Below are 144,179 nucleotides of genomic sequence, written 5' to 3'. Positions count from 1 at the left end.
GTGCTGACTCCATGAATCATGACTATCAAAATGAGGTGCATCAAACACCTTGCATAAGCTAGTGGAAGATTTAGTACTTCCAAATGGTCGGAGAGACCTGACATTTCATATTATACCGCAGATAAGACTATATATGTTACCCCTAGTTACAGACCGGAAGTATCTACAAGCAAACATGCCCACCCATCAGAGAATCGATCATACGGATTCATAAATTGGCCGTGAATACTCAAACAACACTACAAACAGCCTGCTACCCTTTGTATCCAATTCTATAAAATTAAAACCACGTTAACAAAATGAAATTTACCACAAACTTGGCAATCGAATCACGGACTCAAAATGAAATTGACCACTTACTTGGACGGAAGAGAAGCTTCAGGAGAGCTTAAACCATCTAAGGGTTCTTTATAAGCACTATCAGCCTCCATGTCCCCTAAGGCCACCTGGCTCACTTCCCCGGACGGGTAAGGATCCCCCGGTGTATCGCTTAAAGAACAGGATGACGACGTGGTATCTGCGTCCAAGGTATCCTCCATTACCGGGCAGTTCTCCCATGGTCTGTCCTCCGAGACGACATCTAGAGTAGAGATATAATAAGAATTCCCAAACCTCTCGGGCAAGCCATAGAAGCGACCGAGTCTATGAGTATCATCAGAAGAACTCAAATTCGCACTTGATGCTGTGCAACTCGTTACATTGGTGGAATGAGATAATGGGCAGACATCGTGTTCTTGTTTCTGTAAACCTCTTTCAGTGAACGTCTTGGTGGTTGTCTGGGGGGGCGCAAGGACCAAAGATGAGCTCTCTTTTTTTCTAGGCGCAGGTTCGAAATGACACTTGCTTTCTTCACGGGAGCCATCTGCCTCAGAATGCGACTGCATGTATAGAGAGAGAGCAGATAAGCCTCGAATGACAGTGTCCTGTTGAGGGTGTATCCTGTAATTAGACCCGTCGGCACCACGATGGTTCCCCTGGGGTCCGACTTTGTATCCAACCGTCGGCCCGGAGGACACTTCCCAGCTTTGATAGGCGACGGACATTTTGGTGGGCGAGAGACTGACCAAGCAAGGAAAGCGGAAGGAAAAGTCTCAAAGCCGGTGAATTTTCGCAGAGGGGAGATTCGGAAAGAGAGGAAGGAGGGGGAGGAGGAGGGTCGGAAAGGAGGCGGAGTTCGGGTTGCTGGTAGCGTTCAAGCTGCAAGCGACGCCAAATGACGAGCCGTGTCATGCAGCTACAAGGGGAGAAAGAGAGGGAGGAGGGGGGAGAGGCATGGAGGGAGGAAAAAAGGGGGAGATTCTGAGTCGAAAGCTTGGGCAGATCGATTGAAGAGAGCAAGAACAGAAACAGAACAACGAAAAGAAGATGAAACTGAGCTTAAAAAAGAAGCCGAAGAAGATGAAGAAGATGATGATGACGTGTACAATCCCCTTTCAGATAAGAACGCACCTTCCCCCCAATTTCTGTTAGATATTAACCAATTTCTTTTTTTCAAGAAAATTACACTTCCTCCCTTTTTTCCTTTTTCTCTCTTTTTAATTTACCGGCTCCTCCCGGTCTCCCCCTCCCCCCCTTTTCGTTCGCGCCCGCCGGTAACCGGTTCCCGGTCACTTCTGCCACGTCCTCCCTTATCCACCCTGTCCCCCCTATCCTTAGCCACTTCTTTTGACTCCCCGTCCGCCACGTCATCCCCTTCAGATAACCTTTCTTTTTACTGCGGGCCGCCCTCTTCACACCATGCCCTTAAGGACTTTAGCTTTTAAGTATTTCGACAAATTTTAAAATAAAATAGCCGCTTTTTCCTCCTGGCCGCCCTCTTCACACCGGTCCTTCTTGGAGTTCTTTTAGTTTCTCGGAAAACTTTTTAATTAAAAAACCAAGAAACTTTTATTTGACAAACTTGAAAAACTTAAAATCTACTCTTTTTAAAGTTTTTCTACCTTTACTCCCACATTTCATCATTCCCATGTCATTAGAATATTTCTCTCCATTCTGTGTTTCATCATGTGTTCCCTCTTTTCCCCATCACCCTTCATTCCTTCTTATCCTGTGCCTCGTCCTTCCATCCTTTTTTTAATCCTTCCCCCTCCTTCCTTCTTATCCAGTTCCCCCCCCCCCTTATCGCTTATCCTCTCCCCTTCAGTTCCTCTCATCTAGGGCACTCAACCTCTCCACTTAAAACCTTCTAGATCAGTACCGACCATTCCCTAAACTGTGTGCTTGAATCACAGCTTGATTTTCAACAACTGGCAACACGCTATTCAAACAGTTGCCATCTTGATCTGTCACCCCATGAGGCCTATGATGTCACAAACAAGGACCTACGTCCTCCTACCTTGAAGTAATTGGCTCCCCAATTAGCTCCCAACACAAAAGTCATGCCCCATTCCACACTACTTTCACTTTCTTGACGCATTCCATTCAATGTGACAAGATACGAGTTACACGCATTCACTTTACCATGTTCACACAATTTGCTCCACACTTTTCACTATGTTCACACAACCCCACACTTTTCAGTCATTGTATGTGAACTAGTTCAACACATAACTCAACATCTCTATCCACCAGCTATACTTTCTATCATGCCAAATAGGTAGCCATACATGGACATTTTTTTTGGGCCATTTAAGTAACAAGATTAGATGATAATGAAGAAGCAGACTAACTATGAAAATGGAACAATGCAAACATTAAAAAATTCCAAAGTCCCATTTAAAGGTTTGGTTTTGAGATACACAAGGCAACACTTTAAAACGGTGGACACCTTGGAGGCACGCTTTAATTGGAGAATGTAACATATATAATTTATCGACACCGTTAAGGAACCCTCTATGATTGTTTGGCATTATGTCGAGGTTGAGTAGCTCTTTGAATGCAAAGTTTCCATTCCATGGAATTGATGATACATAGATTAAATTTTTGTAAAATGCAATCTAATTTAATAGGGTGCCCTTGGGAATTCTAACATTCGCTCTTTTTGCTTCAAATTCCCCATGGAATTTGATGATACCAGATTAATTTTTTGTAAAATGCAATCTAATTTAATAGGGTGCCCTTGGGAATTCAATTAACATTCGCTCTTTTTTCTTCATAGTGCTTGAATCAAGTATCAAATGCTAAGAAGGCATAAAAAGATTGACATCTTTTTGTTAAAAAGTTATCTTCTAAGTTCGTTTTCACTTTAAGCATACCATCCCTAATGGTGCACCTCTTGTATCCTAAGACATTCGTTTTCCTATCCAAAGATATATCTTGAGCTCAAAGTTTGGCCTTTCTTATTGATGTTCTTTCAAGCTGCTTTCAAGCAAACTTTTGTTTCTTTTTTTTTCCTTTCACTCAAGGCTTGCCACTCATAGCCTTCCCTATTTTGAGTAGGGCATGGAGGCATCATAGCACTATTAGAAAGGCCCTTCTCTATTTGTGCATCTATCTCTAGCTCCACCTTCACCTCCACTAGTTCAAATATATGTGCTTCACATACATGTTGAGATAAATAAGGTCAATGCCCCACATGTTAGCCTCCAAATGAGTGTAATTGGGATTCATACCTATAGCAATCTGGATGAACATGGTGCGTATGTTCATATGTAAGCTGACGGGGAGAGACTACCACATGGGCAGTGCAGCAGGTAGGCTGCCATGTATGTAGCAACAATAGACCATCCTTCTTGGTTTAGTTTTGGGGCATCCAATCAATGAGGCCAATCTGGATACCAAATATGGCTAACATTGTGCCCATCATATGAGCAAAACATGGGGATGTACATAGCCCATTCAAATGCTCGCGGATGGCACTATTGCCTTGTGCCAGGGTAGAATAGAAAGCCCTTTGGCTAGGGCTATCATAATTCCGGTATTAGTCAACAAAGCCTTGAGTAGACTATAAGTTAGTAGTGCAAGTCAATTGGAAACAAGGTTTGTATCATAGTACAGAGTCTAGGGCAGTAGCCCTGCAACAACATCAGGCCACATGGCATACATAGCCAATAACAAGTTGCAGCATAGAATTAGGTACAATAGTAATTGATCCATGGGTGCATAGGACAACAAGTGGGCACAGACCTGGGCTAGCCCAATCTATGGATAGGTCAGCTAGAGCTATTATAATAGGGTAACTTATAGCAATTTGTGGGATGTAGGTCATCTAGATCAGACGGTCTACTACCCCATATAATGATTCTTATGGGGGGCAGTCCAAGCAGGCATTCTATAGGGAGCATTGTACTCTGTAGGAGCATTGTAGAAGAATCAGATTGTGGTGCATAGGAGGATGCACAAGAGACTCTATCTAGAGTAGCTATGAAAGTCTATTAGGAGCACATGGTGATCTAGGAGAAGTCTACAATAGGATATTAGCAAGCGTATCAGTTTGGTGCCCTACCTCAGCAGATGTTTGCTAAGGGTGTTTGTATGGATTTGGCATGAATTTGTATTTGGATTTAATATGTAAATAATAGATTGTTTGCCTATACAACTATGTGTACATTGTTTTTCTCTAGCTAACTATTTCTCTCTCTATACATACATGCACATGTAATGAGTTGGCATTTGAAGTTACATGGTGAGATTCAAAGAGTTATCTATCCCATTGCATAGGAATTGGATGTAGCCAATGACTCCACTTTTCTAACAGGGTATCAGAACCAATCTATTAACAACATGTGGTGTCTTGGAGATTAATAATAGAATGCATTGCTCCCAACAAAAGGGTGGTGACCTTGCCAAGGAGAAATGAGACCTCACATTCAGTGAGTGCAAAATAGAGTTAAAGACTTCAGGATACTTACAACCTGCCATGGGATCTAGCTCACTCATTCCAAAGTTTGGTGAGGCTAGGAAGTTGAACCAAACCAACTCTCCAATTCGAAGAGTGAAGATTAGGAGTCCTATAGTGGCCAGGAGATTTGGCAGGTGATAGAAGGCACGGAGCTGAAATATGTTGGATCTAGTATAATAGTGTTGAAGTGAACACATAGCTAGCATACTCAACACACATAGTGATGAGGATGGGAGAAGACACAAACTAATAGGCTATACAAAATGTACACTATTCGCATACCAAAATGATGAGCGTGATACAATGTATATTGAACCTGGATGTGGGTTACTGTAAGTTGATAAAGACTATAGAGTGGATCCCTTATAGAGTTTCCTATACTCCTATCCACCCATGTATACAACATATGAACATGTGTCCCACCATATGTACATGGATGATGACCAACCCAACAACCCATACTTTAATGCTCCCCCTCATTGGAAGGTTTCTATATCACAAAGAGATAGAAATGATTTGAACTTTCATGTATTGGTGCTTAGGTATTTCGAAGACTCTGGGGTATTTTTGACTTGGACCAGTACCTGTACCAACATTATTAGACTAAATTTGGCTGTCTATCTATACTAGAACAATACCAAGACATTTTAGAGGTGTAGGTTAGTGAACTAGAAGATGAAAACATCCCTTACTTGTTCTTAAAATATTCTGCAAGGCAACTGATGGAGCAATTCTTGACTCAGTGGGTATCAGATAATTGTGTGTCATTGAGAGATCGTGTTGTTAACCCTCCAATGAGGAGTGCAATGGAGCTTGTTACCTATAGTAATACGGATGAGCATGCTGTCATATGGGCATGTCTAAACCAAGGAAGATGGTATGTTATTGCAATAACAGACCATACTCCTTGGTTTAGTTGTGAGGTGGCTAATCAGGCCCTTCTAGTTAGTAGAGATGGGTGATAGAGAGCCCATAGTCAAGACAAAACTATTACTAACTAGAGCTAGAAATGCAAGTGAATCCAACTCTAGTTAGAAACCCTTGCAACTTATATGAAATATCATGAATATATGGAAATTTATTGATTCATAATCCCATTGCTTAACTAAGCATTCATAGTCATAGTCCCACGTACTTTCTTAGTGATATGCATGGATAATGGTTCATGATGCTCATATGCATATGGCAATTCTCTCATGTAGTAGTAATTGAAAAGTTATAAGAGCAAAGCCACCTTAAGGTAGCAATTTAACACATGGCATACCATGTTCATAAGGAAAATACTTCATAATTAGAATTGAATTGCAACATAGGAGGAAACTCATGAAATATATGCAACAAAATAAATATTCATGCCACACAATATGGGGCCACCATGCCTCAAGGGGGCCTTTATTCACTTGCCAAGGATACATCCACTTAGAGGCCTTGATCAACCATCAAGACACCCTTGATCCTTTCATTGTTAGCAACAGACCCATGAATCCTTCATGATCTTTCATGAAGAGGTGTATATGTGGCACCAGAAAGATTTGTGAAAAAAGGATCCAAGCACTTAGTGTGCAAGTTAAAGAATGCACTTTACGGTCTCAAGGAAGACCCATGGGCTTGGGATAGCAAGATTGACACTTATTTCAAATAACAAGGGTGTATGAGCATAGATGTTTTTCATGTTCGTGGTGAAACTTTTTTTAAAGTATAGTGAGTTTGTGATGATTTAAGACTTTTATGCTAAAAACTTTAAAATTTTACCAATTACAAGTTTTCTTTTAATATTTGGAAGAAAATATATAGAATCAGATTATGTTTTGTGAATATTAAGAAACTTAAAAAACTAGGTTGATAAAATTTCACTAGTGTTTTAGATCAATGTATAAGGACTCCTTCTATAAAAACATAATGCTCATGAGACTTTATTATGGAGTGGAGGTGAAGAGGAATGCAGATTCTCTTATAATCCTTAGACTATATAAAGATGACCTCCTTAGGGAAGGTAGTAACAACAAGCTAATCAAGAAGTTCAAGGTCAATCTTCACAGACATGCATGATTTGGGATTCTTGCATTCTATTTGGGTGTTAAGATAAAACAAACACAGGAAGGCATATTTATGAGCCAAACAATGTATATCAAGTCCATCTTAGAGTAGTTTGGAATGTTGGATGCAATACTTATAAGTACACCTATTGAGACTCAGCACAACATGCAAAAGTTGGAAAGTGCATCATTTTTAAAGCCTACAGTATACCGACAAGCGCATGGTAAGTTCATCTACTTGTTGACACAAACTAATATTCCCTATGCGGTAGTGCTTTTGAGCCTGGAAAATCCATGTGTCCTACCACTAGATTGGTTTGCATTAGACTTTTAGATACCTTAGTAGGGCAACCAATCATAGGCTAGCATATCTCAAGGAGAGCCCACATGCAAAACTGCAAGTTGAGTGGTTGTGTGATGCCTCAAATGCAGGTCTATTTCAGGATACACCTTCATGCTATATTATCATTGTGTGTCTTAGTCTAGTAAGAAGCAAGCAACCATGGCATTGTCTCTAACAGAGGCTAAGTATGTATCTACATGGATGGTGTGCATGTGAGGCAATATGGCTTTAGAGGCTCTTGGAGAATCTTGGTGCAATCCAACTTCCAAGATGGTGCTAACATGATTCTTTGTGATAACTAGAGTGCCATTACCTTGGCAAAGAATCCAAAAAATCATGAGATGTCAAAGCACATCGACATCCACTACCATTCCATATGACTTTAAGTGGAGGAAAAATTTGTTCAGGTAGTTCATTGTTTCTCCAAGTACCAAGTACCAAGCACCAAATTTGTTCACAAAAGCCTTGCCTCAGAATACGTTAGGTCTATTTGGATACCTAGTTTCCTGGTCCTAGCATCATGCTAGATTCACTTTAGGTTCCAAGTTCCAAGGTTCTAGCATTTACTATGGGTCCTAGATTGTAGATTCACAAATTCTAAGTTCACCATGTTTGGGTAGTTTGCTAAGTAGATTCAATAACTTTGGTTCTTTGGCTACCTATTTCACTTTCCCTAGTTATTGTACCCATCCTAAACATGCACACAGGATAGACGTACTCCGATGCATGTTTTTCGACTCACATGCATCTTAAAGTGGAAAAGGTTAAGGCTCATGTAGAGTATTGTACCCATCAAAGAAATGCACATAGGATAAATGCACTCCATGTTTTTTGACACACATGCATGATTTGCTGTGAAAAAGCCAAACCATGCAAATGCTATATGATGGGTATGATACTTTGCAAAGGATTTAAAATGGGTAATACTAAGGCTTTTGTGCAAAGCTCGTGCAAAGTATCCTACCCATCAAAGACACGCACATACTATAGACACACCACCACGATGCATGTTTTTTGACACACGTGCATCACGGATGGTGAGAAACAAAGAAAAATGTGTGCCCAACCATGATCCAATGGGTATTACACTTTGAACAAGACTTAATGAAAAATGATTAAATCAAATTGAAGAAACTCATTAATTAAACGAAATGATGCTCAACTCTAACTTTATTCCAAATCAAGGACTTGCCACATCCAGCACAAATAACAGTGAGTTAGGTTGAAGTCAGTAGGTGTCATGGGTCCTAGCTACTTGTTGTTGATGTCCAAAGTAAACAAAAGTTAAAAGAGCAACACGATTTTCCAAAAATTGAGAGAATTACATGAAGGATACAATAATACCACCAGTATTGAGATCTACAAGAAAACTTTATGGGCTAGAGATTTCAATTGGACATGCTACATATAAAAGAATTGTTAGAAAGAGCACATGATACTTCCTGTGATGAGATCTATAAAGTCCACATTTTTATTATAAAATAATTGTGTCAAAGTTTGAAATGTCTATTGGACATTCCAAAAAATGTGAAATTTTTTACAGATATGGGTATCTCTTAGAAAGTTTTGCATCATTGATAGCGTTTCTCTAAAAGTCACAGTATTAAAGCATATTAGTAAGCAAGAATGTAAGACATAATAATTGAACACATGCATTTTCTCCCAAATTATAAAGTGATAAAATGGTATGGTGTCTATATTTTCTCAAGAAATGAAATTTGGACACAAATTTATAAGCTTTTTCATATGAATGAAAGATAAACTTAGGGAAACTATAAGATATTTTACATATGATACAAAAATATATGGAAAATAATAAATCATAAAGGATATTAAACAAAAACACTACCATTTTTGTACTACAAACTCATAGTCATATGTCATTTGTTATAGAGTGCAAAATACAAAGAGAAGAGACGGGAAGTGTGTAGGGTTTCCACAATCATTCAATAGAAGCCCATCAACGTGACCTTAGAGGTGTTGAAATATTTTCCAAAGGCTTGTACGCCAGTGACACTATCACTATCCTAGGACTATAAGCATCCACAAACTCAAATCTTCTTAAGCTACACAAGTTGCTTAACTACTAACATCTCTCAATGCAAGCAAATTTGGTCAAAGTAAGGGATTTGAATTGCCGATGACAGAGACACGGCAGTCAAAAGTCCAATAGCAAGAACAATGCAAATCCATTACTAGTATATCCATTGCTATTGCATTGATGTAGATTATCACTTGGTATTGCAACTACAATGAAAGGCAAGCATTTATATTGACAACCTAGCATCTATACAATAGATGGAAGACATAAATGGTGTAGAGATGAAGACTATTTGATGTTCCTAGAATGGATATCTCTAAAGGTGTAGCCAAGGACCAACCAAAGCACTTGATAATACTTCCAAAGAAACTAGTGGCATAGGTGCCTCACTAAAAATAGGCAAGCCATCTCTTATTTTTTGCGATGAGAATCATCAAAGCAGCGTAAGAGAGGCCATCACCTATACCACTGTGACTGACTCAAGACCAACGTGGATATTGCTTAGAGGTGTTTTCCAATGGCACTAGAGTGAGAGCTTCCAAATTGATCATGTTTGCCATAATATGCAATAAGCGTTCAAAGCCTACATGAAATAGTTACTAGATGCTATAATTAGGATAAGAATATTGAAGGATAGAGATGTATATCGTCAATCGATTCACCTTATCCTATTTGAGAAAATAAATGTCTATTGACCTTCTAATTTATATGGTGGTTAGCATGTAATATAGCTCGGTGTTATTCTCATCTTTGCTGCAGAGGGATGCAATGTGAGACTATGCACTTTCAAATAAGACTCCCTTATGTTGGGTTTTTCCATTGTATTTAGTATAGTCCAATAATATGATAATTCATATGAAAGTTGATTAATTAAATGGTTTGATTGGGAGCATTATGATATATAGCAAAAGTCCAAAAGGATTTTTGGAGAGTACATGAATCTCTCTCTCTCTCTCTCTCTCTCTATCTATATATATATATATCTTTAGATATAGATAGACAAATAGATAGATAGATAGATAGATGGACAAACAGACAGATAGACATATAATAGATATAAGATATAGATACAAATACAGATACAGATACAAATACAAATGCAAATACAGATCTAGATGTAGATGTAGATATAGATATAGATGTAGATAGATGGATGGATAGATAGATAGTGTATATATTTATTTATTTTTTTATTTTTATATCTATATCTATATTTTTAGATATAGAGATAGATAGATAGATAGATAGATAGACAGATAGGCAAACAGACATATATAGATACAGATACAGATATAGATATAGATACAGATACAGACGTAGATACAGATCTAGATGTAGATATAGATATAGATGTAGATAGATAGATAGATAGATGAATGGATGGATGGATGGATAGATACATACATACATGCATGCATGCAACACACACACACACACATATATATATACATCTATATCTATATTTGTATCTGTATCTCTATCTCTATCTCTATCTCTATCTATATGTGTGTGTGTATCTGTATCTATATCTATAGATAGATAGATAGAGAAAGAGACAGAGACAGAGACAGAGACAAAGACAGACAAAGAGACAGAGAGACAGAGAGACAGAGAGAAGAAATAGATTATATGCTTACTATAGTGTTTAAAGCTATTTTTTATGTGATAAAGCTTAAAGGGCCTTTTTGAGACAAAAAGTTGAGCCTTTTAAAGGTTGTACCTTACTCTTGTATTCATAAACCTTAAGTTGACTGTGAAAATATATAAATGCCTGGATAAGGGGGGGGCCCCGTCTTGGCCCCTCAATCATATTGCAATTCCTTTGGATGGTGTAATTTGGATGGGAATGATATAGGTATATAAAGATTTGACACTCAATTGAGGTGTGAAAAGGTTTTATAATGATGGGACATAATGACCGTGTTGTCTATACTTGATTTGCACTACGCAGACATGGATATTGGCATACTTGAATGTACTATAGAGCTTTACGGATTTTGCAATGATTTGTATCATATCTTTGGACTAGATTTTGTAAATTGGATTTGACAAGAAGCCTCGAGATCATTGCTAAGGCCTATAACTCTCCACTACCTTAGTACCCCCATACTCTAGTAGAAGGGGTAATGTATATCCTTGGATTAGGGGGTATATATAGGAGAATGTACTTATGAGGATTATATAAAGCTTTGGATATCCAGTAGCCACATGGATTGGGTTGGTAGAAGGATATTGTACAACCATTGTCTCCACTATTAAATATTGTAGAGAGTTTATGGAGAGCATGGAGTCATAAAGACTAGAGATAGTACTGGGATAGTAATTACAATTAAGGGAAAAAAGATGGATCTTAGACCATTGGAAAGCATGTTGGAGATGAAAATCAAAATAATACATGAGTAATATTAGAGACATTGGGAGAGACATTGATTATTAGATTCCAACAAGCCATGTACTTAGGCTGATGTGTGGTCCAACACAGTGACTCTTGTGTCATGGGGATCTTGTAGGAATGCCAATGGAGTACTCCTCCAAGCTACTCTGGGTTGAGAGCAATGCATGCAAATGCCATCCACTAGTGTCACTCTAGCAACTCCTGGCTTGTTGTTGTGATCATGAATCCATAAGGGAAGAAGAAGGAGGGGAGAGGAGGGTGGAGAAGGGAGAGGGGGAGAAGAAGAGAACATGGCGCCATATTCACAAAAGGCACTATGAGGGAACAAGAGAAAACTCCAAAGAGGAGGAGGAGAGATTGTATTCCAATGTGTGCAACCAACAAATGAAGACTAAAGTCAACAATTTGGCCTTTTATACATGCCACTTTTTGAAGGGAGGGCCAACTCTATTCCCTTTATACCACTCTCTTTCCTCATTCTTTACAATCATCTTGGACCCATTTGGCTCCATGGACTTGCCACGATCCAACAAATGACATTTACAACTAATGTAGTTAATATGCCCCCCTTCCTGTTCTTGATCCAGTCCCCTAGATCTTGCAAAGGTCATGGTAGTTAGAGATGAAGATCATTCATTGTGTGTGCTTGTGTGAAATTTTCTTGTTGGTAGTGCTTCATAGGTTTTCACTGGATCCTTTGTTGTGGAATTGTTGCTGGAAGGATGGATTTTTCATCTGGTAACACCAAATTCCACAGTAATTGGCATGGCAAGCTTGAGTGATTGCAATGGCTAGATGTTGGGTGGATGGATTGGAGCTGAGTACTTGTGGCCGCTCTAAGAAAGAGAAAGGAAAAGAAAATCTAAGATTAAATTAGTAGGAAGAAGTTAGTAGTAGGTGTTGATGTAAGATCCTAGTGGTGTTAGTGTTAATGGAGTAAGTACTAGTGTATTATCATGCTCCTCCGAAGTCCCATATTTGCTTTGAGTGGGACTTTTATTGGACTCTCTTTAGACTATGTCTGTGACATGCCATGTTTGAATGTCCTGAGTTGTGTATGACATCTTGTCTTGCTCCTCTACATAGGAGTTCTTTCAAAATCCATTTTATGGATTATATTTCATTGAGGGATTTGCTTGGAAATATTTGAGCACAATAAGGTTGTGGCACCATCTGGAGCATTATTTTGTCTGAGTCATCAAATCCAGAGGAGTCTGATAATACACCATACACACTCCTAAAATGAGGACTATGGCTAAAGAGGGTTAGAGCATATGAGGTTCCAGGGAATTTCCTCAAATTAAAACTAATATTACATTGGGAGGCTCAAATGGTTAATTGGGTACTAGTGTCAAATATAAAAAAGAAGAAGAGTAAGAAGAAATACAAAAGAGGAGGGACAGTAAGAGTTAGCTAATGAAGGGTGGAATTAGTAAATGAAAGTCAAAAAAAATATTTGAGGATCACAAGAAACTCATCCAGTCTCATTTCATTATCATGAGATTCACCCTGCAATCAAACTCATCCCTTGGAGCCTATTGGTTATGAACCACTTGTTGTTCCATATGTGGAGGAGTGCCTTGGGATACTAGGGTTTGATGTGTCTTTGACTGGCCCCATACCTTTCTTGGTGAGGAGCTTTTTTCCATGGTAGCAACGTGTTGTGTCACTAAGGAAGGTTCTTGTGTAGCTTCCAAATGAGATTCCATTCTTTCCATGGTAGGTTCTAATTGCCATTTTCCTTAAAGATGAGGCAATGAATTCAAAGGCATTTTGGTAGAGGTTCTTGTGTTACTATCTCTCTTTTTGAGATCGTGTAACTACTGGATAGGAGGTAGAGGATGATCTTTTTTGAGATGGGTTCTCGTGTAACTACCCGATAGGAGGTAGAGGATGATCTTTGTGTGTGATCCTCTTTTATTGGTGCTTTTCCCTTGTCCTTGTGACCAAGTTCTTGTGGTTCTACCTTTTACAAGGTAGGTTCTTGCGGTTCTGATTTCTAATCTTTGCCTTGATTTTTCATGATACATAGGGTGAATTTGATGGTTTCCTCTCATTTGTTGATGATGATGATTTTAGAGGCTTGGGACTCCATTCTTTCTTCTCCTCTTTATTGAGCACATTGTTGTTGCTGCTTGAAGATGATGGAGGTGGTCTTGTTAAAGTAACTTGGGTACTTGTTGCACTAAGTACCTTGGGTACCCAAATATAAGTGTTTCCAAGGTAATATCCATGGACCTCTAGTAGTCTTGTGGGAACCCAACGGTATTGTACCTTCCTTGTTGGATGGCATCATTTTGTTCTTCAATGTCGAGGTTTGTTGTTTACATGATAGGGTGGCTTTGGATGTCTAGGTCTTGTCGAAACCCAAATGTATGATTCAAGTTCAAAGTTCCCTTGGACCTCTCAAAGATACTTTCAGACCCATACTTGCTTGGTTGCTCTTCTTCTTTGTCATCTTTGGTAGTGAGTCTCTTGTAGAGGTTGAGAGGTGGAAGTCAATGTTGAGGCCGATGCTTGAATGTTGGGCTAGTTGGTAGTGATTGATACATCTTGATGGGTTGATTCATCACCAAACAACCCTTTATGAGTGTCTAGGATCTAGCTTTTACCAAGAAGCATAGCTTTCGTAAGGCACCTGCAGAAGTTACAAAAAACTTGCAAGGCACAATCTGATTGTCCACATTAAGGAACCAACCACCTAAATTGAGGTACCACCTATGGATTAAATTTTAGAATCACAGGTTTGAAGGAGTGCTTGACCACGATGTTTCAATGTTCCACAGGAGATGAGGTTGTTGCTTCCTTGAGCATCTACCATGGCTTGTATTTAGCATGTTACACCTGCTGATTTCAGCTCTATCCAAAGCTGAGATGAAGTAATGTCTATCTCCTTAGTATCAATGGCATTATTAATTGCCGATTCACTTTGATTAGGTAGTACCACTCTTATGGTGTAAAAAGGCGTACTGGTGGCAGTAGGTATATCATCATCAAGGTGCATAAATTGAGTTCCTTTAGTACTTGGCATATCTATTATGGCTGGTGTATGCATCCAATTTAGTGAGTCTTCTAGCTCATATAAAAGAGCACACCAAGAGTCTTCAAGACTCTTTTTGTTGTCCTCTTCCTTATAAGTATTGAATATATTTACCAATGTCAACCTATTGGTGGTGTTAGATTCAGCTATGAATAGATTCTCTGACATAGGGTGATCCTTCTAAGTTTGGATATCCACCCTTAGGACTTGCTCATCCTTACATAAATATATTCTATTTGAGCTCCAATCATGGACAATCCTATAGTTTGCATGAAAGGTCTACCCAATATGATGTCTTAGCCATCCGGTTGGTTGGGGAAGTCCCCTAATCATCCTCTCACTATATGAGCATATCCTTGTGGATGGTTACAGAAGCAAAGGCAATGAGGGACTCCTCTCCAAATTTCATACTATAGTGAGTATCAAATCCCTGATATACATAAAGGTGATGGAGGTTTTGCCAAAGACCCATCATATCGGGGGTCTTCATAAAAAGGAGAAAAGAGTTTTAAATGTTGCTTTCAAAGGTCTCCCTGGGAAAAAGGTGGTCAGACTATTGGCAATGAGCCATATAGCATGGTCTAAGCAAAGTGGTTGTGCTTTGTAGTCAATTCTTTCTTCATTGCATTTGTGCTAAACAAAAGGCCTCCCGACATTGAAAACATCATTGACATACTTGGGGGTTCTTTTTTCTAATTCTGCAAATTTTGCTCTTACATCTCTCAAATACCCCAACAAGAGAGGGGCATCTGCCTAAAGCAAGTAGAGCCATGGGGAGGAAGCTAGCTAAAGCATGGCTGTACATAATGGGGATGTCAAAGTTTTGGGTTGCCTGTTTTGCTTCCAATTTCATAGCTTTTGAAGATTATACCAAATCTGTTAAGAACAACCATGTGTTAACATGAAATGGTGCCATAAGGCTCATCTCGTGCAAGTCATGGGCTATCAAGGCCATGCATACACATATAAACACCTCTATATTTACTTATATTTTTTAATTAGGGAAGAGTTGCCACGTGGAACCAAAGGGCAAGGTAGGGGGAGATGGGTCATGTTAGTCCATGCCAAGTATGTGTGCATGTGTGCGTTTGCAGATGTATATGAAAAAGGGAAAGGGGGGAGGGGGAGGTGGGGGGGAGGATCATGTGTGCATCCATGTGAGGAAGACACTAAAGGGAAAGAGAGCACACACGGGTGTCTAATGGACAGAGAGATATTATATGTGCACTAAGAGAGAGAGAGTGTGTGATATAGAGAGAGAGACAGAGATAGAGACAGAGAGAGAGAGAGAGCATGTGTGTCTTTGGGGGGGAGAAGAGAGGGTTGTTTTTGGGAATGCTTTACACCATCATATGGCTCCTCATGTAGCTAAATCATAGAGTAAACTGAGCATAGAGCTAAGCCCATGGTGTGTAGTGGGCTTGAACCATGAAATTATATTTCTTAAAATTACTAACATTTTAAGATCTCACCTTGAGACCTAACGGAGCGGGTCTTGGAGCGGGTCTTTAACCTGTTGGATGTTACTGGTAATAAGAAATAAAGTAAGAAGAAACACCTTGTGTGGGTCTTACTTTAGAATTTGTGCATTTGAAGGACAAAAATCCTCGCTTAGAAAGAAGGGTATTTGATCCGAAAGGCTATATGACTCTTTATAAGTGCCGATCACGCACCTCGAGAAGCAAGTAGATCCATGAAGACTTATGGATAATGCCCAAGTCTATTTCTCTCGTCATACCTTGCATTTCCCTCAGTTTGTGAGCCTGCCAAGCTTTACAAATCCCTTTATCTTCACCCCAAATAGAACGTTTGGTATGAGTTCTCATAGAAACACAGGGACAATATGGCCTACGGCCTTCCAAGCAAGAATTGGGGTAATGCAAAGGAGAAGGCGGCATAGATTTTTGAGAGCAAGAAAGCGCAAAGAAAGGTGGAGAAAAGAAGACAAGCTAGATGCAACTGAATGTGGAGGGCAAAGCCGATGTGGACTCATTGTAAGTAATGAAATGTTGATACATTCTTCATTGCATCAACATGCAAGTGTAGGCACTATATACGTACAAAGAGTCATCCTATAGAGTCAAAGCAAACTCAGTGCTAGAGGGTTGAGAGGTCTGACTACTACGACGTGATCATGGGAGGAAAATAGTACATTTCGCATACGAGTGGGAGCGAGGTTGAACCAAATAGTGAGTAGAACCAAAAATACGCTAAAACACGAGCTCCGATTAGGGGCCCCAAAATTGAATTTGGGGCACTATTAATTAATTAGTTAGCATGCAGGGGGGGCAGTATGCACGATTAACCTAAGCCAAGGGAGGGAAATAAGAAGGGTGTTGATTAAGGTAGCGTGATTAATCAAAACATCGATTAGAACCAATCATTCATGAAAATTCTCGTGGTTTTAGGCTCCCTCTGGAATCTTCAACAGTCACCGCTCTCTATCTATACATATGCAAGGCTTAGAGTGCCCTCTACATTGCAAGTGCAGTGTTGCAGGCTGGTAAATGGTGGTGAACCTTCTGTTCCAGAACATTCCAAGGTGCATCGAGAGCCTATATAGAGAGGGGGAGGGGATAAGCGTGAGCAGTGGAGAGGGGGGAAGAGTGGGAGAGGGGAGCAGGAGGGAGAGTCAAGGAGAGGATGGGAGAGGGGGGGGCGAGCTAAGGGAGGGAGAGTCAGTGAGAGCCGAGGGGGAGGAGGGTGGAGAGTGATATGTGTGAGTTGTGGAGAGGGAAAGAGAGAGTGGAGGGAGAGAGAGCGGTGGAAAGGGAGGAAGAGTAGGAGAGAGAGGAGGGCTGGGAGAAGGTGAGGTGAGGGGGGCTGCGTGGGAGCGCAGGTGAGGGGGAGGAAGCAAATGGAGGGGGAGGGAGAGGCTGGAGTGAGGCGAGGGAGGGAAAAGCACGAGGGAGGGTGGTGAGGCTCAGGAGGCTAGAGTGAGATGAGGGAGGGAGAGGCGCAGGAGGGTGGAGTGAGGTGAGGGAAAGACGGAGAGGCTAGAGTGAGGCGAGGGAGGGGCGAGGGAAGAAGAGGATAGGATGAGAGGTGCAGGAGGGTGGCACAGACGTAGATAGGGAGAGACGTAGATTTAATATTTTGAAGATTGAAGGGGCTTGTAAGATTAGGTTAATGCACTTAATTAAAGGAGGAGGCGAATGAGAGTAATTAATAGATTTAGAGCGTAGGAGCAAGTGCCCTAGCACCACGATGTTTTTGGCCTGCCCTGGGGGGGTAGCCTAAGCAATGGTGCATTTTTTGCAAAGCCAAAATTTTGATTTTGGCATTTGTTTTGTGTTCAATATGCCATTAGTCCACGTGTGATCAGTGAACTAGACCATAAATTGCTTTTGCATGCTGCATGCAATCAGTTTACGTCTCCATGGCATTGTTGAAGGTGGGACCTGCTCTGCATCTACCTCCTCCCATCTGCTCCAAGGTGATTTAGTAAATTTTATGATAATCTTCTTGGAAAATGTTGAATTATGTTTGACAACTCATATACATGGGAGAAAACTTGAGGTATTATACAAAATGTGAGATACTCTTTATTGCAAAAATACAGCATGATGCAATATTTACTGAATGGTACAAGGGTTTCTTTAAGTCCATGATGAAGGGTAACAGATATGAATTGGGTGAAGTTCCTTAATAAAATTTTATTGTAGCTATAGTTTTACACAAAGCTCTTTACAAGAGTTGCTTGAAATCTAGGCTCGCTTGAATGCAGTCACTCAATCTTTTGACTTCCTCACTTGTGTGGACAACTCCTCATATCAGCGTTACAAAAAAATTGGACTCAAAAAGGGGCCCTTTAGAGAATTATTAAAATATTAGAGGCCTAGATAAGGGAATATGGAATCCATCAAGGAGATTATGCCATGTGGATTTCTCTGTAACAAAGGCTCCCCAATTCTAGGGGAAATTCCTTTTTTTTCCCAAAACACCCCAAAAAACGTAATTGGTCCTTCGTAATAAAATATTGCCCATGGTAGGTATGACCTGCCATGTCAAGCCTCCTTGTTTTCCTCCCATCCAAACTAGCCCCCAACTAAAACTATGCCCACGTTTTCTTTCTAGTTCAACCAAATGTTGACTTTCAAATAAACTCTCTCATTTTTCTCTCTCTTCCAAAACGTTTCACCTCCTCCATACACTCTGAAAATGCATTCCCGCCATATTCTAGCACCTTATTTCAAACTATCTCTATTCTACTCTTGATTAGTCATTTTCCATCCTCTTTGATCACGTTTTTCTTACACCTGTAAAAATCTCTCAGAGAAAACTTTCATCCAAGCTCTATTCGCCCCTCTTCTCTCCCATTTCATTATCACTTCCATTCATTCATACATTGTTGTTCTCTTCTTAGAAACCAAAGGTGCGATCTCATTCTTCTTGAAAGGAGTCCGAAAAAAGGGTGCTCTATCATTTTCGCCTCTTTCTCTACCTTAGTGGAGTGTAGAGAATAAACTTCAAAAAAACGAACAAATAGTTTGAGAATAGTTTCAAGGTAATGAAGTGATTTTGCTTTGACAGTTGCCTCTTTATTACATTTTTGTCTCACAGTTTGTCTATATGTTTGTTGCAGAAGGTATAGAGGAGGAGGAGATAGAGGTGGATGATATTAGAGCCATAAGATTATTTTGACATTTATTTCTTATCTGGTATAGGAGGGGGAGAGAGAGAGAGAGAGAGAGAGAGAGAGGGGGGGGGGGGCTAGGGGGGGAGAGAGATTATATTTTGAATTGCTATTTCTTTTTGTTTGAAGGGAATAGAAGGAGAAGAGGCAGAGAGAGAGAGAGACAGAGACAGAGAGAGAGAGAGAGAGGGAGAGAGAGAGAGAGAGATTATAATTTTGAGCTGCTATGTTTTTGAATTATTTGAGGTAGGCAACAAAGAGAGAGAGAGAGAGAGAGAGAGGGGGGGGGAATAGGAGGGGAAGAGAGAGAGAGAGAATATTTTGAATTGCTATTTCTTTTTGTTTGAGGGGGATGGGAGGGGAAGAGAGAGAGAGAGAGAGATTATTTTTTGAATTGATATTTCTTTTGTTTGAGGGGATAGGAGGGGGGGAGAGAGAGAGAGGGGGGGGGGGGATAGGAGTAAAAGAGAGAGAGGGGGGGGGATAGAAGGGGGGGAGAGAGAGAGAGAGAGAGAGAGAGAGAGAGAATATTTTGAATTGCTATTTCTTTTTGTTTGAGGGGGATGGGAGGGGAAGAGAGAGAGAGAGAGAGAGAGAATTGTGAGGAATGATTACTATGTTTGTTTATGGGTGAAATGAGAGAGGAAGAGAGCTATTGTTAGTCATATGAAATAGACAGGGACTATGGAGATGGAAAATGATAGATATCAAGGTAAGTTACAATCTGTTATATTTAAGAACATCAAGGATGAGCATGGGGAATGGATTCCTCAGCTCTACAGAAAATATTCATGGATAACAATGCAACCCTCTAATCGTGGGTGCTATAAAGTGGCTCGGAAGGATGCAATGGACATATCCAAACATTGGAAGGGGACAATGATGGATTTTGAGATGTCTCCTAGTAGCAAAATAGTATGATGGACAATGAGAATATGTCATAGTGAAGACTTTATACAATGACGACTAAACACTTGAGATGTGACATTTCGGTAAGCATGTCTCATCATTCTTGTTTGTATAAAAAATGATAATGTTACAGGATAGTATGCATTGACAGATTCCAATTTGTGCTGGTATTTCATTGGAAGGCAAAATCTTTGCATGTCTTTCACATATAAAAGGTTTAGATGGAAAAATCTGCAATGGGAAGTGATGGATGATGATTTGCATGATGGGACTCACAGTCCCATTGTTGAAGTACTTATTTCTTGGCAAGGACAGACTGATGTAATGTTGGAATTGGAAGAGGAGTGGACCGTGCGGTTCATCAGAGAAGGAATGTAGATGGCAACAGTAATATTTTAGACTTGACAATTGCAAAGTTAGATATAGGGAAGAGACAAAAATCCTTTATAAGACTTGTTGGCCCCCACATACTCTCGAAATTATAGAGACATGATGGTGCTAGAAGTTCATATTTTTTGTCTCAGAGATTTGAGATCGTGTTTGGATCCTCATGCTTCAACAATGCACTTGGCCATGAGGCATTGTTGGATGTACAATTGGAACAAATAATACAAGGAATGTTTCTTTCATTGTGTTAAATCATTTAAACCTTTGAATTGATGGCTCTCTATGGTGTATGAAGACAAATTTATAAATATTTGTAATTTTAAATATGTGTAGATGTTTATGTGTATTATGTGTATAGAGAGGAAGGGGTTCATAAACACAAGGATAGGAAGAGAGGAAGAGAGACATAAAGAGAGGGAGAGGGAGATAGGGAGATAGAAAGAGAGGGAGAGGAGAGGGAGAGATGGAGATGGAGATAGACCAAGAGGAAGAGGGGGAGAGGGAGAGGGAGTTAGAAAGAGAGAGAGAGGGGGGAGGAGAGGGAGAGGGAGAGAGAGAGAGAGAGAGAGAGAGAGGGGGGGGGGGGGCGGGGGGGAGGAAGGGGTTCATAAAGACAAGGAGAGAAAGGGAGGGAGAGAGACAGAAAGAGAGGGAGAGGGAGAAAGGGAGAGGGAGAGGGAGAGGGAGAGATGGAGACAGACAGGGAGGGAGAGGGGACTAGGGAGAGAGAAAGAGAGGGAGAGAGAGAGAGAGAGGGAGAGAGGGCGCAAAAGGTGTTCATAAAGATAGGGAGAGAGACAGAAAGAGAGGGAGAGGGAGAGGGAGAGATGGAGACAGCAGACAGAGAGGGAGAGGGGGCGAGGGACATGGAGACATAAAGAGAGGGACAGAGAGAGAGAGGGACAGAAAGAGAGGGAGAGGGAGAGAGTGAGAAGAAGAGGGAGAGACGGAGATGGAAGAGGTGGGCGGGGGGGCGGGGGGGATATTTTTTATTGTTTTTACTTTTAGGTCAATGGTCCCTTCCCCTACCCCCCAATTTTTTTTAAAAAGGGTTATATTATATTATCAGAAAGGTTATATACAACTGTGCATTATCAATAAAAAAGCTTTATGTGATAGGCAACAACCATACTATCAAAGCAAAGAGACGTGAGTACAGACAAGTAGTCCTCAGGGATATAACAGAACATGATCTAGCCCAATAAGATGGATTCCTCATAAGATACACATCTATTCCAATTCTTCTTTGAGTTAAGCAAGAATTGACAGAGAGGCGTTAGGAGCTGTAAGAGCGGCCATAGGAGTTGGTGGAGGGACAACAGGATTGCACATTCTTTCCCTGAATTCTTCAGTAACGAGTGCTTCTTGACGAACCTTGTATGAAACGCTGGAAGGATATGTGCGCGAGGTTGGTCTCTTGAAGGGATGCACAAAAGGAGACATGATCCGATCCACTGGCGTAGCAACGACATTTGGTCCAGCAGTAGAAGGAAGTGGTGACACAGGAGGAACTGAGGAGGGGGGGAGGAGTCGGCACGACAGAGGAGGTTGGGGCTGGGGCACCACTGTTCTACAGGAACTCTTCTTTTTCGGCTTCCACCAATTCAGCCAGTGCCTTGGCTTGGTCCAATAGTGTGAATTCTTCATTTGCAAGTTTGTCTTCAACCTTGAAGCAGTCTTGGGCTTGAGTGTGCAAAAGGTCGAGTTTCTTGACATTAGCCCTTTGTTCCTGTGGTCATGCATAATGATTCAAAAACACTTTTAGTATCCATTAGAACATTATTACATAGTTTATTGCATCTCTGAAGCCAAATTGACCAAAGTGTTGAGGCTTTGATGACGTTCCAATTTTGTGGAGCCCTATTAGGAGAGTTTCCGAGCAGAATGACCGAGTAGCTAAAAGGGAAGGGAGCAATGCGTCAGTGTATCAAATCCCATAGTTTCTTGGAATAGGAACAATTGAGGAGCAACTGTGGGATATCCTCTCTCGCTCTGTTGCATCATTTACACCAACCATTCCCATGACCGATCTTTTGGGCTCGAACTGCTATCTAGATACCTCGGTGTAGGATGAGCCAAAGAAGGCACAATTGCTTTTCAGAGATCTCCTAGTCCCAGACTTTAGAGAATCTAAGAGACCATATGTTATTGTCGTCTCTCCATTACCATGTTTTGTTAAGTCTGTCTATCATCTCCTCATGTCCATCATTGGCAATCGGGACCAGAAAAAGGTTCTGTTGGCCTGCCCATCTAAATTCTCTCGTCGCGGAAGGTAGTCGACCACCTAGCCAGGGGAGGTTTTCTCTGTCCCAAAGAGCCTGCCATTCCTTTATTAGGGGAAGGTAAAATCTGGTTAGTCTGTGTGATACCAGTAGGAAATTATCGTTGTGCCACTTACCTTGAGCATGGTCCCATAGATCCCCCCAGACTTTGACCCCTCTCTTGCTTAGTCTGAGAGCTGCTTTAAGTTGGTCCTCTCGTGCAGGACGCCAAACAAGATCGAGAACCAAATTGAATCTTGGCTGTAGAATGTGCCTGATTTCCTTGTAAAACCCTTCCATTTTAGAAAAGGTCGCATACTTTCCTAGGCTCTCCACATCCCTTTCCAAAGCTCTGACCCTTTCGTGAAACGTCTTTCTTGCCCAAAAAGGAGGGATCCTAAGTATGCAAAAAAGCCGACACTCAATGACATATACTATTGGCAACTCATCGGATCTCTTATATATTCTGATTCCTCATCAAAGATTACATCTCTAGAGATAATGACCTTTCGGTTGATGGGATCATACAACTTGTATGCTTTGCTGTCTTCACTGTAGCCAACCATGATGCATTTGCGTGACTTCGCATCCAATTTCCTGCAATGGTCATCAAGTATGTGGGCATATGCTATGCAACCAAATATGCGGAGATGCCCAATGCGTGGCTTGTGTCCAGTGGATGCTTCATAAGGTGTCATACCTTGTATCAGTTCAGTCGGAAGTCGATTAAGCAAGTAGTTTGCAGTGGCTATTGCTTCTGCCCAATACTGATTCAAATGATGCTTCTCACTGAGCATTGCACTGTTTGCTAAAGTACCATTCTTCATTTCAGCTCTTGCATTCTGCCAAGGAGTATCTGCATAAGTGAATTATCTTCGAATGTTGTGACTTTTGCAAAAGTTCATGAATGTTGAAGACATGTATTCACCTCCTTTGTCTGATCTCATGACTTTGATCTTTCTACTTGTCTGGTTTTCTACCATGACTTTGAATTCTTGAAATCTGGAAAAGACCTCAGATTTCTCTTTCAGAAAGTAGACCGAACAATATCTGTTGTAGTTGTCGATGAAAGTCAGATAGTAAAGTGATCCATTGATGGTGCGGGTCTAGGCATACCCCATACATCTATATGAATCAAATCAAGAACACCTCGTGCTCGAGAGGTGCTTCTGCCAAAGTTGGTTCGCTTTTGTTTGCCGAAGCAGCACGCTTTGCAAACTTTTCCAAGAAACTGTAGCTAAGGAATCCCAATTGCCATGTTTTGATTCTTAAGCTCTGTCAAGGTTTTGAAATTGACATGTCCATATCTCTTGTGCCATTTTGCGGATAGTTGCATCCATTGCGGTTGAGCTGACATGGCATGCAAATCTGGTATTGTAGCTAGCATTCTGAACAAGCATCCTTCCTTGACTCCTTTTCCTACTAGTAGTAGCTGAAATTATTTGGATTTGTCTCTAATAGTGCACTCATCTCCGTCGAAGATGACTCGATAGTTGTGTTCCGTCGTTTGAACTACTGACGAGAGGTTCTTGCTAAGCTTCAAAACATAGAGTACATCTTTCATCAATCCTTTCATACCAATGAAATTGTTCATAGGGATAATACATGTCCCTTGAACTGGATTTGGTGTATTATCTACCGTGTAGATGCATTCTTTTGACCTTCTAATGGTTTCATCTCTGTGAACCATTCCTGATGCTTTGTCATATGAGATGATGAACCGTTGTCGATATACCAAGGATCTTGATTAGCTTGGTTGACTTGATAGAGCTGAATTCCTCTTTTGAATTGCAATCAGTGTCTAGATACACTGTATCAGTTGTCTGCATTTCCTCATCTGCAAGAAACATATTCCCATGTTCATTTGCATAATGAGTGTGACTAGAATGTCCACCACGATGATTTCCTCTTCTATGAAAATTCCCTCGATTGCTGCTGGATTGATCGCCTTGGTCATACTGCTTCTTGCGGCAATCTCTTTCATAGTGTCTAAACTTATGACAGTAGTTGCACTGAATGTTTGACATGTTGGTGGATGCATTCCCTCGTCCTTAGAATCTTCTTTGATTGGAATGATTTCCTCTTTACTGATGCTGATGTTTCTGATGCTTATTCCCTCTTTTGATGTTGATTATGTTGCTAATGACCACTTCGCTAGAATGATCTACCTCTGCCTTTGCCTCTGCTTCTATCTGAAGCAGTGAATGCTTGATCATTGGAATGACCTTTGCATGTGTGAATGGCTTGTGTCTTGAGTTCTTCACCAAGTAACACCGATTGAAGTTCTTCTAGTGTTGGAATTTGCCGTTGGATGGCAATACTCTGGACTAGATTCTCATATCCAAAATAGCCTGATTAAAGGCTTTACAATGGTGGCAATGTGAAGTGCAAATGTGCAATAGTCTGCAATTTGCCCACTAATACAATGTGCCAATACCACTGAAGACTGCTCATCACTGATCCAAAGATGGTAGGGTTTCAGAAAATGTAATGAGTGTGAAACTGCATGTGAGTGTAGGGACTGAATCCGAGTAGGAACTAGTTAGGAATTTTGGGCATGGCTTATATTGACAACTTGGAGAAATTCAAATCGTTTCCACTATGGCAGTCTAGTCTACTCTGATCTAGATTTAGACCAATCATCGATCGAAGAAAAGAACAGCAAATAATTTATATTTCTTTGGTTCCTTTTATGTGTTGGGTCGGATGTGTCGATGTAGATGCTAATGTGCGCAAAGGAAGTGGATTTGTCATGGCGAGGCTCAAAAGTGAGTGATATTTGCACCAAAATGTGTGCGTGATGTGATGAGCACGCAGAGCACAAAAAATCGAGCAATTTTCCTTTTTGGAGCACCCTCAATTTCTTCCTAGATCAAGAGATATGGCTTGTTGATCTAGGTGGAGGGGCAAAAAAGGGTGCAAAGCGCTTAGTGATGATGTGGCACTCAGGGGATCACATGCATAAACAATGCCTGTGGAGGAGTGTGCCTCTGGGGCACTATGTGATGAGGTGGCATAAGGATTCACATGCAAGGGGTAACTGTGACTGCCAAGGGACTGCCATGTGGCAGTGCTGATGTGGCAATGAGAATAAGGGTGCCACGTGTCATAATTTTGACCACACTTCACTGAGGTTAGCCTGACCCTAGGTTATGTACCCAACCCAATCCCTTGGTTGACCCTAGTCAAATACACCTAACCATGGTGAGCTGAACCTGAGTTAGGTTGAGTCCTATCTGTCACGTGTCAACACGGTGACCAACCCTGTTGGTGATAAGGTTAGCGCCACGTGTCAAAGAAATGGCTGCCGAAATATTTTTGATGCTAACAGAATCTTTGGAGATTTTGTCTGTCGTTGGAGCTTTGGAGCACTGACTGCTATGAGTTGCGGACGTTGCTGCTTGCTATGAGGTTGCAGTAGAGGGTTGAGTTGGTGTCGTTATGGCAAAATATGGGTATAGATACATCCTTCCAAATCTTTTCTTGCTTGGTTGAGCCCGAATCAACTTTTTTTTGCTTCCCATTCAATTGTCGATCTGATAACTTTGTGGTTCAAAAGGCATTCCTCGCAGAGCCTCTCTTTCATAGTGACCTCATCATATGCAACTTAAGAAAAGCAATTAAGTAAAAAGAAAGAAGAAGTATAAAATATGTATTTAGAGATGCCGTGGTCATCTCGTCACAATGCCTGCATGCTTGATTGTGTTTACTAAGTTGACAAGAGAAATTGCCGATTGCTGTCGAAGTAATAACATGCGTATAATGCATCTATTTGTCCTTATTTCAGCTGCAGCTCTCGATTCTTGATTTAGTCCTATTGCTTTCTTCCAAATTAAATAGCCATGGTCTTTCGCTTAAGAGGGTGACATCTGTGTTGTGATTTTCAAACGACTTTCATTCTAGAAATCACATGATGCTACTATTACGTCAAATATCATTCATTCTATAAGAATATGAATCTTTACTACCTCATGCCCTAAGATTAAGGCATCTCTGGTCATGGTTGTTCATCTTCCTATCTAAAGACTGCTTCTACCAATTCGTTGACAGTAGGCAATGAAAAGAAACAACCACAAATTTCTTACATTAGGTCGGAATATAGTGATCCAATCCCTTGTCCACAATTAGAAATATAGCTCCACAAGCTCAAAATATCACAAGGCTTAATGTGCCCTCATCCACAATTAATAAAATAAATTAGCCCATGGCTTAATATTCATTACTTTACAATATGGCCCATGGCCTTTGGCAACCATTCGACACTTTGATCAATCCAAATCACCTTCATCATCTCCATTCCTCGTTATCCAACTCATCATCTGTTCTCAAGCCGCCAATTGTGTTAGTTGTTACAATTAATTGATGAATCATCACACCAACTAATCCCAACACAATTGTACGCTTGATATATAGACATCAAAATACACACCTTGCGACCAATTGCAATAACATCAGTAACACTAGCGACATTAGTATTAACATGGAATGACCCACAATACTAATCATCTACCATGGCAAAACATAGGTAGTTAGGTATCCCCAACTAAACCCCACAAAGCATCCACTAGGACCCCTACTGAGTCCGATGCGCTCCTATGGAATACTTTGCCATAGTGACACTTGACTAAAATAAAATAATTTCCAGAGCAAGAAATATCAGAAATACAATTCCATAACATCATTAGTTAAACATGTGTCCCACCTTGTAACTTTTCAATCGTAGGTGAGGTCGCTCATACAATAGCACAGCAACGCATGGAGCAGGTGCTAATCTTATTATGTTCTGGCTTCAACCCTCTCATTCACATAATAGCTCAAGGAGGAAACCCACTTTTATGATTTAAAATTAGGATTTAATATCCTCCGTGACTCCTCGGGCCACACATGACTTCTAATTTAAAAAACTCCTGTTGTGTGCTCTCTACACTAGATGCTTACCTATAGGTCCAACTCTCACAACATTTGTAGTCTATCCTTAATGTATTAGAGGGCTTCCCTACATGCTTACTATTGCTGGAAGGCTAGTAGGTGGGCTACTGAAGTTAGTAGCGCTAGCCTAGTATCAAACATGACACCTTGTGAGGTTGTTAGCACCAGTGCATTGTAGAAGTAAATGATTTGTCTTAGCTTGACTGAGAGTTTTGAAGACTTGGAAGCTCTCCTTTGGTGACTTTCTTAGATCTATTAGCTCATCTCCCTCAACAACCCAAGGTTGAGTCAGAACGGCTTCTTTTCCCAACGCTGGTCTGGAGTTGCAATGCCCCAATAGTTTTTACAGAGCGATGCTCATGGCTACCGCAAGGATGGTCATTCGCATTGTTAGTAGTGTGCTACTAGCTACCACTAATAGTTTTTACAGAGCGATGCTCATGGCTACCGCAAGGATGGTCATTCGCATTGTTAGTAGTGTGCTACTAGCTACCACCTCTAATTCTATTCTATTAATTAGTCTACCACCTCCCCCTCATACTCAATTAACATATGCTAAGACTACATCAATTAATCCAGAGGCTTCCATGCACCACCTTGCCTCCCTGCACGTCTTCTCAGCCCCTTCCTTGCCTTGCCTCCCTTCGTCTTCTTCCTGCCTTGCCTACCTTTTCCCTCTCGAGCCCTCACCCTCCCTCCTGTCTCCCTACCCTCTTGCCTCTCTCCATTATGCCTATTGCTTCAATCTGTGCCTCACCCTCGACTCCCTGACTCGCTCACCTCCCCTCCTCTCCCTTCCTTATATACACTCCCCATGAAGCTTCTAGGTTGTAGCACGTCACGCGCAACTTCTTAAACCTCCTCCTCGAAATTGACGCCTCTAGAACTTTCCACTAATAATTCTTGTTATGCTTAGGTTAATCGCTATCATGGGCATGCACGCTCTCCTCTATTTAATTGAATTTATTTTTTCAATGTTGTGGGTGCCTATTAGCTGATACGAGGAGGTGCACTTAGAACCCCATGTTTGTTATGGTGGGTTCCCATTTGCAATGTGTTTTGCCATAGACTAGTAGAGGACCTGCACGTTGCCATGGCACAACATGATTGTACCTAAGAAGCAACCGGCCTGGAAGTAGCAAAAAACCCGTGTGCATTACACGCTCTTGTGTCATCACTGCATCTTCCCTAGAGTTTCTCCAAAATTCAAAAATGGATGGGAGTGGGGGGCGTGGGGTAGGAGAGGCTAGAATGACAAGCCATTTGTTTCTTTGTTTTTTTAAACCTCATGATGCCACATGTAGAGAGAGAATGTTGAGTTTTAGGCCACCAGATGGCTATCCTCCAAAAATGTGAGTGAAGGGCTGCCGTCCTAGTTGGCCCAATGGAACCATACACTGACACACAAAAACGATGTTTGGCACGTAGAGGCTGCCGATCTCCATGGCAAGCTAATAAAATTTTGCGCTGCACTGATTGGGTTTCAAACGCACGCCACTTCATTCGAGAGTTCTGCCTAACCAAGAATTAATAAAGACGGCGGGTGTTGTGAACCACAGCCATCTCAGAGCTCCATTTGAGAGCTTCATTTTTCTCTCCGGTCTGAATCCGCCCTTAGAGAGAGAACAAGGGCAAGTATATAGTTGCCAAGATTTCCCTCCAAAGTGAAAACCAACAGCCTCCCCTGTCACTTTAGGGGTTTTAGATCTTCTTCACTACATTCTCTCCCGCCATGACTTTCCATCTCCAGCCCCATGGCGTCCAGGCCATGCTCAAGGATGGCCACAAGCTTCTCTCTGGCCTCGATGAAGCCGTTCTCAAGAACATCAGTGCTTGCAAAGAGCTTTCGCAGATCGCTCGTACCTCCCTCGGTCCCAACGGTAAGCCTTCTTCCTTCACCTCCAGCGAAAGGACGACATGATCATGACCCTCTAGCACGATCACTCTGTTTCCAACCTGGTCTCATGTAATTTCACTTTCTTGGCATCCTTACAGAGTCGTCATATTTTGCTTATTTGAATTCTTGTCGGTTCGTGACGAAAATTCAGTGTGTCTGCTTACGTGAGCCGTTGTTCCAGCTCAGAATATTCCCTCTTCCTTTGCATTTGTAGCTGTGCGAAACAATAAGTCTAGATTCTTAGAACAACTTAAATGTAATCTTTCGTTCTTTGGCGGGGAACATCATTCAATCTCCCCTAAGGGCCATAATCATGGGATGATAGGATCTTTAGGAGCCTTGAGCAGGTAATATCACGTTCATCATTGCCTTTCTAGGATGCATTTGACAGGCGTCCTCTTGTACTTCCTTGGTACCGAAAGTTCTCGTGTACTTCCTTGGTACCGAAAGGGCAGTGCAATTCTGGCTATTTTTGTGAGCTGCATTTCAAACTCAACATGCAATTCTGTGCTGTAGGACACACCACCTAGGTTGATATAGCACTCCAATCCAAGCTCCAACCTGTTGTGATCCTCCTCTTTGCAGTTTTTGAAAGACTTCGCCTGTTTTGTTTTCGTCTCTCGTGTCTCTCTTGCCTTGCGTGCAAGAATTCTGTTTGCTGTATCAAGTATGTAACCTAACTTGTTTTCTTTTCATATGCGATATTGTATCATCCCTAATCCTGCCAGCCCTTTCAACAGGATTATGGCTTTGCCACAATGCTAAGAGGCGGAGGTACAAAGCACATGAAGGAAGACCTCTCTGGATATGGGACGATGAAATTGTAGTCTGAGAAGTGGAATGCTGAAGTTATAGTTAAGATCTTGTAGACTATGATGATTCTCATGTGATTGCTCTAATGATCCTCCAGCCCTTTCACAGAAGAGCTGCTACTCCTGCTGGAAGAGATTTAGAATGAACGAATCTAAGACCTTTTCCATGGTCAGAAGGGCTGAAAACTGTGATTGACTGATCAATGTAAACTACGCTGCCAATTTTGTTGCCTCCATCTAGACTGACATGCTTGACCTAATCACCATGAAAATCCACTATTAACCGAATTTGGTGTATGACTCCCAAGTCTCGATATATCTTGAAAGTGTCATGAAGATCCATCTTTTACAATTGACAACTACGCACAAGAATCACTTACAAAAGGCCTAGATCTGAGATTGAGGACAGCAGTAGAACAGCCAAAATAGCTTGAAATTTATTGCTTAAAATATACGTCAAACCGACACTACCAAACACATGCAGCCAACTGCTGCCAAGGATTCTTAGTGGAGAGCTCAAATCTGCTCTGATATCTGCCTCACAATCCTGCTCTCCTGTGTGCTCCAGTGCCAGTGGCTTCACAGTTCCATGGCAAGGTCCCATATTTGTAGAACAAGAGGGCAGTCTGTCCCAAATTCTGGGGGACCGATGAGCCTTAATCAGGCTGACCTGCAGCAGACTTCTGGTGACCTGCCATGGCAGGCCAATTGCTTACAATTCCTTACAGATCCCTCTGACCTACTGCATATAGTCCCATTATTTTGTTCTTGGCTGGGCTCACATCTGCCCCAGCCTTGGCCACTATTCCGCCACCTGTTTTCGGCCTTTGTCCAGAGCCTGTAGGGGCTGATCGTCCTGTGCATCACACCCTTTGTCTGCAGATCTGCGAGTTTCTCCACATGAGCTTGCTGCCTCTGTTGCAGCCAATCTCCACCTCCTCCTCTCTTCTGTGTAGCCTTCTCTACTCATATGACAGCCTACATGCTGCCCACGTTGCCTATCTTGGTGCCTCTGTTGCAGCCAATCATTACCTCCTCTCTTCTTGTGCAGCCATCACTGCTCACGTGGCAGCCTACATGGTGCTCACTTTGCAACTCTTCTTGCTGCTACAGATTGGTGTCATCCTACATGCTATCACATGGCGGCCTTTATGATAACAACCCCCTCGCTGCATCCCCCCCCCCCCCCCCCAAAAAAAATAAAAATAAAAATGAAAAAGTAATATCATGTCTCAATGTTCTTCTTATTTGGGGGCTTATAGGCTGGAAAATGACCTCCAACACCCCCTGACACGATCCCAGCACTCCTGAGACCTCTGATTTGCAAGCAAACACAAGAACATACCAACGTGAGGAAACTGAGCAGGCTGCTCACTACCCAACCATGACATCTACGAGATGTGATCCCGAATCAGGAGATGTCCCCTCCGAGCCACGAGTTGAGCTACTGGCATGAACTCCCAACTAGACCCTAACCAGCCTGGTGTCCCATACCACCAGGTGGTGTTGTGAAGCTCGGGATCTGCTGTTGGGCCTTGGGCTACGCTATGATGCAGGCGCACGTCCGCGACTCAATCCAGGATCAGACCTAGCATTTGGGAACGAAACTTGCTCCCATCGGCTCCCTGAGAATTGAACCTTTGGGCCCCTTATATAGACTTGGGTTCCAAGCGCCAAAAATAGCGAAGATCTCTAACTGGTTCGTACCCTTGCCACTCAATCGAGAATCAAGCCTGCCTAGCTCTAAGCCTCCCCAGGCTACCTGAGCTAGTCTTGTGTACCCAGTACACGTCGGATACCAATCCGTGCACATGACATACTTTCCCTCCTTTAAGAACTCACTCTTGAGTTCGCTAAAAAACCCGGAAATGTCCTCTGGAGGTTTTGTAATGTCTCCCATGTTGCATCCTCCTCAACACGATCCTTCCACTTGATCTTGTATTCCATTATAGTTCTGTAACTTCTATTATTTCTTGAGGAGAAACAAGTTGATCATCCGTACCCAATACTTCTTCCAGTCTACCGACATGAAATAGTGGATGTACTTTAACATCAGGAGGCAATTCTAGTCTATATGTAACTGGTTCAATTCTTTTAATAACCTTGAACGGACCACGGTATCTGGGGGATAACTTCGGAACCAAACCAGTACTTAGGCTCTTGGATTCCTTGGGAATTCGCAAATATACCATCGTTCCTTTAGAGAACTCTCTAGGTGAACGATGTCTATTAGCATAAAATCTGTCCCGATCTTGGGCACTTCTAATAGACTCCTTGGCAAACTGCAACATTTCTTGCATGTCTAGCAAGAAGGTCTTTACAGCATCATTTTGGATTCCCTTTAACCCAACCATAACTGGTGACTTAGGTTGAAACCCGTACATAAGCATAAAAGGATTGTAACCAGTACTCGAATGCTTTGCACTGTTATAAGCAAATTCTATCATAGGTAGATAATCTTCTCATGAAGACTGTCTCTTAGAAACATATGCCCGAAGCATATCTTCAACCAATTGGTTGACCTTCTCTGTACTGCCATCGGATTGTGCATGATCTGAGGAACTCATACTTAGAGTAGTTTTTAACTTCTCAAAAACAAGTGTCCAAAAGTTACTTGTAAACCTCGAGTCCCTGCCAGTGACTATGTCAGAGGGCAAACTATACAGCTTAAACAAGTGGTCCGCAAACTCGTGAGCGAGCTGAACAGCTGAAATAGTTGTTATAGTAGGTAAGAATCGAGCTATTTTTGTCAGACGGTCGACTATGACCCAAATGGAGTCATGACCCTTGCACGTTCGAGGCAAACCAGTAATAAAATCCATGGAAATACTTTCCCATTTATTACCTGGAATTTGCAATGGCTGTAATAAACCCCCGCTTCTAAGGTGTTCTGTTAACTTCAAGGTTTCAAAAGCCTTGTTCAATGCATCATTCCAAGAGATCGGTTGGGTAGACCTATGTCCACGGCCTTTCAATATGTTTGTCAGGGGTGTCGTGATGTGTGAATAATCATGCACAGACTTTCGTAGAAATACCGTAAATCCTAGGAAAGAACGAAGTTGTTTCACAGTGTGAGGGATAGGCCATTCTAAAATCTTCTGGATACGATCCAGATCAATGCTAATACCTTCAGAAGAAATCTTGTGTCCTAAGTAAATGATCTCCTTCATAAAGAAGTCACATTTACTCATCTTGGCATAGAGCTTATGCTGTCTTAGAATAACTAAGACAATCCGGAGGTGTCCTATGTGATCTTCTAGCGTTCAGCTATATACCAAGATGTCATCTAAGAACACTACAACGAATTTGCCCAAAAAATCTCGGAATAAATCGTTCATTATTTGCTAGAAGGTGGCAGGAGCATTGGTCAAACCAAAAGGTAATACAAGAAACTCGTAGTGGCCATACCTAGTGCGGAATGCGGTTCTATCTATGTGTTTAGCATAGATACGGATTTGGTGATAACCCGTATGCAAATCAATCTTAGTGAAATACTTCGCTTTGGCCAAACGGTCTATTAGATCATCAGAACGAGATAGAGGGTATCGATTCTTAATTGTCACTTTATTCAATCGTTTATAATCTATACACATTTTCCATGAAGTATCTTTCTTCTTTCTTAAGAGCACAGGTGCTCCCCAAGGTGATTTACCTGGGCGAATATAGCCCATATTCAAATAATCCTGTAGCTGTGAAGCTAACTCATCCTCCTCAAGCTGGCTCATTCTATAAGGTGGAACACTAATAGGTTGAGCCCCAGGTACTAAATCTATGCGATGGTCTACTGCCCGTTCTGAAGGTCAACCTTTTGGCAGTTGAGCAGGGAATATATCCATGAAATCATCTAACAACGTTCTGAATTCACGGTGTTCAAACACACTTAAATCATTCTTGTTATTAACAGAGACAACAAATGAAGAAAGCGGAACAAATGAAGAAAGCGGAATCAAAACACATTGATAGACATCGTAATGAGAAGTGCTTAATATATTCCGAAGCTGCATCGCAGATACAATAGGTTCCTGAGAAGAGGGAATATTATCACACTGAATACAAAATTGGGTGTCCTTATCCCAAAAAGAAAGAGTGTGCTCCCTCCATCCAATCCGAATATCGTGCGTTTTAAACCACTCTATTCCGATTAACAAGTCCACATGCTCAAAGTGCATGACATAGCACGTAAGAGCCGTTGTGTATTCTTGAATCCGGATAGAAAGTGCTTCAATCTTGCGATCCCAAAACTGCTTTCCAGCTGGAAGCTGCACCTCATAGGTATGATCGCTAGGTATCGTGGACTGCCCCATCTTTTGCACAAGTTTGTAATTAACAAAGTTGTGAGAGCTGCTTGGGTCAAAGAGAATGTGAACTCTTTGGTCCCTAACTTCTCCATAAACTCGGAAAAGATCATGGGAACCAAATAACGAAGTATTAAAAGTGCAATTACAAGAAAGTGGGCAGGTAATGACATTTATAGAAATACATGTCATTGAAACTTGATTAGCTCCCTTAGCTTTGGTACTTGGACCTGCTTGGAGCTTCGGTCCCGGCGCTTGCTTCTGGTTCTTGCGCTTAGGACAATCATTCCTAGTGTGGCCCCGCTCCTCGCAGATGAAGCAACGTCCCTCTTTCTTTAGCTTCAAGGTACGAAGGAAAGGGGCACGGCCATTCTTCGCCTGAGTCAAATGTTTCTTGGAGGCGTTGTCTATAGACTTCGACTCCCTAGTACCAGTGGTAGACTGGAAGAACTTCCTCTTGTTCTTCCCACCCGTGTCGGCAACTGTGGTTCCCTTTGCACTGGCCATGGTATCATCATAAATGCGCGCGTAATTCATGGCCTCTTGCAACGTGGTACACTTGTTGTTCTTGATTTGTAACTTGTAGGAGTCATGCAAACCATCCACAAAGAAACCTATCAAGGTCACTGGATCCATCTTTGTAGCTATGGTCTGCAAATCCCAAAACCTTTGAAGATAAACCTCGAAAGTCAAATTCAGCTTGGACATATTGAGGGCTTTGAGCTTGCCTACGATATCGTAATCTTCCTCCTTCTTCAGAAACTCTTTCATGAAGACCTTTTCGAATTCTATCCATGTTGCAGGCTTGGGTAGGAGTTCCTTCCACCACAATAAAGCCTTTCTTGACATAATCCCGGCTGCAAGTTGTATTTTCTTGTCATCTGAGTAAGGGTGAAACTGGAAGTGTACTTGCCACTTGTGCAACCAAGTGTCAACAACCTCCTTGGTACGAGACTTCTGATCTTCGGGAAAAGGATCTGGATTCTGGAGTGATGTTCGGACCTAACACTGAAGCCATGGCATCCACATGCGTGAGCGCGTGAACAGTGCTAGTCAAAAGTATGATTGTAGTTTGAATCCCTTGGAGTTGCTGTGTCAACCCCGTTTGATTCGTGTTAACTTGCTCAAACTTTCCATCAAGAGCAGTGGTGAATTCTGTTGGAATATGGAAGCAAGAACTAGAAACTAGAAATGAAATGACAAGATTGAAAGACAAGAAATACCTTGAGAAGAGTGTAGGCAAGACACAAGCTAGACTTATTGATTGCAATGATGTGACCCATGAATATATGGGCCAAAGTACAAGACATAAAGCAAGAGTGCTTATGGGATAATTGTAGAGGTGCCACATGGCACACACTCAAGACACAAAGACTAGACTAGACTTAAACAAATGTAGACTAGGAAATAGTACACTTAGTGTGCACTTATCTCCAACAAATTCTTTGAAGGCTTTTTTCGTAATCAGATCATCGTAGAGACCCTGGTCATCCTCCGCATGGTAGTTCATATCTTGGTCTCCCATCGCAAGCTCAGGGTCTACAGAGTCAGCCATGACTGAAATCTGATGTGAAAAGAAGATAGGCTAGAGAAGAGAAACAAGCAGGTGGCCTTGGAGCTAGGAGGTAGAAACGAAGTGAAAGTTGGCCAAGAAGGAGGCGATGGAAGAAGGGAAAGCTGGCCGATGAAGAAGGTAAGCTGGCTGAGCTGAGCTGACGATTCAGCTCAGATTCTTGAACCTGGGACTCCGCTCCTGGCTGTCCGTATGAAGTGCTGTAGCAGGCCGTACAAGTGTTCTGGCTCCCGGGCGTGAAGGTGTAGAGGGGCTGGAATTCTGCGCAATCTACAGGCTATGGGAGAAGGCAATTTGGCCGAACTAACAGCGGGAGAGCAGGCTTTTAGTAAAGTCCTACTTTTCCAAAAGCTCACCCTCCAAAAACGGAGGGGTAGCGCTTTTTTAAGCCTCCAGGCCCCCCCGAAAAGCAACTAGCCTAGATTGCGATCTAGCCCTATCCTGTTGCGCTCCTTCCTACGCTCCCCTTCTACTTGCCATCACAACCTTTGAGCAGCCAGCTGACATGCGGGAGCCCCTTTGGTTCGCCCCAACTCAACGCTCTCTCTTGACTCCCTTCTGACGCTGCTGCCCGGACCTCACTACTTCCTCCTAACTACATCTCTCTCCCTCTCTCTCAAACTGTCACTTCTTGCAACGAAATCACCCTGCACTCTCTCTCTCTCTCCTTCCTTCTATCCCAATCTAATACCACTTCCCTTAATCGATGAACCAGCAGACACTTGCAGGGTTTGAGCACGAATTTTAAAATTAGGGCATACGTGGAGAAAAAATCGTCCAAAATTCTTGCAACAGAAGTTCCTACCTCAGGAGTTGGCTTTGATACCAACTGACACGACCCCAGCACTCCTGAGACCTCTGATCTACAAGCAAACACATGAACACACCAATGTGAGGAAACTGAGCAGGCTGCTCACCACCCAACCATGACATCTACGAGATGTGATCCCGAATCAGGAGATGTCCCCTCCGAGCCACGTAAGCTATTGGCACGAACTCCCAACCAGATCCTAACCAGCGTGGTGTCCCATACCACCAGGTGGCGTTGTGAAGCTCGGGATCTGCAGTTGGGCCTTGGGCTACGCTATGATGCAGGCGCGCGTTCGCGACTCAATCCAAGATCAGACCTAGTACTTGGAAACGAAACTTGCTCCCATCGGCTCCCTGAGAACTGAACCTCTAGGCCCCTTATATAGACTCGGGCCCCAAGCGCCAAAAATAGCGAAGATCTCTAAGTGGTTCGTACCCTTGCCACTCAACCCGAGAATCAAGCCTGCCTAGCTCTAAGCCTCCCCAGGCTACTTGAGCTAGTCTTGTGTACCTAGTACACGTCGGATACCAATCCGTGCACATGACACCCCCTCTCCCTCTCATCGTCACATTACCTGCATTGACCCAAAAATGAATCCACCCATTTTCTTCCTTTGAGAAGCTCTTATTCACAGAATGAGAAAGATGTTGAAATCCAGTTTATATAAATTGCACCTCCATGTGCAACTCTACTTCATCCTCATATTGCAAGAAACAAGCAAGTACGTAGATACAACCATCATATTACTCTTCAATGGCACCGCTAATATCCGTCACGAATTTGCTCCTACATCAAGTCACCCAAGGTACAATCAATAGGTTCACCCAACTATCCCCATATGAAGTTGGGACCATACTAGACCTTGCAAAGTATCAAGTATCATGGGTTTGTTTCAAATGTTTACGATCCACAACTCATGAACATCAAGAAACCCTAGGATGGCTGCCAGTTGTCTTCAAAAACAAGCTATGAATGAGCTCCACTCAAGCTTGAATCACCTACAAGTTACCAAATAACGACTCCCAATCACATGGCTCCTTGGTTGTCGACACAAAGTCTTCAACCAGTCCACCGATCCTATTCAACATCTGGCCGCTGGTCCTCCTTGATAAATCTTTAGTGTCAATGTCAGCTATCATTATAGAGTTTTCCACACTAAACAAGGTCCACCAATCTATAGAAGGCTCCAATGTAGTTGCCAAGAAAGCTCCTCTTGTGTCTACTTGGAGGGTTTTCATTCTCCATTCTAAGAAATATCGAGTTTCAAGCATGTTGCTGTACTTAACATATAAACATAGAGAGATTAAGTAGCCTTGGTTTTGACTTTATTACTGCGTGCTTCCTCCTAGATGTATTTCCATAAGCATCTCTATAAGTTTCAGAGCTAATGGAACTGCTCTACTTGTTGCTTCTACTAGCTCCCCCCCGCCTCCCCCCCCGACCTCACTTGTTAGCTTGTCAGCCCCCTCCTCATCTGCTTCTTTGCCTCCCACCTTTTTTGTTGCACGCCACTCTCCGCCTTCTCCTCCACCTTCCGCTTTGTTGCCTCTCCCCTTCTTCACGCTTGATGTCTCCCTTGTATCTTCCACTTCCCCTTGGGTCTGATTCGAACCAGTTTCTTGCGACATCTTCTAGGGATTATAATCCTAGTAGTGACCCTTGATCTGGCAAGAGTGACTCTCATGGCGTCTCCCACATCCGTTCAAATTTGTTCGTCCACAAAGGACAAGCAAGAGATGTGGATTGCAATTCAGTCTTTGCAAGACAATGCATTGGTGGACCAAGGAGCTAGGTTTGACATTGGATCGAGGCGAGCTTAGCACTAGAGAGTGACCATATCTAGGTGGTTACAGTGTACAGGGAGGTGTCTTTGTTCTCTAGCTAAGCTCTCCTGATATCACCTAGGCCCTAGCGGAGTTGATTTTCCTTGGCCCTTATCCCGTGTTCTATATCCCTCGGTACCATGGCTTCGCGGTGGAGACATGGATTCGACGCACCATGTTCTTGTTAGAGTTAGCATCTCCTGTATCATAGAGTGAGGGCCATTTTTGTGGGTGTGCCTGCCCATGTGAGGTAGGAGGGGATGGATTCAGGGCCTCTTACAAGCTACCATGGAGGCACGGTGGATGCGGGACTGTTTCTACCCAACCCTCAAGCTCTTTTTGGTGCGAAGGGGGAGGGTGTAGGGCTGTTTTTGCTTGCCCCCAGGCTCTTGTTGGTGCCGACCACATAGGTGCCACCTAAGCGCCTTGGTTGGGGGGTCAACCATGCCCCCAACCAGGTCGGCCACTCGACCAGCATGTTGGGTTTCACTTGACCTTGGGCCGGCCTTTAGTCGGCCAGTTTGGCTAGTGAGGGGAGCCCTATAAATAGGGCTCCTCCCCTCTTGTTTTACCAACCCTTGTACAAGGTTTGGGCCTAGCAGTTAAGCCATTTTTCGGATCTCTTGTGAATACTTTCTCTCTCTCTTTCTTGCATTTAAGTGCTTTTCTTAGATGAGCATATAAAGGAGGGAAATTATTCTTTATTTTAATTCTTTAGATACAATTGTTTATACGTTGTTTGGCTAGGGGTTCTATCTAATGTTATCCTTTGTCCTCGTGGAGTGGACTATTTAATTAAGGATAAATTCAAAAATCTCGATATGTTGCTTTTGTGTTGTAATGAAGGAGAAAAGAGAACGCTGTAGCTGCTTTTCATTCGTCGATGGGATCGGATCTTTTTTGTTGTTACTTGAACTAAGGAGCTGATAGACTTGGCACACAGAACTATGCTTGCTCCTTGAACATTTGCAGTGGCACTTGTGTTGCTTAGTTGGCGTCTACCATTAGCCTGATCAAGGCAAAAAGGGACAGAAGGGGAAGCAATGGTGCCAGGGTTGGATGAAACCAAAAAGTAATTATCTTTAACACAAAATTACCACTTAATCAATTGGAGAAGAAGAGCACAATCACACTACGAAAACGACAACAGACTGGGTACAATCTCCCCTCCCTAGATGAGTGGCTCACGCTTCCTCATCTAGAGTATTTATGATATTTCATAAAAGCACCAAGGAGCCAAAATTATCCCTCTCTTCCAAAATGAGGGATTTGCTTTACATAGCCATCTTAGGGCCCAAAAATGAATTATGTGCATTACAAAATATATTGCTCAAACTTGCGATAGTTTTTTTGAGTTTCTGCAAAACTGTAATAGCAGATCCCGCGCCCCCTCTCAATTTTGGTCCATGGCCATTTAAAATGCGTTGTGCGACACCTTGATCGGTACCCTGACACTAACTCCAATCCTCGCTATGAGTTCCATCACTTGTACTCAAGCCGCCAATTACATTAGTTATTAACAATCGATTGAACGAATCACCGAATCAATCGATCCCAACATAACCGCGCTCAAAGCACAATAATCAAGCACAACCCAATAACACTAGCAACATCAGTATTAACATGGAGTCACCCACAATACCGACCATCTAGCATGGTAAAACACAAGCTAGTCAGGTGTCTCCAACTAATCACACAAAGTATCCACTAGGACCCCTGCCGCATCCGGTGTGCTTCTATGGAGTACTTTGCCATAGTCACACTTGACTGAAATAATAAAGTTTTAAAGCAAGATATACCAGAAATATAATTTTCGTAACATCCCTCTTGCTTGGATTGCAACTGACCTCAGTTGCGTGTTTGATTATAGGAACTAATGAGGTCTGGAAAAGTTCGAAAGAACCGCTCAGGCATCCACTGAGCATCATCTCTCGGATGATTTTTAAATTTGAGCAAATATTTAGTATAGACATTTCCTTTTCGGGTCGAGGTCTGTTGATGACCAATAATGCATTCAGGTTTTAGAATTTCTTCTTCATGAATAATCAATGGAGCCTCTTCATAGACAGGATGAATAGGTAAAGGTTATTTGAAGGGCTTTAAGAGGCTGATATGAAAAGCATTATGTATTTTTCAATTATCAGGTAATTTAAGCCTATAAGCTAGATCATTGATTTTCTGAATCACCTTGAATGGTCCATAAAAACGAGGGGACATCTTGATCACTGGCCATTATCTCAACACTCTTCAATCTTCTTTTCTCAATCTGAAGAAGTACATAATCACCTTCTTTAAAAAGCATGTGTTTCCGTTTCTTATTAGCTTGTTTTGTGTACTTCTCTTGAGCTATTGCAATGGCTTCTCGAACCTCTTTGAGAATATTTTGATAGTCATAGGTAAATGCATTTGCTGCCTCCACTCTATGGGTCAATCGTGTGATAGGAATAGGTAAAACCTTTCCATAGATAATCTCAAAGGGTGCTCTTCCAGTTGCAGAATGAGGAGTATTATTATATGCAAACTGTAAGAGGTGAAGATATATGTTCCAAGTCCTCGGTTGACTTTCCGCATAAGCTCTTATCATATCCAGAATAGTACTATTTGTAACTTCAGTTTGTTCATTCGATTCTGGATGAAAAGCTGATGAGAAATCTAACTTAGTGCCTAGATTATGAAATAATGTAGTCCAAAAATTACTGCAAAACTTCAAATCTCGATCAAACTCTATAATCTTTGGCAAGTCATGATGAACAAAGATATGCTTGATGAATAAATGTGCAGCTTGCTGAGCTGTTAAAGTCTTCTTGCATGGGATGAAATAAGCTTGCTCACTAAAGCAATCTACTATTGTCCAGATCATATCATTTTGATTCGCTGTAGTAGGAAAACCTGTTATGAAATCAATTGATATTTGTTCCCAAGGTTGCGTAGGAATAGGCAAAGGCATTAGTAATCCTGGGGTCTTTTCTTTGTAACTCTTGATCTTTTGGCAAGTGATGCATTCGGCTACAAACTTAGCCACATCTTTTCTTATAGTAGGCCAATGAAATTCCCTCGCTATCACTTGTAAAGTGGCAGTCACTCCCCTATGTCCCATATATGGTGGTTGGTGCATTTCCTTCATTACAATTTGTCTAAAGGGTCGAGTGATGCATAATTTCTTTTGATAAAAAAGGTATCCATCATTGCATGAATAGTCCAACATAGGATTTCAATTATTATTCTCTAATTTGTTCCATATATCAGAAAAGTCTAGATCCCCTTGATAAGAATTCTTCATACCTTCGAAAGGCTGGGTCTTTATAGCAGTGATGTGATTAATACTTGGCTTTCTGCTAAGAGCATCAGCAACGACATTTTCTTTTTCAGGTTGATACTGAATGCCCACTTGATGTGTCTATCGGATATTAGTGGCTCAGTCAACAAATGCTTGATACCTTGCTGATCGGTTTTGATAAGAAACTCAGCTCCATCAAATAATGTTTCCACATTCGTAAGGCATGCACAACAGTGGTTAATTCTTAATCATATGTACTATAATTGCATTCCGTTGGTTTAATTTTCGGCTCTCATATGCTATTGGATGACCATCTTGTTAAGCCAGGTAATCTCCAAACGTAGAAGCCAGGGCCAAACAAGTGGCCAGAAAGGCCAGGGCCAAACAAGTGGCCAGAAAGGCCAAAAATGGCCGACCATTACTGGCCGACCAGAACTGACCGACCAGGAATTGGCCGACCAGCTGGCCGACCTCATGGGTCAGGCCTATAAAAGGCAGTAGCCCCCTGGCTACCACATCACTTTTGGAACAGGCTGCTGCACACCTGCGCTCCAGCATCTCTGCCTCCTCTGCCTCCGCTCCTGCATCCTCTCCAGCATCTCTGCCTCCTTTGCCTCCGCTTCAGCATCTCCTCTGCCTCTGCTCCAGCAACTTCTCTGCCTCCTCTGCTTCCGCTCCATCATCCTCTCCTGCAGCTGCTCCAAATCAGCATCGACTTACTCCTCTATTGTTGCTGCCCTTCTTTGCAGATCTGCAGCAAACCTTTGCTCTTCTGGCAATAGGTTGCTGACCCAGATCTGGTTCAGTTGCAGCTTGTGGAGCTAGTGCAGAGCCCACTTCAGTTGACTGCTCTGGAGGACTGCTGTTCGCTCCCTCCACAGTTTCTTTCGCAGATATCTCTTCTCTTGTATTGAGTTCCTTTTGGTGATATATATTTCTTCTTCAGCTATCTTTCGTCTTCAGTGTTGTCTTATTTATCTCCAAGAACTTTCTTTATATGGTATCAGAGCAAGGTGTGCTTGCCGACACCTGAGCCTTGACGTGGAAAGCTTGGAAGACAGATCATCAACTGAAGATGTCTTCTCCTTCTTCCCCGAAGCGATCTCAGCCCGAATCGACCTCTATTCAACCACCACCCTCGTCATATGTTGAGAGAGAGTCTGCAAGGATCGAAGGTGATGAATACCTCTCCAAACTCTTTAAAGAATTTGCTGAATTTCAGAAATGGAAGGAACTTGAAGCAGGTACCTGCACACCCCGAGCTTCTTTTTCTCCACGGCTTTCTCCGATATGTCAACAAGGACCTCTATTCAACTCGGAAGAAGCGGAGCAACATTTCAAGTTCGGTGCCACGAAAGAACAAGTATATCTTGACGAAAGAGGACAGGCCGGCATGAGGACAATGGGTTGTTCGACAATGCCTATCCCACAAGAATCAGTGCAAGGTATGTTGCCCTATGCCCTTGGTGCAAATCCATCTATTATGCAAGGCATAGGAACGAGTAATCACGAGGACACAGATCCATACATGCATGTGAACACTCGTAGACGAGAAAGGAGAAATTCGTCAGGCAATGAGTTTGCTTTCGGTTCTCATTCTTCCTTCCCTCCCATCCCTCTCATATCTTTTGCTGCCATCTTCCCTCCAGTGGCTTCTCATCCTCCATCTTCTCCCATGCCACTGGGCTCCTATAGCCTTTTTTCCTCTATCTCTCCCGCTGTCCCTTTTTCCCCTCTCATGTCGTATCCCGCCTCCCATGTTTATCCCTCCCCCTCAGGGCCTTCTTCGAATCCTTTTGTTCCTCCGGTGGTGCCGCCTCTCCCACCTTCTCACTCCGCTCCTGTCTTGAGTTCTCTCATGCATCCACCGGTTGCTTCTCCCTATCATTCCCTTTCTTCCTCTCACCCGGTCTCTGCAACAGCCAAACATGCTTTTACTGATATGACTCGTTTTAACGGTTCTAATTATACCACTTGGTCAAATCTCATGCGCCATGTGCTTGATTCTCAAGACTTATGGGAACTCGTTCAAGGTACTTAACCGCAACCTGATCCTCATGTTTATCCTTATCAGGTAGTTCGCTCGTGGCGGCATCGTAATGCCACTGCCATTGTCGAAATCATGCAAGGGCTTTTGCTTGAATTTCACTCTCAATTGCAGCATTTTGACCTTGCCTCTGAGCGATGGGCACATCTCATTGACCGCTATGCGGCTCGAGATCGTACTCGTCGCAACAATCTTGACCACGATCTCCAACAATTCCAGATCACTGCTGATGTTGGGGTAAAGGCACTATGGCCACCCAAGTATAGTTAGTACACTTAAGTACAGTTAGTACTTTTATTGTTAAGTACACTAAGTACTGTGTACTTAGTGTTGTAACCTTATCCATTAATATAAAAGGTGTCTGTGTGCTAGGGGAGGTACACACATACTTCTTATCCCCACAATCTTGTGTCCATGGTGTGTGTGTCGGTGTGCTCTCTCCTTCTCTCTCACCTCACAAGTGGTATCAGAGCCTAAGCCTGCCAATCTCCCTCCCATTCGTCCAGCAACAGCTCCTTCAAGCTATCAGCAGCCTAAGCTGCTGCATCTTCGTCACTAGCAGCATCGATCTGGTGCTCCAGCAGAGCCGACGCAATCCAGCGCTGCCAGTTCCACCACTAGCGACGCCAGTAGCAGCGCCACCAGCGACGCCACCACTAGCGACGCCAGCAGCAGCGCCACCAGCGACGCCACCACTAGTGACGCCAGCAGTAGCGCCACCAGCGACGCCACCACCGGCGACGCCAGCAGCAACACCACCAGCGACGCCACCACCGGCGACGCCAGCAGCAGCGCCACCAGCGACGCCACCAGCAGCGGCGCCAGCTTCAACGGACAGCGTCGCCCATACAGGCGACGCCTCCAGCGGGCCGCCAAGTCGCCATATAGGCGACGCCTCCAGTGCGCAGCCAAGATAGTCCGCCATCAGCTCGCCGCGCAGGCGAGCAACCCGCATCAGCCCGCTAGTCCTACGAGCTCCAGCCAGGAGTTCTCCAACTGCTCCAGCAGTGTTACAGGTACAGGTGCATCCTTCGAGCTCATTGTGAGCATTACTGGTATTGGGGGAGGCAGATAACAGTCTATGCCTACTGTGTGAGGAAATCCTCAACATTGAATTGCAGAATCAAGGGGCTTTTGTAGCCAGTGCCAAGTATTATCTTGTATACGCACGCATTGCGTTTATCCTCCTATTTGGAGTTGATTCTTGCAGGATTCGTATGCATTTGTTGACCTACGGGACAGTGGAAGATGCATTGAGTACTACATTGTAGACTTGAGCACTGAATGTGCCAGTCAAATTGGGGGTTTTGCAATTGGTTGCATATCAGTGCTGGGGGATGCAATTAAATGCCTTACAGTGGTCAGTGAAGCGGTAAATGCACTAAAATTCTAAGAATTTTTTCTTCCAGTCAAGGGGCTTTTGCCTAAATCCCACTCTAAACTGTGTTATACAGTTTTAGTGGTATCTTGAAGCCTGAAGTTGACAGGTTTGAACAGTCAAACAGTCATTTACTGATTCTGTACTTTCTGGTACAGTCAGGTACTGTTCTGTGTCAACTGTGGGGCTGATTACAGTCATTGTACAGAAGTACAGAGTGCAAAATACACTGCTTTCTTTCACTGTAATTGCAGGGCAGATGCTGCTTTAATATCAGAGTATTGCTGATTGTACAACAGTGCATTTAATGATGCAAACACAGTTGCTGTTCGGATACTGCAGCAAGCAGTAAACAGTTATAATTCTCTGTTTAATTGGGAGAAATATTTGCAGGTGCAGTTCCTGTTGTTCCGCTGCAGGAATTAAATTTTTTGAGCACAGTTCAAGTGCCTGTGTGCACTTGGTTTGCAGGGAGTCAGGCACCCAAGTGTGGGTTATATCTCTTGCTGATTGTAATGGCTTCATCCTCGGAGTCCTCTCTTCTTAATATTAAAAAGTTGCAGGGTGCTGCTAACTACCCGATGTGAAAAAAGATGGTCCTTAATGTGCTAATCCTTAGGCAGTTTCATGCTCCTATTATACACAAAGGTGTGAAGCCCACTGGCACATCTGATGATGCTTGGGCACTAGCTGATCTGTCAGCAAAGTCCATAATTGAATTGTCACTCCATGAGAGTGTTGTTTGGAATGTGGATGGTGAAACAACAGCCTGGGGTGTGTGGAAAAAGCTACAGGACACATATGAGCAGCAAAGTGTAGCCACAAAGATATATTGGTTGCGCAAGTTCTTCAATCTGAAGATGAAGGAAGGGACCTCCATGGATGCGCATCTCAATGAGTTCAACTCAATTGTTACTCAACTTGCGAATCAGAAGTATGTGGTGGATGAGGAAACCAAGGGTATGGCACTCTTGATCTCTCTTCCTGAAAGTTGGGATACATTCACCATAGCTGTAACAAATGCAAACACTTTCATAAGTTTTTCAGATATCACAGGGCTGATTTTGCAAGAAGAGCAGAAGCTGAAAGCTCAAGATGCAGCAAAGCCTAACAATGCCTTGAATGCAAGAGGGAGAAGTCAGCAAAGAGGCAAATCCCAAGAAAGGGGAAAAGGCAGGAGCAAGTCCCGCTCCAACAAAGATGTTGAGTGCTACTACTGTGGCAAAAAGGGACATACCAAAAAGCAGTGCTTTAAACTGAAAAATGATAAGAGAGACAAAGCCAAAAACACTGATACGTCAGATGCAAAGGCAATTGTACCAGTAAGCAATGGCAAGAGCAGTGTGAAGATTGAAGAGCTTCATTCTACACACGGTTATGACAGTGAGGGAGAGGTTCTATTTCTCTCTACTTTGGATGCTCATTCTCTCCATGCAGGAGATTTTGCAGACATGCACTCTTGGATCATTGACTCAGGTGCTTCATTCCATGTTACACCTTACAGAGAATTGTTTGTCAGGTATGCAGCAGGTAGTAATGGAGTCGTGTTTCTAGGGGATAATCATGCATGCAGTATTGTCGGTGTTGGAGATGTCAGGCTTGTATTTGCTGATGGTACTCAGCTTATGCTTCACAATGTCAGGCATGTACCCGAAGTCAAGAAAAATTTGATTTCTACAGGCATGTTGGATGACGAAGGTTTTGTGACCAGCTTTGGTCATGGTTTCTGGAAGGTCACCAAAGGTGATCTGGTTGTTGCCAGAGGTTCTAAGATTGACACCATGTATACTCTTCATGCTAAAGTATGTAATCATGCTGATATTCATGCCACCGAGCTGCCGAATATTTCTATGTGGCATAGCCGGATGGGACATATGAGCATAAGTGGAATGGAGCAATTGGCTCGCCTTGGCTACTTACCGTCTCTGAAATTTTTTGATTTAAAGTTTTGTGAGCACTGCATATATGGTAGACAGTTACAGTGTCCTCATAAGAGGAGATTAGGACATAAAGATGCTCAACTTGAGCTTGTGCATACAGATGTGTGTGAGATGCCTAGTCCTTCACTTGGAGGTGCATGGTACTTTGTCACATTTATAGATGATTCCACAAGGAAGGTGTGGGTATATCCCCTTCGATTGAAGAGTGATGTCTTCCCAGTGTTCCAGAAATGGCTTGCTATGGTTGAGAACCAAACATGCAGAACACTGAGGGCTTTGCGGTCAGATAACGGTGGGGAGTATATGTCTAATGCATTCAATGCATTTTGTGATGCTAGAGGTATTAAAAGAGAACTCCCTGCTCCTTACAGTCCAGCGCAGAATGGCACTGCAGAGCGTATGAATAGAACCATACAGGAAAAGTCCCGCTCTATGATGTCACATGCTGCTTTACCTCATGGATTTTGGGCTGAGGCTGTAAAAACAGCAGTACACCTCATCAATAGGTCACCAAATAAAAGATTGGATGGCAGAGTGCGAGAGGAGCTTTGGACAGGAAAACCTCCTTCCTATAAGCACTTGAGGGTCTTTGGCTGCACTGCGTATGTGCATATACGCAGAGAAGATCGCAGCAAGCTTGATCCTAAGTCTCTTAAATGCATTTTTCTTGGATATGGTGACAGTGGTGAGATGGGTTACCGCCTATGGGATCCTGTAAATAAGAAGCTAATACGCAGCAATGATGTCTTATTTGATGAGTCATGTATGTTTAAGGCAGTAGATAAGCCTTCTGATGCTTCAGAGGTTGACATTGATGACTCGGGACATCCTGTACAATTCAGGCAGACTGCAAATCAGCCACAACAGCAGCGTAATCAGCCAATGCATGATGCTGCAGCAGGTCCAAATGGACAGCCCGCAGTGGCGGAAGATGTACTACAGGACATGCCACCTTTGGAAGACCTCCCAGGCATAATTCTGCAGCCTGATCTACTTGAAGAGCCACCTGTTTTAGGTGAGCAGCAAGTTGGACAGCAAGACCAATGGGTCCGAAGGTCCACTCGACAAATGAAACAGCCAGACAGATTTGTTCCAGGAGCAGATTTTATTATGCTTACAGACTGTGGAGAACCTTCCTGTTACAAGGAAGCCGTGCAAATGCATGATAAAAGGCTATGGGAACTAGCCATGAAGTCTGAAATAGAAAAATGGTACTTGGGAATTGGTGCAGTTGCCTAAGGGCATGAAAGTACTGCCATGCAAGTGGGTGTATAGATTGAAAGTCACACTTGGAGCTAAGCCAAGGTGTAAAGCCAGGTTGGTTGCCAAGGGCTTTAAGCAGGAGTATGGTGTCGATTTTGATGAGATCTTTTCTCCAGTGGTTAAGATGACCACACTCAGGATTGTACTTGCTTTGGTTGCATGTCAGAATTTGGAATTATGCCAAATGGATGTGAAGACAGCCTTTCTTCACGGTGATCTTCATGAGGAGATCTACATGCAGCAGCCAGAAGGATTTGCAGTCAAGGGCAAGGAGTCACTTGTATGCAAGCTTAAGAAGAGCCTTTATGGGCTGAAACAGGCACCAAGGGAATGGTATAAGAAATTTGATACCTTCATGAAGTCCCAAGGTTTCAGGAGAAGTGATGACGATCACTGCTTATATACCAACAAAGCTGCAAATGACAGCTTAATCATTCTCATTTTATATGTGGATGACATGCTTATTGCTGGTAAAGCCCGTAAGGAGCTTGATGACCTTAAGAAAAGATTGCATGAGGCCTTTGATATGAAGGACCTTGGTGATGCAAATCACATACTGGGAAAGCGGATACGGAGAGACAGGGGACAGCATTTTTTGTATTTGTCTCAGACCGAATATATTGGCAAAGTATTGCACAGGTTTCATATGGAAGGGGGGAAGACCCTTAGTTCTCCATTGCCTCCATATGTAAAACTCAGTGCAATGGATAGCCCACACTCAGATGCTGATAGGGCTGAAATGGCCAAGATTCTGTATGCTTCAGCTTGTGGCAGTCTCATGTATGCCATGGTTGCTACCAGACCTGATATTGCGTTTGCAGTGGGAGTGGTTAGCAGATATATGGCAAATCCAGGCAAGAAACATTGGAATGCAGTGAAAGGTATCATGAGATACCTGAAGGGCACACAGGAGTTGTGCATATGCTTTGGCAAGCAGGATGCAAAGGTGCATGGTTATGTGGATTCAGATTTTGCTGGTCATCCAGATAACCGGAAGTCTACTACCGGTTATGTTTATACATTCACTGGAGGTGCAGTGTCATGGATGTCAAGGATGCAGCAGTGCATAGCCTTGTCTACCACGGAAGCTGAATATATTGCAGCCACAGAGGCATGCAAGGAGGCCTTATGGCTATCTCGGCTAGTGGGAGATTTGGGCATTACAGGTGATATTCCATTGTTGCATTGTGACAGTCAGAGTGCTATTCAGTTGGCACACAATCCTGTCTTTCATGCAAAGACAAAGCACATTGATGTGAAGTATCACTTCATCAGGGAGGTAATAGATGATAAGCTGATTCAGCTTGTCAAGATTCACACGGATGACAATCCAGCAGATTTGTTGACAAAAGGCTTGCCTGCAGAGCGGTTTGCACATTGTCGACAGTTGATGGGTATAGGTTGAGCCTCATTTTGGCCTTGTACTCCATTGTGTATATGCTGTATTTCTCTCATTTATTTTTACTTGAGGGCATATTGCCTTTAAGTGGGAGGTTGTTGGGGTAAAGGCACTATGGCCACCCAAGTACAGTTAGTACACTTAAGTACAGTTAGTACTTTTATTGTTAAGTACACTAAGTACTGTGTACTTAGTGTTGTAACCTTATCCATTAATATAAAAGGTGTCTGTGTGCTAGGGGAGGTACACACATACTTCTTATCCCCACAATCTTGTGTCCATGGTGTGTGTGTCGGTGTGCTCTCTCCTTCTCTCTCACCTCACACATCTCACTGACCGCTATGCGGCTCGAGATCGTACTCGTCGCAACAATCTTGACCACGATCTCCAACAATTCCAGATCACTGCTGATGATGATCTCAAGGTCAAGCTGGTAGACTACCGGCGGTTAATTGCTGAATTTGCCACAACTGGTTCTCCCAAATCCGAGCAGACGGAACCCTGGACAAGTACAAAGCTCGCTTAGTAGTGCAAGGATTTCGCCAAAACATGGTATCGATTATGAGGAGACCTTTGCACCTACTGCTCGGTTATCCTTTCGCCTCCTCCTCGCTCTAGCCGCTCATCACAGCTGGTCTATCTATCAGATGGATGTCAAGAGTGCCTTTCTCAATGGCTACCTTGATGAGGAAGTCTATGTGGCTCCCCCATCAGGTTTTTCTCCTCCTGGCCATGAAAATAAGATATTCCGTCTCCGCAAAGCTCTTTATGGGCTTAAACAAGCACCTCGGTCTTGGTTCCACCGAATAGACACCTTCCTCAAAACTAATGGGTTTCATTCCACTCCTTTTGATCCGAATTTATATATACATCAATCTTCAGAGGGGGTCTGCTTTATCTTACTTTACGTAGATGATCTTTTGCTTTTGGGCTCTACCACCACCACACTTCAATTCATTAAAACACAACTCAGCACCACATTCGAGATGACCGATCTCGGTCTTCTCTCCTATTTCTTGGGCATGGAAGTTGTTCAGCATTCTGGTGGTATCTTTGTTTCTCAACAGAAATATGCTCTTCAACTCCTTGATCAGATCATCCCCCACGAGCCTAAGCCAGCTGCGACTCCCTTGGATCCCATAGTTCAGCTCTGAAAGGACTTGGAGTCTCCTCCCTTTGATGAACATCTCTATCGTCAGGTTGTTGGCAAGCTACTCTGGCTCATTCACACTCGTCCGGATCTTTCTTACTCAGTTTCTATTCTCAGTCAGTACTTTAATGAACCCAAGCACACTCATTGGCATGCATGTATTCGTATCTTACGGTTCATACGTGGTACTTACTCTTATGGTTTACATTTCAGACTAGGACTAACATGAGAGGAGGAAGAGGTGTGGAAGGGAGAGAGAGTAAGAGAGTGACACTCTAGTGCGGGTGTGAAGTGATAGTGAGCCACACCACAAACTCACTTATGTTTTATTAGGATTAGGTTTACCCTATGACTGTCTTAAGACAGTCATAGGTGTCCTATCTTTAATTCTTTAATCAAGGGTTGGCAATGTGCCTTTACCCCCAACAACCTCCCACCTAAAGGCCAATGTGCCTAAAGGGGAGAAAAGAATAAAAATTACAGCAATATACAGTTACTGTATACAAGACCATAAAGTAAGAGTGGTCTCATCCTAATCCCATGATGTGGCGGCAATGTGCAAACCGCTCTGTAGGCAAGCTCTTAGTGAGCAAATCTGCAGGATTATCATCAGTATGTACTTTCACAAGCTCAAGTCGCTTGTCTTCCAGTACCTCCCTGATGAAATGATATTTCACTTCTATGTGCTTGGTCTTCTGATGAAAGACCGGATTCTTTGCCAACATGATAGCACTCTGACTATCACAATGCAAAACTGGCATATCTCCTGTAATGCCCAAATCTCCCACCAGCCGAGTAAGCCATATTGCTTCCTTGCAAGCCTCAGTGGCTGCAACATATTCAGCTTCTGTGGTTGACAGTGCAACGCATTTCTGCAACCGAGACACCCATGATATAGCACCTCCTGCGAATGTGAAAATATAACCGGTAGTAGACTTCCGGTTATCTGCATTCCCTGCATAGTCTGAATCTGTAAAACCATGCACCAATGCGTCCTGCCTACCATAGCATATGCACAAGTCTTTGGTACCTTTGAGATACCTCAAGACACCTTTCACTGCTTCCCAATGCCGCTTGCCTGGATTTGCCATATACCTGCTGATGACTCCCACCGCAAAAGCAATATCCGGACGAGTGGCAACCATGGCATACATCAAAGATCCAACTGCAGATGCATACGGAACCTTGGCCATTTCAGCCTTATCATCATCTGATCTGGGGCTGTCCTTACTGCTGAGTTTTAAATGTGGAGGCAACGGGGTACTAATAGACTTCCCCCCCTCCATTTTAAACCTTTGCAGTACTTTGTCAATATACTCTTTCTGTGACAGAAACAAAAGTCCCTTGGACCTGTCACGAGTAATACGCATGCCAAGAATATGATTTGCATCACCCAAGTCTTTCATGTCAAAAGACTTATGCAGTTGTTTCTTCAAAGCACTAATCTCATGCTGAGATTTACTGGCAATAAGCATGTCATCCACATATAGAATGAGTAGCATCAAACTGCCATCCTTTGCCCGTTTGGTGTACAAGCAATGATCGGTCTCACACCGATGATACCCTTGGGACTGCATGAAGGCATCAAACTTCTTGTACCATTCTCTTGGCGCCTGCTTGAGTCCATACAAGCTCCTCTTGAGCTTACACACAAGCTGATCTTTCCCTTTAACAGCATATCCCTCTGGCTGACTCATATAGATCTCATCATGGAGATCTCCGTGAAGAAAAGCTGTCTTCACATCCATCTGACATAAATCCATGTCGTCATGAGCAACAAGAGCTAACACTGCTCTCAAAGTAGTCATCTTGACTACAGGTGAAAAGATCTCATCAAAGTCAATGCCCTTCTCCTGCTTAAATCCCTTGGCAACCAATCTGGCCTTATACCGAGGTAAAGCATTTGAATCCACTTTGACTTTGTAAACCCACTTGCATGGCAAAACCTTTCTGCCTGCAGGTAACTGCACCAAGTCCCATGTATCATTCTGAAGTAGGGAGTCCATTTCTGACTGCATGGCTTTCTCCCACTTCTTTTTCTCTGTTCTTCCCATAGCTTCCTTGAAGCTGGAAGGCTCACCACAATCTGTCAGCATGATAAAATCAGCCACATTATTGGCTCCTGGAACAACTCGGCAGGAGGCCGTTGTGCACGGGTGCTCCTTCTCACAAAATGTTCCGGATTAGGCTGCTGTCCAGCCAGTTCTTCATGCATGACGGGTGGCTGTACCACCATATCTGGCTGTTCTACAGCCCCATCTGTTGGCACATCCAGTGGTGCATTATTGGCAAAATTATTTGGCTGATTTTCAGCCTGTATATCCTCTTGAACAGGGTGATCTGCAGCAGCCTGCTGCTGCATATAAATGGGCATTCTTTGCTGTCCAACATCATCATAAATAACCCTCCTGTATTCCACAGGTTGCACGGGTTCCTTGTGTACACTATCTTCTTTAAAGATGACATCATTGCTGCGTATAATCTTCCGTTTAACGGGATCCCATAACCTGTACCCCATTTCACCTTCGTCACCATAACCCATAAAGATGCATCTGATAGACTTTGGATCCAGTTTGGTGCGTAGATTTTTGCGTACATGAGCAAAGCACTCGCAGCCAAATACACGTAAGTGCTTATATGAGGGTGGCTTGCCAGACCACACCTCCTCTGGCACTTTCAACTCCAAAGCCTTATTTGGTGACCTGTTAATAATGTGAACTGCTGTTTGCACGGCTTCTGCCCAAAAGCCATGGGGTAATGCAGCATAAGACAACATACATCGAACCTTCTCCTGAATAGTTCGATTCATACGCTCACTTGCACCATTTTGAGATGCATTATGAGGGGCTGTGAGTTCCTGTTTGATGCCCTTAGCTTGGCAAAACTGCACAAAAGCATGTGACACATACTCACCCCCATTATCGGATCTGAGGCATTTCAGCCTGCGACCTGTCCGATTCTCAACCTGAGCGACAAACTTCTTGAAAGCATCTAAGGCATCTCCCTTATGCTTCAAGAAATAGACCCACACCTTACGTGTGGCATCATCAATGAAAGTAATAAAATATTTTGCACCCCCTAGTGATAACTGTGGCATCTCACACAAATCAGTGTGCACTAGATCAAGTGGTGCTCTATTCTGGGGAGTCCTCCTCTTATGAGGAGTCACAGAATGCTTGCCAAATATACAATGATCACAAGTAGGCAAATCTGAAAAAGAAAGAGACGGCAGATAACCCAAACGTGACAGTTCTTGCATTCCTTTAACAGACATGTGTCCCAACCGGCTATGCCACAATGAAACCTTTGGCAGCTCGGTTATGGCAACAACATGATTACCCACACTGGAAACATAAAGAGGATACAAGGTATCACTCTTAAAACCCTCAGCCACTACAGTATGGCCATCAGTAATCACCCATTTGGAATCCCCAAATGTGGTGTGGTAACCACTGTCATCCAATAAGCCAGTGCTAATCAGATTTTTCTTGATTTGCGGCACATGGCGGACACCATCAAGCATGAATGTGCGTCCATCAGGAAATACTATCTGTATACTGCCAATCCCTGCAATCTGACATGCATAGTTGTTCCCAAGATGAACAACTCCATGAGTACCTGTGTAGGAAGTAAACCACTCCCTATGAGGAGTAACATGAAAAGAGGCACCTGAATCCAAGAGCCAGGTGTGCATGTCATGGCCATCAATAACCAAAGCATGTGCTATTACAGCAGAAGAGCATAAAACATCATGTATGTCACTGTCACTGTCCTCTGCTGCAACATTCACTGCATCCAAGTCATCTGCCTTGGCCTTGCCTTTGCCTTTGCTTGTATTTCCTGCATCCTTTGTTTCAGCCTTCTTGGCTTTCTGATCCCGTATGAACTTGAAGCACTTAGACTTCACATGTCCCTTCTTGCCACAATAAAAGCATTCAATGTCCTTTTTGCCACGGGACTGACTGCGGGATTTGGACTTACTAGCAGATCTCCCCTTCTGCTGAGTCCTGCCTCTATCCTGTACTTGCAAAGCATTTGAAGACTTGCTGCCCGCATTATTCTTCCTGCTCATCTCCTCCATAAGGAGAGAGCTCTCTACATCAGCATACATAAGAATAACATTTGAATTTGACAGGGTGGTCTTGAAAGTGTCCCAACTCTCAGGGAGGGTACACAACAAGAAAGTAGCCTTGAACTCCTCATCAAGGTTCAACCCCTGTGCAATCAGCTGTGTAAAGATAGAATTGAACTCACTCAAATGTGAGGTCATAGCTGTACCTTCCTTCATGCGAAGATCAACCAGCTTCTTCAACCAATAAACCTTACTGGCTGAACTCTTTTGGGCATACAATTCTTCTAGTCTGTGCCATAGACCATAAGAGGTCTTTTCAGTCTGTACATTGAACACAAGAGTGTCTGAAATAGTGAGCATGATAGCTGCCCTCGCGGACAAATCAAGCTCTTCCCAGTCATCTGCTGACATGTCAGATGGCTTGACACCCTTCACCCTTATGGGCTTAGCAATCTTCTTTAACAGAAGTACATTCAAGCACTGTTCTGCCCATAATGCATAGTTGTGTGCTCCTTCCAGTTTCTTTATGTTCAGAATTGAAGAATCACTTCCCCCTGATGCCATATCAGATGGGGAAAGTACCTGACACCCTGGAAGTAAAAAGACTGAATAAAAATTCTGATTTCTCAGAAAAACCTGCTCTATTTAAGAGCCAGAAGCACTCTCAATGGTGCTGTTTTTACTGTCAGTAAAATCTGCAGCAAAACAGTAAATGACCCTGCAAAAACTGTACCTTCTGACACACTGTTCTGAGCTCAAGGAGGCATAAAAGAACAGTAATTTCAGACTGCTGCTGCTGCGCAACAAGTGCTTAACAGTGCATAATCATCTGACAAAACCACCAACACTGCTGTAGACACTGCTGTACTGACTGTACTGATCACTTCTCCCACCTCAGATGAGGTATTGCACTGAGTAAAATTGCATAAACCACTTGGCAAACACCCAAAAAACAGTAAATGATGCTTCAGCCTGTCACAAAACCTGCAACAGTAAATGGGATAAATCCCAAGCAATCACCCTTATGCCAAGGGGAGAAAATGCATCTGAAGATCTCTGTCGGTAACCCAAGTGCTATCAAACAAGGTCTGGGCAAAAGCCCTTAGATCTGAAACCTGAATCAAGTGGAGAACACCTCAACACTGAGGTAGCATGCAATATGATAAATCTCTCTGACACTTGTACCTGACAATGTGCAAAGCAAAGACTGCCCCTGTGTACTCAGTAACAACACAAATCACAAAGTACAAACACCAAGAAGAAAATCTTTTGAGCACTGTCAACGATGGGCAGTTAGGGACCGAGTAAACTCGATGCGCCCTGACCAAGCGTGGCTCAACTGAGATTTTCAAAGTGCGTACAACGAATGTGACCTGCAACAAATGTCACCAAATGCACTGCGGAAATAAAGCAAATGTGTGCTCCCTGGCTACACACTGCCTCAAGGCATATACTGCAAACACATCCAGGCAAAAGCCCTCTGAAATGGTTACCCAAAACTGAGAATTGCACTCAGTAAATGCATAGAAGCTTCTGCAAAACAAGCATCTGACCTTCCTGAAAGGCAAGTAACTGCGCAAACACCACCACTGTGGCACAAGTCACCTCAAGCGTGAGTGACACGAGAGTACCTGCTGTACCTCAACAAATGCACAGTATACAGCTGAAATGCTTCAGGAAAGCAACAGGAATGCTTCATGTACTGCGTGTACATGCACAAAGCAGAGTGCTTCAGCACTATTTCTCTTCCAAAAAAAAATGTCTGCTGTACTTTCCAGTACCTGCAAACAACCTGCTGTACTTCTGTCCCTGTAGCAGGTACACTTCCCCCAAAAAAAAATCGTGTTTTTGCAGCAAAAGAACAAACAGATCCTGATGTACTGTTCTGTACCTGCAGGTGAGGCGTCTGTACAGTTGTACGGAATTCCGTACGACTGTACGGACAGTCTGTACGGCTCGAAGCAGCTGCGCCGCTGCTCAGCGCTGCCTTTGGTGTAGTGCGATGCCTGAACAGGCCAGCTGCTGTACAGCTATAGCAGCTGTTGTGCAGCTGCCAGATGCAGCTCCACCCTGAAGCTGTGAACTGCGCCGCCCTAAAGTTGCTTTGCAGCCTGCGCCTTCACCCTGCCCTGATCTGCTGCCCTGCGCCCTCACAATGCCTCGAGAGGCTTAGCAGCTAGTAGCAGTTGCTATGCAGCAGCTGGCTGCTATGCTAGATGCGGCGCCTCGAGCTGCAGCTAGCAGCTCCTGTGCAAGGAGACCCGCGACCAGTGACCACCACCGTGACCACGCCCGTGACCTCGATCTGGCCCGCGCCCGCGCTGTCGCCCTGTTTTCGCCGCCTGCGCACTGTTCGTCGCCGCCTGTGCTGTCACAGTCCGTCCGTACGGTTGTACGGACGACGTACGGCCGTACGGATCTGTCCGTACGTCCGTACGGAAAGGGGTAGGCAAGGAAGGCTAGGGCGAGGAGGCTTGATAGGCAAGGGTGGCTCTGATACCAGTTGAGAGGAGGAAGAGGTGTGGAAGGGAGAGAGAGTAAGAGAGTGACACTCTAGTGCGGGTGTGAAGTGATAGTGAGCCACACCACAAACTCACTTATGTTTTATTAGGATTAGGTTTACCCTATGACTGTCTTAAGACAGTCATAGGTGTCCTATCTTTAATTCTTTAATTAAGGGTTGGCAATGTGCCTTTACCCCCAACATAACACTATAGGGATACATTGATTTCGACTGGGCTGGCGACTCGGACAATCGCCATTCTCATGGCGGCTACATTTTCTCGTTCGGCTCGGCAGCTGTTTCTTGGTCCAGCCGTAAACAAGAAACTGTTGCTGGATCTTCTACTGAGGCTGAATACGAGGCCTTGTATGATTGTACCACAGAGGCCATATATCTCCGGCAGTTTCTGGCAGAGCTACACTTTCCTTGCACTGAACCAACGGTCCTCTACGTTGACAACAAAAGTGGCATCGCTCTCGCCGGCAATCCCATTCTCTCCAACCGCACCAAACATGTTGGCGTACACTTTCATTTTACTCGCGAGCAAGTGGAACTGGGTACTATTCGATTGATATATGTTCCAGCTGCCGATAATCATGCTGACATTCTTACCAAGCCGGTTAACCGACCTATTCTTGAGCATCTTAGCCCACGGCTTGGGATTGGTGTACCGCCTCCTTCTCCTTAGCAGTATTTTTTTTTGGTATACTAGTACTTAAAGGAAGTGAACAAATCCCCTTCGAGGGCACTCCTTAAGCACCTCTCTTTCTGTACTCTATGATTGTACCATCACTACTGGGCATTTAGCGAAGATGAAAACCTACTTTGTAGGCATCTCCATCTAAATGAAAACCCTCTTACAAAAAAAAAAAAAAAAAGGGGCTGATGAAGAAGATAGATCACCCCTGGAACCATTTTTTGATTACCCTTGGAACCATTCTACCTTGGACATTGAGAGGGGGTGCTTGGTTGCTTCGTCGTCGATCATGTGCACTTTCGTCGTCGAGGTCTTCTTTCTTTCGGGACACTCAATGCCTATGTGTCCCACCTTGTTGCACTTGAAACACCTTATTTCTTTCTTTGGAAAATTTCCACCGTTCAGCTTTCAAGAAGAATCTGTCTTCTGTGGTACAAAGCCATTTTTAGATTTAAAGAAGGGCTTTTTATCAAATCTCTTTTTCTTATGGAAGGGTACATGCCGTTCCAAATCTTTTCCTTCTTTTGGGATCGAATTCTTCCTCTCATAATTAATTGCAAGAGCAATTGCAGAGTTCAGTGAACGAGGATGAAACATGTTAATCTCGGCTTTCAACTTAGATTTTAGAGTTGCCACATACTTTCTGCGTTGATCTCGCTCATTAACTTTCTCTAAGGACTGTAACTAGATCAACGTCTGCCAAAACCTATCCGTGTATGTGGAGGTCGTTTCCTCGTCGAACTGCCTGAAAGTATCCCACTGTTGTCTGGCTTTTGCTTTGAAATGTGAGGGAAGAAAATCTCTCTTGATGAGGTTTTGAAAAGCCTTCCAAGATTTTGGTCGCCTTTTACTGTGCTTAGTGATGTTCCACCAAAGTGCAGCACTCTCCACTAAATGATTTGCAGCACATTTAATCTTATCTTTTTCAGAAAATTTCTCCCTTGAAAAATAATCATCTAGCTGACTGATCTAAGACAAGACAGTGCGTGCTTCTTTCTTTCCATCAAAATTTTGAAATGAGAAAGCTTTTCTACTTATCTTACTCTCCTTTCTTGAATTATGTGCTCTCAGTGTAGCTTTGACTGTCCTGATAATAGGATCATCGTCGGATGACTCATCGTCAGATGAATGTCTCTTCCTTTTCTTACCATTGATTTTCTTTTCCAATCTCTCCCTATGCTCATGCTCATCGACCAACTGTGCCTGAAGTACGCAACTGCTCTTGGAGCGTGGGTGGTTGTGGCTGATGCGCCATGATAATGCGATAAATACAAATAAAGCGAAACAGAGGGAAATAAGGATAATAAGTGTATGAGAATTAAACGGATGAAATAAGAATGTGATTCAAGTGTATGGTAAGACAACGGATGGAAAATAGAGAGAAATAAGGACAATTAAACGGATGAAATAAGAATGTGATTCAAATAAAGCGAAACAGAGGGAAATAAGCATAATAAGTGTATGAGAATTAAACGGATGAAATAAGAATGTGATTCAAGTGTATGGTAAGAAAACGGATGGTGGAAGATACTAAGGGTATGAAATATAAAGCAAAGAAATTACTTATCTCACTCTTTGATTGGAGGTAGAAAGGACTAGAGTGGGAGATATGTGACCGATGATGTCGCTCGTAGTCGTCTTTGCGCTCGACCGATCTCCAATTAATTGCATGGTGATTTCGTGGTTCCAATCGCCTTCTTGATTCGAGCTTCTTCAGATTTTGCCTTGCTCTCTTTTCTTTTCTTTTTTAATATGCCTTTGCTGGTCGGTGGAGTGGCCTCTCACTTTTGTGTTGCAGATCGTCAAAAGAAAGACTTCTTTTTGAGAACTTTAGAGTGCTCTCTCTTCTTCTTGAAAAAAAATAAAAATTAATGGAAAGAAAATATGGACCTTGGGTTCTTTTACCCTTGCTTTGTATTTAGTCAAGGGAACCATTCACTTAGTAACCGGTTCAAACGAATTGCTTCATGGTCTCGATTCTCGCATGTCACTGCTGAATCCTGGATCCTGGTCAGTAGTTGCTATCTTCGATGGCAGAGTTCTTTGTAAGTTTGTGATTCGAAGATGCGTGAGCAGGAGCTGCAGGACTATAGAGATAATGGCGGCGGCGGATTATCTACCCAGACCTTTGCAGAGGCCTCTTTTCCAAGGGCGGCGCTATGGAGTTTGCGGAACTAGTGCGGGTTGTTGTCCGCGATGACAGAGGGCTTGCTGCAGAGTTCGGAGTACAAGGAAAACACGCGGGCCGAAATACTGCAGGCGGCAGAGTAATAATAGAGGCGGCTGGTCTTCAATGCAAGGGCAAGTTAGACACGTGGATTTCGGAAGGGCAAAATCTGCAGGTGGGCGCACAGAGGTGTAGTTGGGTGCGTGGGCGTCGGGCTACTCACTGCAGTGCTAAGTAAGACCAGAGACGTAGACTGTAGAGGGTTCTAGGCTCCTCTAACCTCTCCTTAGTTATTGCAGACTACGACGACTGTCACGAGCGTGCGGAGTTCAAGAAACAAGGCACACAAATCGGCGTCCGGTGACGTGGCACGTGGGTAGAGAATAGAAGCCTTAAGAAGAGCTTAAGACTTGAGGTCCACAGTCAAGGGTGCATTATTTCTCCATGATCCTTCTCTTTGCAAGGTGTCTTTTTCTTCTTAAAACCCACACAAAGGCGCTTCACTTTTTCTTTTGTTTTCTTCCTTCATAAGAGCGTCACCAAAGCTTTGATACCACTGAAACCAAAAAGTAATTATCTTCAACACAAATTCACCACTTAATCAATTGGAGAAGAAGAGCACAATCACACCACGAAAGCGACAACAGACTGGGTACAATCTCCCTCCCCTAGATGAGTGGCTCACGCTTCCTCATCTAGAGTATTTATGATATTTCATAAAAGCGCCAAGGAGCCAAAATTATCCCTCTCTTTCAAAATGAGGGATTTGCTTTACATAGCCATCTTAGTGTCCAAAAATGAATGATGCCCATTACAAAATATATTGCTCAAACTTGCAATAATAAAGCAAATACAAAATTGGCCCATGGCCATATAAAATGCGCTGTGCGACACCTCGATCGGTACCCTCGCACTAACTCCAATCCTTGCTATGAGTTCTATCACGTGTACTCAAGCCGCCAATTACATTAGTTATTAACAATTGATTGACCGAATCACCGAATCAACCGATCCCAACATAACCGTACTCAAAGCACAATAATCAAGCATAACACCAATAACACTAGTGACCTCAGTATTAACCACAATACCGACCATCTAGCATGGCAAAACACAAGCTAGTCAGGCGTCCCCAACTAACCACACAAAGTATCCACTAGGACTCCCGCCGCGTCCGGTGCGCTGCTATGGAGTACTTTGCCATAGTCACACTTGACTAAAATAATAAAGTCCAAAGCAAGATATACCAGAAATATAATTTTCGTAACATTGGAGCTTTGATACCAATGCAATGAAGGAGGCAGGGGCAGATGGGAGGAAGGGGGATAGGATTTGCAGAAGGGAGAGGAAAGAAGAGGGAGAAGGAGTGAGAAGTAAAGAAAGGGGTAGAGGTAGGGGAAGAGAGAGATAGAGAGGGGTTGGGAGAGAGAGTAAGCAGCACGTAGGAGGAAGGAGGAGGGAGGAGATAAGATAAGATGCCACATAAAAAAGTGTACAATGAGTGGTGGATGGGGATTTATAGTCCCTCCAGTTTTCTCACTAACTCTAGCTAAAGGGCTACCAAAATACACCTTTCCCCCTTCACTACATGTGTAATTGTTGAGGTACAAATTGGGCATATCTCTATTCATCTGTTTTTGTTGTTTGGTTGAGATTTCAAAGCTTGGTGAGCACTGGGTTTACCCAAGAGATTCTGGGATCTTTCGAAACCTAGATGGCAGCTTATGCTTGGGTATTGATGAGAACATAAGTGTATGCTTACTAAGTTCTTTATTTTTCTCATTATACAATTTTAAAACTCTCTTTTGTTCTTTTGCTTGTTCTATAAAAATGTTTTTAATTTCTAAGATAGGAAATATTCTAGTCTTATGAAGGTATATATACATATCTCTATTCATGCTTGTTTCCATTACCACACTTGCATTCATAGTATTGGTCTTTTCATGTGTTCATTGGTCTCTCTTACTTAAGGATAATGGTTGCACCTAACGGTTAGCCTAGGGTGCTAGCTTGGCCTCGTTATTACTTTCAGTCTCTTTTTGTGCTTTTTGATTGGTTAATTTTGGTCGCTTTGATTCATGTGTCTTACTTACGGTGGCAGGGATGAACAAGATGGTGATCAATCATCTGGACAAACTTTTTGTAACAAATGATGCTGCCACTATCGTGAATGAGCTAGAGGTTCAACATCCTGCAGCAAAGCTTTTGGTACTTGCAAGTAAAGCACAGCAAGAAGAAATTGGAGATGGTGCAAATCTTGTCATCTCACTCTCTGGAGAGCTTTTGCAAGGGGCAGAAGAACTTATAAGATTAGGCTTGCATCCAAGTGAAATTATTGGGGGCTACACAAAAGCAGCTTGCAAGGTTGGGTTCTACTTCAAGGAAGGTGTTACAGGGACGATATCTAGTTTTTACTTCTATAATGGCTGGGTGTATTGTTTTTTTTGGACAGGTCATAGAGGTGCTAGGAGAATTGGTTGAGCCAGGATCTGAAAAAATGGATGTCAGGAATAAGGAACAAGTAATTCAGAGGATGATATCATCGGTTGGTAGCAAGCAGTGGGGCCAAGAGGGTACTCTTTGTCCTCTTATCGCAGACGTAAGGGAAATTTCAGCTCAGGTTGTCAGGAACCATATTAGCATGCTTAATGCACCATTTTGGTTGCATAATTTACAAACTCTTTGGATGGATTGAGGTATCCTTGTGTATATCTGTGGGTGTTGCACATTTGCCTGCATACTGGATTTGGGATGATCACATATTTCTACCATGGGTTTTATATTTTGCATTTTCTTTGAAAGATTCAGGTATGCTTTGTGTGGATGTTGCATGTGTACAGACGTTTAGGGATGCATTTAAATGTAGTTATGAAAATTGAGAATTGGCTTTGCCAGAGGTGCGTGGTGCTTTAATTGTACCTATAATCCAAGATGGTTTTGACTGTTTTGAGTACGAAGCAGAGGGGGACCTAGAGGTGCAAGAGTTGTGGGAGTATTGGAGTACATTTTGACAATTTTGAATGTTTGAAAGATCTTCTTCATGGGACCAAATAGAGAACATGTTTGACCCTCAGTGTGGGTCCACCATTTAAAATCCTAGACACCAACATCATGTTGTTTTTTGACACCCTCTCTGTCCCAACTAAGGGAATAGTGCCAAGCGTTGGTAGCAAAACCCGGCCGAGTGTCTTTGTGAATCTTGGCCTATCATCCATGGTCCTTAAAAGAGATAGCATCAGCATTGTTAGATAGCAGGATGATGCAAATGGGAAAGTAGCGCTTGTGTTTTGTTCTTATGTGATTGTCCTGCCATGCTTAATGTCCTTGATGCTCCATGGTGTATGCATTTGCTTAATTGAAACCATAGTTACCAGCCGAAACGGAAACGGAAGAAACGAAAGAAACGGAGTTTCCGGGCCCCGCCGAAACGGAAACGAAAGAAACGGCAATATGATACAATTTATGTATAAAATTTTATTTTTTATACATAATATAATTATCAATAGAGTGCAATTTGCAAATCATACATAATACAATTATCTATACTTGAAGCTTCAGCCTTCAAGCATCAATGCATCATTCATACTTCTTGGAGCCACTGCCTCCTTTATAACTATCTAGGAGGGAGACATGGACCCAATAAGCATCTCTCGGCATTGAGGAGGATGGAGAGGTGAGAAGGAGAATGGAGAGGTCACAAGTGAGAAAGTATGGAGAGGTAGAAGGAGGATGGAGAGCTCAGAGGTAAAAGAGGATGGAGAGGTGGAAGGAGCCTGGAGGATCAGAGGTAGAAGTGAAGGAGGATGGAGAGGTTACAGGTAAGATTAAAGAGAGGATGGAGAGAAGAAGGATGGAGGGATGGAGAGCAGGCTGCCAAGCTGCAGCTTTTGCAGGATGGAGAAGATGGAGCAAAGGATGAAGAGGATGGAGAGAGAAGGATGGAGGTCCGAGGAAAACAGGATGGAGAGTCCAAGAGCAAAGGCTGGAGGGATGGAGAGAGCTTAGAGAAGGTGGAGAGAGCAGCAAGGATGCACAGGAGGAGTGCAATCGGCAGGAGGCGGCAAAAAATGGAGCCAGGCGGCAAAATCACGACTTTTGGGATTTAGGGCAAAAACAGGTTTTACGAAACGGCGTTTCTTGAAGAAACGCCGTTTCCGTTTCGCCGTTTCCGTTTCCAGCCACGAAACGGCCGTTTCGTGCAACTATGATTGAAACACAATTTGCCATGTTGGCATGGTTACCCATGTTGAAGATGCCTTGTGGTTCGAAGTGTTGTAAAAAATGTTGTCATGTGTGTTGTCGTGTTAAACACATGCTTAATGATATTGTTTCATCCTAGGTGCTAACTGGGTCTGTACGCTTCCGTTGATCACAGCTAGGCTTAGAGGTATGGGAACATAGTATAGGCATCTTGACATTTATGGAGGGGCAGCCCACCTAGAGGAGCGTTGCAAGAGATTGTTGGAAGGGGCTAGCTAGTTATATATTGTATGAACACTTTTTCATAATTCATGGATATACACACCCAATTTTGGGCGTGAGAGCATCTCGTTTTCTGTTTCTCTCCCTAGAGTTGTCTCGCGGTGTTTGTATTTTTTCCATCTTTCCTTGTTGAGGCAGTCTTGCCGCAACTCTTTGGTGACCCACAATGATCAAGGATACCAATCTTTGCTTACCCATCTTCAAGCTTTGTTGGGAGCAAAGGCATTCTTGCTCTTTGTATCTTCATGTTTTTGTGACGTGCATGCATGCTGGTTGCGGGGAATTGTTGTGAGCTTGTGGAAGAGATGCGTCATCTAATGAAAGCGCTTATCGTCAACAAAGGTCACGGCAAAGTCCTCGATCATGGTATCAGAGGATTATGAGGCAATTAGACCGATCTGCGAGGTTGTTTTTGCAGGTGTTTTTTGGCATCTTACCATGTCTGTTCTCCTCCTCCTTCCTTGAGTTTGCACTTTGGGGTCCTTTGCAATACAACATTGCCATAATTGTCGAATTTTGCGGCTATGTTCTCATCCCTCTGGCCCTCTTTTCTTACTTGGGTGTTTACGGATCGTGTTTGTACCTGCAGTGAAGGTACTTGGCCACGACGGTAAAGTCGGCAACAAGGGATAGGCCGATGTTGCTACAATTTGGAGCAACTCACTGAGGTTTGAAGCTACATTGGCTGTCCTCATTCATGCCATGGCTGTTGCTCGGATTCAATGATCAAATTTAGTGCGATGGCATCCATAAAGTTGCAGGGCGATTCTTTCAATTGTGGGGGCCAAGAGTTTTGTTACTATTCTAGAGCATATGCCTGCTGTTGCGCTGATGCATCAAGCTGGGCTCCTGAACACAATCGTTGCAATTCCACTCCGTTCACCGTGGGCTAGTTGTGTGTCGTTCGCTACCCAAGGCGTTGAGTCCCTTGTCAACAAAGCTTCCTTTGCTTGACCATGGATTGCCACTGGTAGGGAGAAGAATTGGAGTGTAGCAACGTACACAGTTATCGCCTTTTGTTTTCTATGACCATTGGCATAGGCATGTATCCCGTTCGTTGCTCCATCGATATAGTGCTAGCGGCCAAGACTTTGCCTTGCACTAGGTTGAGATTTCAAAGAGGTGGCCGTGTAGACGCAAGCTATATGGGTATCGTTTGATCCACTGCCTTCAAGGCTTATCATGGCAGTTGACATTGAAACCTTGTGTCTTCCACCGACTTCATAGCAATGAATATCAACTACGTGAAAACACTTGGGGACGAGTGAGGTTGGTGTTGAGTTTGACAAACTGTCGAAGGATGTAGAGGAGGGGGTGTTCATTGAGGTTTAACTACGGGCGGATCAGAGCATTACCACAAGGAAGGAGATGAAGAGCTATGAAGTAAACAAATAGCAACATGGCAATGAATATCATTGCTTCAAATCCACAAAAGCCAGTTAGCTTTTCGTAAGCTCTTTGGCTTAGCAGAAGCTTTGTTGGAGAAAAAGGCAGTCATCTTGGAGCTTCGTAGCCTTCTTGCCCTCTTGCATTCATAGCTCAGTTCAAGGCATCTTTGATTCCCTCCAATCCGGCAGGGTTGTTTCGAACAAGTGTAGAACCATATGCCATATGGCTTGGTCCGCAACAACCCTTTCTTCTATCCATCGCCTTTGATGCTTGGCTGTTCCGCCATGACCTGACTTCGAGGATGAGCACATGGATTCATGTCTCTTCCTCGACATTGTAAAACAGGTGCATTGATAGTGGCCAAATAAGAGAGGGCCGTCTATGGGTTGCAGACACGGATACCTTTGAGCAGTTTTCCTTGTATGAACGTGCTAAAGGAGTAATGGCTGTTTCGCACACCGTGTGTACATTTCAGTTTTATGTTAACTGCTTGGCAGAATGGGAGCTACTCCCATCTTTTGAGGAAAATAGAAAACAAATTAGTGCACGGTAGGGAAAAGGAACCGAGGAATTGGTTGGAAGGTCACAAAAGGACCATGCTTTTGTTGTGGGAAGCCAGCTTATTGGGCTTCAGAAGGTAGACATGGGAGAAGGTACTCTGTAGGAAAAGGCAGATATAGAGGTTGCCGTTGGCTCTCGGAGACATCTAATGGGCCGATGCCCATAAAGTCTCTTGCCAGATCAATGTATTTTCTCGTGTTCATCGACGACTTCACATGATGACTTGCTACTCTGCAATGCAGCAAATTGTGAGGCTCTCTGAACAGTTCTGAGAGCCCAAGGCTAGGGCCTTTATAATCTCAGCCCTGTTTCAGGGCCCTATGCCATAGCCAAATCTGCTGCTCACATGACAGCCAGCATGCTGCCCATGTGGCAGCCCGACTATTGCTGTCCCCATGGCAGCCTTCCTCTTTGCCTATGTGGCATCTCTTTGTCCCCTTTTGTGCTGTTGGTCTATCTGTTGGAATAGGGTTGGTCACCTCCCCACCTGTGTGCCGCCAATGAGGAGTGCATCGGGGCGGGGGGGGGGGTGGACCATAGGACAATAGCTAGAAGCATGGGCTGCCACTTGGGCAGCACATGCAGCAGGTCAAGAAGGATACCTGGCAGTTGGAAGGTTCCTTGGTGGACAGAAGGACTGCGGGTATGCCATGTGGCCATTTTAGATTGGTTGTAGCCTGTTTGCGCAGTGATTGCAGCAAGGGAAAGAGTCCGAATCAGCACCATTGGATCATGGGAATCTGCAGCATGTGTACGGACTGACATCGCCTGTGCACGGGCATGGTACGGAGCATGGCAGGTGACTCTAGGGCCAGAAGGAGGCTGAACAGAGGCAGAACCAGCAGAGGCAAGAGGCGTAACAGATGGGCAGGTTTTGGCAGCAAAAGAGAACCATTGCAGGTCGGGATATAGGGCTGCATTGCCTGGGCCAATGGCTGATAGCCATGTGGCTAGGCACGTTCCAAAAGGCCTAAGAAGGGCTGCCTACAGCATGTATTCCTACAGAGCAGGGTGCGGCTCAAACAGACCCTTAAGTCTGCCAGTTTGGGTCGGCTATTTTGAGTAGGGCTGTGCCCTATAAAAGGGGGCGCTAGGGGCCTCCATAATCATCACTTGGAGCTGCCTGCAGCGGAGCAGCAGGTAGCCATCCTTGGGCCTACATTCAGGAGGTGAAGGAGACCTACAATAGGCAGCAAGGAGCATGCGGGCTTAGAGATCTAGAGGTGCCAGGCAGCTAGTAGGAGGACATTCTGGTAAGACTGGAGGACCTCGGTTTGGTGGGGCTCCACATCTCCTTTTGTTTTGTGTCCAGTTTATGGACGGACGGAAATATATAAGTGTTGCTTCCATATTTGTCTTGGATGCATTGTCTAGTCTGGCTTGCACACACATCTATGATTGTGAAGTGCACACAGTGAATGAAGTTTGATTCCCTAGTAAAACGCTTCCGCGTGTAATTCCTGGGCTCATCTATCAGCCTTCTGCTGCGGGATACCCTCTGGTGGGATTTTCATTCATTGGAGGTTCACAGGTGACTTATATGATCCCAACACTGCCTCCACCGACTCATTGTGGGCCAACACTCACATTTCGATGTAGATGCTCCATCAGCTTCCATTGTGAAGCCTCTGGAACAAGTCGGAGATGTCCTTGATCATTGGTCAGCTTCTTCCTCTCCTCCAGGTCCGGTCCCGCAGAAGCAGACCATACTGGAACACAGGTACCATCCAGGTAGCACCAATGGTTTGTGGCACCACCATCCTCAATCACAAAGCCATGTTCTTGAGCAATTCTGATCTGGGCAACACTCGGAGTTGTCACCAAGAAAAGTTCTCCTATTTTTGCTACCACATTTGTTACGGCTCTGACTCCTCTGGTTCTTGATTGGACTCCTTTCTTCTCTTCTGATCAGCAGTCCAATCAAGAAGAGAAGAAAGGTCCTCCTTTCAGCTTCACCTTCCAGTAGTTTTATCACATGTTGTTCCGATGATCATAGACAGTGCTTCGGCATCCATCTCTTCGCACTCCTCTAACAGGTCTGGATCAGCTAGTTTTATTATCTTTCCTGTCGCATCTTTGATGTCTTTATAGGCTGGGGACAGCGGGTTGGGGTTGCGATCTCTCACAGCACATCCATGGCAACGTAATATTTCCTGACAGAACAAGTTTTACATTTTGTTATTTTATGATTGTAATTTGAATTTTGTGATTAAGCGTACAGAAGTGGAATTTGTAAACTATGTTTTGTTCAGTTGATCATTTTAAGGTCGTAGCAGCTTTCTTATAAATTCTAGAGAGATGCATTGTGTGATAAGAAATATTGTGAGAAGCAACATTTTCTGATAAGCAGCTTTTTTGTGCACCACAGCTTCTCAGAAGAAGAGAGTACCCAATGTGTGATGAGCAACATTTTGTGATAAGCAGCTTTTTTGTGTACCACAGCTTCTCAGAAGAAGTGTTTTGTCTTGCAGGCATGCATACAAGTCTGCCCCAGTAATCCAGTGAATTTCAATGTTGATAATGTTAGAGTTGTTAAAATTCTTGGAGGAGGGATACATGATTCTTGTGTAGTTCGGGGCATGGTTCTGAAAAGTGATGCACTGGGAACAATCAAGCATGCAAAAAAGGCCAAGGTTTTGATCCTACAATGCTTTGCAAGCTGATCGGCAATTAAACTGTCGAATTTGTGACTGCAGGCTGAGTCTTTTTAATAGCAAGATAAGAAGAAAACGTTAAAGTTTATTAGAATCCCCTATATGGATACAAATGCACCAATGTTCTGGGTGTTGTATCTTGTGTGCAGATTGCTGTCTTTGGAGCAGGTGTTGACACGTCAGCAACAGAAACTAAAGGCACTGTTCTTATCAAATCAGCAGAGCAGGTAAGGATAGTCAAGACACTTTGAGACTGATGTAGATCTTTCTAAATAGGCTGGATTCCTTTATGATTTTGGGATTTTAAAATTTTTGGTGTTGTGATTTTTCTCAAATGCTCAGCTTGAAAACTATGCAAAGACGGAGGAAGCAAAGATTGAGGATTTAATCAAGGGGATTGCAGACACTGGGGCTACAGTCATTGTGAGTGGAGGCACAGTTGGTGAGATGGCTTTACACTTCTGCGAGCGCTATAAGTATGTCCTTAGCTGCCTGATGATTGTGCTTTATTTGCCACTGATGTTGTAGGGTTCAAGCAATTAGAACAGTTTCCCTTTCCAGTTCCATAAGGTTTCAGGCCTCCATGTTTTTTTTTGGGGGCGGAAAGCGTCTTGAAAGAAAACAGATTGTAGAATTCTTTCAATATGCTATGGCATTATATTTGAAGTGTTTTAGAAAGGGTTTAAATTATCATGGCCTATTTCATGGACATAAGTGGGAAGCTAGGTCTACCGTGCTTTTGGCCTTTTCCAGCATCTACTTATCCTTAACCGTATGCTGCATCCAGCGACAGAAAGGCTTTGTTAAGGGAGAAGAAGTGTGCACCCCCAACACCCTTTGGCTTGTGCTCCATCTCATGCGGCCCATTGGCATGTCTTCGCTAGCCGTGTTGGCTTCTTGCGCTTTGCTAGTCCCATTGGTGCTTCATCTTCACCAAGTCTGTCAATACTCTGTGTTTCGCTAGTCTTGTTGCCGTTGCATGGCATCTTACCTTGTTTCATCACATGCCTTTCACCTGCATTTGGGGATGCTCCTTTGTAGCATTACCAAACAAACAAGGTGCAAGCCTTGCCTCGGCAAGATACAATGGCTACATGCTGGAACAGATGTTTCGCTTGTACTAGACTTTTATTTGAGGCATACCCTGTCAAGTGCATGTCACCAGCGTGTTGTCATCTGTGACTCAGTCCTTGTACACACAAATGATGGTCCTTCTTGACATATCCATCCTTGAGAGAATATTGGCTGGTGGACTGACCTTAATGAATATTCTCCATGATCTTTCTAATGTCTGGGTCCTGTAAATAGTGCCCTTTCATCTCTTCAAGATCTCTATGATGTGGCAGTGGTGACATTATTTGCCGGGGCCTTCTGGAAAGGGCATCTAAGTTCCTATATAGTTAATTAGAAAAAATGTATCTTAATCTATTGTGTGCTCTTGGGGTATGGACAATCTAAAAATGGAATATGGACAGATGAGAGCTTGGTTCGGGTGAAGAATTGCCCGAGGCTTTTGTGATCTGTCCTAACCGTGAATCAGCCCCCAAAAGGTAGTGTTTCAGATATTAAGAGCATGAATTAATGCCAATATCTCTTTCTCGTACGTCCCCATATGTCTTTTGGCATCTTGCAATCTCCTCCTTTCTTATGCAATCGCATGTCCATTTTGATGAAGGGCAGTTCCAATGCACTGTCCACAAGTGTTGCAGGCCACATCAAGGTCTTGTGTAAATCGGGAACAATGAGAATTGGCTTTATGGTTAACTTCTCCTTGAGAGTGTTAAAGGCTGTATGTGGGCGTTCTCCCCATCTGAAAACTGCAAATTTCTTGGTCAAATCATGTAACAGGGCTGCAATATCAGCGGACTGTCTAATGGACCTCGTGTAATAGGAACATAGCCCTAGAACGTTGCACACTTTATGCACGGTTCTCAATTCAGGCCATTCCTGAATGGCTTTGATCTTTGCAGGATCCATCCGTATGCCATCTTTGGAAATGATGTGACCAAGGTAATAGATTTTATAAAAAAATTCACTTTTCATGAAGAGCTTGTTATCTTTGGGTTCTTGGAACACTATTGCTAGAGGTCTTTTATGCTCTTCTTTAGACTTAATTTTTAAAGAATATAAGAATGTCATCAAAGAAACTACTTGTAAAGTGTCTATGAGATCAGAAATCCGGTCTATAATCTTATTGAAAGTAGCTGGAGCATTTGTTAGGCCAAAGGGCATGACCAAGAACTTGGATAACCCAAAAGTCGTCCAAAAGGACGTCTTATGAATGCTCACTCCTTGGGAGGAGCTCGATGACGTGGTGCTTTGGTTGCTTTGGAGGTAACTCTCTTCGCAGTGAATCTGGAAAACATTCTTTAAAAGCATTTGAGAACCGAAAATTTTCTTGATCTGGAGAATCCAGTTCAACTTTTGGTTCATTGAAATCGAGAGCTTTATTAATTTTCTGATGGAAATACTGGATACAACAGGAATAGATTCTCCTTTCCCCTTGGCAACAATGTGATGTTCTCTTCCTCTATGATTGAAAACAAGTGTCTCAGCATCTTAAGATGCACTTTTTTTGGATAGAGCCAAAGCATCCCTAGAATTATATCGTATTGTTCCAAAGGTGAAACCATAAAATCTTCGTGATCCACATAATCTTGAATATGGATCCTAAGTTTTACAACGAGAGGTGCCATAAGTATTGACTGTCCCTAGAAAATGTACCAGGCATCAAGAGACTGCCCTAACTCCTCCGTCTTTGATCCCTAACTGCATGGCTAGGTCATGAGAAATGAAGTTATCTGTTGCTCCAATATTGGACAAAATCAAAACTTCTGACCTTTTACTTTGCCCCATGAGAGACGAATTTCTCTGCCCTTTGGATCGGTCTCTCTCCCTAGTACATCAGGGAGTGTGGGTGATCTCCTTCGCTTTCTACTTGGGCGTGGACTCCTCCCCTTTCCCTTGAGCTACACGGTATCGGGAAGGTGATAGGCTAGGAGAACGCTGCTGGCTTAATCCCTTAGAAACTGCTGCTTGTTTTAAAATATGAGTGTCCTGGAAAAGATGCTGAAGTTGAGGGATCTTCTGTAGAGTTCCCAACGCTTGAATTTTGTTTCTTGCAAAACCTTCATCAAGATCATCATCTAGTCCTTTTGGACCCTTTTGACTGGGCCGTTGCGAAAAGTCAGGCCCGAACTGAATTGCCATATTCCGAAACCATGGTGTGTGTAGCAAAAAGTCAGACCCGAACTAATTCAAAGCTTGGTCGAGCCACAATAAAATTGGTTGTTAGAGAGAAATCAAGTCAGCGGATTCACAATCAAGTTTGCTTCAAAAACTCAGCACTTATTGCAGAAAATCAGCCGACAGCAAGCAGCCCTTGTTGGAGGCCAGACCTGTCAGTTACGGAATGTGCCCGTGTGGAGTGGCTACAAGTGCTTATGCTATCACTGATGATTCAGAGGAAGCCGTCAATCTCTCGCCAGATCACTCAGGCTGAGTTTGGATCTTCACCATTGCAGCTTGATGCAGCTTTCCAGGCCATTACCTATTTATATTGACTCAGGACATACGGAGATCGTATCTGTGGCCGCAGCAGACTACCGTGGTAGCATTGTCCTCCCCCATGGCGTTATCAGCGGCACGTGACCAGAGATGCTAGTATGCGCACACAGTGAGATGGTTTGAGCGGTTGGGGTTACATATGGATAGACTTCCTCCTTTCCAGTACAGCATTGATGCGCCATTCTCCCCACTGCAATATCATGAGGTCAACTAGGTCATACATGAGGATCTTCTAAAGCTACATACATTTCGGACCTGGTTGGAACCAGCTGAGCTCCTTGTGAAGCTTAGCTTCTATAGAGATCATTGCCTCCATATCTTGGATGAGGGGTTTATCGATCCATTGGGGTATACGCGGGTTCACTTACCCCATTCATTGAGGATCTCCATTGGGTAGCTTCGGGTCTCTTCACATAGGCTCCGCATTGAGAGTGGCCAGGAAGGGGCGCATTTATACTCTATGTAGCCTACAAGAGGTTGAGTCGGAGGAACATTTCATCTTCAGATGCCCATGAGATCAAGGGGCGATTCTATTGTTATCCCGTTTCTCTCTTATCTAGATCAGAGATGCTTGGCCGCGTCCATTCATGAGGTAGTTAGGCATTGTGAGCACCTACTCCGATCTCAGAGATATGAGGAGCAGACCTAGTTGGACTCACTTAGAGCATGATCATTAAGTTCTTTCAGCCGGATCACACGGATGCCCGCTCTACAGGGTCTCAGACATGAATCATGATTGTGACCCAGATCCAGTGACACGACAGTTGAGACAGGGGGTTGATGCACAGATCCATGTTTAGAGTGGGAGCCAGACCGACAGGTGTGACAGTTGCCCTTGTCAGACGCAGAGTTATGACCAAGAGATGGTGCCCATTGGGGGCAGCCAGCAATCCATATCTAATTTCATGCTATCACCCCCTCACTCTTGACAAGGGGATTGTCCTGGAGAACACTTCATTCTGTCTAATGATGGTGGAGGGTAAAAGCTCAAAGCTCAAAACAAGTGGCGCTTTAAGAATGACGTTTCTTGGGAATCTCCTTTGTAGAAATAAAACTAGATATTCCTTGTACTTATGAACGAAAGTGATGCGTTGCCCTCTCCCTCTCAGCCCGCCCCCTCCCCTCTCAGTTTGCTCCCCCTTCCCTGCCTCTCAGCCCTCTCCCCCTCCTTCGCCCCCTCCTCTCCTCCGCTCCCTACCCCTCGCCTCAGCCTACTCCTCCCCTCGCTCCCTACCCCTCGCCTCAGCCTGCTCCTCCCCCCGCTCCCTACTCTCCGCCTCAACCATCCCTCTACCCCGCTCCCTACCCTGCCTCTACCTCCGCCTACCTCGCTCTCCTCTACCCCGCTCCCTACCCCTCGCCTCTACCCCCCTCTCCTCTACCCCCTTCTCCTTTACTCCTCTCCTCTACCCCCCTCTCCTCTACCCCACTCCCTACCCCCCGCCTCAGCCCTCTCCTCTCCCTCGTTCCCTACCCTCCGCCTCAGTCCTCTCATTTACCCCCCTCTCCTCTCCCCCGCTCTCTATCCCCCCGCCTCAGCCCTCTCCTCTACCTCCCTCCTCTACCCATCCCGTTCTTTTGCTTCTTGTCTCCCCCCTCTTTCATTCTCCCGCAGCGCTTTTTGGAACGGATGGAGCCTCAAAAGTGTTCGAATCGGCCTCCATCACCTCGATTGGCGATGGATATTCTCAACCAATCCTATTTAACCTCCACTGGCCGTGAAAACTATTACGTTTTCTGAAGACGAGTTGCAGCAGCTCAAGAAGGACGTAGAGATTGAATGCTCTACCACGTTGATTGCACGCATCTTCGGGTCTCACCCTTCCAGATCCCAAGCCAGAGACTGGATGCTTGCGGCTCTTCCCCCAGACCTCACTCCACGACTTTTAGATGTTCGTCTTCTGGGACGAGGTTTTTTCCAGGTTGTCTTTGACACTCTTGAGGCTGCGAGCACCTTGCTCAAAGCTGAGATTTTACACCTGGGACACATGAAGATTTTCTTTGATGCCTTCAATATTGGTTTTGGTCCAGTGGAGGCAGACAAGGAAAATTTTTCGCTCTTTATCAGATTTCTCGGGCTTCCCCAGGCTTACCATTGACTTCTTCCTGTTATTGGGGAGCATTTCGGCGTGGTTTCTGAGACTCCCCCCTCCCTGGGTTGCCATTGGCTACAGCAGAGGCAACTAGGGCTGATGGGGTACCTAGAGTTAGGGTCCTCCGTAAGGATCCTAACCTCACGATGGACCATGTTATGCTTCAGCGTCCGGATGGTTCTTTTTTTCGCCAGAGAGTAGAGATGGCAGGCAGGCAGGACCAGTGCAGGATATGCAGGACCATTGGACACTTCGCCAGGGATTGCCTCGGGAAGAAGAAAAGGCCCAAGAAGTCTTCTGGTACAGCAACCATCCCACGGCCTCGACAAGGGGGTGCTATAGGTCCAGCACTTGCTCCTCGGCCTCCACAGGGGGTGGTACAGGTCGAGCACTTGCTCCTCGACCTCAACAAGGTGGTCCTTCTCAGTGTGGTGGTACAGCTCCTACTCGCCAGAGTGCTCCTCATTGATAGAGCGCTCCTTTGGTACCGTCGCCTATTGCCTCTAGTGCCTCACGACCTTCAGGGGCATCCGTGGCACCTCGTTGGATTTCGGTTCGTGTGCAGATTCCACCTTCAGTTGACTCTGCTTCAGTTCGGGCTGTCCCTCCAGACTCACCTCACACAGTTAGAGACGCTACAGCTTTGACCTCCTCCCAAGTTGCAGCTTCTCCCCTGGACTCAGTGAATCCCTCTTTATCGGGTTCGGTGCTAGACTCTCTCCCCGTTCTGGAGACAGGAGAGGTCTCCGCGGCCGTTCAGACACAGGGTCGTCTTGAGCAGTTCTCACTTCCTCCCTTGGATAGGAGGAAGGGGGTGGTTTATACTATTGATCCTCTTCCCTTGGAAGGGATCCTTCGCACTCCGGTTATGCCCTCTACTTTTGGTGAGCCAGTGATTGGGTTTCTTGTTGACAGGGCTTCTTCGTTAGGTGGCAAGGTTTTTTTCCCTGTTGATTTAAAGTCACTTGGTTCAATTTCTCGCTCCTCGAGCAGGAGGTCTTCCCTTGTTGAGGGGTTTGTTTCCACCACTAGGTTGCGTAAGGTGTTCCATTCTACATCCTCCCGTTGATGAGGAATGTTAGCTGGAACATACAGGGTCTAGGTGGCGTCCCACATCGCCGCCGCAGACAGCTGATTCGGGATTAGTTTCATCCAGTTGTTACTGGGGGTTCCATTGATGTCTTATTTATTCAGGAGCACAAATTGGATTCTAGGGATTGTGCCAAGTCAGGCAAATTGCTTTCTGGCCATACGTTTTTGTCGCCTGCCTTGGGCACTAGGGGAGGCACTTCTATTTCAGTTTCACAGTCGGTTCTCCCCTTAGTTGTTGGAAACGGATTCATTATCTCCTCTAGGGCTCAGTGGATTATTCTCTTGATTGGAGGGCGTAAGGTTGGTTTCCTCAACCTGTATGCCTCCAACATTAGAGGGGAACGTGTCATTATGTGGAAGGATTTGCTCTCTTGGGCTCCCATTATAGATTCATGGGTGATTGGAGGTGACTTCAACATGGTTGAGTTACCATTGAAGGAACGATTGAGAGAGAGAGAGAGAGAGAGAGAGAGTGCAGTACAGGACGAGTCGAAGATGATAGTCACGTAAACTTAGATAGATGGATAAGGTTACTAAACACAAGTACAAAGTACTTGTATCTAGGCCTAGGACTAAGTGTCCTAGGTGTCACATAGGACTAAGTGTCCTATGTGGCATAGAAGGCACTAACACAATAAGTGCCTACACTTATGCCTACAAGGCACATACCATGGCCTATAGGGCATCACTAGAACCACCAAAGGATGGCCTACAAACCCCCCTCCATGGATGGGCTGAAGTATTTTGGAAACGTCTCAGAATACCTGGTATTTTCTGGTCATGGTGGCACATGTTCATCCAAAAGGATATAGCCACCTATGAATGTACAAGGAATGTCAGATCATGTAACAAAGGGAACCAAGTGTAAAGCCTGTCGGAAGACTTCGAACTTGGGACGAGGAAGTGCCTTTGTAAACATATCTACGATGTTGTCCTCTGTGGGAAGATAGGACAACTCTATGTCGCCTGCTGACAACCGCTCCCGAACATAATGATAGTGAACTTCAATATGCTTGGTACGCGCATGAAACACTGGGTTACACGCAATGGCCAAAGCACTCTGGCTGTCAGTGTAGACAATAGTGGAGGATGTCTGGCAAATACCAAGATCTGTAAGTAACTGTCGAAGCCAAACACACTCTACTGTAGCGGTGAAGGCTGCCCTATACTCAGCCTCACAACTAGACGTGGCAACTGTCGGTTGCTTCTTACTGAGCCAAGAAATACATGAATTGCCAAGCAAAAAACAATTGTTAGTATGTGACACTCTGGTGTCGGAACATCCTGCCCAGTCACTATCCGTGTAAGCATGCATGGTAAGTGAACCCTGATCACCATAGAAGAGGGCTAAATCCTGAGTGCCTCTGAGATATCTGAAGACTCTTTTCACTGCCTGCCAATGCTGTGAACTGGGCATGTGCATGAATCTGCTGAGCTGAGATACTGCATACTGCAAGTCAGGTCTGGTGTGACATAAATAAATAAGGCATCCAACAGCCTGCTGATAAAGAGTGATATCACATGGTGGGCTCCCATCATGAGCTGAGAATTTGAAGCCAGGGTCCACTGGAGTAGAGATTGGCTTGCAATCCTCAAACTGAAAACGATCAAGGAGCTGTCCAATATACTTGGACTGAGACATCATGATACCCCCCTCAACATGAGCAAACTGAATGCCCAAATAATAATGGAGCTGTCCCATGTTTGACATGTCAAAAATCTGCTGCAAATCAGCTTTGAAAGCTGCAATTTGCTGAGTATCGGGGCCCGTGATAAGCATATCATCCACATATAAAATCAGCACTAAAAAATCAGATCCACTCCCACGGAAATAAAGAGTGGGTTCTGTGGGACTATTATGAAAACTAAGGGATAGTAAGTGTGCATGAATTTTGGCATACCATGCCCTGGGTGCCTGCTTCAAACCATAAAGGGCTTTTCTAAGCCGGCATACCTTATTTTCAGAATTAATAACCTCAAAACCAGGAGGTTGAGTGACATAGACTTCTTCCTGTAGATCCCCATGAAGAAAGGCAGTCTTGATGTCAAGTTGGTGCACTTGCCAATGATGATGGGCTGCAATGGCAATGACACATCGAATGGTAGTAATCCTGGATGTGGGAGCAAATGTCTCCTCAAAGTCAATGCCTTGTTGTTGGGCATACCCTTTTGCAACAAGACGGGCTTTGTATCGAACTATGCTGCCATCAGATTTTCTTTTTAATTTGTAGACCCAACGCGTTCCAATGGCATGCTTGCCAGGTGGAAGATCTACTAATTCCCAAGTGTCATTTTTGGCAATAGATTGTAACTCGCATCCATCCACTCTTTGCTGTCAAAAGCATCTTTATGGCACAAAGGCTCTTCATTGCAAGCTGTAGCAAGGAGTGCAAACTCAAGAAAGTGACCATGCTGTCTATTCCCTGATCTTGTCCGGGCAGCAAAAGGCTGATCTTGTTTGCTGTCCCTCAATGTATCAAGAAGCCATCTGGGAACTTGCCTTTGCTGTCTATTAACAGCTCTTTCTTCAATGATTGCATCATGAGTAATGGGATCATTTTGTGCCGGAAGAGAAGCCTGCAAATCAGCATGAGGTTGAGGCTGATTATTGCTTTGTGGAGGGCTTGCAGGAGGCGCATGTTGCTGCTCAAAATCCTCTTCTGATGATGGTAGAGGTAACCAAGACTCAAAGGCATCAAACATGTCAATATCTGGCTTTGCTTTGCAGTCCACAAGAGGAGAAGCTGAATGTTCAGCAAAGATCACATCTCTACTGACAATAATCTTCCCAGTATTTGGTTGATATAACCGATACCCTCTGCTCTCCTGGCTGTAACCAATGAATATGCATTTGATTGCCTTGTCATCAAGCTTTTGTCTCAGCTGAGATGGTACATGAACATACGCAAGAGACCCAAAAACTTTCATGTGTGAAAGTGAAGGCTTCCTGCCTTTCCATGCTTCATAAGGTGTCATAGTCTGTAATGCCCGCGTAGGTGATCTGTTCAGCACATAGTTGGCACACATTACTGCATCAAGCCAAAATTTATTGGGCAAAGACTTGGCCTTGAGCATGCATCTGGCCATCTCCATTGTGGACCTGTTTTTCCTTTCGGAAACAGGATTCTGCTGAGGAGTGTAAGGAGTAGTGCATGAGTGAATAATGCCCCGTGAGGAAAGAAATGCATCAAACTCCTTTGACATATACTCACCCCCCCTATCTGTGTTGAGGGTGACAAGCTTGCAGCTTGATTCATTCTCAACCATATTCAGCCATCTCTGAAAGCATAAGAAAACTTCAGATTTGGCCTTTAAAGGATATACCCAGCAATATCTTGTGAAATCATCAATGAGAGTCATGACATACTTGTATCCTCCAATGGCATTTGTCCTCATTGGGCCACAGACATCACTATGTACGAGCTGCAATTTCCTTTGTGAGAGTTTTGGACAATTCTTTTGAAAAGGAAATCGATGCATCTTACCCAAAAGACAACCCTCACACACATGTTTAGAAACTGTGTGAGTCTGAGGTACATCATTAGCCATCTGGTGTGAATGCAGCTTTGCAAGAGCTCTATAATTGAGATGGCCCATTCTGTCATGCCACAGATGAGTTTCAGCAAGCTGTGAATCTGAAATAGCCAATGCTTTGGTGTTAAGTGCAGCTGCATGATGATCAAGGTGATAAAGCCCTTTTCGCAAGGTGCCAGTGAGAACTATGGCATTATCATCACGAAGATCATATACTAGGCATCTGTAGCCATCAAAAATTACTCTGAATCCTGAAGTAGCAATTGCTGAAATTGAAATCAAGTTGACTTCAATTCCAGGCACAAAAAGAACATTTGTCAGAGTGACAGGATGGCTGGAAATGGATGTGAGCTGCACATCTCCAACTCCTTTTACAGCATATGAAGCATTATTGGCACATGTAACAGTCCCCCCTTGAGGTGCATCAGCTAAAGAATGAAACAACTGTCTGCAAGATGTGACATGCTTGGAAGCACCACTATCAAAGTACCATGACTGAGCATCATTAGAAGTAAAAAGTGCATCAGCTTTGGAGGGATCAAATGAGCAATGGACAGCCCATGCCCAATCATCCTGAAGAGCATGTGCATGTGAAGCATCTGCTGGCTCATGGGATTCAATGGCATGTGAGGCATTAGCTGTCAATCCTGCTTTCTTTTTCTCCGAAGCAATGCGCTTCCTGCATTCTGAAATGTCATGTCCAGGCTTGCGACAATAGTTGCATCTTTTCTTCTTTCCTTTATCTGCTGTATTTTTAGATGCATGAGAGGAATTGCAGCTGCTGTGTGCAGATTTTGGCTTGCCCATAGGCTTGGGAGCCTTACCTCTTCCTGTTTGCTGTGAAGCAAATGCATGATCAGGAATAATTGCTTGTCTGTTAGCTCTACTTTGCTCTTCCTGCAAAAGCAAAGTAACAAGCTGATCAAAAGAATAGTGGTCTGGATTACCCATGGCCACTAATCGAAGGGTTGTAGCAAACCCTTGATATGTATCTGGTAGTCCATTCAATGTAGTACTGACAAGCTGTGAATTTGGCACCACTTCATCAATGTTGGCAAGCTGTTCCATGAGGTCTTTTACCTTTGTCAAATATGCATCCATTGACTCACCTTCATGCATATTCACTTCCTGTAATTGCCTTCTCAAATATGCAACACGAGCTTCATTGCGAATCTGATATAGAGAAGCCAATTTATCCCAAGCATCCTTTGCTGTCCTGCAAGAACGGATGTGTGGAATAATGATTCTCTTGCATGATAAAGCAATGCATGAATGTGCATTTGCATCTCTTGCATCCCATCTAGACTGTTCTTGAGTTGGAAGAGCAACAGCAGGAGTGCTAGAGGAAGAGGCATCAGGAGAAGTACCACCTGCAGAAGGTGCAGCAGTAGAAACAATAACTGAAGGATTGGCTGGCCTCAGATCAGCCCCAGAAACAATATTCCACAAATGCTTTGCAACAAGAATATGTTTCATGAGATAAGACCACATCGGATAGTTGGTGCCATCCAACTCATCATCTTCACGAAGGACTCCAAATAAATCTTGATTGTTCCCAGCCATAGCAAATGTGATAACTTGTAAAAGACCTGAAAACCCAAAAGCCTCAAGGCTATCACTGCAATAAGCTGGCTGTCCAAAAATGACAGCAAATATCTGCAAATTTCTGACCCAAATCAAAGGGCAAATGCAGATATGACCCAAATGTGACTGTGACAGGCAATGTTCACTGCAAAAACAGCAAATTTGGCAAAAGCCCCAAATTTATTGAGGGCAAATAAGCCAAAAAGAGGGCAAATTCAGAAAAGCCCCAAATCTTGCTGAAATTTCGCAAATGTGACCCAAAGTTTGCAAATCTGACACAATGTCCTGCAAATATGACTGAATGTCCTGCAATCTGACCCAATGTACTGCAATCTAAACAAGAAATTGCAGAACAAATCCCAAAACTCCAATTTCTTGCAAGAAATTGCAATTAAAAGAGGTGAAAGGAAATGAAAACCCCAAATTTTCCAATGTCCTGCAAAAGCCCCAAATCTGCAAATGTCTGTAGATGACTGCAGTGAGACCAAGGACCTGTTTCCAGCCAATGCTAAAAAAGGTACTGTACGGAATACCCAGATGAAGCTGTACGGAATACCACTAAAGGTATGTAGTACGGGAAGCTGGTACGAACCGCTGACGACTGAAGGTACGGTGAAAGTACCTTGTACTCCTACGCAAGTACAATCGTACGGCGTAGCCCCAAATTTGCAAATGTCTTGTACTCCTACGCAGGTACAATCGTACGGCGAAGGTACGAAATGGCGTACGGTACATAAGTACTATGAATGCACCGTACGTACGGCGAACTGCAGGTACGGGTGTATGGCGGATGTACGACACAAAGTACGGAGTACAGTACGGCGTCGACGGGTGTACGGCGTCCTTCAACGCAGATGTACGGCGACGATGCAGATCTGCTAACGTAAGGAATGCACGACGCATGAACTGTACGGAAGGTACGATTGTACGATGCCTGTTGTACGGAAGGTACGAACTGTACGACGCCTGCTTGTCGACCAGCAAGGCAGAAAAAAAAAAAACTCCAATGAGCAATGGAGGCTCGAGGCTGAGGAGATCTGGAAGGCTAGAGCAAAACCTGGCTCTGATACCACTGAAGGAACGATTGAGAGAGAGAGAGAGAGAGTGCAGTACAGGACGAGTCGAAGATGATAGTCACGTAAACTTAGATAGATGGATAAGGTTACTAAACACAAGTACAAAGTACTTGTATCTAGGCCTAGGACTAAGTGTCCTAGGTGTCACATAGGACTAAGTGTCCTATGTGGCATAGAAGGCACTAACACAATAAGTGCCTACACTTATGCCTACAAGGCACATACGATGGCCTATAGGGCATCACTAGAACCACCAAAGGATGGCCTACAACCATCAGACAAAAAAGGGGGTAGAGAAGGAGGACTTCACTCTTTGGAGAGAGTAGCTTGGGATGCCTTCCTTTTTCACTACTGCGGCAGAGATACTTGGTTGGACGATGCCTTTCTTATTCAGCCACAGTCCCTCCTGTTCTCTTGGTCAAGAGGAGGCAGCAGATGCCTATTCATGCACGCATTGACAGATTCTACGCAGAGATTGGGCACTAGACAGAGGTGGATCGATATGCATTGTTGCTGGGTTTTCACTTAAGACCACTTTTCTGTTGTGTTGGCTATCTCAGAACCTCACTTGAGAGGCCGGTTTGCCAGCATTAGGTTTCTGGATGCCTTGTATACAAGAGGAGGACCTTACTGAGGCAGCCTTGCAGATATGGGTTTCTCATGTCCAAGGTGGGTAGCCATCTCCATCACATGTAGCTGCTGTTCTTTCTGGTATTAGCGACTTTTACCACTCAATTGCTAGTACCGGGAGACGAGATATTCCCAGACGTGAGATTAGTATTCGCCAACAATTGGCAGCTTTGCAGAGGGAAGAGCAGAAACGGCCTTCAGATGCTTGGATTCAGGAGCGCCTTCCTGCAGCAAGGGCTCATCAACAGACATTGCTTGATCAGAGAGCAGAGTATGCCTTTCATGCATGGGAGTCCTTCTGGGTACAGATGGGTGGCAGAGTCAATAAACACTTTTTCTCTACTCTTAGCCCTAGACATAGTAGAGAGAGTGTATCCCAACTTATTGACTCACACGGGGTTTTACAGATAGATCCAGACGACATCATGCGCATAGCTTCAGATTTATATGCCGCCCTTCTTACTGCAGATCCTAACACACAGGATAGAGAGGATGCTAGATAGGTTATTTGATAGAGCATCCCTAGGTTGGTGAAACTGGATATGCATGTTTTGCTTGATGCACCTTTTACAAACACAGAGTTCAGGACTGCACTTTCAGCTCTTCACAAGGGCAAGTGCCCAGGTTCGGATGGCTTCACTCCTTCTTTCTTCATTGCATTTTGGGATATGATTGGAGACTACATTACATTTGCCCGAGATGCTCGGGTCGGGTCTCATCCACCTTATCCCGAAAGGGGTTTGCAGAAATTTAGTGTCCCAATGGTGGCCTATCACACTTTTGGGGGCATGTTACAAGATTCTGGCCAAGGCAATCAGCCTTCGATTGCAGCCCCTTCTCCCAGATCTTATTCATGACACTCCGATGGGATTTGTGCACGGCAGAAGTTTTTTTGATAACATCTTCTCCTTTTGGGAAGCTTTAGAGTGGGCCATGCAGAGCGGCCAGAATTTAGTCATTCTACTCTTGGATTTTGAGAAAGCTTATGACAGAGTAGATTAGGTTTTTTTGGAGGGCATTCTTCTACGTTTTGGCTTTACAGATGCTTGGATCAGAGGTGTTTCCTCTTTGTACAGATCAGCCCACAGTCAGGTGCTTATTGGTGGGGTAAGGGGTGAGAGATTTCAGATTTCCAGATCAGTCCGTAAGGGATGCCCCCTTGCTCCTTTTCTTTTTTTGTTCGTGGCTGAAGTTATGAGTATCTATATTAGATCTCAAGCTGACATCTTTGGGCTGAGACTTTCCATTAGATGGGAAGAGGAGTTACTTGACAGTGAGTTGGCAGATGACACGGCAGTTTACTTGGATGCCACACCATAGACACTCACTTCTTTCAGGACAGCATTGGATTTATTTTGCTTGGCGGTGGGGGTGCAGATTAATTGGCATAAATCCAATGGCTTTTGGATTAGCGACGAGGACACTCCAGATTGGGGGCTTGACATAGGTTTCACTTGGGTTCAGAGGGGTGTGCCAGCCAGATATTTGGGCTGTTTGGCTTGAATATTTCTTCCACGCAACAGTTTGCTCCCGTGTGCGAGAGCATCAGGAGGAAGCTCCTTTTTTGGGGCTCAGCCAAGCTGGACCTTGCCTCTAGAGTTGTGGTGGTCAACCAGGTCCTTGGCCACGGCTTGGTTAATCGCTGCTGCTGATGGCGCTTTTAGTTCTTAGTTCCATGAAGCTTTGGGGTTTGAAGAGCAAATCACACTTCAGCCTGGTGAGGGAAGGAAGCAGCTGATGGAAAATATCAGCAATAAAGAGAGAGATCTGGGGAGAGAAAGATAATAGTACACACTATGGACCAGAAATAAGGGCTGCCCCCTCCCCCCCCCCCCCCCCGAAGGTCTTTATTACAATAGAATAAGCTTTGTACATTGTAAAAGAGCATTAGGCTGAGTACAACTCTTTGAATGAATCTAGGAGCACTGAGGCTCTTCTTTTATAGACCTGGCCTAGCAAAAAGCTAGACCTGCTTTTCTAAAGCTACTTTTACAAAAGCTAAGCTTTACTGCTTTTAGCCCACCTTGGTGCAGCTTTCTTGATTTTTTTAGAACCCCGTGGGAGTCGGGACCCTCCTTAATGGTGTCACCTTCTCAGTGCTATTTGGCCTTGTGGGACCTGCTTTTTGGCACTTTGCACTCTTCCAAGCCACCAACGCTTTAACCTATCAAAGGTTACCGAAATGCATGCATTCCTAGTCCTTGGACTAATCCTAGTCCCTTGTGGGCGTCCCCTTAGTTCTCTTTTACCAATGCAAAGCAAAAGTAAAAACAATAAAACTTTTTCTAGTTAACCAAAGTCAACTTTCTTTGACCGTAGTCAATCTAATAAAGACTCCTCTTTATTTCTTGGGAGAAATACCAATTGGTGACAAGCTCCCTCTTGTTTGTCACGTTGTTCCTTCTTGCATGAAGTAAACTCATCCATCTTGGATTTCACCATATCATCTAGTTTGGAGATGGTGTTCTCCCTCTTTTGTGCCTTCTGTTTTGCTCATTTTGCATTCATCTCCCTTAGCATCTATCTCTTGGATAGAGTTAATGCCTCAGTCTACTTTCTCATCTTGTACATTCAAACTTCAGCCTCTGAACTTTGTAGTACTGACTTCTTTGATAGAATCCATAGATTTGCATGTTTTGGGTTCCACTGTAATATTAGTGTATTTTCAGGTTGATGGTTGTGAAGATTAGTTCCAAGTTTGAGCTTCGGCGGTTTTGTAGGACAACAGGTGCAGTCTCTCTGGTAAGGTTTTATTTTGATAGAAGCACAGTTGAGAAGGTTGTGCTTGGTTAGATGCCAGATGTGCCGTGATGATCGTTCAAAGTAGAGTGCCTCTTGCAGGTAAAGCTAGGTCAACCCACACCTGATGAACTTGGATATGCTGATTCAGTCTCTGTAGAAGAAATCGGAGGCTCAAGGGTAAGTCTTTACATCTCATTTCTTTGCAGTGGTCAGTTTATGTCAGAAATGTTCAAAATGATGAGTCTTGAAAAAAGCATATGAGTTGCTTTTGCTTATTCGTCTAGCTCCAAATCTTGTAGGTGACAGTAGTGAAGAATGAGGAAGGTGGTAATGCAGTAGCCACTGTGGTCTTACGAGGCAGTACGGATAGTGTTTTGGATGATGTTGAGAGGGCAGTTGATGATGGAGTCAATAGCTACAAGGTAATGATTGATAATTGAAGCCTTTAGTCAAAGCTGCAAAATGGTCTGCAGTTGTGGCTCTGTCTATACCAGACAAAGATCTAGACCATATAAATTACTTGATTTATGGCTATGTGTTATGTATCTTCGATCAGTGTGCTGTAGATTCTCATATTGCCTTATTTTTGGCAATATTTCTGTGGCTTCTATGAACAGACTATGTGCAGGGACAGTCGTATTGTTCCTGGAGCAGGGGCAACTGAAATTGAATTAGCCCGAAACCTCAAAGAATTTGCCTACAAAGAGACTGGGTAAGATATATCTTTCGAGCTCATTATAGATTTAGACCAGATCCATACTTTATATTTGGTAGTGCCATAGATAATTTATGTAACTAGTGTCTCTAATGTTTTCGATGATGTAAGAATCTTTGTATTGCCATTATAGTTTAGTTTGTCAGCATCTTTTTATTACTTCCAAGATACAGTATAAACTTTTCCTAATGTATTTGAAGCACGTGCTTATCAGGTGATCTGTTGGATAGAAATGTTTATTGACGTATTGCCATGAAGATATTGATTTACATTGTTTCATGGTATACAGAACTTTTCCTTTCAAAGTAGTGAATTGCATACGTTGTTACAGAGTAAATATTTCACCGTGTGTTAAAAGTCAGATTATAATCTAGAGAAGCAGTGCTTCCTTGTGCATAGTGCTCAAAGAGTAGTAGAGATCACACACTTCAAAATTATTCTCAATCATAGTTGTGTGTTTCAAAGATGCCTATGGTACTTCAGCAATGGACATAGGAGAGGGTCCACCATAATTTCACCTCTTGGAAAGCCTTTAGATGTAAACGTATGCACAAAGATTGTGAGTGAAATGGCCACACAAACTCAAGGTGGAGGAGGTAGCTGTGCCTGCTTTGAATTATGATGGTATTTTCTTTTGTAGAGCTCAAAAGGTTCATGGCCATGGGGAAACATATCTTCTTGTTTGCCCTTGGTTGTATGCACAAACATGTTGTCTTTGCAACAGCGTTGATCCTATTGCTGGATCCGCTGACCCAATGTGGCCACGTTTTCATGTGAAGCTGAGTACATGGCATCCTTCACAACTACAGTTTGGGTGTGTATGGCTTAGTAGAGCGATGGTAAATATTCTTGGGGTTATGCAGCCACCTACTCCTGTCCTCATTGACAGTCAAAGTGCTACTGCAGTTGTACGGAATCTTGCGTTTCATGCTCACACCAAACACATTGAAGTCCATTATCATTATGTTAAAAAGAGGCTACATGCAGAGATACCTTGTTGATTATTGTCCTACCCAACAGAATGTGGCAGATGTTTTCACCAAGGCAATACCCTGAGAACGGGAATCAGATAGATAGCATCGCCGCATACTGCGATGGCTCCACTTTAGACCACTCAAACTGTAGTGAAGGGGGGAAAGGCAGATTTGGAGATGGGGAGAGAATAGCAAAGTAAGGGAGGAGAAGAGAGGAGAAGGGGAAGGAGTGAGGAAGAGAGAAAGAAAGAAAGAAAGTTTATTAAAGTCTTCGGAAGACCGATGGGTCTATGAGAGTGTGACAAACCTGATACAATGAGTTGTGGTAGTGGAGCTACTAAACGAGCATCCACACCAATGCAGAATGCAAAAAAATGCAAAATGGCAGTACTAAGTCCTAAGTACAACATAGTCATATCCCGACACTATATATATCAATCTCAGCATCATCGTCGGCATCATCATAACCATCATCATCATCATCATCAGCAACAGGACATCAGGATGGATGAGGCTGTGGAAGTGAGGCATGAGGTTAGCAATATAACGCTGTCGCCCCCTCAAGGGTGCAGTCCTGGTACGTCTCCTGATCGTAGCTCTGCGTCTAACCAAGGCCACTGTGACCCCCGTCGGTTGGGGTCCAACCCTAAACAAGGATGGGTTGTCCCCAAGTGTGATCTGTGAGTCAACCCTCTGTCTGAGCTATCGGGTCACAGGCTCCGGGTCACGGTCATGTTGAGGTCTCGCCTCGAGGGAGTCTATGTGATCTGGCTGAAAGAACTCTGTGATAGAGTTCTGAGAGGTATCAGTCGAGGGAGAAGGCTGCTCCTGTCTTCGTGCTCGGAGTATCCTATTGTGGTGTCTGAGCATCTCATGAATGAAACCAGCCAAGCATCGCTGGTTTGGGTAGGAGAGGACACGGGCCAACATCCCATAACTATCTCTGAAGAGGGGCTAGAGAGATAGAGAGAGGGAGGAGAGAGAGAGTGTGAGTGTAGGCAGTAGGTAGCAGGAAGGAGGAGGGAGAGTAGATAGGATTAGATGTCACATCAAAAGTGCCCAAGTACATGAGAGGATGGTACTTGTATAGTACCCCCTTAGCTATTTAGACCCCTGTCTAGCAAACACCCCCAAATACTAATTATCCTAACCCCCACTAACTTGACCCACTTTTGGCCTTCATTACAAACCATCCCCGCTCAATATAATTTTGTCCTCAAAATTGTAAGTGATGGGTGAACTCCAAAACTTCCTGCTGTAGAATAAACATGTTCCAACATGCGGGCCACCTGGGTCAAAAGGGAAAATCCAATAGTTCCCTTCCATAGATGTCATGGCACCTCCTGGGTCATGTAGGCGTTGATCCCACTTAGCATGCCCATCATCAATAAGCTCCACAATCATATAGCCATTGCTTGTCTCCATGGAGTCTACTTTGCACACCTCTTTATGCCTTGTTGTCGCTTTTTGCCTACATTGGGAGCATTCATTGCTTTTCCATATATCCACTGCATCTCTGGCTTTGTCATCTTGCCCAAATGCAACAAACTGAAAATCATCTTCATTATAGATGCTATATTCAGGCTGAAACAGTTCCAAAAGTTCTTGTGCTTCCTCAACATTCCAGGGATCTTCAATCCTCACATGTAAGACCTTCAACCCCGGGCTGGACCGCTGTAATTTCCTTCTAACCATGACACCCATGAGGTCTTTGAAATCTGCACGAGTGTAGGGCATCCAAGATGAAATCCTCATCTTCAACCAAGCCTCTAGGCATGATGCATCATAGCTCCAAAAACAAGTGGCTGCTTTATGGCATTTGTAACTCCACTTTTAGCATGGAATGACCCCACGAATGACAACTCTGTCGGTTTTAACAGCTGAATGTGTAAGGTACAACCACCGTCATATATATTGCGACTTTGCTGAGTGTTTTGTGCTTGCAATGCATTGGCCCACGAGGCAAAGTGTATTTCAGCTTGGAGACCACCTGAAAGCTGATGCATGATAATCTTATCAATAAGCCCAAACGGAAAAAATACTTGATGCAACACATCCAATGTAATGGGGTACAACAGATGATGGATGGTGATCAGAAGGATTCCCTTGGGCTGTGAATCTTCCTTCTGTTGAAGCTGCCCTAAGCTTCCTGTATACTGCTCAAAGCCCTGCATAAGCTGGCCAAAAGTTGAGGCACGTTGCCCTATGTTCCTTCCAAAGGCATGTGGCTGTCCCATGGTGTGTAACCAAGCTTTGTTGCTGTCCCACTATGCCAAATGCATGCACGTGTGCTCAATTCCTACCCGTATCAAAGCGCTGGAGAGGCTTGGAAGAAGGTGGGTGAAGAAGTTGCCATGCACTAGGCTAGCTCCCTACAGGACAGTTTCAATCTAATAGAGGTGGCTGCCCCGACAAGCGAGTACGAATGCAAGGCAAAGATCTGCTGTAATGAGTACTAGATACAGTGTGTGAAACATTACACAAAGCAGGGGATGCCATGGACACTGGGAACTAGCGTACTCTCATGATTGGTCACACATGGTCCAAGATTTATGGACGAGTATTAGAGAGAGAGAGAAAGAAGAAAGAAAGAAAGAAAGATATATTAATGTCCTCGGAAGACCTCGCGGGTCTATGGGACAGAGTGATACAACATCGAAAAAGATCTCATACAAGCCTCTGTGGGTTGGGGCAAGGGGTGAGCTAAAGCCCCTACCAAGTACTAATCTAGTGTCTAAATAGAATAGAATAGAGACAAAATCAGAATCAGAATCACTAATCTAGTGTCTAAATAGAATAGAATAGAATAGAATAGAGACAAAATCAGAATCAGAATCAAGAGTCAAGAGTGTCCAGATCAAGTCAGGTCAGGTCTCTCCGTTGGGCCATGAAGATGTTGCGTCTATGTAACTGTCGGGTTGTCTCGCTTGTAGGTGGTGGCCGCGGTCGCCTTGATCTCAGTACCCGTCGGGCTACGTCGATTGTGATCCCTCGTCTCTGGCTCTGGCGGTCCCCTACAAGTAGTGCTGTGATGGGACGAACCTCAATGGTGTGCACTCTGGTGGTGTGCGCTCTAGTAGTCCGAAGAGTCTGGTGTGACTGACTGCTTATCTAAGCTGCTCTCATGTCGACAATCTCCTCATCCTCAACTCCACTGTGTCCAGGAGCTGTCTCGAAGGCATAGAAATCTGTAACTTGTCTCTGAGCTTGGTCCGGCTCTGTATCCTGTAGTTTGTCCGGTGCTGATAGTGCTCTGGCCTGTCTCAGTAGTGCCTCTCAGTGTCGGCGCATCTCCACCAAGTACAACCCTACATAGACCTGGTCCTGGAAGTGTATCAACCGAGAGAGCGGGCCGAAGCCGATTCCCTCCTGATAAAGGTAGTGATATCGCCTCGTATCTCATAGTAAACCGGGCAGCTACATAGGAAGTGCTCCTCAGTCTCAACGGTATCCATGTCGCATAGTGTGCAGATCCAGTGTTCTCTGGGTAGACTTGCAGCTCGGCCCGCCTCAATCCTAAGTTGATGGGAGGAAACTCGCATCTGGCCAATGGCAATCCAGAGTGCATGTGAGACTCCTCTGTCCTCTAGATAAGAAGGTCGGATAATGAAATCGTCATCAGAGACTCTGAGGAAGTGATCACGATAGAATTGCATCTTGGTGGGGAGCGGCTGGTCCCTCAACCAAGTCTTGGATGTGGTGAGCTGGAGGAGGTCTAACCGTATGATACGGTTAATCTCATCGCGTGGAAGTCGCTTAGGAGGGGCATCCATGCTATACTGAAATGGGGGTAGTTTGTCCATCTGAATGCCATGGCTAGTTAGCCATGTGTCTGTGCGTGCATAGCAGGTGGCTGCTCCCTCACTTGCAAGGCGTCCGGATGATTCCAAAACTACCCTCGGTAGTCTCCAATGAGGCAGAGCCCATACCATGTGAATGAAAGTCACTGTCTGGAAGATAGCATCGACATATAGTGGCGTCATGGCAAACTCTGCCTGTATGATCTCATGTGGAACTGAGGGCTTACTCCGTATCATCCTGGATCCCATTGAGACCTGTAGCCTCTCAAACTTCCTCCAATCTACTGTTGGAATGCCACTCGCCCAGAAGGGCGCTGCATACATGGTGGTCGGCTATACTAGAGTGTTGAAGAGCCAACTCTTCGTCGGAGGATCCTGGAAGTGTGCCTGGAAGCACTGTCTCTCTAGTTGGGCCAGAGCGCTTCGGCCTCGTGTGAGTCGTGCCCTGGCAGTCTGGGTCATCGAGAAAATGGGTCCTGCGAAGACCGTGCCCAAATATGTATAGGACTGTACTATCTCCATTGGCTCCCCTTTGTATGTGAAGTCATGTCGAAGAAGCGTTGGACGTGAGGTATTAAAGATCATGACCTTGGTCTTGCCAAGGTTGACAGTCCGGTCCCTTTCTCTGCAGAACACCTCAAGGGCGTCCAGATACTTCTGTAATCTCTCGGCCGATGAAGATAGAAGAACTATGTCGTCAGCATATAGTAATATCTGAATCAGGAGGTTAGCCAATGGTGAGCCCTCTCCGCCCAGTCGGTCTAGGAAGGATGTGATGTATCGGGACTATGGTGGTGGTGCACCAAGTATGTGGGAAGCCGTGGCATACTGTGTGATTAAACATCCGTGCTAGGATCGGGGCTAAAACCTCATGGCCATGTGCAAAGTGTTCCGTCCGTAGTCCCTCATGATCTTGTGCCTTTCGATTATTCAGCCGTTGCAGTGCATCCTGTATATTCCGTGTAGTGAATAGATAACAATGCGTGGGCCTCGGCATAGATGACATATCAGGCTGAGCCTGATCGGGGATATCATATAGGGAGCATGCATAAGTGTGCCACGTAGATGGGTCCGTGATAGGGATAGGCAGCTTCCTCTCTATCAGGAACCCCCATCCAATAGTGGGGTCATCCCCTCGAAATGAGCTGATGATATCCTCCATTTTGTGTGAAAGGAAAGCTCGCCTCTTACGGCGTGTCAGTCGTCGGAAGATCCTCTGTGCCTCATGTGTAGACATGTGACCTAATGCTTGTTCCTGTGTGAGGTGTGCTCTGGCCGCCCTGCACTCATCATCAAACCATGAATCCTGTGGCATCTTCCCCTCACGTGCCTGTCTGGGTTGGATTGTGGGGAAGGATCTACTGGCAGCATCTTGTGTAACGGTAACAAGTGTGTTTGAGGCTTGAGTCGGATCCAAGTCTCCGCCATCTCTGAGTAAGTTAGAGAGCTCTCTAGCCAAATGACTGGTGTAGACCGGATCGAGGGCTCGATCAAAATGAACCTGGGTGCATGGCTATCTCTGGGGGTGCCGATCCATGTGAGGTATAACGGCTGATATACTGAATGCCAAATATGTGTGATCGGCTCCAAGTGGGGGTGGAGGCCCGTGAAGTCAGATATCCTCGATGTGAAGGCTAGTGAGCCGAGGAGATAGTCTACTGTACTTGTCCCTCCTCCATGTGGAAAGCATGTGAGTCCTTGATGATGGCTATCGCTGGAGACCGTTATATATGATCAAATCATGTATCGCGCCTAGATCAAGTAACTGTCTCCCGTATTCGGTCACATTCGGGGCATCTGCGGAATAAATGTCTCAGTATCCCCATTTCGGTGTTATCTAGCTCTGGAATCATGTGAGGGTCCCTCTCATGTGTGAAATCTAGTAGCCCCACCTGTAGATCCCCTATACGTGCATTGAAGTCCCCTAGAAGGAGAATGTCCCCAATTCTAGAGAATTCAATGATGATACAGCCATGCGTAGCTGTTCTAAGTCTCTTTTTCTATCAGATAGACACCGTCATTTATTGTCTTTCACTATCTCCTTGCTCTTCTTGTCACGGTTGGCATTGCTCACTTCTCCACTTGTCCCCTCTTTGCTGTCATTTCTGCTCATTTCTCCACTTGTCCCCTCTTTGCTGTCATTTCTGTCCCGAATAATGATTTTTCCATCTCGGTACACAGCCCACTTTCCTTCTTGTCTCGCAGCCATAACCTTGACCATGTCCTCTCTTCTGTGTTCTTGCTGTAGTAGTGTTAGGTCATCATCTAGAAAGATTCTAGTCCCCTTCAATCGTGCCCTCACCTCTAGGAGATTGGATCTGTCTGTGGCTGTCCTCATATATATATATATATATAGAGAGAGAGAGAGAGAGAGAGAGAGAGAGAGAGAGAAAGAGAGAGAGCAGCTCCTACACAGAGACACAAGGACATCAGACATTGGGATAGGCTGGATTCCGGAGGCAGCATTCCACTCCTGATGATATCTTTCACTCTTGTCTTATGTAGGACTGCGAGAGGCTTCATGGCTCTAACCATAAGGTTCCATTACAGTTATAAATGGTACAAGTCAAGGTCTTGGTTCTATGAGTCTCACACACCCCATCTCCCTATGTAGGCATGTCAACAGGCCCTCGCCTAGGGCCAGTCACGAGCAAACCCTCATGTAAAGCTGCCCGATTTCCTTTCCTACCCCGTTGCCGTAGGGAGGCTCACCTCTCCTCTACTTGCAAAGGAGTAAGTGTGAGAAGTGCAGCGAAAACTGAACAGAAAAAAGAGAGCAAACCAAACCACATATACTACATTGAAAGAGGAGGAGAGAGACTGCAAGGGATCTCAGGGAAAAGCTCCTGCATTGCTGGGTAAAACCTCCAAAATGAGATATTGAACAATAAGTGAGGGGGCCCTATAAATAGGCACTCCACGCGCCCACTCAGTTGGTACAACTGGCCAACCTTGCAGCGGGCGGACTGGCATGCCTCTGGAGGACCCTATATGGGCCGCCTAGGTCTGCCTTATAAGGGCTGGACTATGAGAGGCTGACCCCCTGCCTCTAGGGTCGACTGAACAGCCAGTAGGGGGGACAATCAACAGGTCAGCCCTTGCATCTGGCCCTATAGTGCTGCCCTAGGAACCCGACCAAATAGGTTGGGTCCTACAGCAAAGGGGAAAGACGCGCTGGAATCCTGCCTCTATGGGCTGCCACGTGGTAGGAAACAGGTCCATAGGCGCTTCGTACAGCCGCGCAGTCGTCCTAGGAACACACGTATGCATCGCACAACCCAGGGCTGCCCTTCAGACAGCCATACTTGCTCCAGGGATGGCTGCATCCACCGCAAGAGCTTGGCTGTCCATCACAGGGGCCTAGCTAACTACATGCTCAGGTATGCATCCAGCCCTATTCTACACTACCCTCATAGGATGGTGGGCACATCCACAACCAAGGCCCTCACTCTCTACCCTAACCATGGTACATGAGGAGATGTTGACTTTCAACAGTAAGGCCCTCATTTATTTGAACCTGTTGATGGTCTCGGAGAGCTGCTTGTTTGTGCAGTGTGGCTTGTTGAGCCTGGGTCTCTTTGAAACATATCATGAGGGACTAACCTCTAGTGAAGTCTCATCCACCCGCCACGCCTCCTCTATGCCATGCTCTAGCACCTCCGTGTAGGTCGCAAAGGTGGTAGCATCTGAGACGGCGGAGGTGGTACGTGGGATCTCGTGGACCTTGATACTGAGAATCTTATTGCCTCTTTGTTACTGCTCAAATAGGGGCCGAAAACGATTGCCTTTGCAGGCTCACATTTCACAACATTCACCCTCTTGAAGGCCTTCTCAATAGCCATCTGCGTCATGGCGATCTACTCCTCTAACGTAGGCCTGCTCTCTTCTCAAAGGTGAAGGTCCTCCTCCTCCTTTTGGAGATTAATGGCCTCTGCCTTGGCCGTGAGAGAAATAGCACCTGATGGTATTTGTCTCTCCTACTCTATCTCTCTAGCCCACATGTGGTGCATCTCCGAGAAGAGCTGTTGTTTGCAAGAGGGAGCCATGAGCTGATGTGGTGGGTAGTCGTATAGCATGGAGATGGCATGCAAAGTATGACCTAGAGAGAAACCAGTCATAGTTTGGTATGACATGGATATCTAGGGGGATGTAACTTGGGGAGAACGGAAGAAAAAAAGTTGTATTGACAACTTCGGGAGGCCTCGTGGGCTTATGCGACAAACTACAATCAAAAGAGTATTTCATACAAGCCAGTGTGGGTTGAGGCAAGGGCTCATTAGGGCTTTTGCTGAATGCTAAGAAACCGAAAGGATTCAAAACTCACAACTAGTACTCAAACTATAAATCCAGATGCCATGGTGGCTCTCTGATGTGACGTGAGGATATCTCGTATTTGTATTTGTTGAGTTGTCTCTCGCTGTGTGTAAAGAAGGGGAAGGGGCAAATTTGGTGAAGGGCCAAAGATGGTAGAAAAGGGAGGAGAGGGTAGGGGAGAGGAAGGAGGAGAGAGAAAGAGATAGGATAGAGGGTGAGGAAGAGAGAGAAAAGGGTGAGGGGAAGAGAAAGATAGAGAGATTGGGAGAGAGTGTGTAGGCAGCATGTAGGAGGAAGGAGGCAGGAGTAGATAGGATTCGATGTCACATCCAAAGTGTACACTTAGGGGTGGATGGGGATAGGATTAGATATCACATCCAAAGTGTACAATGAGGGGTGGATGGGGACTTATATAGTCCCTCCACATTTCCCACCTAAAAGGCCTCTAAAGAGCCTCTAAAATGGCCCTTTTCCCCACTTATATAGTCCCTCCACATTTCCCACATAAAAGGCCTCTAAAGAGCCTCTAAAATGGCCCTTTCCCCCCCCTTTATTACAACCATCCCTTCCCATAGAATTTTGCCCTCAAAATTTTACATCCTGGCTGTCCAAAAAAGAGTATAGCAAACATCAACTACTAATCAGGCCGGTAGGAGATAGGGGTCAATGCTTTCTGGCTGACATGAATTCTCATCCTCAGGGAGTCCCCACCACTTGATAAGATACTCTTTGTAGACCTTGTTTTGGGAGTACATGGTCTTTGAAACCCATGATGCGTTCTGGGACATAGAGGATGTGACTCTTCTCATCCATAGGTGGTAGCTCAAGAAGAACTTGGACATGCTGTCCTACATGTGGCTTCAGCAAGGAGACATGGAAAACATTATGAATCTTGGAGGTATTGGGGAGCTCCTACTACTTAGATGCCACCTCTCCAGCTCTGTGGATGATCTAGTAGGGACCGTAATACCTGTGAGCAAGCTTCGTGTTGGTGTTACCTTTCAGTGAGGCATAACGGTTCTTATGGAGGCGTAAATGCACATAATCTCCTTCAAAAGATAGATACCTCTTGCGTTTGTCTGCATACTTCTTCTACTTGGCTTGGGCATCTTCTTAGCTGATTGCAAAAGGGCATCCATTCTTTCCAGGTCACTTCCTGCTTGCTGATTTTTGATAGCTATGTCTGAAGTAAAAGGCGGCATCCCAACCTATCCTCGGACTAACTTTGACTAAGTCTCTTCCCCTTGACTCCTTGGTCCACCCAGAAGGCATGTATGGTAGGCCTTGTGGGTGGCTTGATCTATCAGAGATGGGCTAGGCTCGATTGGAGAGGCTTGAGGTTCTCTTATTGTCATGGATGATCTGCAATAAGCTGTCAGTCCACATCATATTATTTTGGTTGAGTTTAGCCCCCCAGGATTATAGTTTCTTGACCTCAGGTTGACGCAGGTTACGATGGCTTGCCTGTTTGCATCCATGACATTAGCAGTTTAGGGCGAGTAGAGGTATTGGTATGGCCGGTACATGCAGATGGTTCGAGAGCACGAGACTCCGCATGGATAGATTGCTCCCCCTTTCAGTATAGCCTTTAGGCCCTCTCTATTCTACTAACTTATCACAAGACTAACTAGGTTATTTGGGAGGATCTCTTACAGCTACGCACATTCTGGACTCTAGCGAGCTTCATGTGAAGCTCAACGCCTAAAGAGATCGCTTGTTACGCATATCAAAGGAGGGATTTATACACCTCCTCCACTCTTTGAGGATTTCGATTGGGCAGTCTCTTGTTTCGCAAAACAACTACGCATTGAGACTGAATGGGCTGAGGGCATACTTGAGGAGGGATGCATATGCACCCTATGTGATCTACAGGAGATTGAGTCGGAGGAGCACTACGCTTTCAAATGCCTTGCGTATTGTGAGATCCAACGTCGTCGCCAGTCTTGTTAGAGATGGATTCGGACCCCTCTCTGGCCACTTGGCTCACCTGGATCAGAGACGTTTGGCCTTCATTCATGTGGCCGTACCATACAGAGACCAGCTGCTAGTTGCTCAAGGTACATAAATGAGATTAGGGTGCACAGATTGACTCCACCCAGAGCGTGATCATTGAGTTTTCTAGTCAGATATCTTGGACCAGCAGTCCCCAGGGAGACATCGATGCCTGGAGCGAGAGATACGATAGACTCGTCAGCGTGTCGGTCATCGATCAGACTTGGGGATCTCCCCTCCATGTTCACCAGACCAGAGACACTGTCGATGGGTGTGACAATGGCACTTGTTCATTGAGAGCCACAGCTAGGAGACCACAGCGGACCACACACACTGATTGGCATCAATGCTGTCATGCCACTGCCGCAGTACCGACCAACACTGGAGCATCTCTCGTCTAGGCCCTCTTATCCATTCTTATCGGTGGATTTAGGACCACCATAGTGATGCCACCGCAATTGCCATCTTTTCCATGGGCTCAAACACTTTGTACTAGTGTTTAAGTTTGTATTTGTCTTGGGTGCAGATTCCCGTTAGAAGCTCCAGCCTTCCGGCTCATTGTCCTGGTCTTTTCAGTCTCATCGACCCTTCCGCCTTTCGAAGACTCTAATGTATACTACACCCCCCCCCTTCCCCCTTTTCCAAGTTTCCAGTTGTATCACTTAGTGCTCAGTGCTGATTTCTAATTACTCAAGAGTTAGCAGGGTTTTTTGAAGGAGGTAGGGTTTTGGTGTCTCATCCATTTGAAGATGTTGGCCATGTTCTGCCTGGAAATGGTTTACTTGTTTCTATTAGGCAAAATACGTTTCTTGGTAACTCTAGCTTTCAACGAGGCCTTAGGGATGTGGAAGAGTGAACTCCATGCAAGTTATGAAGCATGAATCTATGCACATTCATGCAACCTGTATGTATAAACTACTCAGTTCTTGCTCTTGCATTCTTGAACTATATGATGAATGCATCTTTGTCCATGCATGTCTGCCATATTTCTTGATGTGTAGTGTTCGTTTAATGCTAGTAAAAGCAAGTGATAGTGTATCTGGGGTTGAGGTCATAAGGTTAAGGTGCATTGCTGAAGCTCAAACTTAGTGAAACTTAAGTCTCATGAATTTGGTTTTGATTCACTCTTGTTTAGGTCTTGCTAATGGAATTATTTTTATACAATGCGAAAGAAAGTAGCAGATAGGAACTGATCTTGTAGCCTGATCTTTTGATTGTTGGTGCAAAATGAAAAGAAATAATGGTCTTAACTTTGAAGCCAATGGCCAAAAGTTTAGTAGGAGAAATTCAAGAAATGCCTCATTCTATGTTCCTGCAGGCTCGATCAATATGCCATTGCAAAATTTGCAGAGGGTTTGGAGGTAGTACCACGAATCCTAGCTGAGAATGCAGGTCTAAATGCAACAGAGATTATTTCCTCTTTGTATGCTGCACATGCCTCTGGAGACGTCAAGGTAGGAGTTGATGTAGAGCAGGGAACCTGTAAAGATCTGACCACGCAGTCCGTGTGGGACTTATATTTAACCAAGTGAGTAGCAGTCCTTTTTTCAGCAATTTTGTCCTACTTTGTGATGCAGGCAGCATACATTTATGTTTGATCACTTTAAAATGCGATTACGCTGTGATGAAGGTACTTGATGCACTCAGATTTTAAAAATGTAAATGATAAGATCTCGAGTATGAAAATCTCTGTAATTGTGGATATTTTTGCAGGCTGTTTGCGATCAAACTTGTAGCTGATGCCATTTGCACAGTTCTGCGAGTGGATCAGGTGAGTTCTCCAATACAAGTTGTACAACGACTAGGTGCTGTATAACTGAAGGGTAGAAACGTGATCGGGAAAGTTTTGTGTTCTATATTATTGACAGCTTGTTTTTTTATGGTTCTATTGCAAAAACTCTCGGAAGGTTTAAGAGGTGATTTTCACATAATGCAATTATTTTGCAGATAATTATGGCCAAAGTAGCAGGTGGGCCGAAGCCTCAAAAACCTGTTGAGGCAGATGAGGATTGATTTTGTCAGTACTCTTAATCCTAAGCTGGTTCAGGTTGTTTTTTGCCATGCCTTCGATATTTCCACCCCTAGGATATAGGATGTAGTTTTGGTTGCGTCGGTTCTTCCCATCCACTATTAACCCGCATGATTGCACATGCTTGTACTCGGTACAGTTAAGGCCAGTTTGAGTGTAAAACAGAATGTAGGTGTAGAGTTTTTGCGGGTTTCAAATCCCACAATTAAAGACATCGAGGAGTATCTAAATAATCGGTTTAAAAATTTTAAAATCAGAAAAAATCAGAATTGTCCATTGCAAATGGTCAGTGTTAGGACCGAGGACGGTAACAGTTTTTACAATGGTTTTCACAGTATTGTTGCAATGATGGTATTGAAACGATTGTTAATGATGGTGGTGCTATGAAGGCGTAAGGGACAAAGCCTAACCCTATCCTGAAGGGGTGAAGCTGTGTATATTCATCATCTTCTTCATTATAAGGTAGTGTTGTACAGTTAGTATGTCTATGCACTGCTCTCTCACTCTTATTTTTCCTAAATGGTATAAAAGCCAAATGGCTCCTTGTTCTGGTACCTACCTCAGTTGTAGTGTTGCCCATCTTGTAACTTGAGAGGAGAGCTTTACCTTCTCTTTTCAAAGATTTCGGTTTTGAGCTGTTTAGCTCCAGTTATGCTCATTTGAAGGCGTCAGCTTCATGCCGTCATCCGTAGCTGAGTTTGAATTTCTGTTGTGGGGAGTTCTCAGTTTGGTTGTGGAGAGTGGTTTTTGGGGAGAAAAGTCATCGTTACCTTCATGTGCAACCTCCTTCATTGAAGCCCCTTTCTGGTCTCTTCTTCAAGGCTTTTGTAGCTCCTAGCTGTAAGCTTGTGCCCTTTGTTAAGCTCCTTTTGAAGCATCATTGCTTTTTTCGAAGCTTGGGAGTGCGTAGTCTCTCTAGCCAACTTTCAAATGGCCATCGTTTATTGGAGCCCAATCTCTATACATGGAGCTCAAAGTCTCTCCCCTGCATTGCACTGACAGACTTTAGGACATCATTTGCCTTGATGGGACCCATGCCCAGACAGGATCCCTCCATAATGAGAAGCACATGTCCATATACTGACATGTCTCATAGTGCTGTATCATTCTTGTGTGCTTTGTAGGCACAGTATTTCTTCCAAGCACAGCTTGCATTATGAATACAAAATTATATCATCATTTTGAACGTTTTAATTTGAACTTTGGCTTTAATTTGATTAGAACTAGTGTAGTTAGGCTAGTTAAGCTCTTAGGTCAAGCCGGTGATCGAGCATCCTATCATACAAATCAATTTGGATATCAAGTCATTGATGTCATATGCTTGATGTGACAAGGTGGTAACTTATTAGGTTGCTTACGAAAACTTGAAAGACTTATTTTTAAACATCATCTAAATAATAGGTTCACACATTGAGATTATATGTTATCCATGTCATTTTAAGTCAATTTTAAGATTTTTAGCCATCATTATTCATGGCAATCAATGCATCTGTTGAAACGTTCTATTTCAGTCTTATTTGGTTTGATTTCATTGCTTTCTATCGTCCACTCATTTAGAATATCAAATTTCATATGGATTTTGGAAATCCATTTTGGCTATTTCTATCATACTTTGCAAAAGGATTGGCTATAATAGTGAAATTTTGCACTACATGAAGTATTTTTTACTATATCTTTTGTTTGTTTTTGGTTTCATCTTCACTACTCTTTGAAATTCACAAGCTTCCAATCATTATTTTTATTTTGGATGGGTCAATATGATTAAATCACATGATTGGTGAATCAAAATAGCAAATAAGATGGTACAAAATATGCTAATTGAAAAATGAAATTAATATTAATCTCTTAATTTAAGAAACTCGGAAATATTGTGAATTTCTTCTAACAAGCGAAATAATGTCTTTAATACTAGATGAAATAAGATAATGCAATGAACAAGCAAATTGGAATGGAAGAACTCATCCATCACTTAATTTGATTAATTTCAATGCCAAGGATATCATTAATTTAATACTTAGAGAAAAGATGAATGCATATAAAGTATTAGAAAAAATTGAATGTCCATAATGTCCAAATTTATCTATTAGAGAATTATTTGAATAATGTTGTCAAGATTCCATTTTTTTCATGTAAAGGGGTGAAGATTTCAAATTCTCATATGAAGGTGTGAAGATTCCAAATTCTCATATGAAGGTGTGAAGAATCCAAGGCCTTGTTTTGTTTAATGTTATAAATTATAGACTTGGATATGTTCATATTGATTTAAAGATATATGGTAGTCTAATTAGCATCAATTGAAAAAGAAACAAAAATTGAATTACTAGTTCAAATGCTTTCAATGGTGTGAACAAGGATTTTGAATAAATTGAGACATCCATGACAATTAGATATGCTTCGTTGATCATAAAGGTCCTATTCGATATTATAGTAAGTTTCATAATGGAATTAAAGAACCATGAGTATTCTTTCTTTACTAGAGGTAGAGGTTTTCATGTATGTAGAAATAATGCAAATTATGTTCTCTTTGTTAGAGGTAGAGGTTTTCATATATGCATATGTTGTATTAGGAAAAAATTTCAAGCTTAAGAATATCTCACATTGTCCTACAAGGATTACAAGCTAATTAAATTATGTAGAAAGACATGAGTCTCCACAGATGGAAGATAATTATTACGTCATCATTTGAAGGTCCTACAAGCATTGCTCTTATGGAAACTCTTAGTTTTTGCATGTAAATAAATGCGCACATGACTGCATACTATTGTATCTACTTCAAAGGAAGTCTCTAGACTTTGATAGGTTAATTTAAGGCCATGTTGAAAATGAAGTATGAAGAAGTCACAAAGTCCTTAAATCATATAGAGGAAGTGAATACACGTCTTTAAGATTCATGAAAATTTTTAACAGAATCTTAGGATGAGAAGATAGCTTACTTATGGAGATATACCACAACAAAATGTAGTCGCAAATAGTGTTAGAGCAATGCTCAATGAAAAGCATTTGCCAACCTTATCTCAAGTAGAGCTTACTAATCGAATCAATACAAGGAATGGCTCCTAACGAAGTATTTATAGGATACAAAGAAGGATTGGCTATCTCAAGGTTTTTTCAATGCAAATCTCAATCCAAATGGAGAAGATCTCAATAGTCATTGACATGGCCGCTTGAGCATTCAAAAAGAGGTCATGAGACTTCTTTTGGGGGGGTGGGGAGAGGTCAAATAGAAAAAATGTGATTATCACGCGCTTTCAACAAGACATTTTTAAGTCGTGTTTAATAAAAATATATTTAGAGGAGTGTCATAAAAAAAATTTGGGCAAAAATTATAGATAAAAGGGTGTATTTAAATCATGCCATATTTAAAAATAAGAGATTTAAGTAATTTAAGCCTTGAACGCCTGTGATACATAGAGGTTACATATAATCACTACCTCGAAGTCACATTTGAAATTTTTTCTATTGAAGCCCTTTCGACTTCATGTCATCAACAACATGCTTGCCTTAAGGGTGGCTCGATGGCTTGTCATCAACTATTCAACAATCATTAGCTGCATGCGAGCCTACCGTAGCAGGCCCTTCTAGCCTCTCTGTTGACACCTTCTCACTTCTAGAGTACTTGGTTTGAGTCCAAAGCTTCTCCAAAGCTTCATGACTCATGTTCTTGCTTCATAGGTTTTAGAACGTTCACATCACAAACAACTCACAAAATGCCACCTCGAGAAGAAAGAAAGGGGAAGAAGCCAAGGGGAATATTGAAATAGACCAATAGACCATTGCATGAGAGAGAGAGAGAGAGAGAATGGTGGGGTATGTATAAATATATGTATATGTAGGTATGTATGTACGTACGCATGTATGTATGTATGTATAGGTAGATAGAAAGCCATATAGATAAATACACAGATAGACAGATCCATGCACACACACACATACATGCATACACACGCACAGGCACATGCACATGTGTTGTCCTTGTTTCTACCAAGTGCAGGTTCTGAAGGTGTTGGTCACCTACAGTCGTGTCGTTGCTCGTTGTAGCATAGGTATTCACAAATGTAGCATAGGTTGTCGGGTTGTATTCTGGTGAGAGGTGTAGGCTAAAGCATGGAAAGCAGGTCTCATGCGCGCGTGGGTGAGAAAGAGGGCCTGATCATAATGAAAGATGGAGGCTCTCGCCTCCACGGGAGTTCAAAGGTTAAGGAAATTTCAGGGTTCGAAAGGGGGACATGGTTGAGAGAGCTAGCTAGGATTTCTAGGGTTTGAGAAGGGGTTGCAGGGTTTAGGAGGAGTCCAAGGTTGAGGAGTAGAGAGCTAGTCTCCTTCGTGGATTTGAGGGGTAAGGGTTGAGGAGGAGGGACAAGGAAGGAGGAGGAAGAGGGAGGAGAGTGGAGGAGGAGGAAGGGAGGAAGGAGGAGGAAGGAGGAGGAGGAGGAGTTGATCCTCTTTAAGTAGTAACCTTTAATCTAAGTGCACCATTTCCTTCTTGATATCATCACAAGTCACTTGCATTTGGGACAGGAATAACTCGACCTCTTCCTTTCTATTCAAGGCATCAGATAGATGTAGGTGTTTTTCTTGGATAGAAACCGTGGCTTGTTGGACATCCTTTCTACTTTCTGCTAGAGCATTTTGTGCAAAGAGTTGCTGCTGCATTTATTTTGCCATGCTTTCCTTGAGCTTATGAATTTCAGTCTTGGCACTTTGCAACTTAGTTTGGAGTGATGGGAGCATCTGCCTTTCCATTTTTGTTTTGCATGTTCTTTGATGCTTTCAATAACAATTATACAATTGGTGTGAAAATTTGCACATGAATCACTCCATTTATGTGACATGTGCAACTATACCATAGATTCAAAGAGCTACGTCCACATGTTCGAATACCTCTAAGAAGTTTTGAAGGCATGAAGTCATACTTCATACAAAGGTTGAAGTACTGATACACATGTTGTTGCATTGCACACGTGGAAATGATTTTCTTATAGGATTCAATGAACCATGTGCAGCATCCACAATTTGGGCTTCATGGCCCTTCATGTTCATGCACATGTTCACTATGTGTCACCAAGGAGGTGGGAAGCGTTTGCACATCGTCCCAACATGCATACAAGAGTGTGACAACACATGGGAGTTTACACTTTTTGCAAAGGTGTATGGACGTATGTTTCAAAAATTTGCATGCCTGTTTGGAACATGCCTAGAATGTGGTGTGCAAATTTTGGTGTATTGGCTAGTAGAGGAGGCTGATAACAACTTCTTAGTGGCTGTCAAGGTTTTCGAGGACATAGAAACAAATCCTAATGAGGGAGGAAAGAAGAGAAGAAATTACCTGGTGCAAAAGAAGATGCCTTGCGTGATTGTTACAAGATTTTATCACAACTGACACTTGTAAAGATGACATGGGATTTGTTTGCTTTAGGAAATGGCAGAGGAGAGCATGATGGGATAAGGGTAGTTATCAAGAGATCTCTCCAGCTGAAGGTGGTGTGCATGTGATGTGGTTTCCTTTCTAAGATGCAAGTTTTGTGAATCTACCAAATTCGAATTCTTCTGGGAAGCCAAGGTTGGAGATGTGCAACAAACAAAGAAATGGGATTGTAAACCTGTTTTGAACACACTCCCTACATTCTGTGGATGGATATTCAACAAATGATTCTTGCTCCTTGAGATATAGAAGGTTATCTTGCTTCTGTGATACCTACATGTGGAAAAAATGGAGGAGATCTAGCAACTGGCTATATAGAGAGTTGGTAGTATCACATGATAAATCCATTGCATGAATCTGGTGTTGAGGATGACTCCAAGGATGCTAAAGATGAGGAAGAAGGAGGTTTCAAATGCTTTGATGGACCATGTAGGACATCATAATGTTATCTATGATGCTCTTTCTCTCTGAGATAACTTTGATGGACCATGTAGGACATCATAATGCTATCTTTGATGCTCTTTCTCTATGAGATAACTTTACTGTAAATTATGAGGATGACAACACAAAAGGTGTGGATGTCTACATACTCCAATGTGTATACACCAAGAAGCTGAACTCAAAGACACAAAAGAATGCATGGGGGATCTCAATCATGGCCTGCTCTTATTTCATTAGGGGCTATTGGTATAACTTGTTGGAACAAGATGTGTATGAGTTATTTTCAGACCAACCCATTGCTATGTTGTATTCACATTTAGTGTGGGCCATGAAGTGTTCAATGGAACCACTCAGTGGTGTGAGAAAAAAATTTAGGCTCTCACCAAAAGTGCACGAGCTCATTTACAAGAGTATGCCATTTAAAGAACTATGTACTGTCAAAGGGATCATGTTGGGTTTAGCTTGGTCAGCTCGAAGTATGCCTCCTGACTGCATCAACGGAGTGTATGGTATAGCATTGCGATGATCGAAACCATTGGATTCGTTTGTCATGTCTTGATTCTAGTGTTGCGTTTATCTTGAGTATTAGATAAATACTGAAGTAGTGTTAAATTTGGTATTCAAGAAAAAAGTAATAGCAAAATCGTGACACGCCATCCAATGGTTTCGACCATCATCATGATAGTGATAGTGGCCTGCTAATAGCAACTAGGGCTGGAGCGTAGGAGTTTAATTCTGAGGAAAATTCATCCACATCTTTTTATCTACCGTGCCTACATGAAATGGATTTGTCTTGGTAAACCTTCTAGAATTGCTAGTTAACTATTTTGTTTGTTTTATTCCTGCTGTTGAGTCTACAAGTGTAAGTGCATTCTTTGTTAACTCATCCAATGGATTCATCAAGAATTCCATGGTTCTAAGTAGGCAATGTTCAAGTTTGATTCTACTCTATGTCCTTACTCAAGTGCAAGCATATAAAATATTGTGGCTATTTTTCATTGACTCCAAATCTTATGCTAAATATCAATTTGAGTTAAGGTAGAAAATGTTAACAGTAACAAGAGTGCATTAAAAAAATATGGACAATGTCTACAAGTCAAGAAAACGAGTGAACATAGTAAAAAGGAGCACAAAAGTTGAGAAACTTCATGTTTCCATGTTGGGATCAAGGTCTTGCTTAGTTATTCATGTTAGTGCAATTTTTGCATGTTTGAGATTAGAGTGAAGTGACTGAGAGCTCTGAGATCTCTAAGTTGTTTGCACTCTAGTTGAGCTTCAACCTTATTCTTGTTAGCTTTCTTGTATAAGAAGCAGAGGTGGACAAGAGGCAAGAAGAGGTAAAAAATAAAGCTCATCCCACCTCTTTTGAGCCTCTTCTTCCTCTTGATTTGGCCTAGTAGACTTGTGAGGACTTGCTAGTCGAGATTCAATCAACTATTTCTTTTATTGTATTTCAATTTTTTAAAATCCCCCACATCATGACCTTTTGGGATTTTTGTTAAGGATTGGGATGGAGACTCTACTCTCCCACATTTGCTATAGCTAGTGTTGAATGTAGTAATTACTACTTTTCCATTAAAAGTTGTGCAAAAATAAAATTATTACTAAATGGAAGTTGCAGAATGTAATAATGCAATATCAACTTTTATAAACAGATGTACATGACATTGACCAAAATAGTTTACAACCTTGTGTATGTGTAGAAGGAAAGATCATTATTTTGAGCCGGCTCTTCTATTGCGTGTTTTGAAATCGTGAAAAATAGCCTAGCTTTCTTTATCCTTTTTTGTGTTACACAAGATTTTTCCATGCATACAAAACACGATCCTTTTCTATTAACCACTCCCATAGCCACAATAGCAATGTAGTGGTGAGATACTCCGTCAACTTGTGAGTGCTTTGGTCTTGAAGTTTGGGCACTAAGATGCAACAGGGCCTCAGGGTCCTAAAGCACTCATTATGTGTGTCATCGATGATAAGAGTGTTTTTACTTATAAAATTGTCTTTGTATTTCTTCCAAAAGTCTCCAGCACTTCAAATGTGGCTTGCTTTGTTGTGCCAAGAACCTTGTCACCATCCCTCATCCTGACATGGGACGTTTTTGGAAAATCAAATGGGGGGCCTGAGGATATGGAATTGATAATTGAAGTGGAGGACATAGGATATTCTTTTGGTGCCTTTCCCACTACGGTAATATGAGGTTACAACATGCATAATTATCAATTTATCTGATGAACTCATATGAAGATAATATGAACATAAGTATTTTGGCATAATAGGAATACACCATGTGAGAAAGAGGCATGGCTATTTTGCCCATCCCTAGTAATAATGATACTTTAAGAGGATAATATATCATGGTATCGATCCTTTTCCCCTTTTTGTTAGGGGCATATTATTTGCCTCCCATATTATATTAATTCTTCTATTAGGAAAAGTCATAAGTATTTCGGCGTAATAGAAATACACCATGTGAGAAAGGAGAATGGCCATTGTGTCCATCCCTAGTAATAATGATACTTTAAGAGGATAGCATATCATGGTATTGATCCTTTTCCCCCTTTTTGCTAGGGGCATATTATTTGCCTCCCATATTATATTACTTCGTCTTGAAACCTATTAGAAGCTTCTATTAGGAAAAGTCCCTATGCTATGTCCTATATTATTGAGCATATATGGGATAAAGACTAATTACCTTATTACCCAAGGTAGTGGAAATAGTGAGTATTAAACACCTTTGTCTACTTTAGTACATGTGGATGGACCACTTTGTCAAATAATGGAGGTTATGGGCAAAGACATATTTTTAATAGTTACACCTAAAGGCAATGAACAAGCAACCTTTTGGAGATGAGATGGGTAGTATTACCTCATGACTTTATTATCTTTGGTTGGCCAAAGATTCTTGGAGGGAAGAGGATGTTTAGTGGTGACCCTTACAAGCTACTATGCTATGTTGAAGACCATTATTGGAACTAAGTATGGTAGAGGGATTGGTAGCATCTGATTTTAACCAAGTGAGTGCTCTCTACAAGGCTTTTGAAAGCTTTTTTCGATAGTAGAGAGGACCTTTAACATCAAGATGCCCGTGCAAAATTACCAAGTTTCACTTGAGCTAGCGGGAGGCGATGGCCTCTTTGTGAGTATTTTGTAGATGTTGAGATTATCAGAAGAAATGCATATCCTAGCACCCGGCTTGTCAAAATGTTCCTCTCTTCTTATCATGGAGTTTTTCTGGGTACCCTTGCCCATTCACAAACCAGAGCAAGATAGGCTCATAGCTAAGAGCCTTGAAACAATGGGATTCAGACCTGACACTAGGACAAACATTTGCATGAGAATCAACATTATGACGACTGAATTTTAGATACTACGGTTGAACTCCTGATGTATGCACAACCCAAGGAGACACTAGCCGCAATTTATAGTTTGGTCAAATTCATAACAATGAGATAAAGGAGAAGCTTGGACTTACACTATGCTTTCTTTGTTACCACTGATCAAATATAATGAACCCAAATAGAGATATGGGGCTTTGCTATGCTTTTTTACTACACACTCTGCTTCTGCCAACATGAATGTGTTATGATACATGAATATTCCCTTATGTGCTCCATGGAATATTATTTACTCTAGTTTTTCGAGAATTCTTATTCAATCCTCCGCAACAACAAGGCAACTGTAGAGATTCCAAATTTACTTTCAAGAAGGGTATTCTTTATTAGTGGGAGGCTTGTCTTGTTGATGCTAGCGCTGGTGCTCCTACTCGTACAATGGAGAAAATTTATTCTCAATGCAAGGGATTCTTCTTCAAGTGTGAGGGATACCTTCGCTACTAGAAGCAACCCCCCCCAAGAGGTGATTGGGAGACTAGATATCTGCTTACCTGATGCAAGAGCTACCCCTTTTGGTAAGCAGCTCTTCCCCTTCCTCTTCTTAGTCTAATTTTAAATTGTTTTCAAAATATATAGCTTGGGATAATGAAGAGTAGATCCATTTGATAACTATTTCGTTCCCATGAGAATAGTTTGCATAATAGTCCTTAGATTTTCTCATGCATGCTTTCGAAGGGTAGCTAGATTACTTTGACAAAATGTTGACTAACCCACTACTTTATGGAGTAGCTGCCTCCTTTGTTATCTCCTAATATGCATGTATTTTTGCCTATACAAGGATGGTTGCTGAGCTACATGAAAAGGATGTGAGAAGTCTTACTCTTGACTGCAATAACAAGCAATCAAGACTTATGTCACTTATAGTCCCAATACTCATATTGAAGTTGTACTAACTGATTGTGGTCTATTGGAAGGATGCAAGTAATTGGTCCTGACTTGGAAGTATGCTTATGGATGGATACAAGAAATATCATAATCTTAATTTGTGTTAGTCCTATCCTAGTTCAATGTATGGTTTCTAGTATTATTGCTTATGTATGGAAATCCCCTTTCAATCTTTTTTTTCCAAATTCCTTTATATACATGTACTTCCCTTTGAAAACCAGATGTAGTAGTACCACCTGTATGCAAGGTGTTTATTCTAGGACTTGAAACACACACATACACACACACACACACACACACACACACACACACACACACAATTTCTTTCTCTTTCTCTCTCTCTCTTCCATTTTCTTTGACAAACTATCACTTATGTGCACATACATTTTTCTCAATAAAAATTTCCACCCTTTCCCCCCCTTTTTTTCTGTGTGGTATTTACAAAGTTTTTTAAAAAGAAAATCATTAATTTTATTGCTCCCCCTTTAATTTAGTATTTATTTCCCCCTTTTCTTTTCTTTTTTTAACATTCTAATTATTTCAAGTTTTACATGGTATTAAACCCCTATTAAAATTATTTTACTTTTTTGATTTCTACTTTATCCCTATCCCCCTTCACCCCCCCCTCCCCTTTTTTTTTCTCTCTCTCACTTTTAACCCCCTTTTATTTTTTATCCTTGATTTAGTGATTACAGAATCAAACGTAATGTTTATCGTATCCCCGTCCAAAAACCCAATTTTGACCTTATATATCTACCAATATATATATATATATATATATATATGCACAGTTGTTCACTTACTACCCTTAGTGTAACATAAGGACCCCCTAAAGCATAACGTATAACTTTGAAGAAAATAAATTCTCAAGTAGTCGTGACTAAAGGCGAAACAGCAAACTATCAAACAGATCATTGCGGGTGAAGGCTGAAAGCTCTAACAGCAGCTTGTCACAGTGAACTGGGACAACATTAAGTCTATATTGAGTCTGAGCTACGTAAATCATCCTCTAAGGGGTCACCTGTCAGGCTCAGGCTGTAGAGAAGCGAGCAGCCACTTGTAAGAAGCACATAAAGGAGTAGAGGCTATTTGAGAATGCTGGAAAACACAGGCCATGACTCACGTAGTAGGGGAATTACTTGTTTGTAGTAAACCTGACCGCTGTCACCAAGTGGAGCTATATTGGAGCGCCCTGAGACATATGATAAGCTCTCCCGCTAATAGAATGCATGCTTCACTAGTGGTGAGCTCGAGCCACTGGCGTCCTGTAGCCCGCCGTCGTGGAGCTCCGTTCATTTTGAGTCCCTATAGCCCTGTAGCCCATGGTTCTCGGAGCACCCAGGACTGGTCTATGACTAAGAGGTGCCATTTACATCTTTAGTGACCATACGCATGGAACGTGTACGATAAGGCATGCCAAAACGAAACGGAATGGTATAAACAGAACAACGGCTCTTCGGGCGACGTAGAACCCTTGACTGGCATGCAATGAGCGCGCAATGTTTGCTTTGGTGCAATATTCTCTGTTGTGAGGAGAAATGTTATGAATAATGCACCCACGACATATTCAAGATCCTACTACTAATGGCTCCTCCGTCTTCAAAAATTTATAACTACCAAACTGATAGTGCTTTTGAACTCGAATCAATCGCAGATTGATCGTAATTTTGTAAAGAAAATTCACAACTACCGAATTCGAGTGGTTGCTGCATCTTAAACAATAGCACCGAGAGAGGGACGCACGTATTCATTGTTTACATTCTTGATTGAGCTTAATTTTTCATAGGCTCTAGCTTCTCAGAGCTTTCTAACCGTAGCTGCGTTTCCTCCTCACTTCACTCTTTCCCTCACCAGACTTACTCCCCATCCCCGGGCCTCTTTCCCCATGCTTATACACCCCACTCATGCACAGCTGCTTCCAGCTCCCTTTGCTCTTGGAGCGGTGGCATTGGATCCAGTTGCGTTTTAGCTCCATCTTTAAATCGTCTGCTGGTGCTTTTGCTGCACCACATAACCTCCGTCGCAGCTCCCAGCTCCCTCAGTCCTCATCATATCGCCCAGTCTTTTTTCCTGTCTCAGCTGTAGCTTCCCGACAACAATGAGAAGAGCCAAGATGAGTAGCTGCAAGTAAGAGCCCTCCTACAATGCGTAATGTGCATCGTTGTTTTGGCTCTTGAAGCAAGAGAAGTTGGAACTAAGGGATCTTAGGAGCTTTTCCTAAAACAATCGGTGCAAGCTTGCGAAAGCTGCAAAATCCAATGTGTGTGTGAGAGAGAGAGAGAGAGAGAGAGAGAGAGAGGAAGGGCAGCCGCAAGGCAATGACCGACGTTTCTAGAGGGATCCAGAAGTGAACCTTCTCGATTCATATCTTCGCGCTTAGCTTAATTTACGATCTTCTCAAAACCTTCTCGATTTAATTTATGATCTTCTCAAAACTTAGGTTAATCAAAATACCAGCACTCCCTGCCCACACAAAGTAATGCTAATTGTATCTTTCCAACATCGTGGTGCCAGGCCCAGACTGCATACCCACACCTGCAACAATCGAGAGCCCATTCAATTGGGATACGAGAGCCCATTCAATTGGGATACTGGGTGTGAGTGGTGTGAGTCAGCCGGTTTATTATATTTATTAAAAAAAAAAGGTGAATTACATTCAGAAGGCCTGCCCTCTATGGAGGTTAATGAATTGGTAAATAAAAGAGTGGTCCGACCAATAAATGTAATTAGTGCCAACCTTGGTTTGCTCATTATTTTTGTTCGACTATATGTGGTTAATTGTGTATCTAGAAATAATTGTAGGTTCTTGAATCAATTGCAAGAATTTATTTTGTGCCATGTATGAGTTAAGTATTGTTGAGGTAGTTTTGGTGGGATCATAGTGAGTGTTGAAGTCGCCGATTATTGTAGTCGGAATGTCATGTTTTATTTGAAGGAGTAGTTTGTCGAGTATGGACACAAGAATTGAATGTGGTGTTGTGTGTCCTCTGTAGACGTTAATTATTGTGATGTTGGATTGTTGTGATGTTTTGAATATTGTAAGGTAGCATTCGCAACCTCTTTCGATGATATATTAGTCTAGTTCCAAGGCTAGTTCTTTTTTATAACATGTTGCAATTCCAATTCCGTTGTTTTTTTACGTAAATCTTGGTAATATCAAGTAGTTGTCTTCTTTGGAATGCAACTCTTGGAGGCATAAGATTGTTGCATTTAGCATGCTTTTATCATGGAGTATGTCTTCATAGTGTGATGTTAATGCTCTTGTGTTTAGTGATTGTATTGTCATCATTGTTATTGTTTTGGAATTGATATGTATTTGTTTTGTCTTCCACCGTCAGTGTTGAATGTTTGAAAATTCCATGTGCTCCGTTGACTAAGCCATCTTGGATGTCTAGGTTACCAAAACATATTTCGACTCTCATTCTTGGCTTGATATGTAAGGTTTGGTGTAATCTAGCTGTGTTTTTTGGGCTTGTTGGAATTGTTATTGTTTTGCTACATGTTTTGTTTCGTTTGTCGGTTGCTTTAAATATGTGTGGTTCTTCTTCTAGCAATCTGAAAACCTCTTCATTGTGAGCGTCTTTTGTATTATTTGTGTAGAATAAGTGTGGGATATATTGCTTTTCTTTTGGTTGACGATGATATTGTTCGTTAAGGTAAGAGATATCTTCAAGAGTGTGTTCCCCAACCCTTATTCTATTGAGTATGTCTATGAATGTATTGTTTTGTTGATGCATGGGGGTTGTTAATTCATAGAGGAGGACATTTTCTTGCCAAAATGACAACATTGTTGTAGAATTCAAAGGTTTCTCCAAGAAAATCCAAGCGTCTTTTGTAGGACTAGCTTGGCACAAATCGCCACAAAGAATGACATCAAGTCCTCCAAAAGGTTGTAGATGATTGTGTTTGATCTCACAGAGACGCATGTCAGCCAACCATAGTGTTGTGCCCTATGAGTGATACTTCATAAAAAACAACAACCTCGAGGTGTTTGTATAGTTGAGATAATTCTTGCAACTTCTCGGAAGAGAGACTAGTGTAATGAGATGCCATTAGAGGTAAATGAAGAGCGGCATGTATAGTCGTCCCCCCAATGTTGAATGCAGCTTTTCTGGTGTATGCAAGCAAAAGTAATTTTGGTAATTCCAAATTTGTGCTTTGTTTGTGTGAGTAATGGCGTAGAAGCGCCTGGACTATGATTAGCAACATAAATGTTTTACATGTTCCTGCATTTCCTGTCAAAAACAGATGGTGTGAGATTGTTGGATCGCACCTTTTTTTCTACATTGTGTCTTCTACAATTAAACGTTTGTCATTAAGCTTTCTCAAGGATAAGTAGTAGTCATGGTTACGTATCATCTAATATGATAGTAAAGAAGTTTGTTGATTTTTTGTTCATTTGGGAAGACCTTGCATATCAATTGCAATGTCATATTTGTCAATATTTTTGAATGTGGACCTAGTGTTTGAGTAAGAGGTTTTTGAGCTATTATTTGATCTTGCAGGAAATTGTGGAATGAGTGTGTTAAATTTTTCCCTATTGTTATCAACTATCTCTCTACTATCAATGTACATGTCGTGCCATGTACAATTACTATCTTGAAGTTGTAGCTCAACGTCATGATATGGAAGAAATAGCGTACACAACTCTCTGTAGTAGTTTTTAGGATCAATAATCTCACTATAATTATTGTAGCGAATGATTTTGTTCTTCTTCCTCTTTTGTGGTTTGGAAGGTGAAATTGTGTATTCACTTACAAAAGTTGCCAAGCAAATGTTATGAAGGTTGTTTCTACATTTTATGTATTTAGCTATGACATCATCAAAAAAGATTTCAGTGCTCTTAGGCTCAAGTGTTTGTAATTGCTCTTGTCGTTTGAGTAAGTACGTTTGTTTTTCGGGGGGATTTGTATTGATGTATTTATATTTTCTTGTTAAAGATGTTAGGGGCAATGATAGTGGTAGATATACTGCTTGTTGAGAGCTTATGTGTTGTGTGTTCAAGATTACATTCCTGACTCTTCGGATGCGTTCATTTGCTGGAGCGTTATTGGAAATACTTTGTGTGAGTGTAGTTTTAACTGCTTCATTGGTGTCCTTGTCCGTTTTGGTTATATAGGATGTACAATATGTTGCGGCCCCATGTGGGTTTAATATAAATTGTATATCTGTATTTGCTTCCCATAGTTGGGACATAGTTAGGTTGAAATTGTTTGTGTAAATGTCTTTTGGATGTCTTTTCAAAAGTAGAGTTGGCTGTGAAATAGATGAACCTATTGCTAGGAGGTATTTCTCCTTTGTAATTTTTAATGTTTCCAAGAACAAGAGGTAGTTTAGTGATATTGCTTTTTCCTCCAATAACATTGATGTGATGTTTTTCATGGTCTTTTTTAGGAATTTGTTTTGAAGGTTATCGTGAAGTGGTTCTAAAATTTTAGTTCCTCCCATTGGTGGACGTGGAAAGCCAAATTTGCGCTTTTTCTTGTTTTTGTAGCACATCTTTTGATGTTTGTGCATTTGTATGTCTTTCTTATTAAGTGGAAATTTGTCAATGTCTGTAGAGATATATGTGTCCACAAATGTTTCTATGACATGGTTTGGTGAAATTCCAAAGATTGGAGCCTCTTTAACCCAAAGAAGGCCATGATCGTGTTGGTTCCCTCGATTTTGGAATTCAATTACAAAGAAAAAGTCTTTAACTTTGCTGAAAATGGACTTGTCCTTCTTAAGCAATGTTTTGAATGCTTTGAATTTATTAACATAATATTGAGCTATTGTAACGGGATCAAATTGAATCAAGTTGCATATATCGGCACTAAGGTTTAAATTTGTATTCCCATTTAAAGGGTTTAGCTTTCTCAAACATTGGAGTAGTGGTTCCTAAAGTTTTTCTACCGCCGATAATGTGATGAAGAAACATGGAGGTCCTAGCTATCTCAACATTGTGAATATATTTTTCTTGAGGTAGAATTTATAGTCAATGGATGCTCTCAAATGAGTGAAGTCTCGAAATCCTATGTTTGATTACAATAGTTTTTCAATATTTGTGTCCAGAAGTGCGCCCTTACCTTTCAAGTTTTTTCCTTTTGTTTGGGCTTTTCGCATACGTACCCAAGAAGATGAAAGAACTTGACGTACTAAAATCTTCATTGTTTTGAAAAATAGATTGTCGATTGATAGTGCAAATCACCGATCAACATTTGTTAGCTCCTAGCATGCTATATCTTGATAGGATGTGCGCTCGGGGATATTGTAGTTTCTTTGTGGACCAAGGAATAGTCTTGGATAGGCTAGCTCCTTGCAATGTTTATCTTTGAAAATGCTTAAGGGAGAAAAACCTTTGGAAGGTGCAACAACAATGGTTTGGTCTTCGAAGTCTACTACTTGTTGGCTTGCATAGATTCCATGAACAAAAGTGTCTATTGTAATGTTCTCCTCTTGTGTTTCGTTGCACTACTGAATATTTTGAATGTGGTTTTCCCAAAGAAGATTGACTTTCACATTATTTTGTTGGTATAAAGGTGTATGGAGCAACTCTTTTAATGCCAACATAGTTAATGTTGGGTGAACGGCTCCACTCATGTGTATCATTTTGTCCCATGAACCTTGGCAATACTTGTTGCGCTCTATCAACATCAGCGAAAACATTTACAATAGTTCCACATTTGCTATTGTTAGAAATAGTATCCATGGATTGCTACAACTTCGAGTATTAGAAACAATGTTCTTAAATAAAGTTGTCAACAATTGTTCATAACTTAAAGAATTGCGAAATACATATGCGAACATTTGTGTTGACATGGTATTTTGCATTGAAATTATGGTTTCCCATTAATTGTTTTCTTTGAAGAAGTGATTGAATATCCATGATGTGAATAATGTTTGAAGTAAAATGAATTGCTCAAAAGTACATTGAAATGAAATAACCAAGGCAAAATACAATGGAATGAAAATGTATTATGAAAGTTTACAAATATTTCATGCATTTGGGTCGAATGCTATAACAGCACCAGAGCTATCAATAGTGAAGCTTCCACCAGGCTTGCATGTTTTAAGCTTGATTCTCACCATCATCAGATCCTCCTCATACATTTGAAGGAAAGGCATGCCCAATGCAAGTACAAGGTCTACATAGGGGCCTTTAATATGGACGGACACTTGTTTTCCATTGCGTTGAACAATATCTCTTGTCAAGATAGGGACTTGCAAAATTCCTTCAGGGCTTTTGCAAGAATAGAAAAATGGGTGTAGGGGATCTCTGCTCACACGAAAGCCTCCACAAGTCTCACACATATGCTCCACAAGATTTGCATTGACATTGGTGAAGTACAATATGCCCGATATTTGCAATTTGAACAACAAATTGCGTAGGTCGAAGGAAAAATTTAGTGGTAGAATAGGCACCTTAGAGAAAGCTTCTTTCAAGCTATCCTTTGTAGGACCATCGGGCACCTCTGCCAAAATAGTGAAGTAAAAAACACATATGGTATTCTTTGCCTTTAAGAAAGAAATGTTTTTCAAGATGTACATAACGAGACCCTCATCGTGAAATTCTTGTACAAGTTGAGTAGGTTTCCTTTCGTTCACAAATGACAGCTACAAAACAAAAGTGATGGAGCATAAGTGAAATTTCCAACAATTACTTTGCATTTAAGGAAAATATCACATTAACACTATGGACTTACTGTGGCTTTGTCTTGATCATGTGGTCCATCTGCAATAATTATTGGTTGGCCATTCCTTCTTCGTTTGCAATTTTTATGATAACAATTGCAACTGTCCCTATCACACTTGCTATGTTGTGCTTGCCAAAGTTAATCATCTCAGTTGCCCAAGATACATAAGTGCAGAGCGAATGATCGGGCAACAAATGAAGATTACCTTCAAAAGGTTCTCCTCATATGATGCATGTTGTAGCATCAAGAAGCAAAGAAAATCTAGATGTCCCACCCTCAGTTGCACCTTTCAATACAACACTAGCTCCTTCTATTCTATAGGATTCCCCAACTTGCAAAAAATTTACAAATTGGTAAATGTAAGTGGAAGGAATGAGCAATGTAATAGTGTGTGAACAAAACTTATCGGTGAAATCCCCTTTCAAGAAGGTTGGGTACTTTGGATTTGCTACCTTGTAAGTTTCATACTTACAAAGCAACTTCCCCTCAAATACAAATCTTTAGTGCAATTTAATAATTGTGTAATGGTGAGTGATACTAATGAATTCCCTCCCCCTACAAAGTTATCCTTGGATGGAATGATTGCTTTAGTATTCAATGGGAAATAATGAGGTGGTGGACAGAAGTTATTTGCAATTTTAGGACCACTATGAGAATTAACCTCATCATTGTCTTCCTTGCATATCAATTGCTTACTTGTTGCTAGCAAAGACAAATGTTTGAAATAATGAGATGCTATTTTTTGTGAATATATTTTGTGCATAATAATTTTATCCAATTGACATTCCTATATCTTTTACATTACATTGAAATTCTAACATGCTAACAAACAATGTTTCAATGACAATTTCAAAGTAATTAATCATAGAAATTTTAACATTAAGACGCTACAAACTTTAATAATATATTCATCATGATTGTAATAAAAAATAAATTTACAAATGAAATTGCATAATATAAAAGATAAAACTTCTTCATATGCAATAATAAACAAGTCCCTAAAATATGTTCTAATGAAAACATGTAGAACTTTGTAAACTAGACATTGACCTAACTAATCTATCACAATAACATTAGCTTTGTGTTTTTTGGGTGGGGAAATTTTTTGCTCCTCATGTTTGAATTTTCTTGACGAAGTTGTACGTTTCACTTCAGAGGTTATGGTGGACTTAAAACTAACATAGTCTAGGTTTTTGTCGCGAAGTAGGTTCTTCACTACACAAAAGAAAACAAAGAAACTAATCAAATACTATCTTGCATTCAAAATTAAAATATAAAAAGAAATTCATGCAATCACCTTGGGCATATGCCTCTTGAGCTGCTTCTAGGAAGGAGGTCTTCATCAACGAACGCCGTGGTGTTTTCTTAATTCGAGAATTCTTTGAAAGATTTTCCTATGGTGGCTTGCTTGAGGTACCTAACACCATTGAAGTAGACCTTGGACTAGGAGGTAATGCATTCTTTTTGGCATACAAACATGCGAAAGTAGCATGCAAACCTAACAAACACTATTTAGTTAACCAACTGTTTTCAAAAACAAAATTAAAATAATACGGATACATATGAAACTAAAATTCAAGTTTAATGGAATCTAATAGACTATTTTTGAATTATAACAATGATACCCAATGCTATGAAGTGCATAAAGGACACAAATCTATTAGAAGGTAACAAACAGAGACACTTTTGATAACTATTGTATTTCGTTGGTCATCGAAATCCCAATGATCAAATAAACCAGAAGTTGCTGAGCCGCCCTTGGATCAGCCGCCACCATTGGAGGAGGTGTGTGGAGAGGACCGTCTAGATGATTGCGTAGTGGTCTAGCTAGCATGGAGTTAGCCGAGTTATGTGTGAGTGATACTTCCAAAAGTGGGTGGCGTGCATATCCTTGTATGTGTGGATGTGGTGGCCGTGGAGATTGAGACGTGGAGGTAGACGCGACGGTCTTGAAACTGCATAGGACCGATGTCGAGGTTGAAGACAATTTGATTGGTCAGATTGTGGAGGCGGTTGTCGAGTGGGCAGGGAGGTCGCGGAGGAGGCGATTGAAGTGGGCCACTACTATGATGGCTGGCCGAGCCGTACTATCGTTGAATGACTGGAGGCAAAACCAAAATCCCTCCCCTAAGTCATCTCTTTGGGAAAGTTGTACTTAGGAAAATTGTATAACATATTAGGGTCTTGTTGCTGGAGCTCGCGGAATTCTGCCCAAATCCATCATCGTTCCATTGGCATGTATAGGGGGTGGATCTGGCGATTGACATGGACATTGTGGTAGTACTACCAAAATTGCTCCATTTTCAGGAAGGGGTGGCACCAATGAGGTTGTAGACCTGCGTCAGCATCGATTTATGGGACTGGAGCATCGGGGTGATGTGGACACATTGCCAATTATTGAAAGACTGAGTGATGAATTGTGTGAGGGGGCGCACCTCCAAGATTTTGTAGAGGTGGAGGTGGGAGCCTTCGAGTTGGTGCTTCCAATGATGCATGAGTGCACTATTTGGCAGTTCTTGGAACGACTATAGGTTGAGACGCCACTGTACATTTTTGGGTGAGGAGGAGGGAGGAGCTTGCGGAACCTCATCTGAGAGTGCTCTCAATGGAAGCAGAATGGAAGAGGGAGAGAGAGAAACAGAGAGCCACACAAGTTTTTTTGGTGGGTGTAGAACACCCTAATCTTCTTTTTCATTCATTTATATATGTGTTTGAGTATTGTACATAACTAGAGTAAAGGCACAGTGACCTTTAACCCCCACAACCTCCCACTTAAAGGACAATGTGCCTTTAAGGGAGAACAACCAGTGAACATACTATCCAATGCCCATCAATGCACGGCAATACTCAAACCGTTGACTAGGTAGACTCTTCGTCAGCATATTTGCAATGTTATCATCTGTATGAACCTTGACAAGCTCTATGCGCGTGTCCTCAAGTACCTCCCTGATGAAATGGTACCTGACCTCAATGTGTTTGGTCTTTGCATGAAAGACCGGATTTCATGCTAGCTGAATAGCACTCATGGAATCACTATGCAATGTTGGTACACCTGTATGAATCCTCAAATCTCCCACTAGCCGACAAGCCATATAGCCTCCTTGCAACCCTGTGTGGCTGCAACATACTCAGCCTCTGTGGTAGACAAAGCAACACACTTCTGTGCGTGAGACATCCACAACACTACACCACGTGCAAAGGTGAACACATAACCAGAAGTGGATCTCCTACTATCCACATGCCCTGCATAGTCTGAATCTATGTACCCAATACACGCATGTCTCCTCTACCAAAGCAGATGCACATCTCCTTGGTACCCTTCATGTACCTCATGATGCACTTAACTGCCTCCCAATGCCTCTTTCTTGGATTAGCCATATACTGGCTAATAACTCCCACTGCAAATGCAATGTCTGGACTAGTAGCTATCATAGCATACATAAGAGTCCCAATCGCTGATGCATAAGGAACCTTGGCCATCATGGCCCTCTCCTCATCTGATTTGGGACTATCTGTATGACTCAGTTTCACATGTGGAGGCAATGGAGTGCCCACTGCCTTCCCCCCCTCCATATTGAAACGCTGCTATAATTTTGTAACATACTCCTTCAGTGAAAGCCAAAGGAGTTTCCTACTCCAATCACATGTGATGCGCATACCAAGTATATGACCTGCAAGTCCCAAATCCTTCATATCAAAGGCCTCATGCAACTTGGCCTTTAATGCATCTAGCTCATAAGTATTCTTGCTAGCCAATAGCATATCATACACATATAGTGCCAGGAGTATCATGCTATTATCCTTAGCCCTTTTAGTGTAGAGACAGTGATCAATTTCACTCCTTCTAAAACCCTGGGATCGAATGAAAGCATCAAACTTATGATACCATTCTCTAGGCGCTTGCTTAAGACCATAGAGACTCTTCTTTAGCTTGCAAACTAAATGCTCTTTGCCCTTTTCTTCAAAGCCTTCTGGCTGCACCATGTAAATTTCCTCATGCAGATCCCCATCCAAGAAAGCTGTCTTGACATCCATCTGCATAAGCTCCATGTCCTTTGCTGCCACTAGGCCAAGCATGCATCTAAGTGTGTTCATCTTCACAACCGAAGAGAATATCTCATCAAAGTCCACATCCTTCTCCTGCTTGAACCCTTTAGCGACCAAACGGGCCTTGTACCTAGGCACATCATCACCTGTGACCTTCATCTTGTAGACCCATTTACATGGCAATGCTTTCTTTCCATGTGGCAAAGAAACCAAGTCCCAAGTCTTATTCTTCATAAGTGAACTCATCTCTGATTGCATAGCATACTCCCACTTGCATTGATCCTCGCGCATCATAGCCTCTCTGTAGCAAGAAGGCTCCCCGCAATTAGTAAGCATCACATAGTCTACCCGTGGAACAAAATAGGCGGTCTAGACACTCTAGATGATCTTCTCAAGGGCATTTCAGCTTGCTGTCCCACTTGCATATCAGCCACATTTGGGTCATCATTTCCACCAATAGATGATCTATCATCTACCCTTGATTGTATACCTATGGGAGTACTTGGTGGTACCATTTATTGCACATTTGGTGCATGGACAGCTTGGTATCTAGATGGCTGGTCGGAGTGGCACTGGGCTCTATTCTTGCTCTCTTTGGCTTGACCTTCGCTTCTTCTTGCTCTACTGGTGCTGGTCCCGTGGCTAACTTTTCGGCCAACCCATAGTCAATAGGGGATGCTGTGCAACATGTGGTAGAGAATTGGCATGTATAGCATCGGGTTGTTGATGACCTCTTTGTGTGTTTTGAGGTCCTTCCTCATTTGATTACAGAAGTAATCTACCCAATTCATGACTTGGGGTTCTGCTAGCTGCAATAAAATATTTGGCATGATTGATTGGTGGTGGTCAGTGTGCCTTAGTGGCGTCAACCACTACAGGGCCCTTGTTGGTCTTTCCAACCTCCGGCTTGATAATCTCTGTGAAGTGGATTCGCCCTTTTCTTTTCTTGCAGTCGTAGTGGCAGATTTTGTTGAGGGCCTTGGGCACCTTCTTCTTCATTGCATACTTGTCGCTGACAATTGGCAGGTCGAGGGTGGCTCGTACCACGTCCTAATTGAGGTGGTAGAAGTGGGGATTGCCCATTGCAGCTCGAAGAACACCCACATTTGTGTTGGAGTTGTAGGCCTGGAGGAACTCTCCCAAAGAGCCTCATGTCCAAGTGGCACGGAAGGCGATCTACCACTGAGCTCAGGCCTGTCACAGTGCTAGTGTGTCTTGCACTGCCAGCTCCTTTAGTGCCGCACAAGCTACTCTGTGTGGTAGTAGAGGGTATAATCATGCCCCTCGTATGCGTAGCAAGAGTGGATGGCGCATGCATCTAGTTTTTGGAGCCATGCCTCCCCAAGCGGTGAGTGCGTTTGTGAGTGCACGACTTTGTACTTGTGTGGGAGTCGGGGTGCGCTTTCTTGACGTCTTTGAGGGGGGTGTGCCTGCTGTTGTCAGACCCTCCTGGGTGGTATCTTGTGTAGACAGTTCCTCCTCCACTTGTAAATCCTTGATTGGAAATTTAGAGGGCATGTGGATTGTGGTTGAGGGCGTACTTTGTGAGTCGGAGGGACCGATGGCCTGCGGAATAGGAGGCCGGGGGTGGAGTCTCAAACTCGAAGAATTCATTCTCCGAATCCATTGGGAAGAATGAGGGCAACCGAGTGATGAGGGAATCAGTGGAATAGGAGGAGTTTGAGAACATAAACTAATTGTTGGATTGCTGTGTGGAAGAGGGCAGGGAGTTGTGAGAATTCTAACAGAATTTTGGCAGAGTTTGGGGGTTCTATGGCGACGACCCGGTGGGATATGGCTCCTTTATATAGATTTTTCTATCCCCACGGTCGGTGGGATGGCGTAAGGCGGCGATGGTTGGTAGGATCTGTGGATGGTGACGATCGACGGGGTATGGTTATGGCAGCTGATCGACAAGGTACTATTATGGCAGCGATTGGTGTGATAATCGGATGGCCATGAGAATACAGTTATGGCAACGACCGGCGTGATAATCAGATGGCAATGGTTGGCAGGATCTATGGATGGCAATGGTCAGCGGGATCAATGGATGGCGATGATCGACGGGATTTGTGGATGACAATGGTCGGCGGGATAGAGCTATAGCCACGGTCGGCAAGGTATGGTTATGGCAACAATCGATATGATAATTGGATGGTGACGGTCGGTGGGATAGAGCTATGGCCACATTGGCGGCATATGATTATGGCCATGGTCGATGGGATAGAGCTATGGCCACAGTCGGTGGGATAGCGCTATGGCCATGGTCAGTGGGATACTGTCTGAGGAGAATAGGAAAGGGAAAGAAGGGGGAAAGTGGGAAGGTGGGGGAGAGAAAGGAAAAGGTGGGGTGTATAGGTGAGGAGTGAGGCGGACTGTGAGGTCAGCATGCAAAATTGCAAAAAATGCCAAAGGGACGTACTGACCCTAATCACCTAATGCTGACCGTGGATGCGCGTGGGTGTATGTGCAAGGTAGTGACTTGTGGGTTGTGGGTGCATCGAGGATGAAGTATTACCACCAACGCACCCACGATGATCTCAACATCAGGATCAACAGCCTGAAACTAAGAAGGGACCACCTTTTGAAGGTAAGGTTGTAGCTTTCTAGATGAAGACAGGTTGGAACAGTCAATTGAATGGCTAAAATCTCATGCCCTGATTGGTTACTTGCCTGGCCCTAGGCCCCCCACTGCTTTCCTAGAAGGTTGGCTCAGAAATAACCGATTAGAAAAGGGCTGGTAGTTACCAGTGTTAGATTTTTAAGAAAAGGATTCTTTTTCTTTCTTTTTGAAACAGAAGACATGGCTTGGAAGGCCTTCCACTATGCTTTATGGACTATTAGGCATCAACCTTTGTATCTTGAGTTTTGGTCTCAAGATTTTAATCCTGACAAACCAAGATCCACCTTTGTTCCTGTATGGGTAGAACTCTCTGATCTGCCTTTCTCCCTAGGTAACCAAGCTCCTAACTTGTGACTCACCTAGACCTGGACTTGATGATCATGTGGAATGTGGTGTTAACAGATGTCGTGCTACCGCATAACGTGTTAAAAGCCATGTAGAGCATGTGTCTAGCTTGTGTCTTACTTTGGATGCCAGAGGTACACTGGCATTGTGATGAGTCTTTGTGGATGGTCCCTTGTCATCGCGGGATAAGCGGGTTCTTGTGTGATCGCCTTCGGTGCACACTTGCTCTTGTGAGTCAGGCGGCACCGTTGGAGATGGTATGATCGCAACTACCAATGAGGGTCACCTTTGGGTTTGGAGGGAGGTTCTTGTGTAACACACCTCATTGTAGGGGTCGGTTCTTGTGTTGCTCCCTCACTGCCTTGGGCGATCTTTGTGTTGAGTTGTACGATTCGTGGTAATAGGGCACGCTCGAGACTCTGGGACTTGTTTGTTGCGGTCGGTTTGTCAGTAGGTTCTTGTGGTTCTGCATCCAGGGTCAACACAGGTTCTTGTGTTGCTACCTTCGAAACCCCTGCGGTTTGTGACTTAAAATTTTGTGCATGCGCACGCGCACGCGCACACATACATGATCCAACTATTGTAGAATTGGCTTGAACGATGTGAGAAACCTCAAACACTATCTTCTTGCGTATAGTTTGTGAATGAGATCTTGGAAACTTCTTCCATAAGATATTTCTTTATGAAAGTTTTTGAAAAGACAAATTTGGAATTTGACATAGACATTTGGAAAAAGTGGGATTTGGGTGGAAACTCACAAAATAATGTTAAAAAAACTATACACAAACCAAAAGAAACATTTGTGAATTTAAAAATGAATGAACTCTCATAATGCACATGCATGAACAAAGAGATGAATCTATAAATAGAAATGATTTTTGGGCATGTAGTACCTTGTGACACTTTATTAAGAATTGCATGAGGGAGGACTTATCCTACAAAACACAAGAAAATATCTCAATTATACATGGCCCAAGATATGGAACCCAAGGGGACTTTACTAGGCTACAATGATACATTCATTTCAAGCCCTTTATCAATGGGTCAAGGCACTACTTCGTAGCATGTCCACACCGAAAACAATCAAGATCACATGATCTTGAAAACATGCTCTCCCATAAGTCATTTCCATGCTTTTGGCAACCAAAATGGAAAATACAAAAATGAAACTCCACAATAGAATATTTCTAGCATCTTCTAGTATTCAATATTGAATACAAGGGTAAAACATGGCAAAACTGTACAATATAAGCAAATGTTAACTTCTTATGGTGCAGCTTTCCACGTGATTCCATGATCTGTTTTGGATCCCCCAATGAGAAATTTCCTCAAGAATTTCCTATGACTGAGGAGAAGTACTTATGTCATGTATGGAGATGTTGTTGCACCCTCATGGGTGCCTTATGCATCTTCTTCTCATTGAAGACTACATCATGGCTGCGTATGATCTTCTTTGCTTCTGGATCCCAAAGACGATAGCCCATTGCTCCACTTTCACCATAACCCAGAAAGATGTCTTTTCTAGACTTAGGATCTAGCTTCTTTCGAAGCTCTTTTGGCACATGTGCATATTCCTCACACCCAAATATATGCAAATGAGAGTAAGAGGGCTTCTTGCCACTCCATGCCTGTTCATACCACCATCCAAACTCTTACTAGGTGATCTATTGATCACATGCACTGCAGTCTTCATTGCCTCAGCCCAAAAACTGTGGGGGTTAAAGGTTAGTGTGCCTTTATCCCGGTTATGTACAATACTCAAATACATATATAAATGAATGAGAGAGTACTCTCAATTGGTATCAGAGCCCGGGTGATCTAGCTGAGCATGCGTGAATGCTTGGAAGCTCAGTAGCTCTGTGGGAGGAAGGAGAAGCTCTGTGGAAAGCTTTGCGGGTGATTTTACTTGCATCCGAGTGTGCAAAGAGCTTGAAGGAACCTTTGGAAAAGTCACTTTGGTTTTGTGAAGTGGTTTTGAGAGCCTGTTAAGTGTTTTCAAAGAAAAAATCTTGTTTTAAGCTTTTCCCTATTCCGTTCGATGACAGAGACTCCGTATTGACTTGTAGAGGCAACCATTGCCTGCTTTTGGTGTCCATTTCACTTTAGGAGCTTGGAAATACCTTCATTCTTGAATTTGGGATCATTTCGTTGGATTTTTGACTCACTGTGTCAGTTTCAGCGTTTTTGTGCCCAAGTGTTGGAACTCAAGTTTGGAGCAACCATTTGTAGATCTGTCAGTTCCAGTGGACTCAGAAGGTCCTAAAACTTCTATGTTGCTCATCATTCGCACTCCGGTGGAGTTTACAAACATTTCAGTTTCCAAAAACGTTTTTCAGTCTGTGTGTTGGACCCAGTGATTGGGACCACGGTTTCCAAAACCGGCCATCCCATTGTGTTCTGGACGCCTAAAAACCCCTACCTGTCAGTTTTTGCATGATTCGATGGAGTATTTTTAGAGTTATAGATCTCTGTGTATTTGATTTCGTGTCTATGTTATGCATTTTGAATTTTGTGAGCACTGTCTCTATGGGAAGCAGACTAAATCAGCCCATAAAAGAAGGGGAAAGAAAGAGTTTGAAAAGCTTGATTTGGTGCATTCAGACATATGTGGTCCCATGCCTACACAGTCTTTAGGCGGGGCTGAATACTATGTGACATTCATTGATGATGCAACTAGGAAAATGTGGGCTTATGCTATAGCTCGAAAGAGTGATGTGTTCCAGGTATTTCAGAAATGGCTGGCCTTGGTTGAGAATCAGTCAGGTAGATGCTTAAATGCCTATGGACTGACAATGGTGGAGAGTATCTCTCTCATGACTTTCAACATTTCTGTGATACACATGGGATTAATAGGGAGCTCACATCCCCTCGTACTCCAGAGCAAAATCCAGTTGCAAAAAAGATGAACCGTACCATTCAAGAAAGGTTGCAATGCATGCTTTCCAATGCAAGTCTTTCTGGCCCGTTTTTGGGCAATAGATCACCTAGTAAGAGTTTGGATGGTGGTATTCCTGAAGAGGCATGGAGTGGCAAGAAGCCCTCTTACTCTCATTTGCATATATTTGGGTGTGAGGCATATGCACATGTGCCAAAAGAGCTTCGAAAGAAGCTAGATCCTAAGTCTAGAAAATGCATCTTTTTGGGTTATGGTGAAAGTGGAGAGATGGGCTATCGTCTCTGGGATCCAAAAGCAAAGAAGATCATACATAGCCATGATGTAGCCTTTAATGAGAAGAAGATGCATAAGGCACCCATGAGGGATGTGGAAATGAGGAGAATCACTTTCCAGGACGTGAATCCACCTGCATATGTTGATAGACAGCAAGTTGTCCATGCACCAAATGTGCAAGAAATGGTACCACCAAGTACTCCCACACGTATACAATCAAGGGTAGATGATGGATCATCTATTGGTGGAAATGATGAGCCAAATGTGGCTGATATGCAGGTGGGACAACAAGCTGAAATGCCCTTGAGAAGATCATCTAGAGTGTCTAGACCACCTGATAGGTTTGTTCCAGGGGTAGACTATGTGATGCTTACTGATTGCGTGAGGATCAACGCAAGTGGGAGTATGCTATGCAGCCAGAGATGAGTTCACTTATGAAGAATAAGACTTGGGAGTTGGTTTCTTTGCCACATGGGAAGAAAGCATTGCCATGTAAATGGGTCTATAAGATGAAGTTCACAGGTGATGATGTGCCTAGGTACAAGGCCCGTTTGGTCACTAAAGGGTTCAAGCAAGAGAAGGGTGTGGACTTTGATGAGATATTCTCTCCGGTTGTGAAGATGACCACATTTAGATGCATGCTTGGCCTAGTGACAGCAGAGGATATGGAGCTTATGTAGATGGATGTCAAGACATCTTTCTTGCATGGGGATCTGCATGAGGAAATTTACATGGTGCAGCTGGAAGGCTTTGAAGAAAAGGGCAAAGAGCATTTAGCTTGCAAGCTGAAGAGGAGTCTCTATGGTCTCAAGCAAGTGCCTAGAGAATGGTATTAGAAGTTTGATGCTTTCATTCGGTCCCCAAGTTTAAGAGGGAGTGAAATTGATCACTGCCTCTACAATAAAAGGGCTAAGGATAATAGACTGATACTCCTGGCACTATATGTGGATGATATGCTATTGGCTAGCAAGAATACTTATGAGCTAGATGCATTAAAGGCCAAGTTGTATGAGGCCTTTGATATGAAGGATTTGGGACTTGCAGGTCATATTCTTGGTATGCGCATCACGCGTGATCGGAGTAGGAAACTCCTTGGCTTTCACAAAAGGAGTATGTTACAAAAGTATTGCAGCATTTCAATATGGAGGGGGGGAAGGCAGTGAGTACTCCATTGCCTCCATATGTGAAGCTAAGTCATACAGATAGTCCCAAATCAGATGAGGATAGGGCCATGATGGCCAAGGTTCCTTATGCATCATCGGTTAGGAGTCTTATGTATGCTATGATAGCTACTAGACTAGACATTGCATTTGCAGTGCGAGTTGTTAGCCGGTATATGGCTAATCCAGGAAAGAGGCATTGACACTCAATGTTCCATGCCCTGGACTTGCTATGGGACTTCCCTCTTTCTTGAAACTTCCCCTGGATTGTGATCTGCCCCTTTGCACATTTAAGGTTGCATCCTGCTTGTTGCCTTCCATTGACTTCCGTCTAATCTCCTCAGCCAACAAGCTACCAACCACATCATCAAAGTTCAATACTCCACTAGGTGTAGAGTTATTGATAGCAGTACGGAAACTATCCCATGAGGATGGTAATGAGCATAAGAGAAATATTGCCCTCATTTCTGCATCGAAATTCAGCTTTTAAGCTTGAAGCTGACCAAAAATGATATTAAATTCATTCAAGTGCAAAGCTATGGATACTCCCTCCTTCATGTGCAGCTCAAACAATCTCTTGATGAGATAGACTTTGTTTGAGGCAGTCTCTTTCTCATATGTAGCACACAACTTTTTCCATAAAGCTTCCGTAGTCTTTTCAGTGGCTACTGTGTAATAAAGTGTCTCCCCAAGATGAAGTCTAATGGTAGACTTTGCCAATGCATCCAACTCATTCCATTCATCTGTGGACATAGCTGCAGGCTTAGCTACAATCCCTTGTAAGGGTTTTATCTGCTTCTTTTGAATAAGCACATCCCTTATTTGTTCTTTCCACAAAGAAAAGTTTGTCCCATCAAACTTTTTAATGCTGAAAAACTTTTTTTCAAACATGGAAGAGGATGCCATGATGCAAATAAAGCAAAATCCCAAATGCTAGTGCCTGCAAGAAAGAATCACACCAAATACCAGGTGCACCCAAACGTGTATGCCACAATAGAGTGAAATATTACCAAAACTCAAAGCTCAAAGCATCAAAAGATACATCTGACTCATGTGCATGTACTATGCATCCATACGAGCAAATCTAGCCCAAAAGAAAATGTCAACTGCAATGGCAATCCAAAATGCCAATAAGTTCCAACTGGCTCAAGCATAAACACTGTCCATGGGCATATGCATCAACAATATCTCATCCAAGAGAGCACCCACGGGCTGAGCTCCTCAGGGTTTGCTAATTGCATCACATCATCGTCCACAGGACAACTTGTGGACTCCGTGATGATGCAGCACCATGCTTGGAAATTGAGCAAAATGGGATGGGCGGCGAGAGTTTGAAGGTCAGAGGGGCGAAGAAGAGAGAGGCTAGATGGCTAAAGATCTTATGGAAAATAGGACATGGCAAGAATGGGACAACAGTGATCAGGATTATGGTGGCGGAGGATGGTTTGGAGGGCGATAAGAGGGAGTGGGGCTGTGAGATCTAGGTGGAATATAAGATTTTGTGCACAGAGTGCATCGAAGTGCATTTGGAGTGTTTGGGGGATAGTGCGTAGTGCGAGTGTGTATGTGGCTAATTGTGCAGAGACCTCCTTGTACATCCGGAATTCTTGTTGCTCATGATCTTCCAACCCTAAGTCTTATGGGTGATCGGGGGTACGCTGCCGCTTGTTTTGCTCCTGAAGGACTTCTCAATTCATCAAAGACCTAGAGTTCACAGCATTACTAAAAGACAAAGATAGACTCGATGTTCTTTTGTAAATCATAGGTTATTGGCTACAAGGACAAGCAAGGATATGGTTTTAGAGTTTTGTTCAAGGTGTTTCAAGAACCCAAATCAGGATGTTGGATATCAAGAGGTAAGAGATGTGTTTTTGGTCTAGTATGCATATGAAAGGGATCCCTAATCAAATATGGAAGGAGTTGTGCAACCACCGGCAAGCACCCACTCAGGAAGTGTGAACCATTTTGTTGAGTTGTGGGTAGGGATGGACGCTTTGTTGAGCTATGGCCTCTCGCCTTTTGTGGTTCAAAAGAAAAAATAATATTGCTTGTGACACCTACAACCCCCTTGTAATCTATCCCCTTATTTATTGATAGTTGTGAGTAAGCATTTATTGGCATGCCTTTGTGATGTCTAACATAATTGCTTGTAATAATAGTAGAGAAATGCCATATTTGCTATAGAGGTCAAAAACCAATCACTTGTATTATCCTATTACAAGCCTATTACATAAGAATACTTGACTTTTGTGCTAAAAGATAGAGGCAAAAATTACCAAGCACACTTGATTGGTGGGTGTAAATATGATTGGCTAAGCAAAAGCAAGGGACGAAGTTAACACCACAAGGGCTACAAGTGTTGTGGGGCTTGTGGCTTGCCAACTGGCAAAAAGCATGTTGTGGGTAGCAAGAGAAGAGTTTAATCATTTACTATTTAGCTTTTGAAGCAACATTGGCCAAATGGAGGAATAGCTCTGAAGATTCAAACTTATTTGTCCTATGAAATTGTCAAAAGGGAAATCTTATAACTAGAACAAAAAGGGTATTAAATTCTAGTTCTCTTTCGATTTTGAATATGTTTTTATGTATTGCATTGATCTTGATTCCAAGAAAGAATATGTTCTCTCAACCAATGGTAACAGTCATAATACAAAGCATGGATCCATAACTCAGCTCAAGAAGGGTAAGAGGCAACCCAACATCATTGCCTAATATCTATCCATAAGCTAGAAGGGGATGCCCTACGAGGATCCCAAAGAGAGCTATTATTATGTTAAGAATAAGAAATGACTACTTAGGCAATCAAAACTTATGTCCATGAGCATCAAAAAAGAGATGTTGCACCCATATCAGTGTTGTGGTTTGTGTAGGCGAACATGACTTCAGTGGATACCTTGTTGAGATTTCTAAATGAGTTATGCTTATAAAGCTCATGAATGCAAGAATGATGCACCTAGTTTTTATTTTTGGACTTGACAGGAGTAGCATAACTTTGTATGACTTGGCATGTACTTGTGTTGGGTTAGAGCAACACCGAAGCGATCTAGCAATGTGTCAATGCTTGATATTACCAAGCATTTGGAATTCAACTAAAAGCCCATAGTCATGTTTGATGCTCAAATTTGTAGGGGAGCCAGCATAACTATGAATGACTCAAAATTTATCGTATACAAGGATATTTGTGTCATGGTTAAAATCAATATAACAATGTGTTGATGTTTGGTATTTCGAAGCATTTTGATTCTAGCTAAAAACTTGTAGTCATGGTTAATGGAACCCTAGCCATTACTAGAGGAGATAGTGTGGTAATGACTAGCACAGTGTATTAGGATAAGGATTTTCATGAGGACAAAGCTTGGTATACTAGTGGGGCTGCCATTAATCATCCCAAGAAGTTATGTGTAGGAGCGGCTCAAATCATCCAATCGATGAAGGAGATTCTTGCTTGAGGCTTTGGGAGACAACAAAATTGAGACTGCCATTAGACACACTTCAAGAAATGGGAACCACTTGCTAAATCACATAATCACGCATGCTAGATGATGGAGCACAATTAGATGCAACAAGTATTATAATTCACTACAACAAAGGCCAGCAAGGAAATGTTCCATGGAGTCCTTCAGCCCCCATGAACATAACATGGATCTCATGACATTCCCAAGAAGGGTAACAACTCCAAAAGCTAGTTTAACCTTGGACACTTTACTTGAAGACATACAACAAGCATTGCCTCTTTTGATATTGAGATAGCTTATATGATTGCCAAAACTCATATGCATAGTTGATACTATCATTAAGAATTCCAAGAAAGCTGTGAAAAATGATTCTTGATTTGAGGTCTAGGCAAACAGTTACAAGCCTGGGAATCCATTTTAATGTAAAATTCTAAGAGGACTAAAAAATGATTTCATTAAATCTCTCTTCATTGAGAAGTTACCATTGGATCTAGGGATTAGATTGAGGCCATTCATGTGAATGTGATGAACTAACTAAGAGTTTCTCCCTTGTTTCTCCTAAGTTGGGCTCCCAAAACCATGTCCACCAAAACCATGGTTCCAAAAAACCATGGGTTACCAAAACCATGTGTGGAACCCCATATACCCCCATAGATTTGTACCAAAACTATGTTTACAAAATGGTGGGCTCCCAACCAAACTAGGAGGGAGCTACTAGGAAACTACTAGTTCGATCATTCCATTCTAATTATGTGAGTCCTATATAAGAGCGGGCACCAAGCAAGCAGCATAGCTCATTCTCCAAGCATCCAAATGCTACCAAACATGCATTTTCTCCATGGGCCTCATGCCTCACCATGCTCTTATAACATTCTCTCTCTAGGCCTCCTCTTTCTCTCTCTTCCTTCTGTCTTATTTTGCAGCAAAATTGCTCCTCAAAAGATGCCAAAAATCTCCACCTTGATTTCACCCCTCTTTCCAAGGTGCATTTTCATCACTTCCATGTATTGAGTGACAACTATACTCAACTATAATTGACTCACAAACACAATAAGAGCACTGTAAATGAACCCACAAACTGTATATTTCATCAACCTCTCAATTGCTTGCAACATTTCCCGGTCTCTGATCTGTACTATGCTTAGAGCGCAATAAGTTGCTTTCCATAAAGACAGTCATGCATAATGACTAATAAGAAGACCAAAGATGATGTTAAGAAGTGCTTCTCCCATAGGTCCAATCTTAAATGCTACAAAATAGGGACAACCTTCCAACATAAAACTAGCTTGTCTATCTAACCCTTTTCCCTATGGATTTGGACCCAACTTCTTCATAGAAAGTCATACAGCTTGATCTCAACTTTGCAACAAAAAATAGAGCTCCTAAATCCGAGTTACAGATCAAAAGTTATGGCAAAAATAGTGACTACTACTTTTTTTTGGGAGGTGCGATAGCTTTTTTTATTTGAATGCTTTCTTCCCACACCCATTTACCACTAGTTCCACAATAAACAATCCGCTCCTATCTTCATGCAAATAAACAACTAGTTTTAGCATGCAACACGTGACTTGAGATATACAATATTATCAGTTCCACCAAGTTCGTAAGGGCACACTCGGAGCTTGTGCTACAAACGCATCATTATGTCAACAACTATACTAACTATCTACCCACATCTAATAAACCCAAGCTGACCACAAGGAATCTTATCTCTTTTTTTTTTTTTGGTGGGAAAAAAATTGCTAACTCATATTACCAAAAATATTTACAAAGGTAAAAGGAAAATAAAAAGTTTGTCTCATACATAGGGGACTCACCCTTGGAGATCCTAGCTCTCACCGGCAATTTTCCAACCAGATTCCTCCAAAGTAAAAAATTTATCTTAAAAGATGGAGTGGCTCTCCAAATTCTTCTAAGCCTAAAGGCCCAAACAGCCAAACTATCTAATGGTGTGTGAAACTTCCATTGTTTTTTTGTTCTCAATAACTATCACTGAAGCGTCATCTCTAAGGTTGACTTTTGAAAAAAGTTTGCTAGTCCTCCAAACAAAGCCTTCGAAGCAAGTCATCCTGGTAAAGATGGCTAGTAGGCCATCCTTCCTTTAACCTACCCAGAAGCGTTGCCATAAGCCCTTCTTCTAAGGCATTAAGACCGAACCTCTGCACAATATTGTCAAGGGTACTCCATTTTTTCCCACCTGTCATTAGAAAAAAAGGGAGCTCATTTTGGGGCCTTTTAGAACAGAGAGAAAATAGGCTCTCAACCCCAATCAGGAGTGGGCCAACGTAACGTTGAAAATTCAACAAAAGAAGATGAAAATAAGAAAAAGAAATAGTACTATATGTTCGTAGAAGCATGTCACATTAATGAGGTGATCTAATTTGAATCTTTAAAAAATTTATTTTCTGTGCAAATCTTGAAAGGTACCGAATCGCGTTTTTCTGCAAATCTCACTTTACGGCCTTTTTTGGCCGTTTTCGGGCCTCCGGATGTCCGATTCCAGCGTTTCCAGTGCCGTTCTTGGGATTTTGGGCCGTTTCGGACGCGTGTGCGGTGTCAGAATCACCAAATTCTGCACAGAAAAGTGTTGCTCTTATATGAACATTGAATGTAAAGCATGTGAAAGAATAGATTTATTCCTTTTCACACTGACATTTCTCACGCAAGTAACCATATTTTCTTGCTTTTGGAGAGAGAGAAAAGAGAAAATAGTGAATTTCTTACAGGGCCCCAAAATGAGCTCCCTTTTTTCCTAATGATCCCATACTTGGCTAAGGGTCTTGAGGCCTTTCTTGAAAAGCCTCACTGCAAACCATGAATGAGAGTGTAGCAATGCTGGGCCACTATGAAAGGCCCAATCTAGATGTTAGCCATACTGATGTTCCTAGGGAGGCATCCCCATTTAAAGATCTTTGACAAAAACGTTCCACCCATTAGGAAGCTCAAGCTCCAAAGCCTCAGGAGAGAACCTGCCTCCTGTCCCACAATAGACAAACCTTGCACTTCCCCAAACTTGAAGCAATTGTAACGAGCTCAGGCACCAACAATTCGTTGAGTACAGGAAAGTGTACCCAGACGGGACACTCATGTTGTAAGGCCTCCTCCGAAGTGAAAGTGGTGCTCTATGGAATCACATAGACCAGATCCCCTCTGTATTTCACGGCGCTTGAGATGAGCCACACTTTCTCACTTGTAGATTGAACAGTTGCCTGAAAAAGGCCTCAATCGATGAATCGGTAGTCAGCAAGGGAAGCATTACCTTGGTATGCAAAGAGGAACCACTTCGGAAACTCCTCCTTCGTTGGTATCCGACCAAGAAAGAGCATGAAAACCCCACAATCAAGCAGCCGAGAGTACTCCCGACATAGACTCTCAATATGAATTTCCACCTAATTTCGAACCACTTTATGACCAGCTTCGCCGCCATCCTAGGAATTCTCCCTTTTCCTGGGATTGATACGTTGAAGGTCATGTTCGAGACATGCTCCAAAGTGTATACACATGTAGTGCCTTTTAACTGCCTCGGCAAACGAGCCTGACATTTCAATGACACCTCCACACACTTTCTGGACCTTCCTGGCACCGCCGACATCCACGACGATTGGGATCTCTGAACTTCAGTTGTTTGCCTCTTGTCTGCAGGCAGCTCGAGAAGACTCGGAGCTCTCTTGAGCTCCGAGCCCTAAGTTTTTTTACACAATCGCAACAACCGATCGATTCTTTTCGCTGTTACCACATCAAAATCCAACAGATACATTTTCATTAGCCTCAAAATAAGACCCTCTCAGTACTTGACTGCTAAAAACTGCCCTAAGTTTTTTACACAATCACAATGATCGATCGATTCTTTTCTATGTTACCACATCAAAATCCAACATTTTCATTAGCCTCAAAATAAGACCCTCTCAGTACCTAACTGCCAAAAACTATCTTGTTTCTCGCCATCCACACAACAAGAAGAACTGAAGCAGGAAGATAACCTGGGGTCCCTAGGTAGATACGAATATTGGCTTTGTACCAATACTATACTAGAAGTTCAAAATCTGCCTATTGAGGCTTGAGCTAAAGAATTGAAGCTACGAAGAGAAAAGCGACCTCTGCCACGTAACAGGGACACGTGGCATATTCTACCATACGGGACACGTGGCAGTGGAAGGGGTGGTGACACGAGGTAGGAAAAGGGGACACGTGGATGCTGGCGTGGCTGATGAGATGGCATCGTCTCTCTCGACTCTGCTTCTTCTTTTGATCATTTTCTGTCTTTCTTGTTTTTGTGTTTAGACTGACTGATCGATGCCTCCTCTTTCGCTCCTGCTTCCCATGTCCGCTCGCAGCTCGCCCCTGCAGGGTACTGCTTCCTTCGCCATCGCTTCTCCTCCTTCCATTTATGGCTATAGAGAATTTCGGCCCGTTGCCTTATGCTCCCCTTTGCCTAGCTGCGCCCCTCTCTCCCCTCTTGGTCGTGGCCTTGGGCTGAAATTCGGTTTGTCCCTTCGCCAACAGCCAAAGCAGAGTCAAAGGTCCTCTACCGTTGTGGTTGCAGCCAAGAGCGCCGTCCCAGCTACAGAGCGCATCGTGTCAGCTCTCGGTTATTTGCTTCCCTTGCTCGACGGCTTGCAGTATGGCCGGTATTTCTTTGCACAATACCCGGCCTCCGAAGCAGTCTTCCGTCCTCTTTTTCCAGTACTGAGGTTCTACTCAAGTATTCCTTATTCTAACTTTATTGCGTTCTTCTCCCTGTATCTGGCCGTGGTTAAGAACCCTAATTTTAGTAGATACGTCAGGTTCAATGCGATGCAAGCCTGCGTTTTGGATGTCCTTATTATTCTTCCTCTCATAGTACAACGCATCTTTAGTCCACGCGGCGGCGTTGGGCTTGATCTCTTGATCATTTTCTACAACACAATCTTCATATTCCTCCTTGTATCCGTAGTTTTTGGTGTGGTCTCATGCTTGTTGGGAAGGACTCCTCGTTTGCCGATTGTGGCAGATGCTGCAGAGAACCAGCTTTTTTAAGACATTCTTAACGTTCATTCTTGCCTATGAGTCCAAGTCTCCATGGCCAGTGTGATGATTCGGCATGACGGACAATGCATGAGTCTTGTTAAAAAGGAAGGTTGCACGCCTCGAGGAACTTCTGGTTCGTTTGGAAGAATTTTATTCCCATCGTCTTTTTATGAAGAGAAGCTCAAGCCACTCTATTCAAGACGGATTAGCCTCTTATGTAATTTAGGGCCTCAATTAAAAATGTGCGCCTTATTACAGGTTTTTGGAACAGCTTGTGCTAGTCTTTCCTCAAACTCCGGAGGCTAAGGGAAATGCAATGCGGGTTGTAGAGTGTTTTTTCATGAAGTGTAAATGCTTTGCTTGGAAACTGACATTCCTCAGTATAGTAGTCTTGTTTTGTTGCTTAAATGCTAAAGCTGCTTAGATCAGCTGTCTTGTGTAAGGGACATACTAAGTTGATATAATATGGTCTGCCCAAGCTGTTTCAGTTTGAATTGAACGTGAATTAATTTTCAAAGAGCGTTTTCTGTCAGTGCTAGCCTCATCTCACGACCCTTTCAAAAACGCTTTAAAGATTCTTTTTAAATTTGTGTATAGTGTGTGCGTGTGTAGTTGAGGGCCTCCTATGCATCGTGGAGTGCATCTTTTGCTTGCTTTTATGGGATACACCTTTTGAGTGTGGGTGTGTGGATTTGTATGTGTGAGAGCATATTTTAATACTTTGTCTACACCCACTGTTGGGAGCTGATGTTGAAACTGCACTATGTTGTGTTTTTAGAGGATGGGTTTGAGAATGTTCCTGGATTCGTCTAGGTATTTAGATACACTTGGTCATCTTACTGGATTGATCTAGGCCTTGTTTCTAGTGCTTTTGGATTGCTAGATGCATCCATTCTCTTTTGGATTGCTAGATGCATCCATTCTGAAACTTTGAACTACTTGTCAGATGTAAGGTAGTTGGGTGGCTGTGATTTTGATGATCATAAACGTAGCTGCCTTTGACAAATGAGAGTAGAGGCAATCTGTCCAGAGCTTTTGCTACTTATAAAGCTTCTATTTATAACGGAAAATCTAGACTGAGGATCAAAGGAAAAAATCTTTTATTTTTCCAAATATATGAGCACTTGATCTCAGGCGGTCAATGTTATTGTTATGTCATGTTGGGATTTATTATAGCTTGGTTTTCGTGATGTGAGCGGTACTTTGTCCTCAATATCATCTGCATTCACAGGCTGTGTGCATTTTTTGTGAGCCATAAGGTTATGCACATTGTTATGTCGGCACGTGCAATGTTGTGAGTATTTGCCTTGTGTTTTTACCCAAATATTATCATTATCATCTGGCGAACATTCAAAACTGCTTTACATTGGTTTGTCTGATATCAGCATTTACTTCATGTGCCTACCAAAATGGGCACATTGCTCTGGCACACATTCATAGTTGCTCTATCATTTTTGTTGAGTGAGAGGCTTCACCAATCTTTGCTTGAACATGTGCTACAGCTGATAGCGTGAATGTGATTTTCTCTTTTAGTTGTGTTTTTGTCTTATCAGATGTTTTTAATGCTTTTGTTTCTTTTTTTGCGTCTTTTGTGGGGTGGTAGGAGAATGTGTACGCAAGAGAGAGGGTGGAGTAATTCGGCTTTACCAATCTTTGCTTGAACATGTGCTACAGCTGATAGCGTTAATATGATTTTCTCTTTTAGTTGTGTTTTTGTCTTATCAGATGTTTTAAATGCTTTTGTTTCTTTTTGTGTGTCTTTTGTGGGGCGGTAGGAGAATGTGTGCGTTAAGAGAGGGTGGAGTAATTCGGCACAGTGTTAGGCTTTATCATGAGTTCATCTGATTGCCAGAACTTAGTATGGAGAGTTTGTGTGTAAAAAATGTGAGAGAGAGAGAGAGAGAGAGGGAGAGAGAGATCAAATGCTTGTATTTGCAAGTACAAAGACAAGGTCCAGAGAGTCCTAGTCATAACTCAGAAGAAGAAGAACAATCTGCGTTAGAGTAAGCAAACCTACCCAACTCAGTCTAAAGTTACTGAGACAATGAAACAAAATTACAAACATGTATCACTAAAAATTGAAAAAATTAATAACAAAGAGTATATAATACATATATGGTTGTGGAGAGGGCTGCATATCCCTGTGAGCCACCCAGAAGATTGTAGAGGGTTGCTAAGATCCCAGATCATCAGATCCTGTGGTACCACCATCTGCATATCTTGTGCTGATCTGGTCGCCGAGGATCCATGACACTGCCATGTGAAGTGATGCTCGACCTTAATCAAATTGTCCTCACAGCTGTTACAGAGGCTCTCCTGCCTGGGGGTGTTTGTCCATCTACCGGTCTCTATCTTCGTGTCATGGGAGCTGACTCTAAATCTGCCTACAGCCTGTCTCTCGTACATGGAGATATTGTCCTTGAAGTACTGTTTGCTCATTGTATGTTAAAATGAGGTTGATCTCTTTCTTGTAAAACTCCATTTCCCCCTTACATGCTTTCCACAAAGTGTCCACCACTTCCTGCTGCACAAAGTCCCTTATGGTCCCTTTCTTCTTAGGTAAATCTTGGCTTGCAACATCCCACCTTTACAACCATTTGTGTGCCTCTTTGAACCATCTTTTTCTGTTGTGGCTTCTATCATTTTGTATCATTTTGTAAGGGATTTTATTGCTATCCATTTTTTCTGGTTTGACTAAATAAGAGATCAAGAGACATTGCTTCACCTTCAAGAGGTAGCATGCCAAAATCATGGGATAGGGAGTTTGCACTCTTACCCCTAGCTCTTTTATTGGAAACCTTTTCTGAATTCTCTCCATTCTTTTCCACATTTCTTTTGCCCCATATTTGACATCCATAGAAGACCACTGGCTGCTTTAGAGTTTGAAAAAGGAATTTCCTCATACTCAAACTCTAGATATTTGATTTCCTGCGTTTGTCTTGTAAACTGAACAAAGCTTTTGGGCCTACCCTTATCATTTTCTCAATAATCATGACCTTTGTCTTGTCAATATTTACAATCATACCTGTGTTTTTGCATAAATCTGAGAGAACATTGCGGTGCTTTTGAAGCTGACCTACATTTTTTGGCAAAAAGGACATCATCATCTGCATAATAAAACAACCATTGCGGTGCTTTTGAAGCTGACCTACATTTTTTGGCAAAAAGGACATCATCATCTGCATAATAAAACAACACCTGAGAGGAATCAAGTGATCCATTGTGGAATGCTTGGGTCTAACACTTGAGAGGAGGCTCTAACGCTTAAGAATTCTGCCCATGTACTAGTCCTTTTCTCCAATAACTTTACCCACACACTTTTTTTGGGGTGAAAATTACACACACACACACACACACACACACACACGACAGCTTACCATAATTGTCATGTAGTTCTTTGCCGCCTCCTTGTTTTTCCACCTTTGAAAATTGGGACCAAAGTATTTCCTGGCCAACGTTGTGGGAAACCCTCTGTTATAGCCTTGTTCAAGATTTCCTGGACCTAAAAGGTGGAGATTATCCCCTGTAACCCTTCAGAATACGATCTGAAGGTTAAATTTCATTTCCTTTCCAAGATTTCATGTTTTTTGGAAGCAGACTTCTAAAGATGGTAGAAAGAGGTAAGGCTTACATAAATGTACTTTGATGGCATGGTGCTTTTGCATGAAGTACCTATCCAGGGAAAGCCATACTCGCTAAGGAAATTCACGAGGTGTGGACTGCCTTGGAAAAGATTCCATAATGAATGTATGCAAATCCTTGTAACGAAACAGATTTTGTTTTTTGTTATTCATTCTCACATCTTGAAAGGTGGCTGTTCAAAAGATGTTTCATGAATGGATTGGCTTAGTGATCTCATTTTTGACATTAGACTTTGACATTTTACATAAGATGTGCATTCTGCTCGAATGTGTTCTAGGAGTTGATTGATGTTCATGTCATTGATTGGTTGGGGGCTTCTTGTATACATCTTGATCATTTTTGGGCTGATGAGTGTATGGGTAGTTTCAAGTGAGATTTTGTAAAGATCACAGAAGCGTGATCTTTGAAACCTTTTGCAACAAGATGAGATGTTTGAAGGTTAGAGAAGTACCTTTTCTTCAATGACATGGAGAGTTTGAGAATAGATATCACTTTTTCACGATCTCTTGTGGTATTTTATTTGGAGAAATACAAGAATAGTCTCTCCTATTGTCTGTCACATGGATAGATAATCATGATTAAAAGAGTACTTTATTTTTTTTTTGTTGAATTTTGATGGCATGGATGCCTCTTTGCACAAAGGAAAACTAAGGTCTTTCCAAAATCTTGAAAAGAATACAAAAATCAAGAATGGATGTTCTCTATCTCAAGTTTTCTCATTTGATACTGGTATTTGTATTTTCTATCTTCAGGTGACTCTTTGCTCTACGGACTCAACTTTTCTTGTGGGTACTCATTCCCATTTATGCTCGTCTTAACCTTTTCTTGTTCTTGAAGTACACATGGAGGTGCCAACTTTTCTTCTTTAGTAACCTTTTTGTTCCCAAGAGGTTGAATAGGTGGATTTTCTTTAATTGGCTTCTCATATAGGGATTGCTCTTATGTTTCATTATGGTTTTTAGTTGCACTGCCCCATTGTCGTTTGCGGTCCTTTGGTGTTTGGTAGTCTCTCCGCATCCAGAATTTCCTTGTCCTTTTAAGAGTCTTCTTTTCCCCCCCAATGGTGGCCTAGATGAGGTAGAACTATTGCATTCACCTAGATTGGGCAAAACTTTGCACGTTCCTTCCTTCACCACCTCCTCGAAATTTGTAGATTTCTTTGCTCGTCACTGCCTTTTCGAGCTTAAATGTCCCTAAGGTTTTTTTCTTGAAGACTCTTGAAATTGTGCTCTAGGAACCTCACCGCTTTTGCTAGGCGCACTGTATTGTACTTTGTCTCAGGCCATTTTGGTCTATGATGAACTTCTCTCTCTCTTTCTCTCTCCCCCCCTTTTCCCCTTTTCTCTTCTTGTTGATTCAATGCTAGGCTAGAGAAAGTTCAAGGAAGGGATAGGCGAAACATGGGAAGAACGGGCTAGGCGAAACATGGGAAGAGCGGGCTAGGCAAAACATGGGAAGATGTAGAGGCATCTTTCACAAGAAACCTTCCTCTTTCATCTAATCCTTCTTGTACGAAGATTGACTAAAGTCCATATGCCATCTCTCCTTACACTAAAGATCAAGAAAGGCAATATGCCAATGGCGATTATAATAGAGAACATCTAATGAAATTGATTTAGAAGATTAAAAGCACACCAAGTTCATATGTAACAAAGAAGAGAATTGTTGAATGAGCATTGGGAATGCTAGCCAAAAGACTTAATAACCTAAACCATGAAAATGGTTTTTGGCCATGATTGAGCTTTTGTTCAAGATGTTGTAGAATCCTATTTAAAGATCAAAAAGCCCATTGGAAAAGATATGACACCTTTTCATGCATAACCCTTAACTATCAATTGTAAAAGCAATACCTTGACAAACATTATTGCACTATCATATGTCAAGAATGATAACTCAAGTATGCATGGATGATGCCATGTGAGAAAAAAATAGAAATGGTTTGCCTTTGTAATCACACAGTTAATCTGTCTTTCATAATAGCTTTTTACAATTGTGCATGTCAGTACGGTTCTTCTTTAAACTTCATTGTATCGGCACGAGGTTCAATATTAAGACAAAGTATGGACTGTTGGTGGTTCAATTAGATTTGCAAAAGCGGTCCTTCCATAAAAGAAAAGTTGATCTTTATAAAGTGGGCAATGTGAATATCTTGAATCATGAGGGTGCCTTGTTTAGCATGATGTGAGCACACCAAGGCATGTACATAAAGCTTTGCAATGTAATGATGTGGGCAAGGTGAATATTTTGAACCGTGAGCATGACCTATTGAGCATGCAGTGAGCACTCCAAGTCATCTTCTACTTTGCAATGTAGTGCGTATAAGCCTCTTCAAGCACATTCGTCTGCTTTGCTTTGAATCTTGTAACTTTTTCCATGGGTTATGGTAATTTGTCTTACCAGCCTTTGAAAGGAAGCCCGTAAGGTTCTTTCGGTTGACATTGATACTTTCAAATTGGTGATATTGATATTGGCTTATAGTTCGTGTCTTGCTCTAAAAGAGGGCTAGTTTGCGCTTTTACTATAGTCTGCCCTGGTCTCATTAGAGTTGATTTGACCTTCACATTGATATATATTCACATAAGAAGATAAGAGTAATGAACAAGCAGAAGTCCATAAGCAAATGTGGTCATTGTGAAAAAGTCCTTTCTATTAAAGGTTTATATTAGCATGAATTGACATGTTGAAGCAAGCAAATGCATCCAAAGTCTGCATACAAAGACAAAAGATTGAAGAGAGAGAGGTGGGATCGTACAGGTGCTGCCTTTAAAGTAATAGAAGACCTCGAGTAATATTTGCACGGGCACATGCTCTCACTTACTAGTT

The 144,179-nt window shown here is 42.9% G+C and overlaps 3 protein-coding genes across 4 annotated transcripts in view; 2 read left to right on the top strand and 1 right to left on the bottom strand.

The window, feature by feature from the left end:
* The window catches only part of LOC147881640 (uncharacterized), a 2,370-nt gene extending 967 nt beyond the window's left edge, over window positions 1–1,403 (bottom strand). Inside the window, exon 1 of the mRNA XM_087401617.1 lies at window positions 361–1,403. Coding sequence (XP_087257743.1) covers window positions 361–1,043 — 683 coding nt within the window. The 5' untranslated portion in view covers window positions 1,044–1,403. The remainder of the gene's footprint in view (window positions 1–360) is intronic.
* A 27,877-nt stretch (window positions 1,404–29,280) lies between these two features.
* LOC147881639 (TCP-1/cpn60 chaperonin family protein) lies at window positions 29,281–100,620 on the top strand. Of its 2 annotated transcripts, none has more exons than XM_087401705.1 (13): window positions 29,281–29,637; window positions 62,963–63,225; window positions 63,314–63,481; window positions 69,765–69,926; window positions 70,097–70,174; window positions 70,290–70,423; window positions 86,193–86,265; window positions 86,365–86,442; window positions 86,565–86,687; window positions 86,883–86,977; window positions 99,379–99,588; window positions 99,774–99,831; window positions 100,008–100,620. In XM_087401705.1, exons 1-13 carry the CDS (start codon window positions 29,490–29,492, stop codon window positions 100,071–100,073), a joined length of 1,656 nt encoding a protein of 551 aa, XP_087257831.1. In that variant the 5' UTR covers window positions 29,281–29,489; the 3' UTR covers window positions 100,074–100,620. The 2 variants fall into 2 exon arrangements, with proteins under 2 accessions (XP_087257831.1, XP_087257833.1); XM_087401707.1 differs by having other exon boundaries at window positions 29,284–29,637; window positions 63,314–63,460; window positions 100,008–100,614.
* A 36,350-nt stretch (window positions 100,621–136,970) lies between these two features.
* On the top strand, window positions 136,971–138,183 carry LOC147881638 (protein TIC 20-v, chloroplastic-like). Its single transcript, XM_087401788.1, has one exon. It carries the CDS (start codon window positions 137,001–137,003, stop codon window positions 137,721–137,723), a length of 723 nt encoding a protein of 240 aa, XP_087257914.1. The 5' UTR covers window positions 136,971–137,000; the 3' UTR covers window positions 137,724–138,183.
* Window positions 138,184–144,179: the final 5,996 nt, after the last annotated feature.

The sequence above is a fragment of the Dipteris shenzhenensis genome, chromosome 30, assembly GCF_047967505.1.
Source record: "Dipteris shenzhenensis isolate YYH24624 ecotype China chromosome 30, Dip_SZ_1.0, whole genome shotgun sequence".
Classification (NCBI taxonomy): Eukaryota; Viridiplantae; Streptophyta; class Polypodiopsida; order Gleicheniales; family Dipteridaceae; genus Dipteris; species Dipteris shenzhenensis.
The sequence above is the reverse complement of the archived record's forward strand: the minus strand, read 5'-3'. Positions and strand labels throughout refer to the sequence as shown.

What these genes read in the sequence shown, in the direction of transcription:
- LOC147881639 (XM_087401705.1), top strand. Translation starts at nt 29,490, where the DNA reads ATGACTTTCCATCTCCAGCCCCATGGCGTCCAGGCCATGCTCAAGGAT. An exon ending in AGCATGCAAAAAAGGCCAAG is followed by an intron (nt 69,927 to 70,096) that starts GTTTTGATCCTA and finishes TCTTGTGTGCAG; the next exon opens with ATTGCTGTCTTTGGAGCAGG. An exon ending in CACTTCTGCGAGCGCTATAA is followed by an intron (nt 70,424 to 86,192) that starts GTATGTCCTTAG and finishes GTGTATTTTCAG; the next exon opens with GTTGATGGTTGTGAAGATTA.
- LOC147881638 (XM_087401788.1), top strand. Translation starts at nt 137,001, where the DNA reads ATGCCTCCTCTTTCGCTCCTGCTTCCCATGTCCGCTCGCAGCTCGCCC.